This window comes from Mustela putorius, unplaced genomic scaffold (assembly GCF_011764305.1).
Source record: "Mustela putorius furo isolate JIRA1106 unplaced genomic scaffold, ASM1176430v1.1 tig00000407_pilon_pilon_pilon, whole genome shotgun sequence".
NCBI classification, from domain to species: Eukaryota; Metazoa; Chordata; class Mammalia; order Carnivora; family Mustelidae; genus Mustela; species Mustela putorius.
Genome location: NW_025421373.1, coordinates 17,340,719 through 17,484,897, shown reverse-complemented (window position 1 = coordinate 17,484,897; position 144,179 = coordinate 17,340,719). Strand labels below are relative to the sequence as shown.

The following is a 144,179-nucleotide window of genomic DNA, read 5'->3' as shown; positions in this document are numbered from 1 at the left end:
TAAGTTATACCTTAGGGCAGGACAATATATGCGAACTTAAGAAAAAAAAATCTTACCAAAAAATTTGACATAAGCCCAAATCACAATAGCCTATTTCATTTAAATTTGAAAGAAAGAAATATTTTAGGACATTCACTCATAAAACCCAATGAATAAACATTTAGCTGTGGTGAGTGTATGAAGGTATGAATATATACAGTATATTATTCAAATTTCTTGGAAGTTACCTGCGATTATGTGCATTTAAAAAAATGAAATATCACTCACTAGAAATCTTAAAATACGATCAATTCCATCCCACTACTTTGTAATGTTTAATATAGATTCTCATCTTGATCTCAGGTATTTTCTTTCTAGTGGCATTTTTGTATTTTGATAGTAATAAATTTTGAAGCAAAGGTGCACTTTTTGAGGGAAATAACAGATTTCAGTATTATTATGATTGACATTTTCCTTCATCTCTCTACAGTACCAAGGCCTTGATTTATGTAGCTTCCCATGTCCTTTGCACTTTTATTCTGTAGTTCTTTTAGGACAATGGACTGAATACAAGCTCCATTAACTCAAGGTTCTTTCTGGTTGTGCTTGCCTTATATCTTTAGCATTTAAGATAGTGTCCAGCCCATGGGAAAAGATTTAAAAAATTTATGGATGAATAAATGGCAAAAACAGTGCACAAGAAAAATTCAGCAATATCTATTCAGGCAGATTCATTTTAGAAGATAAAACTTAGTGAAATTTTATTTTGTGAAATTTTGCTACATTATCTAAACCTTATAGGTAATAGTAAGAATCAGATAAGCAGCAGGTGTTTCTAAATATACCTAAAACAATATAAAAAAAATTTTTTTTTAATCAAAACCTGTCAATGGGATCAGAGATCTTACTTAAATGAAACTTTTTTTTTTTTTTTTTGGTATTATTGAACTTCCTTAAGAACAGAACCTCTGTTAACTTTTAAACATGAGACATGTCATACTTAACATCAAAAGCTTAAAAAGATTTTCAACAACTAGAATGCCAGTTGTTTTTTATAGAACTTAGGCACTTCTGTGGTAAGAAGAAAAAAAAGGTTTTGAAATTGTGTGGTTTCAGAGCAGAGAGGAAGAAAGCAACAAACTTTAGAAGTTCCTCATTGCCCATCTTTTGTATAAATTTGCAGGTTTCAGCACATACATTTTTCACCTGGGTGGAAAAAGTAAAGATTTTTCCTCCTCCAGAATTGTTGACCATGTAAAATATGTTAATAGTGTAAATAACTGAAACATTTAATTGAAGTACAGAGAAGTACCAATTTTAAAAAAATTAAAGTAAAAACTGCATGAGTGTGTCTGGTGGTTAGATGTTTGAGGTTTGGTATTTCCTACTAGTTATCTTGCTAATTCTTTTTAAAAAACATAGTTCCTGAAGAATAATAAAAAGAAAAATTCTAAGGTCCACCTCCTACCAATTTATCTTTTAACTTCTTGGTGATCCAACTTCTTGGATATTTTTTTCTGCTTTCTTCACAGAGCGAGAGTCTATTTGTTTCTTTGTTTCTATTCCTCTTTAGTATAGTCCCTCCTCCTTTTCATCATCTGTGTCTTGTATAGAGGAAATGCAGTTGTAATAATCGTGTTGTGTATTTTGATTTATACTTTGTCTCCTATCTGGTAAATTAACTAAAACCTTGCATATAGTATGATCTTAGTGTGGTGTTTTTTTCTTAATTAAATTGATTTATTTATTTTCAGAAAAACAGTATTCATTATTTTTTCACCACACCCAGTGCTCCATGCATTCCGAGTGTGGTGCTTTTTTATTCAGTTAAAATGAAGACCTCAGTTTCCTCATTTACAAGTTAAGGTGGAATGGAAATACACTCGCCCCATTTTTCCAACAAACCAGCTCTCCTTCTAGTGTTTCTTACTTTATTTTATTTATCTCATTTTATCTAATCTTATTTCATTTTGTTTTTTTAAGTAATCTGTACAGCCAAAGTAGGGCTTGAACTTATGACTCTGAGGTTCAGAGTCTCATGTTCCATCAATGGAGCCAGTCAGGTACCCTTCCCCCACTTTCCCAAGCCCCTGCTCCTTGTGTTTCTAGTTTTATTTTATTTTATGTTATTTATTTGTGTGTGTTTCTCTTATTTTAGAAGCATGGCTGCCCCACTCACTGAATGGCCTGGCCCCAAATGGGAATTTCAACTTCAGCTTCTTTCCTTCTGTCCCTTCTACCCCACAGCTAAGTAACCCTCAGTTCTTGTATATTCTGTCTCCTAAATAATTGTGAATAAATCCATTTCTTTCCAATTCTTGTCTTTTTTTCCAATCCATCTTCCACAAAAAAGCCACATGAACCCTTACTGGAGACCCTTATTGTCTTCCCCTCCCTGGGTGCGAAGATGCCAATAAGCCCCCAAGACCTTTTCGAGTATGGTTCCAGCTTTCCTCCTTTGTCTTGGATTTCTCTGCCCTTCTCCTCCCTGACCGCATAACCAAGCACTCTCCAGCCATGAAGCAGTTCTTTCTGCTCCTGGAATCTGCTCATTCTCTTGCGCTTGCCCATTCCTTCTTTTACTTCCTGGCCTTTGCACCTGCTTCCCTCTCCGTCTAAAACACACTTTTCTCCACCCTTTCTCTGCCCAGCTCCCGCTTATCCTTCAGAATTCATCTTAGATAGTATTTTCACTTGTAAATCTTAACGCAGTTTCCAAGGCAAGTTCTCTGAAGAACTCGATCTTGATCCCTTTATAGTACTTACACACCATTCTATTTATTTATTTATTTATTTATTTATAAAGATTTTTATTTATTTATTTGACAGACAGAGACCACAAGTAGGCAGAGAGACAGGCAGAGAGAGAGGGGGAAGCAGGTTCCCCGCGGAGCAGAGGGCCCCATGTGGGGCTCGATCCCAGGACCCTGAGATCATGACCCAAGTCCAAGGCAGAGGCTTTAACCCACTGAGCCACCCAGGTGCCCCACACCATTTTATTTTTGAGTGGGTGGAGCGTCGTGCTGCTGTTTCTTACTAGGAGAAACCTTTTGTTCACTATTTCGTCCCTTATACTTAACATTATACCTTAGTATAATAAGCACTACTAAAACTATTAAAATAAAATAAAATAAAATAAAATAAAATAAAATATTTCCTTTTAGTTTCATTATTTTGACTAGGTTGGGTCTTTCTCCTTTCTTATTTTTTCTGTTTCTTCCACTTCCCTCTGTCCGAGAGAAACAAAACCTGGCACTAGCCGAAGTGGTATGGAAAAATTCAGGAATACGCTACCGCATGGAGAAGAGATCCAGTGTGAACTGAACTCAACTTCGATTTGTTCAGAAGTGACTGGGCGTTTCAAAAGAAGAATGAGTGAATCGGAAAGAAGGTGAGCGCGGGCCCAGTAGAGTCAGGGCAGTGGAAAATAACAAGAGCCCTGCAAGGCTTGTTCCGTGTGAAACCCACCTGGGTTTGCTGACGGGCACGCGATGGGGGCGACGCTCCAGTCCTCCTACAGCGGCAGGGAGACAGGAGCTCCCTCTTCAGGTGTTAGCTGGAACAAACAGCAAATTCTTTTGGCAGCTTTGAGTTTTCTTAGGCCTGCTTTAAGGGGTGCTGGAGTCATCCTAGGGATGTGACCTTGAGCTTTTAGAAACTATGCTAATGTTTGTTTAAGCTTTCCTAGGCTTGATGCTTACCGAAGGGCAGGGGCGTGGGGGTGGGGGTTGAAATAGGTGATGGGGATGAAGGAGGGCACTCGCGATGAGCACACAGAGATGTATGGAAGTGTTAAATCACTATATTGTACACCTGAAACGCATATAACCCTGTATGTGAACCAATTGGAATTAAAATTAAAACTTAAGGTTGAAAGAAAGTTTTCAGAGGTCAAGGCTGAGGCTTGTCGAGAAGAGGAATCAGAAGAGTCTGCTTAGATTTGGTCAAGGAGGAAACGCTGTCACTTCTTTGAATACCTCTAAAATCTCTTCTTTTTGTCTTTTATTTTGCCTTTGTTAACGTTTCCATCTAATAGAACTGAAGCAAATTAAATGTATTAAATAAGCTTTGAGATGTATATCTGTATGTACATATAGATATATAGATTTATAGATTTACTTATCTATTTTAGAGAGCGCGTGCTCAAGTCGGGGGAGGGAGAGAGAGATTCTCAAACAGACTCCCCGCTGAGGATGGAGCCAGATGCGGGCCTCCATCACCAGTCACCTGCTTACTCAACTGAGCCAATCAGGTGCCTCAAGTCTGGGTATATAATATCGGGGCATCTGGCTGGCTCAGCCAGTACAGTGTGCAACTCTTGATCTCAGGCGTCATGAGTTCAAGCCCCACCTTGGGCAAATAACTGAGATAACTTAAAAAGAATAATAAACCTTGAATATAATATAGATTTACACACAGCTATATTAGCTTATACTGATTATACCTGTAGAGTTTGGAACTGAGAGCATGTTGTTATGAACTGGCACCAAGGCATTGATTTCTAACACTGATGCTATTTATTGCCCCAGAATAGTTATTTATGAACCAGGTTTATAATTATTCCTGAAAAGTCATTGTTGGCCACTTCTAGAGTGAGTCTCCTAGCTTTCTTCTGAAATGAGCAGTCAGGCTCTCCCTTTATTCTGCTCTAATCTTTCTCAGTCTATGGGTACAATTATGATCTTACATCTTACATTTCTGACATCAGAAGGACATGCCTTCATCATTTCACTAACTTAGAAATTAAGGTAATAAAACTTTTTTTATGGTAAGCATTTTTCCACTCCAAGCTCAGAGAAAGAAGTTTTAGGGAGCATGAAATAAATGTTATCAGTCAAACTGAACAGACTTGTTAAGCCAGGAGTTTCTTTCCTTCTCTTATATTTATGGTCTTATCCTGATCAAGGACAAAGTAATGCATAGACAAATTAAGCAGTTCAAGATCATTTTTGATATTGATCCACTTACTAAACCAGTAACTTACAGCTCTTCAATTCTCCTTTCTAACTCCATTTCTTGGTTTATAAACAAAAATATAAGGTCTTTCAGGTAACTCAATTAATTTCTTACAGTTTAATATATCCCTTTTTATGATATGTCTAGTTGCTAAAACTGTATGGTCCAAGGTGATATTTTAAAATTCAATATAAAGAGCTATGTTGTAAAAACACCAAAGTTCTGTTCTTAAAAATGCCAGTTGGGGGGACAAAGGATATATGAGAAATCTCTATACCTCCTTCTCAGTTAACCCCACACTGCCCTAAAAGTTTTTTTTTTTTAAAGAAAAAGAAGAATGCCAGTTAGGGTTTTGCTACTTCTTATATTCTGATACTGGGAGAAAGGGGAAATGTGGAGATGTTGGTCAGTGGGTTCAAACTTTCAGTTATAGGATGAGTAAGTTCTTGGGACCTAATGTCTAGCTCAATGAAGACAGAAGTAAGACTGTACTGTATACCTGAAAGTTACTAAGAGAGTAGATCTTAAATGTTCTCACCACACATACAAAAATAGTAATTGTGCGAGATGATAAAGATAACTAACTCTAGTATGGTAATCATTTCACAATATATATGTATATCAAATCACCACATATATACATCTTAAACTTTCACCTAGTTATCTGTCCAATTATATTTCAGTAAAGCAGGTGTGAGGGGAGGAGTGATCTGCTTTATCTCTAAATTCACATTGACAGTAGGTATATTGGAAAGGAGGTTGTGTTAAAAGGAAGAAAGTGACGGATTTTTCAAGGCAACAAATAGCTTCAAGTAAGTATTTTTATCATCCTCTGATTAAATATTTCAATAGCTTATGGATGCTGCCATTCTATATTTGGAGCATTGTTATTTTTGGAGGTAGATGTTTCCTTTTCAGGCAGCAGGGAAAGTAATACCTTTAATGTAAAAATTTACAGGGCATCAAATGGGTGGGATCTCACAGGTAAGATCAGGTAACGAAGAGGTCTTGTTTCTAGAGAAAGGGATTGCTTTTGGAGAGCTTGCTTAGAGAGATGACTATAAATAGGCGTTGAAAAGAAAATTCTTTTTGAAAAGAAGTCCCAAATTATTTCTTATCAAATTCATTTTAAAAATTGGTTTACAAATTGCATGCAATCATACATATATAAGACTGCACTTAAAAGAACTTTGGCTTAGGGACGCCTGGGTGGCTCAGTTGGTTATACATCTCAGTTGGTTATACATCAGGTTATGATTCCGGAGTCTGAGACTGATGTCCGCATCCAGCTCCTTCCTTAGTGGGAAGTCTTCTTCTCTCTCCGCTGGCTGCTCCCCCTGCTTGTACTTGCTTGCGTTCTCTCTCTCTCTCTAACAAATAAATAAAATATTTTTTAAAATTGGGCTTAATAAGACTAGGGCAACAAAGTGGGTTTACATATGCAAGAACAAGAATTTCCTTTAAAATCAAACAAAGAAGTCATATTTGAAATTACCACTAGAGGGCACTAAATGGGGAAAGGGAAAATAATAAGAGTGGATTTCTAGAATCAGAATTTTCAAGCTTTTGGAACCTCTGAAAACAACTATGATAATAATAAGTGTTAATATTTATCCAGTGCCTGCTATGTGCAGCCCAAATTTAAAGACTTCCATCTTGTAAATGGGGAAATAGGTTAAATGATTTGTTCAAGGTCATACAGTAAGTGAAAGGTAGCACTGGATTCAATCCCGGCAATATGACCTCAAAGTCTTTACATGGAATCACAACCTCTTTCCATGGATGACAGTCTCTTTCATTTGAATGTATTCTATTAAAAAGAAAATTGTGTACAATCATCCTCTGAACTGTGAAAGAAAGCAAGATAAATCTTCTAACTTGCTTTTGCTGTGTTACCTGACAAACTAGGAATTTTGTGGGTGTTCTTATACACACATGTTGGAAAACAAAAGTCCAAAAATGTGTTTTATTAATGCTGCAAAACGCCAACACTTTGAAGTTTTCTTAGTCATCTAAACAAACAAACAGGACCTGGATGGTATCATTATTAACAGTATAAAGGGGAGGTTGAGCCCACAATGAAAGAGAAGTTGCATTAGTTCAACAGAAGATCAGAGGTCCCAGCTCATCCTTTAGTCACATTTGTGCCACGAGGAGGAGGGGTGTAAATTAAAATAGAATAGGTAAATCTTGATTGTTAAGACACAAGATCTCTAAAAATAGAAAAGGACAAAGCTCTCTGCACTCCCTCCCGTTTCTAAACTCACTGGCTGAGCATAAGTTAGGATCTGAATTTAACCACCTGCCTCGACACATATAACTATTTAAGATAGCTGATACTCTAATATCAGCCGCACAGGGAAAAATCAGGAGACTGTCATCTCAGTGCTATCAAAGAAAGGCAGTAAACTGAATCCCAAAGTTAGCAGGATTAATGGACCAGACAGAATAAGGGACTAAAATAATCATGGTTAATATTTTCAAGGAGATGCTATCTTATTTTCAGTCAAAATTCAATCAGACATTTTTGGAAGAATTTAGTGATTGTTATTCAGAAACATATACAGAACAATAAAGACTCATGAATATTTTAGGCATTTTTATTTTTAGGAAAGAAAAGAATGAAAGTACATCTGGCTAGGTATGACATAGTACAAAGCCATGTTAATAATAATAATAATTGTGATAGTTATCACAAATAGATTATAGAGCATAATGGAGAGCTCAGGAATATATATATATGCATACACAGTTATAAACTCATATATAAATGTATTGTATGATATGGCTGAACTATAAGTGAGTACAGAAAAGTTGGATTATTTGACAGATAGCACTGGGAAAGTGGTATAAATCCAAAAAATTACACTGGGCCCATAACTTATACCATAAATAAGATTCTCCAGAAACAGTAAACATGATAATAAAAAGCAAAATTACAGAAAGAAAAAAATTCAGGAGAATATACGTGTTACCTTGGAGTAATGGAAAATCATATTGATTAAAACTTTAGGAGGACAGGGCGCCTGGGTGGCTCAGTGGGTTAAGCCGCTGCCTTCGGCTCAGGTCATGATCTCAGGGTCCTGGGATCGAGTCCCGCATCGGGCTATCGGGCTCTCTGCTCAGCAGGGAGTCTGCTTCCTCCTCTCTCTCTCTGCCTGCCTCTCTGCCTACTTGTAATCTCTCTCTGTCAAATAAATAAATAAAATCTTAAAAAAAAAAAAACTTTAGGAGGACAAACCACAAAGGAAAGAAAAAAAGAGAGAGATAAAGAGAGAGAGAGAGAGGGAAAGAGAGAGAGAGAAACAGAGAATAAAGATTTAATTACATTAAATTAAATAGTTCCTTTAATGAACAAAACTTGTCAAAGTTAATAAATAGTTGATAAGCTGGGAGAAGATATTTGCGATGTGTAAAATAAACAAGGGGTTGGCATCTAGAATATGCAAGGAATTCCTAAAAATCAAGATGGAAAAGATAGGAAATCCAGTTTTAAAAAAGAGGCAAGGAAGAATAATACACAATTTTTATCTAGAGAAAACTGCGTGGCTAAGAACTCTGGGGAGAGTTGCTCAGTTTCCCTTCTAAGCAATGACAGGCAAATGAAATTAACCATGAGATAGGACTTTACTCCCATTAGTTTGGCAACATGTTGAGAGCAGGACAGCCCCAAGTATTGGTAAAGCAGTGGGAAAGGGGGTATAAATGTGTAACCACTGCAGAGCAAGATGACTTTATAGAGTAGAATTACTGTGTACAACTTGTATGTCAATTGTATGTTAATAAAAAAAAGTTAACAAATCAACAAACCCTAAAACCATGTATAATTTATGCCCTAGTGATTTCACACCTGGGTGTTTCCCAGAGAACCTTCTATACAGATCCAAAAGGTGACATATGTAAAGTCATGTGTCCATTACTGCATTGTTTTGGAAGCAAGAAATAAATTAAAACTCGCTGTTCTTACCAAGAGGATGATGAAAAACGTGGTACAGCAGACTAGGAATGCTAGTGTCGCAGATAGAAGCAATGAGCTAGATGAGTTTGAAGAACATGGAGAGATTTTTAAAATAAGATTGACTGAAAAAAGTAAAAAACAACCAGACTGAGAGAATAACAATTGTTTAGTTAAATTCAAGACATCTGTGCTCCCAAAAGACAATTTGCAGAGTATAAGTATACGTTGTTTTGTGGTGCTTTGCAGATACTGAAATTGAAGGTTTGTGAAAACCTTGTGTCGAGCAAGTGTATCGAACAGATCCAACAGCATATGCTCACTTCATGTCTCTGTGTCACATTTTGGTGATTCCCATATTTCACTTTTTCATTATTATAATAAAAATTTTGAAAAAGAAATTGAAAAATTTGTTATGGTGATCCATGATTACTGATTATGACTCCCTGAAAACTCAGATGATGGTTAGCTTTTTTTTTTTTTTTAGCAAGAGTATTTTAAAATTAAGGTATATACATTTTTTAAGACAGAATGCTACTGCACAGTTAATAGATACACTTAATAGATACAGGATAGTGTAAACATAATTTTATTTACCTTGAGAAAGCCAAAAAAAAAAAATTATTTACCTGCCTTATCATGGTAGTCTGCAAAGGAACCCGTGATATGTCCCCGATGTGCCTGCATAGAGAGGAAAGACTGTTTTCCCCCTCCCCCTCTTAGTTTCATTGACTGGGGCCCTAAACATTAGACTAACAAAAGACAGACTAGGGGCACCTGGGTGGCTCAGCGGGTTAAGCCTCTCTGCCTTTGGCTCAGGTCGTGGTCTCAGGGTCCTGAGATCGAGCCCTGCATCGGGCTCTCTGCTCAGCAAGGAGCTTCCTCCTCTCTCTCTGCCTGCTTCTCTGCCTACTTGTGATCTCTGCCTGTCAAATAAATAAATAAAATCTTTAAAAAAAAAAAAAAGACAGACTAACAAGAAGAAAGTAGACAGAGGTTTAGTAACCTGTGCACTGCGCATAATTACGGGAACTCCCAGTGATGAGCGACTTGAAAGAGGTGGTTAGAAGTTGAAGTTACATCGCCTCTTAACAAAAAAGCCAGTACATTGCTGAAGAAGCAACAAGGCAGAAGAAAAGGACCATGAGTTTCTGAGGCACCAAATGCGGGAAGGCTAATTTTGGGGGAAACTAACAGTAAGTAAGACCTGGTTATGGCAAGATTTGTGATGAAGATTCCTCTGGTTCTTTCTTCAGGCTAATAAGGCTTTGGAGTTGTCCTCTGTGATTAACATCTTTTCTTCCTGGTAGAGAGGGCGAAGGGACACCTTTATAAATTGATGTCCAGTTTTTAGGCAAAGAGAGGGAAGGTGGAGAACTTTTCTTATATCTGCTTCTTCTCAACTTACCTTCAGCTCAAAAAATCCTTATGTTAAAGTGGCATATTTAGGAGTGGCATATTCTGCTACCCTTCAAGAGATTATGTACGTATTTAGGAACAGATATCCCGCAAAGTGTCTAGGTAGTGAGGTGGGAAATATGGTGGAGGCAGGACCCAGGGATAAAAGGTATAAGTAAATACAAATCCAGAGAAGGTCTTGTGTGTAGTGTATGTTTCAGAGTAAAATTTACTCAATTTCTGACAACTTAAGTTATAAAGATAATAAGAAAAACACAACAGTTTGAAAAGAGGGATATGGAAAGTTCTAGAAGGAGAACTTTGTTTTTTTTTATCCATAAATATTTTAATATGTAAGAGAACTTTGTTTTTAATGTGCATTAAATTCACACTTATATGAATGTTCATAAATATATAGAATATTAATAATTTACTTTGGAAATTACTGTTGAGGAAATACTTTGAAGAGGAGTTTTGGTCACGTGTTTTCATTTAAAAATTTATGTTTGAGGTACTGGGCAGAAGAACCCTTGGATTATGAGCCAAGAGCAAGGTAGTTTGTATGGCTATGGAAAGCCAGAGAGCATGGTAGACATTCAGTGGAGATGTCCTTTCTACAGTGCAATTTCTAAGTCAATATATTAACATCTGAATTACAAAATTAACAACATAAAACTGTAGGGGCCCAAGGTAGACTGTCCCCAAATGTGTCTCAACAACATATTGATTATTTTGAAAACAAACTACTTGGGAAATAGCCAGTGCAAGGACATTTAGGCCCTCCTCTGCCCCTCAGAAATCAGGAAATGAATCTCTCATATGAAAGGCACCCTTCATGTATTAAGCAGAAAATGACATCTTTATCACCAAAGGTAGGGAATTAAAAGCAGAGAAAGCTGTAGAAGCAAACTTTGTTATTTTTTACTAAGCTACTACCTCAGTCCAAATTCCACTTGGAATTTCTTACTAGGGAGAACTCCCACACTGTTTCCTTTATTCTGTCAAGTCCTCCCAAATTCATAGTCTCTTTGTCTAAAATGTTTAAAAACTGCCTGCCTTGGTTATTTCTTTGGGTGTCAGTTTTGTCATGGGACCTCTGTGTATACATAGTAAAACTTTTTCTCCTGCTAACCTGTCTCAGGTCAATTTAATTACTAAACCAGTGGAAAGAATGTTGAAGGGCAAAAGGAATGTTCCCCCTACCCTACCAAACCAAAAGTAGGAAAAAAAAAAAAAAAGGAAAGGGACTAATTCATAAAACAATGCAAAACATTTTGAAATCCTTGAGTTTTAAAGAAAAATGATTGGTATTCTTATTGCGTCTATAGATCCCTGTGAAGGACACAGGCTTCCTGTGATGGAAACATTGGTGAATAGATATACATGCATATAGATAGATAGATAGATGCCAGTTACCTACACGTAAAACCATAAACATCCCCGAGTGATCACCATTCTGTCTCCTCGGTGTTTTTATCTGTGAGGTAGAATTGGTAACTTCCAAGTCACTGAAAGTAAATGAAAAACGAAATCACATTTTCGTCTCTTATTGCATGTGGAACTAACAGACCTTCTTACCAGAGAAAATGGAAACCTTTATTTACCTTCCACCTAGTTTTATAATTCAGTAGGCACATTCGAGCTGCCCATGGAAGTATACAATATTTTTAGTCATTGCGCTATTTTTATGATTTTACTACACTGTAGTTTCTCCAAGATCTGAGATTTCATGACTCTTAGGGAGATTGCTTATGTTTTTAAACTTTCCTGTTATCTGATTTTTACAACCTTGAAAGAACGTATGCTTATGAAGAGATGGTGTGTTTACTCTGCTGTGATAAAATGGAATTATGTAATATGTGCATAGTCTATTTCACAGTTAGCTAGTTCTATTTTATTTGTTAGAAAACTGTCCCAGTTGTCCGTTAATTAATTGGCTAATCCAAGAAACATTTTTTATCACTTCATACATATTCAAATACATACTGAGCATTGGAAATTGAAAGCACACACACACACAATTTCCTGCCTTTGTAGAGCTTGCGGTCTAAAGGGATTTTTAGCTTTTTAATGGAAGCAAAAGTCTACCTTTCTGTGACATTTTAATTGCTGATTCTTTATAGCATACCGAAAAAGACTTATTACCTCTTCAACATGAGAGGTCCTTAAAAATCTTAAGAATCGGGGTGCAGGGGTGGCTTGCTTGGTTAAGCTTTCAGCTCAGGTACTGATCCCAGAGCCCTAGGATTGAGTCCCACATGCAGCTCCCCATTCAGCAGGGAATCTGCGTCTCTCTCTGATACCTCCCCCCTCATGTTCTCTCTCTCACTCTCTGTCCCTCAAATAAATAAATAAATAAACACTTTAAGAATCATCAGAACCTTCCTTATATAGATATTATGAGTAAATCTTCAGATCACACTTCATTTTCTCCAAGACCCTCTTAAAATGGAATGCTCAGAACTGAACGTAGACATTGTCCGTCAAATACAGTAAATGGATGATAGGTGTTCTTTTACAACAGCCTGGTATGTCAAAGTTTGTCATTACTGTTTTGGCTATGCGGAACAGCATTCTCTTTTTGTATGCTAGGGTGGACCATAGCGGAGACACTTAGGAGACTGGAAAGGCCGAGGGGAAGTAACCCCTCTATCATAGCTCATGCACATTGTTTCCAATCTGCTAAATCCCCTTCTTGGGGTGAAGGAGAATCAGGATCTGCAACTGTTCTGGTTTGCCCTGGATCCAAGTTCAACTTCTTTTACTCCTGAGTCAAGTGCGTTTGTTAACTCTGGGATGGAGGACCCTGGAGATTTTGCAGGACATACTTGTCAACAATATCCAAGGCAAAAACTGGAGTGTGGTTTCAGTCTGTCCTCTCTGGGTTCCGGCTTGGGCTTATGGGTTCCAACTGTGCCTTGGTCTCCTCCACTTTACATCCATCTTCCCTTCCTGACTGCCCGCCTCGTGCACTCCATGCTTCAGCGTTAGAAGCAGCCACAATCACCTTGCTGGGGTTGCTTAATTGGCTCCCACAGCTGCCCGATTCTCTGTAGCAAATGATATATATTTGCCTCCTAGTGAGTCTGCTTTTCTAGCTGAATGGCTACAATTGCTATACAAATAAGTTGTTATTATTTTCTTTTCAAAATTGTTTGTTTGTTTACTTATTTATTTATAGAGATTGGGGAGGGGCAGAGGGAGAGAGAATCTTCAAGCAGACTCCCTGCGGAGTGTACCACTTAATGCAGGGCTCGAGCTCACAACCCTGAGATCATGACCTGAGCCAAAACCAAGAGTTGGATGCTTAACCAACAGAGCCACCTAGGCACCCCAAAGTTTTTATTATATTCAAATTTAATTTTGAAATAATTCACACACAGACACATGCACGCACTGACATACGACGTATGAAGTAAGATGTTACCAATCCACTTGACGCTGGTGCCCTTTTGCTCCCGAAGATGCTGTATTTGCATTGCTCCACATGCCCCCTCTCTTTCAGGTAAACCCTAATCTGAATTTTATGCTTATCATTCCTTTGCTTTTCTTAACATCCTAATGTATACGTTATTTACTTTTGTACATTTTTGAACTTTAAATAAACGGTATCATATTAGATAACCATATGACCATGATGACGTATAAAAATTATTTTCTTAAAGCTGTGTATCTTTTGTTAAAAAGTATTATCTAGGTAGGTGTCTTCCATCCCATACTGTATGTTTCCCTTGTTCGATTTGATTACATTGATTGTAGACCATCAATATAGACTGTTGACATTCGTTTGGATCTTGGTTCAGCTCTCTAGCGTATTAGATCTCTCACCTGCTGTGTTGCTTTCCCTCAAGTCCTCAAGGGAATATTTCCTATGTTTCCATTCAAATGATAAAAATATTAAGAGCAGGGGCACCTGGGTGGCTCAGTGCGTTAAACCTCTGACTTCAGCTTAGGTCATGATCCCAGAGTCCTGGGATCAAGCCCCGCATCGGGCTCTCAGCTCAGCAGAGAGCCTGCTTCCCCCTCTCTCTCTGCCTGCCTCTCTGCATACTTGTGATCTCTGTCAAACAAATAAATAAAATCTTTAAAAAAATATATTAAGAGGAGAAGTTCAAAAACAGATTGCAGACACACATTACTATTAGTTTCACCTTAGTACGGCCTTCTAGTTATATGTTGCTTGCTGTATTAGCAAAGTGTTCTTTTTTTTTTTTTAAGATTTTATTTATCCACTGGACAGACAGTAGTAGTAGACACAAGTAGGCAGAGAGGCAGGCAGAGAGAGAGGAAGGGAAGCAGACTCCCCACTGAGCAGAGACCCGACACGGGGGTCAATCCCAGGACCCCAGGATCATGACCTGAGCTACTTTAACCCACTGAGCCATCCAGGCACCCCTTAGCAAAGTGTTCTTAGCATCATTCTTATCATAGTCGCTGTAATTGTTTATTTACTTATCACTCTCAACAGCTAAACAGTAATATCTTTGATGAAGGGACAAAGCCTAATTCCATTTTTATTTTCTGTGCAAATCACAATTCTTGGTACTAAATAGTCTCTCGGTAATTGAATTATCTGCTGAATGAACCAGTTTCATTTAGAAGGATAAATAGGAATTCAAGAAATGAATAAGGTCGGAAAGGATGTTTTAGGCAATGGAAGCAATTAAGGGACGGGTAAATTGAACAAAGTTAGGGACAAACTTGGACCGTGAAATTTCCTTTGGGAATTCATATTACAGAAACATAAATAGGCAGATAAGCCAATGATCTGACTGGGCCTTCAGCTGAAGCATCTCCAAGAGTTTCAATAACATTACAGGAAAATGAAAGTGAGGACCACTGAATCTTGAAAGAAATGTTTTTATTTAAAAAGGAATAAAATGGGGGATGCCTCTTCTGGTCTTACATTTGGTTTTGAATAGTTTCGTATAACTTTTAAATGAGTTGGATAAACTGTCATTTTTTTCACTTGAGAAAGAAACTCAGAGCTATTTGATTATTTGCTTTTATTCCCTTAAGCAAGGATTTTTTTTTTTGACAGTGATTTCTTCTTTTTTATTATTTCTTTGTTTCTCTCTTTTATCTGGCACCAATGGATTTTTTTCCTATAATATGCCTAAGGGAAGGAGAGGAAAAGAGGAAGGAAAGAAGGTGTGTGTGGGGGGGGAGAAAGGGAGAGAGGGATGGGCAGAAGGAAAAGATGTATAGGTTTTCCTCCCAAAGATTCTGATTCGGTGGACTGAACTGGATGGTACTAAAAAACTGAATTTGGAGACATTTCCAGAATTAATGGTGATGTGCAACTAGGTTTGAGAGCCATCATCTAAGGGATGAGGTCATTGTTGACAAACAAATGAACACATAACCACAAAAAATCATCTATGAGTCTAGTGTAAGCCAGTGATCTACTATTAGGATATTAGTGATGCCTACCGTTGGAACTGCATCAGCAAATGTCTGTTCTCGTTCTGTCTCTGGATCACATTTTACTGCTCTTCCCTTGCTTCACCTGTAAATCAAACATCAGTAAATTTTCTGAGTTCACCCATGTCCATTTCCCCGAACAGATGTTGACATCTTGATTTCAGAGTTCCTCAATGGTGTTATTTGAAATTAGAACAATTTTGAGGCAGTAAGACCTTCCAAATTATATTTCTATTGATTACATTTCTCTTTTATATTAATTAGATTATAGGCTTACAAATTCAATGGTATATATGAAAGAAGTATATTAACAAGGGTTGCTTGTAAGAAAAAATGAATTGTGGAGACTGGAAAATTATGGGTAGTAATGGCAGAAAGAATTTCTCCAATGTTGGGGAGGAACCCTGAAAATTGGAAGCTTGTGTCCATGAAGTTTATTCTCACAAAAATCACCTGGAATGTCTCAAAGCATTCCATCACAAAAGTTTAAAGATAGAAAAAGCCTAAGAAAAATAACTACATAAAATCTGAAGTCATAAAAAATTTCAAAGTCAATGCTGACTTGAATCCAATCTGGAAGTATTAGAGTAGAACACTGTATACCTTGAGTCTTGATTTTTAAATCAAACTAACCATAGTTGGTGACACTTAAAATTGTACTTTCCTGCACTGGCTATATTTTGAGACACCTTTATTTTCGGTTGTTTAAAAATATTTTCCAGTAAATTTTTCTACCAATCAACCACTGCTTCATTAACATGCAGATTTCAAACTATAGTGCATTTTTTTGGCTTTTTTTTTTTTTTTTTTTTGGTATATAGTTTGATTTGAGAATGAGAGGGATTGAAATAAGCTCAGGTTCTACCTTGGAAAATTAGAGTTAAATGGAACAGCCATTTTACAGGATTATGTTGCTATTTTAACAACACTAGTCAGTTCACAGCCTAAAAAGTTCTGTTAACTTTTAAGTTCTATATATAGCTTCATATTTTAAAGAGTAATACACCTTACATTTTGCTTTGCATGAAGAATTTGTACTTTCAGTCAAATATTTCTGACTTTTCCAATCACATTCTTGGGGATACTTAAACTGAAAATTTTGTCATATATATGAGTTTGAAATAATATATATGAATATATATGTTATATACATACCTATATAAGTGTGTATATATCTTTAGATATCTACTTTTCGTCATATAGATGCATGTGTGTGTGTGTGTGTGTGTGAGAGAGAGAGAGAGAGAGAGAGATTTAAAATGAAGCTATGTTAAGAGCATGTCATGTCCTTCCATTACAAGAGGGCACTACTGTTTTGTTAACTAAGAATCTCTGAATATTTTCCAGCAAGCAAAAGAGGCAAAATATTTTAAAAGTGTTTTATATGATTAATTATAACTCAGACCAATAGAAGATGTTATATAGAAAACAAGAAGTAATACTAAAAGCTGTGTTCCAATAGCATGAAATCACTGTAAAATAGTATAATGTTGATGAAATTCAAATTTTAGAAAAACATTTGGCTCTTGGTGTCAAGGACATAGTAGCCGTGAGCGCAGAGATGCTAACCAGGCTAGTACTCCTTTCTGGAAATGTGTACATAGTTAGTGGAAGAGCTGAAATCATGAAGGAAACCGAATTCCACCTAGGACATTCTTTAGTAATAAACTCTTGAGGGTTTATCTTATCTTCCACTCCTCTCTTCCTTTGTGTGTAGATGCTACCCTCTCTTCCTTTTTACAAACTTGAGTGGATTACAGAGAAGTGAAACTGAAGGGCAGGTGTCTAGAATTTCAGTTCCTTGTGGAGCAGTATCTGATCTCACATACTCCACTTCAAAGACAAACGCTTTGTTGAAATAGGAAACAGGTAGGGTCACTAGTGGGCATAATCAGTTATTTGAAAGCACTCCAAAAACTTCCAAAGATTATTGCTTTTAAAGTGGGCTGGGGCTGGGGTGCCTGGCTGGCTCAACTGGTGAAGCATGCAACTCTGGATCTTGGGGTTTTGTGTTAGAGCCCCGTGTTGGGTATATATATTCATAGAGCAATTCCTGATAATGTTTATAAGTAAAGTGTTTTCTTAACTTTAAATATGTTATCTTTATAGTTTCTAAAGTTTTATTATGTTATATATTCTTTAGTGAAAACAAAATATTTTGTAAAGAAATGACAGTATTTTTTATAGATAGTACGCATAATAATTGTAAAATGAAGATGAATTTTTGCCCTACTAGCCTAGAGGAATTTAGTCTTTCACAATGCATTCATTTTCAGTTTGGAGGAAAAGTTGAATAAATACATGAGAGAGAGAGAGAGAGAGTGTGTGTGTGTGTGTGTGTGCATGTGCAAGTGTGGGTATGCACACTTGCATATGTATATGTGTGCATGTGCCTGCAAAGTTCTACATGTGTATCCAAAATATCTGTGTTTTTTTAGTACTCACTTTCACATATGTGGCATGAATCATTTATCAGTATATTTAACTCAATTTATGAGTAACTCTTAAGGGTAACTTAATATGTTTCTTTAATATCTCTTGACTCAGGTATTCAGGAAAACAAATACTGAGATAGAATATGTATTTATTATATGTACATTGTAATTTCTTAAATTTGGTAGATTACTATCAAATAATCTCCATTAATAAATGCTAGATGAAAGAATGCATCACCTTTGGAATCAATACATGTAAACTATCCGTCCTCATTGGCACTTACACTGAAAATGACATAAAGGAAGAAAGGGTAACCCTTAGGTCTTTTCCCTTTCATTTCTTCTTTGCTCATCAGTAAGTTGAAGGTAGGGTGTTGGTGGAATGTGCATGTGCCAAGAAGCAAAATAAAAACAGCAGAATTACTTTTATGTAACATTTTCACTCACTTTGTAAGAACCAAAAACATGTAGGTATGAACTATGGCATATGAATTGTGTAATTTCAGTGACTCTGCATGTGAATTATACATTCTTATATTTGCATCTAATCTGGTATTGAACAATATAAAGCTGAATGGTAAAATTCTTTCTAGTACTTAACTTTTTTTTTTCTACTTAGAACATTACAGAACAAATAAAAATGGTAGGAGAAGTCCAGAGCGAGACCACAGAAGAAAGGTAAAAAGCTTTATAGTTTAGTACTTAGAATGTAACTTCTTCCTGCTTTTTGAACAGGGACCTCACACTTCCATTCTGCACTGGGTCCTGCAAATTACGGAGCTATCTCTGCCGCTGGAGAGGATAGCACCATGGCATAGGGATCAGCAACACTGTCTTCCAGGTGTTGCAGCCAGTATTTTGGCCATCCTACCTGATTTCACGATGGTGGCAAAACTTTCCAGATCCTCTTTGCCAGCATGCTGGGGCACATTCGCTCAGACTCACGCCCTTGCCCTGGTCTGCCCTGTTTCTTTGCTTCAACGACAAAGGGACCAGCACTTCTAAAATATTTTTTCAAAGCATCCCAAGACAACAGAGCTCTTCTCTTTTGGCTAAGAAGCCTGGCTGGGCTACAAACAGATGGAGAATGTAATTTGTCCCCTCAAAGGTCTGGAAGATGCTGAGACTCTGAAGAGCTTATTGTACACTTGGGTTCTCCAAGGGTGCCCTGATCTGAATGAGCTTGCTTTTCAGGCTGCGACTGTGCCATTGACTTTGCTGATGGCTCCATCTGTCCTTTTTATTTCTGATCCTTGCAGAAATTCATTGCAGAAGCTATGAACTGAGATCTTTGTTATTTGGGTACTCACAAAGAAAGCTGAGAAAGTGCAATGAACTCTTTCTTACCCAGATCTTTAAGACTAATCTTATTCCACTTATATATTGCCCCAAATGTATCCCATGCCACTTTATTTTAAAGTGGAGTCCTCATCATTTGTACTGATGATTTTATACTCTGTTCATGTCTTCTGCCCATTTCTTGATTGGATTATTTATTCTGTGGGTGTTGAGTTTGATAAGCTCTTTATAGATTTTGGATATTAACTCTTTATCTGATATGTCACTTGCAAATATTTTCTCCCAGTCTGTCCGTTGTCTTTTGGCTTTGTCGACTGCTTCCTTGGCTGTGCAAAAGCCTTTTATCTTGATGAAGTCCCAATAGTACATTTTTGCCTTTGTTTCCCTTGCCTTTGTAGACATGTCTAGCAAGAAATTGCTATAGCCAAGGTCACAGAGGTTGCTGCCTGTGTTCTCTAGGATTTTGATTGATTCCTGTCTCACATTTAGGTCTTTTATCTATTTTGAGTCTATTTTCGTGTATCATGTAAGGAAATGGTCCTGGTTCATTGTTCTGCATGTGGCTGTCCAATTTTCCCAACATATTGGTGTTCTTTTAATATTAGGGATATTAACTCTTTATAGATGACACACTGTACATATTTTCTCCTAATCTGTATTTTGTTTTTTATCTTGTGGTGTCTTTCATCATGTATAAATTTTCTTCAAATTTTTATGTAGTCAAAAATATCAGTCTTTTTCTGTATTTCTAATGTCCTTTTCTATCACTAAGATAATCTGTGTATCCTATAGCTTTTACACAATTTTATAGTTTTATCTTTAGAACTCTCATGAATTTGGAATTTATCAGTTCATATGATGTGTGTGATAAGAACCTAAATATATCTATCAAAGTGGATAACACATTAGCCTCTAATTTATTGGATTATCTTTCTATTCCTCACTATTCTGAAACATTGTGTATATTCTCACGTACAGGAGTGTCTCCTTTTGTCTCTCTATTCTTCACTGAATTGTTTCTCTTTTCCTCCACTAATATCATACTTATTTTCCAAATATGGCTCTCCAGTTTTCCTTGAGCTATTTTTACTGTTTTGTTTTGCCAAAATTTACCAGAATCTGGTTTATTCTATTGTTTCAAATTAAGTACCATGATTATTGCATGAAAATGTGGGGCCAAATGTGATAAAACAAGCACTTAAATAAGAGAAATAAATATTGAAAGGGAGAAACAAAAAAAAGTCACCATTAGTTACAATTTGTGTGATTTTCTACATAGAAAATCCTGGAAAGTCAATTAAAAAACTATTAAAAGGAACAAAATAATTTAGTAAGGTGACTATTTAGAAGATAATATATATGATAATACTTGTTCTGGGTGGGGGGGAAGCAAACTGGTATTTATTCTAGGCAGTGCCAGGGTGGGGTGCGGGGTGGATGGGGGGCTCTCCTATATCACACTGTGACTCTCTGCAGACAGAACGGGAGCTTGGGTAGACTACCTGGTATGCCCCAATAATGGGTCCATGATTAAAGGAGCAAGACTGATACAAAGCAAAGGTCAAGCAAAGCTTTATTTCACGCCAAGCTTCAAGAATCTAGGGGCGCCTGGGTGGCTCAGTGGGTTAAGCCGCTGCCTTTGGCTCAGGTCATGATCTCAGGGTCCTGGGATCGAGTCCCACATCAGGCTCTCTGCTCAGCAGGGAGTCTGCTTCCTCCTCTCTCTCTCTCTGCCTGCCTCTCTGCCTACTTGTGATCTCTGTCTGTCAAATAAACAAATAAAATCTTTAAAAAAAAAAAAAAAAAGAATCTAACCAAACGTTGGGGGCCACACCTCTTACAAGAGAGGGCAAACCTTCTCTGTTTCACAGACTAGCTTTTAAGGGCAAAAACCATGCAGTCGGGCCTGGCCATGCCCAGGTGGCCAATGAGATTGTAACACACACAGGAAACTCCATAGCGATGCTAAGTGACCAACTGAGTTACAATTTACCCTAGTAGACATTTGACCCAGCCTATTACAGCTTGATTAGGAGTGGCGCACTGATCGGATGTCTCCACCTGGCCTGACCCACCCTTATGTCTGGGCTTTTGTTACCTGGGACTTGTTTCCAAGTAAATCCCCTAGGGGAAGGGGAGCAGGGATAGTTTCTAAATAGGTCCTTACACTACCCACTCACAGGCCAAGGCTGTGGTCACCTGAGGGTCTGCCTGTGCTACAGAGGACCAGGGCCCTTGGGGGTGGGCAGACAACCCCTCCCCTGAGTCACCAGGACTTCAGTGCCCACCTCGCTCCCCACGCCCCCAGCCAGCAGTGACTCACGGCACCCTCCATGCGGCCCGTGGCTGTCGATGCCACCACTGCCAGCTCTGTGGGGAACCCATGTGCTCCAGCTGCTGCAGCCACAGAGACTGGACTTAGGCAGCCATCATGGGCTCTGAGGACACTGTGCGGGCCCCTCACGAGTGAGGCCTGGATCCCCTCCTGCAGCATCTCTTCCTCTCGGGCTGCCCACAGTGGAGTCCCTGAGGAGAAGCTGGGCTAAGCCCAGGCTGGGCTCCCCTCTCCGTAGCCCTCCCAGATCTGCTACCCAGGCCCCAGGCCTGGCAGGAGCTGGGCTGAGCCTTCACTTTGGGACGGGAGGCCATGTAAGGAAGTCCAGGGGCAAGAGACCTCACTCCAATTGGATGGGGACCAGGTGGGCAGCTCAGCCAGGCCATGTGGGGTGGGAAGGCATCAGAGTGGCCTGTGCCCTGCCAGGGCCCTGCACAAGAGGCCCTCCTGCAGCGCTCATGGCTTCAGCTGGGAGAGCTCCAGGCACTGCAAGGTCCCAGCTGCATAAGCCAGGCCCCACATAGGCTGCAGAACAGCTACAGGAAGGGTGGCTCAGAGCTGAGCAGTGGTGCAAGGCCAGCAGCAGCCATAGCAGCAGCCACAGTGATAGGAACCCCTGGGGAGGTTGAAGGGGTAACTCTGCTCAGCCAGCATGGCCAGCTGGACAGGCATGGAGGTGTAGCCAACAGCAGCACTGAACACCCCGAGACCTGTCAGCAACACACCTATTAGCCCAGCAGCCAAGGGCAGCAGGGCAGAGGCATGCAGGAGCTGCCATGTGCCCAGGTTGCCCTCTTGACACTGACATGGCGTGGGCAGGAGCAGCGGACTCGGGAGCAGGCCAGGATGGGCCATGTAGCCCCGGGTGTGCGTCAGCAGCCAGGGAGCCTGCCAGGGGCCTAGCAACAGCTCTGGGGCCAGGGTGAGGCTGGAGCCAGACCCCACCAGCCTCATGTTGCTCAACAGCAGCAGCATAAAGGAGGAGACAAGAGGCCATGCTGGGGACAGTAAGACTGCATGGAAGGGGGGATGCTCTGGCACGCACAGAGTGGCTGAAGGTGTCAAGGGTGGTCTTGGGGTTCTGTGCTTGCTTACTGAGAAAGCTGGAGGACAGAATGAGAACACAAGGACGGGGAATGATAGAGAGTGGGGAGCCCACTTTTTTTTTTTAAATTTATAGAAATAACAAAATACAGGCATTTATTTTAAAATACATTTTTTAAAGATTTTATTTATTTATTTACTTGACACAGGGGGAGAGAGAGAGAGAGATATCATAAGTAGGCAGAGAGGCAGGCAGAGGGTAAGGGGGAAACGGCTCCCTGCAGAGGAGAGAGCCCAATGTGGGGTTCAATCCCAGGACCCCAAGATCACGACCTGAGCTGAAGGCAGAGGCTTAACCCACTGAACTGCCCAGGCACCCCCTATTTTAAAATACTTTTAACAAAAACAAAAACAAAATGCTATGAATTATATACTCATGAATATATTTTAATGATTTATTTATTCATTTGAGAGAGACAGAGATAGTGTGAGCTGGGGGAGGGGCAGAGGGAGAGGGAGCGCATCCTCAAACAGAATCCCCACTGAGCATGGCACCTGGAGCTCGGGGCTCCATCCCAGGATCATGACCAGAGCTAAAATCAAAAGTTGGTCGTTTGACCGAGCCACCCACGTACCCCTTTGTGAGTAGATTTACCTAAAATCATGTAAAACTTACAAGAAGGAAAATTTAAAATTTCTCAAGACTCAATAAAATGGTGATAACAAAACAGAGAGGACTCAGCATTACAAAGATGTCAATCCTCCCCAAATTAATCTATAAATTGATGCAATTTCTATTTAAATTTTACTTTTAAAGGTAATTGATCAGGAGCGATTGAGTCAAAAGAATCTGTTAAGTACAAAAACATTTGGTAAACTAGAAATAAAACAAAGTTCCTTTGTATAATTATGTGTGTCTACCAAAAATTATATGTTCAGGAGTATACGACCAGCCCAAGGGTCCCCAAAAACATTTAAGATAATCTTCAAGTGGGGGTGCCTGGCTAGCTCAGTCAGTGGAGTGTGTGACTCTTAATCTTGTGTTGTAGGTTGGAGCCTCATGTTGGGTGTAAAAATTGCTTAAAAATAAAATCTTAAAAAAAAAACACTTCTCAAATGAAGTTGAAAGTCAGGAAAGTCCCATGTTATATGTTCGGAGTGATTAAAATAAACTTTTCATTCCCACAATCTTGAACAAGAATAAACAGCTAAAGATCACCCGACACCCAAGGAAAAGATTTCATATAGAAAGAGCAACCAACAAAAATTATATTTAATAAAAGAATACTGTAGGATTTCTAATTAACATAAAGTATTAATCATACTTTCCTCACTACTCTTCTGTGTTTTGATGAGTCTGAGATATTTTTTGTAATTGTTTCTCATCCTAGGATCTTCCTTCCTGTTCCCATATTTCCCCCTTTAATTAGACTTACTCTCTTGATTTTGAGGAGGACTTTCTTCAGTAGCTTGCTGAAAACAAGTATGGATGGGAGATAAATTTTTTGAGATAGTTCATACTTTACCATGTTTTTATTTTGTACTCACATTTAGTTGACATTTCAACAGGGCCTATAACTCTAGCTTGGAAACATTTCTCTGCAGAATTTTGGAGGTGTTTCTCTTCTATTAAGAATATCAAGGGGCGCCTGGGTGGCTCAGTGGGTTAAGCCGCTGCCTTCGGCTCAGGTCATGATCCCAGGGTCCTGGGATCGAGCCCCGCATCGGGCTCTCTGCTCGGCCGGGAGCCTGCTTCTTTCTCTCTCTCTCTGCCTGCCTCTCTGCCTGCTTCTGATCTCTCTCTGTCAAATAAATAAATAAAATCTTTAAAAAAAAAAAAAAAAAAAAAAAAAAAAAAAAAAAAAAAAAAAAGAATATCAAAACTGGGGCGCCTGGGTGGCTCAGTGGGTTAAGCCACTGCCTTCGGCTCAGGTCATGATCTCAGGGTCCTGGGATCGAGTCCCGCATCGGGCTCTCTGCTCAGCAGGGAGCCTGCTTCCCTCTCTCTCTCTCTGCCTGCCTCTCCATCTACTTGTGATTTCTCTCTGTCAAATAAATAAATAAAATCTTTTAAAAAAAAAAAAGAATATCAAAACTACTCTTTTTTTTTTTTTTTTACCATATCCCCTTCTAGTGAACCAGTATGATTTCTCCTTATCCGCAGTGTTCTGAAATTTCACAGTAATGTCCTTGATATGAGTCTATTTTCATTCAACTGGGAATTTGGTGGAAACATTCAGCCTGCATTTCCTTCAGATTTAGTTAATTTTTGAATTATTTCATTATTGATTTCCTCAATTTTCTTTGTTCTATATTTCTATTATTTGGATATTGGGCCTCCTGGACTAATTATACAATATTACCTTTTTTCTCTTCCTACAGCCATCTCTCTGTCCTTCTGCTTTATTTTCTGTGAGGTTTTCCTCAACTTTATTTTCCCAAACCTTTTCATTTCTTTCATCATGTTTTAAAATCTAATTTCCCCCCAAAATGTTCTTTCTCATAATAGCTTGTTCTTTTTTTCATAGATGGAATATCATTTATTAATCTGAGGATTTTTATGATAATTTTCTACTGAAATTTCTTGTCTGTATATAATTTTTACTAATAAGTTAAGTTTCTTCTGTTTTGGTTTCTGTTTCCATATTAAATCTTTTCCTTGGGTGTTTGGTGATCTTTTTTATCTATTCTTGTTCAAGACTGTAGGGATTAAAAGTTTTATTTTAATCATTCAGAACAAATATATGGGACTTTTCTGACTTTGAGATTCCTTTGAAGATCATCTTAAATACTTTGGGGACTCTTAGGCTGGTCACATACACCTGAAAGTCTTCTTTTAATCTCCTATCTGGAGAGTAAAGGTAATAGTCAATTAGTAAAAAGATACAGGCTTCCAGTTATGGATTGAATAAGTCATGGAAATGAAAGTTACAGCATAAGGAATATAGTTAATGTGTTATATAATCGTCTTATGGTGACTGATGGTAGCTCTCTTGTTGTAAATATAACATAATACATAGAGTTGTGAAATCAACATGTTGCACACCTAAAACTAATGTAACATTGTGTGTCAGGTATAGTTAAATTAACAAAAAAAAAAAGGAAAGAGAAAAAAAGGTTTTTAGCATCTAGCATTCAGTGTGTTTGAGGACACTGATCTTCCTATTTTCAGTGAAGTACCCATGCAGCAGCTCTACAGAGACAGAACAAACTTGTACAGTCACACTGAATCCTATCCTAATCAGGGCTGGATACATGGTTTAATTCTCTATGGAGTCATCGTAACATTAGTAATTTTTGAACAACGGGTATGCATTTTAGTTTTGCTCTGAACCCCACAAATTAGGTGTCCAGTCCTGAGTACTCACACCTTCAAGTCTGCAGATCCAAGACTAAAGACCTTTAGATTCCTCTCTTCCATTTTCTCTGAGTGTGGGAAAAGGGCCTTTGCCCAACAACATACAATTCAGGTGGGGGTTCAGGGATCTGTTTCTAAATTAAACTTCACACAATTCTCCTTATTCTAACACTGCTTTTTACCCTTCCTTCCCCTCCCTCCAAAAGTAACTGTGCCTAAATCTAGCTTTGCATGAGCACAAAGGTCACAGTGTGTTGGAAGCTGATATTTCTCCACCATTTCTGAATGTCTTGGCTACAAAATCTATCAAAGTGGCTCCTCTTTATGCACAGTGGGATAGGGTCCTTCCCCTGAATGTTAAACTTGCATTGTATGTCCAGTAGAATACTCTGGTGTTAGCGTGACTCTTCATGGTATTGTGGGATATAAGGGGAGGTATTGGCCAACTTCTGCCTTTCTTTCTGGTGATCACATCCATTATATGTTTTGCCAATAAAATCTGTTCCTTACAGACTTGGTAGCGTTTATTCCAAGCTCCAGTGCACAAGGCACAGCTCCAAATTGGATGCCTTTTGCACAAAATTACCTCAAGAAAAAAAAGTACCACTATTGTGCAATCTATAACAATAGTGGTAATAACAACAAAATCATTACAACAAATATCCACATATTTTGTTTTATAGTTTGCAATAGTGCCAAAACATTTTTTCTTTACAACATTGGCAGTTATGTACTATTTCCTTGTTTTATAGGAAAGGAAACTGAACTTTGGAGTGGTGACTATTTCTAAATTCATAAAAAGATGAAATGGTAGTGCTGTGACTCAAAACCACTGCCTTCAAATAAATATTCTTTTAACCAGTATAAATCAACAAGCCTGTCTCATCCACACACAGAGGTTTCTCTTTTTCATATACTATCTCCATTTTTGTGAATTTTCCTTTTTAAAAAAATATTTTATTTATTTATTTGACAGAGACAGAGATCACAAGAAGGCAGAGAGGCAGGCACAGAGAGAGAGAGAGGGGAAAGCAGGCTCCCCACAGAGCAGAGAGCTGGATGCAGGGCTCAATCCCAAGACCCTGAGATCATGACCTGAGCCGAATGCAGAGGCTTAACCCACTGAGCCACCCAGGCACCCATTTTTGCTAAATTTTCTACACTGAGAAGAACTAAATCTTCTGCCTTTCCCTTTTGGTCAAAAGTTCCTTAACAAACAAAAACCTATATTTATTAACTCTCCTGAGCAACCATTAATCTTCTAGAATGCATATAAAGCTATTTTGTATCAGAAGCCAAACCCAGAGTTACTGCTTATCTATTTCACCCATCTTCAAAAAGACATTTATAGAACACCTAACATGCTGCTGATCCTAAAATAGAGTACGCCTTCTCTGCAACAGTTTAAGAAAAAACAAGATCACCACAAATGGCCAAATACCTAGTCATAGAGATGAATTAGTTTTATCTAACTTAATTTTAATTTTTTAAAAAAATAACAAAACAATTAAAACGTTATGGGAAATAATATGCTAGTTCTATTCTGAGATAAAACTCCATACATAAAGTCAAATATTCGGATATAAATTGAAACTTTAGTTGTTTATAATGAAAAATGTTCTCTCTCACCATCTGCCCCCCCAACATTGGAAATGTTGAGGTAAAATTTTAGGGATCAGTGTTTTGACATCTTGATTTTGCCTTCTATAAATTCCTTCAACTCCAAAATGTGAACATGAGCTGCAGCTCTTAAGATACAGTCCAGCATGAAATCTTTACTTTCATCAGGCAAATATTCAGATAATTGGACATATACAGATTATTTAATATCCCTTCTTATTCACATGTTTGGTTAGCCACTCCTCCCCATAATCTTAACTAAACATCGTCACTTCTCTGACATAACTTGAAATATGAGAAATAGTCAGCAAAATTAAACAAATAATAAATGAAGTATTTATTTATTTATTTATTTAATTTTTCAAAGATTTTATTTATTTATTTGACAAACAGAGATCTCAAGTAGGCAGAGAGGCAGGCAGAGAGAGAGAGAGGAGGAGGAAGCAGGCTCCCTGCTGAGCACAGAACTTGACGTGGGGCTCGATCCTAGGACCCTGGGATCATGACCTGAGCTGAAGGCAGAGACTTTAACCCACTGAGCCACCCAGGCGCCCAAGAACAATTTATTTAAATGACTGGTTAGTTTATTGCCAAAAATCAAACATGACATAAAATTCTAAAATAAAAGATGGCTGAAGATGACAGGAAGATAAGTCATAATTATTACCATAAATTTACATAGTAAATTTACATTTTAAAAGATTAGCATTTATATTAACATGAATTGCAAACATAAAAAAGAGAACGCAAAAAAGAATGGAAGAAAACTTAGGATGACTTTATTTTTTTCTTTAAACAATGAAGGCTTTTCTAGGTATGACAAAAACATGGACCATTTTTTAAAAATACTGGTTAGTTTGACTACATAACAAATAATTTTTGGTGATAAAGTCACAAGACAAAAAGCATACTAGGAAAAGTTATTACCAAAAATTAAGTAGATAGTGACAAATTATGGAAGTAGGTTTGGATTCTCCTGAGGCCTCTTTCCTTGGCCTGCACATGGCTGCCATCAGTTTATGTCCTCATGTCCTCACACAACCTTTTTTTGTGTGTGTATGTGTGTCCTGACTATGGTGTCTTTCCTTTTTTTTTTTTTTTTTTTTTTTAGCATAAGGTCCATGCCCAGGGTGGATTCCAACATGGGGTTTAAACTAATGACCTTGAGATCAAAACCTGAGCTGAGTTCAAGTGTTGGATACTTAACCAACTGAAAGACCCAGGTGCCCTCTTTTTCTTATAAGGGTGCAATACTGGATTAGGTCCATCAGATCCCATGCCTACCCATATGACTTCATTTAATCTTAATTACCCCTCTTTACGGGTTTATCTCCAAACACAGTTACAATCTAAGCTACTGAGGGTTAGAGCTTCAATATATGAATTGGGTGGGTACGGGGGATATAATTCAGTCCATTACACCTTTGATCTGGCAATGGGATCCTTCTCCCTCCGACTTACTTCTGGTGCCAAGTGACCATACAGAGTGTATCAGGATCTGGTCTCTGATTCTTCACCTTTAAGTTGGGATGCCCAGAGAGCCGATTAAGTCATAGGGCTGGTTGGGTTACACAGCAAAAGTTCTGTAATGCTTTTTAAGCCACTTCTGATTGGGTGACCAGCAATTACTTACTGCTTATACCAAAGGGACTACAAAATGCAAAACTATGTTATAATAATCCCTATGAAATGTGTTCTTAACTCAACTTCCTCTTAGCAGGATCCCCAAAACATTCAGAGGATGCTATCTGACATGGAAAGTGAATTGCAAGAGCAGCTGAAGTAGAAATACATGGTCATATTATTTAATATTATTTTTATTATTTAATAAATATTATTTGATAATTATTTTAATAAATATTTGATATTATTATTAATAAATATTATTATTTAATATTATTTAATAAATATTTAATAATTCCAGTTAAAGTGTTTACTTTAGCACATTTTACAAAAATGTATGTGAAATGAATATACTACTAGTTCCCGTCCCAGAACCTTGGACCAGACATCTGTCCAAGTCAGGGATCCAGCGTCCCCTTCTAATGAGACAGGCTTCTTTCTGGGTTGAATGGGGTGTCCGCATTCGAAGTGAGTACCTCATGTATTAAGTTGGGGAGCGTCTGCTTTTGTTTCAAAGAACAAGTATGAAGCAATGTTGCCTGTCCTAGTGCGGAGGACTGGAGTGGATATTCAGGGCATCTTGCCCTATTTTGAAAACATTTCTATATTTGGGGAGATTTTCATGTTAGGAATCCTGCCTTCTCCCATTGAGATCAGAGCTCAAACACTCAGCCTGTCTTGAAGCTAGCATGCACTCTGGCCTTGGGCACTCCTAGGGGAGGGAGACTGATTCCAAGAGGAGCAGAGGAGCGCAGCAGCACTCCCATTTGGCTGGTGAAGGTAGCAGTGGGCATTGCATGGGCCAGTTGCTGCCCTGCAGTGGCCTCAGGGGTAGAAGCAGTAGGGTATGGAGTCCCCAGCATCTCCTGTTTGATGGCGGACACATCCATGGTATCGATATTTGGTGAGTCTACTGCATGAATCCTGGTGCTTCTGGAAGTTTATCCTCGAGTCTGTTTTTTTCAACAATCCCAAGTAGTACCTAATAAACTTTAAGTGCTTATTTTTCTGCTGAAACTAGCCAGACTGGATTTTGTTGTTTGCAACAACATTTGGACATGATATTTTCACATCTTAAAAAAGCTCACCCCAACTTACAATAAAACAAATAGAAGTTAAACTGTAAATTCATGCTGTTTGTCAACTGTCAGATTGACAAAAGATAGACATTTTGACTTGTTGGCATTGATATAGTGAAACACGTCCTTTCACCTATTACTGTTTGATGTAATGTTTTCTTCAATAATAATTTAAAAAAATTAAATATTGCCTTCCATAAGAGGTAACCCACATCCACATTCCCCTTCTCATTTTCACACCTTTCTAGTACCCTGTCACACATTTTTTCACTCAACAACAGCTTATATCCTAAAAGAAAATAAAAATAAGAATTTTTTAGCATTATTCCACAAACACAAGTTTTAGGGGGAAAAAAAGAAAAAATGTATTTCTTAACTGATTCTCTAATAAGTAAAAAAGAGAGCACACAAGGAGTACTATTTATTTTAAGATAGTGCAGGTAATACAAAGACTTGTGGAACTATTTTGAAGTACTGAAAAGAGTTGTAATGGAATTGGGAAAGAAGATATAATTATATAATGAGCTGAATACTAATAAAATATTTAAATGTAACTTGAAGCCAATAATGAAGATCAAGTCACAAGACTATAAATTATTAGTTGTCAGATTAACTGTAGGGACAGTATGCGTTCAGAGGACAGTGTTTGGATCATTTAGTGTGGTGACACAAGTTACCCTAAAATTTAGTGGTTTAAAACAACAGTGTTATCTCCCAATTGTGTGGGCCAGGAGTTTAGGCAGGGCTCAGCTGGGCATTTCTCCTTCAAAAAGTATCAAGAAGTATCAACTGGGATCACTGTGTGGTACTCAGCTGGGGGCTGGCCTTGCCTGAGGCTCTGAGACACACAGATCTAGCACCTTGCTGCCCTTTGGCCTCTCCAGGTATCATCTCATTGTTGTCTCTGTGTGGTTTGGGCTTCTCACAGCATGTTGCTCTCAACTCAGTCATACTTCTTTCCTGGCAGCTGTCTTGTAAGAACAGGGAGGAAGTAAGTGGATGCTCTTGTGGCTTGGTTCAGGAAACTCTCACAATGTTACTGTTGCAATATTCGATAGGTCAGGGAGGTCAGGGAGACCACCCAGCTTGAAGAAAGGAACCACAGGACCCTTTTACCCCCTCATGATGAGGATAGTGTCAATGTATTTGTGGCCATATTTAACTCATCATGCAAAGAACGGTTGATTTGGATTAGAAAGGTCAGAAAAAGCCATACAAGGAAGGTATCATATAAGCTGGTTTTAAAGAATAAAGAACATTTGAAAAAAATGAAGTGAAGTTGGGATAAGAATAAAAACATTAACTCTCTAAAAATAAAGCAGTTAACAATGGGGAAAAGATGTCCAAAATGCTTAGCAAACCAAGCATTATATTTCTTTCTCAATTTATTTCGCTGTAACAACAAAAGTGACTGTAGAATTAGTCTTAGCTTGGGCAAGTCACTTTCCCCTAATTCATGAACACATTGGTTCAACAGAGAAGATGATCTTTCTTTGAATGAGATCAACTCATTTGAAGTAAAGTGAATTTGAGCTAATCGGACCAACTGGGGAAGGTCAGTCAATGTTCAGCTTGTTTGGAGAAGAGCTCACCGTTAAAACTCCAAAGGTCTGGACAAATGATTGTAGTCAATCCTGAGACAGGATGCAGGACAGAAAGACAGGGGTGTGATTTAGCAACCATCAGGCAATGTGAGTGTAGCAAGTCTGGTCAAGGTCCTAAGAGAGTCATGATGGAAAATGTTAGTCCTACAGGGTTTCTTATAAGGCTTTGTTCAGAAAGGGTTAATCATCATAACCATAATTTGCTCACTGAGAAGAGGTTTTCCTGAGATTTGTAGTTCATAGATTAATAGTTCTGTAGGTGTGTGTGTGTGTGTGTGCGCGCGCATGTGCATACTTCTTGCAGTATGTGCAACCTCTTCTGAACCCAGTGCCTGACATTTGGCAGATATTTAATATTAATTAGGTATTACTATGCTTAATGGACTTTATTACTCAGATTCTATTAACACCAATTTAAATAATCTATATGCCTCTCAAATTTTCCCTGTATAATATTAAACTGCAAACAGGCATATTTTAGTGATACCTACCAATTAAAAATGAACCATTCCTCTGTGAAGCAAGCATAGCTCTTGTTTAGCACTTCAGTTTTCAAAGTTTGTGTCTGACATGATCTTTCAATCTTTTTTTTTCTTTTTAAGATTTTATTTGTTTAAAAGAGAGGGGAAGAGCAAGAGGACAAGCGGGGGTGGGAGGGGAGAGAGGAAGAGGGAGAAGTGGACTCCCTTGCTAAGCAGAGAACCTGATGCAGGGCTCTATCCCAGGACCGCCTGATCACGATCTGAGCAGAAGGCAGCTGCTTAACAAGATGAGCCACTCTGGCGCCCCTCAATCTATTTTTTTTTTTTTTTGACACTGATATGTAATGAATATATGAATATCAAACCAGGCATTCTAAAACAAAGTAAAAGGGAACAAGACTTATGAGAACTGCTTTAAAAAAAAAAAAAACCTTTAATGTTTTTTAACAACCTGGAGAATCATCAGATCTTAACTGTTCTTTTACGTTTAGAATGTAGATTTCTCTTCCCCTCTCTGATAGTTTTTAGTTTTATTTGGTCGGGAGCATAGAAAATTCCAAGCTACAGCCTTGCTACAGCCTTGCTGAGTAGGAGATAGCTTTTTTTTTTTTTTTTTTAAGACTTTATTTATTTGACCGAGATCACAAGTAGGCAGAGAGGCAGGCAGAGAGGGAGAGAGAGAGAGGAAGGGAAGCAGACTCCCCGCTGAGCAGGGAGCCCCATGCGGGACTCGATCCCAGGACCCTGAGATCATGACCTGAGCCCAAGGCAGAGGCTTAACCCACCGAGCCACCCAGGAGCCCCTAGGAGACAGCATTATCTTAAACAATGCTCCAGTCTGACGAAGGTCAACAGGCTTGCGCTGTTTACACAGTATCTACTTTCGGTAGTTTTTGTTTCTTGACCTCTAGGTGGCTCCTTAAAAGCTGTTAGGCTAAGCAAACAATAGGAAAAGAAAAACAGACACTGTGGGGCCTTGGGACTCCGAAACCTTAATCTAGGGAGAACCGGCTAAGTCTTCAGAGATGGTGGGGAAGGTGTGAGCGTTTGGTAGGGAGAGAGAGAAAGAATCGTCCAGGAGGCAGGGCAGCTGGATAGCGCCTTCCACCTGCGCAAGCATTAATCTTCTTAATAACCCAGGGATGTCCGGGGTGGGGGGGGGCGTGCGGGGGGAGCAGAAAAGTGTTGTCCCTCCTCTCATCTGTCCCATCAAAGTAAATAAGTGCACCTCGCCTCAGACGAAGTAACTGTAAAGGATACTCTGTAGATTGTATATGTACTTACACACCCATTAGGAGTTGCAAGCTGTCCTGCAGGAGACGAGCTAGACATCACCTGCCGCGTCCTCAGCAAGCTCCCGCGCAGACCTGCGGGAGCCGGGAGGGAGGAGGCGGGAGAGGATGCGGCGCGGAGGTGGCTCCGGCACATCCGGACACGCCCGCTGCGGCCGCCGAGCTGCATAATTGATGGGGGACGGGGCGCAGTCCGGGGTCGGCTTCGGACGCAGTGAGAGCGTCTCAGGGGGGGAGGGCTGGGCGGCCGGGCCCCTCCCACTCTGCCTTTTGTCGCGTGTCCCGCCTCCGGGACCGGCAGCAGGCACCGGGCGACCGGCGAGTGTGCGCAAACTTTGGCCACCGACGGCGGTGCGCGAGGACCGCGGCTGACCTGCCGGCGCCATGCGCGTCCTGCCCGGCCTGCGGGGGCTCCGGGGGCCGCCGCCCGCGCTGCGGCTGCCGCTGCTCCTCCTGTGCCTCCTCGCGGGCGAGCGCCGGAGCTGGGCGGACGGCAACACTACAGGTGCGAAGGCTGCGGGGCCGGGGTGCGGGGAAGGGTGCGCAGGAAGGGACGCGCGAGGCCGCGCGCGCCGGTGAGGCTGAGGGTTTGGCCGAGGCGCCGGGGCAGGGGTGGTGGGGAGCGGCGCGGGGATGCTGGCGACCGCGGGTGGCGAGCGGCGGCCGCCTCCTCCCGTGGGCCGGGCTTGGCTTGTCTAAGCCGGACGAGGGGACTGCAGCGGACCGGGCGCCTCTGCGCCAGGGATGGAGTCTGGAAAAAAGAGCGCCCCGCGAGTCGGGGGCGTTCGTAGTAGGGCAGTGTCTGGGTGTTCCCGGGACGAGGGCGGCTGGGTGTGCGGGTGCGGGCGGGAGCAGGGTAGCGCCTGGGTTTCTGCAGAAGCGGCAGGACTTCTGAAAGCCACGTTCCCCGAGGCCACCTCCCTTCGCTGGAATCGGTAGTAGATTTAAATATCACCTCCCTGCCTGGCAGGTGGGTTGGCTTTGAGGATGTGCAAAACATTACGAAAACCAACACCAAGTTTGCCATTTTAGTTTCACCTGTTTATAATGGCTTCTTGTGTTGAAAGTATTTCATCCAACCTACCTTCTAATGCAGGTGTGTGTGTGTGCGTGTGCGTGTGTGTGTGTGTGTGTGTGTGTGTGTGTTAACATTTTCAACGTGTTAGCAGCTAATTAGGACAGTCGACTGCCCATCAGGTTAGCATAGAGTGCGTATCGGCAACTACAACTAAGATACTCTACACAAGATTTTCTAACTTTCATAGGAATTCACTTTTATGGATTTACAGCATGTAGACTTTTTGTAAAATAAAGATGGTAAGATAATCAAGGATAAGATTATTCAATTTTTACAACTGTCCTAGTTATAAAAGGCCTAGTTGTTAACAACTTGTTAAAACATTTTGGGTTACTTCAGTTCCTAAACTTACTTGACACCCTTTCTAGGGGACATACCTCTAGGTATGTCCTAGGAAGGAAGGGGGAAAGAAGGGGACATACCTCTAGGACATACCTAGGAAGGGGGAAAGAAGGGGACATACCTCTTTTTCATTCATGGGACTTACAAAAGAATGGTCAAGGACTTTTCCGCTTGGGGCTATTCCTAGATTCGCTCCTCTTTCACTTAAGACTGTTGTCCTTTTTGAGGACCATTGCATTCTGGGTCAGTTCTAGAACTGGGGTTCTCCACGTAGCTCTATGTTGGAATTAACTGGGAGCTTTAACAACTGATAGCTGGATCCTGCCCTCAAAGTTTTTGAATCAGTTGGCCTGGGATTTAGCCTGGACATGAGGTATTTTGAAGGTTCCCTTGTGATTTTAATCACGTGATCCTAAGCAGGTTAAATACCATGCTATAAAGTTATAATGGCCTAGAGTGTGCACTATTGGGTGAATACTTATACTGTTGGTAGGTTCAAACTGACTTTCAGAGCAGACTTCTAAAGGCAAAAAAGTAGGAAACAAATGGAAGTGGAATAAATTAACAAAGTTGTAAATAAATGGGATGATGTATGTAGGTATGGTGAGTGTGTGTGTATAGTGTCAGTCTGACCTTTTAGCTCCACTTGAGTTAAAATTGTAGAATGATATGCCGTATGAAAGGTATTAAGTTAGCATCTATTGTAAGGCAGAATTAAAAATTGTAGAGAAGAAAAAAAAAGAGAAAGAAATAAATAAAATAAAAAAAGTTATGAAGCAACCTTATCTCATTTTATAGACTCTCTTTGGATCTCTGTGAGATTCTGTTTCCTCTTTGCTAATGGCTGTTATGAAGTTTACTGGGTATTTTTTATCTGCGTGCATTGAACTAACTTAGAAATAGGTTTTCTGTAAACCTAAGACTTGGGGTCAAAATTTAATAATAAAAATGGTTATAATTAGTCATATTTACTATATAACAACTATGTGCCAGGCATTGCACAGTGCAGTGTATAACCCTATGAATTAGTTTTTATTGTCCCTGACTTTCGGATGAGGACACTGGAATTTAGGGAGATTAAATGATTGCCCAAGTGTATATAACTATTTAAGTAGTAGAGCAGGAAACTTAGCATTATTCAGTCTGACTCCCAACACCTGTTTTCTTTCTTTCTTTAGTTTTTTATGTTTTTAGGTAAGCTCTGAACGTAATACGGGGCTTGAACTCATGACCCTGAGATAAAGGGTTGTTTGCTCTGCTGACTGAGACAGCCAGGCGCCTCCTCCAATGCCTGTTTTCTTAAACACAATACTCAGTTGTCTCTGTGAGATAACTGGGTATGTCTATGAAAGTTTGGAACCACTGACAGGGAATGGTGTATGGATCTAAATGCTTGACTGGAGCCGAAGGACATGCTAACATACTTGGAGTTCTAGAATAAAGTTTGGCACAGGGACTCACGTTAATTCTTTTTAAGCTGTTTCAAATAAATAAGAAAGGTAAAGTAGCTTTATAAAAGCAAATATTAGATAAAATTGGCTATTTAAACATCTTTATTATTACTTTTAAGTAGAAAATTGAGGGAAGGGGTCATTTATCTTTTGAAAAATGTGTCTGCAGGGGAGTCATTTGAAACGATCGTATGTAGCTTCTGGAGGACATTGCTTATATACTCTCTTGATCAACCACCTTCCTTTCTAGAGACACTCCCCAACCCACATAAATACGTACACAGCAACTGCCTAGCAATAAATATTTTGAGAACAAATGTTATTCAAGCACCTACATGCTCTTGACATTGTGTTAGTCTGTGTCTAATAGAAATCTTCAGCAGTGTTTTAGCAGTTTCAAGTGATTTAAATTGTTTAAAGGAACAGATTAACTATAACCTTATCTTACCTTATCTTTAATGGAGTTGTATCTGATGCATCAAAATTGCGACCTTAAATTATCATCACATTTAAAATTATATAAACATTTGTTAAGAATTAGTTCAACTGCCTTTTCTTCTTCCTGTTCTTTTTTTTCTGACCTTTTGTCCCCATCTCTGTCTCTTTTTTATGGGAATGGGTTCTATACGCATTAGGCTGGGGAATGCTAGGCGGCATCCTCCCTTGCTGGAGGAAGCCAGAGGGTCCCAGGTTAGGGAATTAGAGGCTGAGCCAAGTCTGGAGGGCATCCAGGTAGGGGAGTGGCTCCATGTACAGTCCTAGAGCCTCAGCACAGGGAGGTGGGTCCTTCTGCAGAGAGAGGTCCTAGATGGGCCTCAGAGCTGAGCAGAGTGCCAAGGGTTTCTGCGCAGAAGCAACCTGACATTGTGGTGTCTGATCCTGATCCTGGGGTGTAGGTTAAGCATGCAGAGGGCAAGTAGTGGAGGATGTAGGAGCTGAGTGGTGTGGAAGACATTTCTTTGGAGTTAAGAATGGCAGTGGCAATGAGAGATTAGTTGCATACAGGGAGACTGAGCAAGTAAGTAAAGCTAGTAAGGGTAATAGGATCTGGGTTTTTCTCTAGAGAAGAAGGAAATAAAGAAAGGGGGAAAACCAGAGTGAAGCTTGTGGTGTTGGATTGCATCTGATGGCATTGGCATAAATTCATGACTTCAGATCTGTCATGCTCTATCTTTCATTTCTGTATCTATATAACAGATACATAGACATAAATGTGTATATGTGTAAATATATGTATAATGCATATATATCACATATCTTTATATATATATGTGTATGTGTGAATATATATAGGTAGGTATTACTCTGCCCACTGAAGTGGAGAAATGATTTTGCAATAGTAGTGAGTCACATCTTGATCTACATACCATTCTTTACTAGTGGAATGAGGACTTCTTAGAGAAATGGCTGATTTTATGAATAGGGAGGAGAAAGGATAAGACAAGCCCAGAACCTCTTGTGCCAGAGAGCAGTAAAGTGCTCAAAGAATGATGGGCCATGTCAGAAGGATATAAGAGCCAGAGGGCTCCCACTGGACAGATGTGGGACAAATTGAGCATCAACATAAATAATAAGATTAATGGACTTGTATCCATTAGTAGCCACTGAATAATGCCCACTGACTAATACAGATATTATACCAATATAAATTAATTAAATGAATCAATTGAAAGTTCGATGAGGCACAAGATACTACATAGTTTTAAAGTAAGTTCCCACAAAATGCATAAAGTAGTATTCATGAAAAGAGAAAAAGAAAAGGAAAAAGAAAAAAAGAAAAAAAAAATTCGTCTTTATTGTGGAGCAGCCTGGCAGACACTGCTGTAAAACAAATGATCAAAGTAAAAGCCATCAGCAAAGAGAGGAAGAGAAATGGGCCATCTGATAGGATGCAATGAGAGAGCACAGCATCCCCTCTGTGATGTATTTGCCAAAGGTCGACTCCAAATCTAGTTACATTACAACATAACCATATTGGAGCTCTACTGGTTGTAAGAGTTAAGAATGGCTAAAGCTGAGAGAGAGTGACGGAGAATAGAGGGGACACAGCAGCTGAGGGCAGCATGTAGTTCTGAACTACAACCTTTGGCTGAAGAATACATCTATGGGACTTTTGATGAAACCTCGATGAGGTGCGGGATGAGATGGTAATGCATCAGTGTCAATTTCCCAACTCTGATGGCCATGTGGGGATGAAGTGGAGTGGGGGTAGGTCCTTTCTGGGAATGCACAGTCTTGTTCTAGAGGGGGATTAGTCATCAGGTCAGCAGCAGGTTCTCAGGTGGTTGGGGGAAGAATTCCTTATTCTGTATTCAAGCTTTTTGTCTGAGATCTTTTGAAAAGAAGCAAAAAGAATTTCACCTCTTTCTGAGAAAGCTTTCCTTAGCATAGACATTAGGCCATAATGAGAGTTGAGAAACTGTCATCAGTTTATGTAGTTAAGTACCATTTTCCAAAGGAGCAGTTGTCCTCAAACAGATTTTTAAATGTGGAGGCTGTTTGTCCTGGACTGTCCTCTTTTGAAATTGCTTTCGTATCATTGGTCTCCCGTGTTTCATAATATAATGTGAATTGTAGAAATAAACAACTGAGACACACAATGACGTAGAAGAAAAAAAACCTGGGTGGCTCAGTCAGTGGAGCCTATGACACTTGATCTCGAGGTTGTGAGTTCACAACCCATGTTGGGTATAGAGATTACTTAAAATAAAATCTTGAAAAGAAAAGAAAGAAAAAAACTTCAAAACATTTTATTAAAAATAAAGCCCCCTCCTCCTAATAAAACATAGTCACTCTTCACACATAATAAACTATCTCAAATAATATATTGTCAGTGTAGAAATAATGGATGTTATCTTTGAAACTGGTATTATTCTTTTAATCGAAAATAAAATTTTTCTGTAAGTTTTAAAGTTGTGATTATATCATTACTAATGTATCTCTACTCCCAAGATAGAATCATTTTTATAGCCTTATAATGACATAGATCTGAGATCCTGAAAGGGAATTTAGATATCTCATTTGATTGATCTTGAAGCCCAAAGTGCTTTCAGGATGTAGCCAAGAGTCTGGAGATAGCTAATAGCTTCAACAGATTTCCTGGTTTGCATTTTAAAACTCCATGTAGCACTTAGTGCCTCTCCATAAAAGGTCCTCAAAATAGGCTTCTGGCAAGAGTGGGGTAGGCCAAAAAGGGTGGTAAGAAATGTTCTTGCTTTAAAATATCTACACGTAAAATACATCAAAAGGACCTCAGGGCCACAGGGCCATTTGAAGATTATTAAAAAACATCCCTTTGAAGAATCAGAGTTGAGGATATTCCTGCTGTGAAATCAGGGTTTCTCAGCCTTGGCTTTATTGACTTTGGGACTGGATAATTCTCTGTTGTGGGGCATTGTCATTGCAGAGTGCTTAGCAGCAGCTCTGGCCTCTCCTATGTAGTGGGTGAGTGGTGTCTCCAAAAAAGTCGTGTTCAAGTCCTGACTGTTTGTACCCACGAAACATCATTTGAGAGTAACGTCTTTGCAGATGTAATCAAGTTAGCATGAGGTCATACTAGATTAGGGTAAACCTTTAACCCAATGACTGTGGTCTTTATGAAAGAAACCAGAGGGAGATTTGCATAGGGAGACAGACATACTCAGAGGGAAGATGGCTGTGAGATGGAGCCAGAGATGGGAGTGAGGCTGGTAAGAGTCAAGGAATGCCAAAGATTGCTGGCCACTCCCAAAAGGTAGGAAGAGGCAGGGAGGTTTTCTTCTCTTAGAGCTTCCAGAAGGGGCAAAGCCCTGCACCTTGATTTCAGGCTTCCAGTCTCCAGAACTATGAGAGAATAAACTTCTGGTGTTTTAAGCTGCTTTGTTTGTGGCAACTTTTTCTGGCAGCCCCAGGAAACTACTGTAACCTATTAGATACAAGTAGTAACCTCCTCCAAGTTGTGGCATCCACATGTCTCCAGACATTGCTACATGTCCCTTGGAGGGCAAAAGTCAGCTCCAGTTGAGAACCACTGAACAGAATCTAGGTCTTATCAAAGAAAAATCTAGTGGGTGAAACATTGGAAAAACCCACAGTCGTTAGAAAGAACAGGAGTGCTAGTCAGACTTCTGGTGTTTTATTTCTTAAGAGTTTTATTTGGTCTAAAATTCACTGTTAACATATTTTAATGACTGTTTAGAGGTAGTCTGAAACAAGAGTTCTTAACGCTGCCTTTTGGCATGGCTTTTATTGCAATAATCTGTTTTCAAAGGAAAGATCAATTTGTTTATTTTCAATATGACCAAGGTTTAAAACCAGTTTTACAAGGCTTTGGAAGAGTGCACACTGTTCTTGCTTTTAGGCTTTTTAATTGTTCTTCAATTGTTGTTAGTCTAAAAATGGCCCTTTTTTTTTTTTTTTAAAGAGGGAGAGAGTGTGTGTGTGAATGTGTGCAAGTGGAGTGGGGGAGGGGCCGCGGGAGAAGGAGAATGTTAAGCAGCCTCAATGCCCAGCGCAGAGCCCAGTGCAGGGCTCGCTCTCACAGCCCTGAGATCATAACCTGAGCTGGAATCAAGAGATGCTTAACCGACTGAGCCACCCAGGCGTCCCTAAAAATGGCTGTTTTGCCCAGTGGTTCTCATTCTATGTAGAAAAAATATGGGCTTCCTGTTTGTTTTTTTAACTGTCCCTGATTTAGAAGTCTGACTTAAAATGTCCCCATCAGGAATTTATTTTCTTGACAAATGTCTTCTTGACAAACTGTGGATTATCGTGTCTGGGAATCAATATAGCCTTATTCTCCTCTTCTCTTCTTTCTACTATTGCCATTACAGACGGGATAGGAATACTGTATTCCTAGCTTCCAGAAGTAGAACTCTAAAAGCACTATTTATTAGAAATGTTGGTAATTAGATATTTTAATGCTACAGTTTAGCCATATCATGGCTTAAATGGCCTTTACAATTTGGCATGGGATCTTGGGGTTATATATAGCACCGCTTGCATGAGGAAATACATTCTGAATTTCAAAATTTTATTTTATAAATAGTATGTATTATCCATTCCTAGGTTATAGTGTTTTTAAAATTGGGCTATACATTTATAATACAGTGTATCAGAATGCTAAAATTAAGATTTATTAAAAATATTGTTAATTATGCATATTGATAGCAATCAGTACATTATATGGAGGAGAGCGAGAAAGAGAGAGGATATTTATCCTAATAATAGTTTTTACTTACACCTTTCTGTACATGAAGTCTAGACCCATCCAGGATCATAAAATATAATAAAGTTGTTTGGGGGGTATTTAGAGAAAACGTTTATTTATTTATTTATTTATTTTTTAAAGACTATGTTTATTTATTTGACAGAGAGAGATAGCGAGAGAGGGAACACAAGCAGGGAGTGTTCGAGAGGGAGAGACAGACTTCCCACCGAGCAGGGACCCCAATGTGGGACTCAATCCCAGAACCCTGGAATCATGGCCCGAGCCTAAGGCAGATGCTCAACCAACTGAACCACCCAGGTGCCCCAAAAATGCTTATTCTTTTTTTTTTTTTTTTAAAGATTTTATTTATTTGATAGAGAGAAATCACAAGTAGACGGAGAGGCAGACAGAGAGAGAGAGGGGAAGCAGGCTCCCTGCTGAGCAGAGAGCCCGATGCGGGACTCGACCCCAGGACCCCGAGATCATGACCTGAGCCGAAGGCAGCGGCTTAACCCACTGAGCCACCCAGGTGCCCCCAAAAATGCTTATTCTTAAACAGAAATTTTCTGATCTAGAGGAAAGCAAATGTGAAAACCCAGTGAAGTGTTCTAGTGTTACTTATCCTTTTTTTTCTTCCCAAATTACTTCCATTAAAATGGAGCTCAGAATTAAATATGTAAAAATGTTACCTTAATATTGTAAGTAGAAATTATAATATGTTTATCTCTTAAAAATATTAATAGCATATACTATAAGCCCATCTAGCAATGTCTATTTTAAAATGTAATATGTGACAGATATTTAAGTAGAGACCATTTTGCTATTTTACAGAAACTAACAATAGGTGAAAATTAGGTCTTTACTCAGCTCTTTGATGCAACACTGGCATGCCCCTTGCCCCTGCAGAGGGAGAAAAATCTTTAATCTTTAGAAAAACTATTAGATGTTACTTCTTAATGTGGCATTTTTGCCACTAACTGTAAAAGAAGGCCGGGTGGAAAGTTTTCCGCCATGATTAAGAGAGGGGTGAACGTGACAACTTGAGGAATGTATGCTGTGATCTTGGTGCCATCACGCAATGTTAGACTCTTCTGATCCTCCCTCTTTTTTCCATAAAACGAAACCCCGAGAAACAAGTCAGAGGCAGGACTTGGATTAGGATCCAAATTCCTGCCTCTCCATTTTGTGTTTCTTTTTGTGACTCAGCCTAATCCTTTAGGGGAAGTATTCAAACCACATCTGCCTGACTTTCCTGCCAATTTCCTTTAAACACCAATCTCTGCCTCCTGCCAGTTGTCCTCCTACGGAAAGCAATAAAGTTTACGTTCCCACTTCTTTGATTTGAAAAAAAAAAAATCTTGGCTAAGCAAAGAACTTCTCACTTTACTATTCCAGCACCTTCTGTGGAAGGCCCTGCTTTTTCCACTCTAGACGTTTGTGTACATTGTCTTTTGGAGGGACTTTCCTTGAGAGAAAAAAAAAAAACCCACAAGAATTACACATATTCTTTTGCACTTCGGGCTTGTTCAGTGGAATCTGAAGCCTGATCAAGAAAAATGCTTTAGAGGGGACACGAAGTTAGGGTACAGGTGATGGCTGGTGTATGGATGTCTGTATTTTTAATCTACGGACAGGCAGTGGGAAGTGGTCGTAACAATTCGTATCTTCTGGAGCTACCCAAACTTCTCTATTCTTGAAGCATGGCTTTTTGTCCCCCTCCCATTCCATCAGCTCCTGTGAGCTTAGATTTTGCCCAAGCCACGTCTAGACCTCTCTTCTCTTGTGCCAATACAGGTAGGCTCTCCCATCCAGGCCCGATACCGAGAAGTGGCAAAATAACCCCAGCCTCTGAGCTTATCTCTGTGGCATCATCTCCACCTCTGTTCTACCTCCAGAGTCTCTCAAAGATGTAAATAAGACTTCATCTTCCGCCGCTCCCTGGCCAAGTTGGAAAACACATGGGCTAGTAGTTATAATCATACTATGAATGGGTGGCACTCTGAAATTTTAATGACTCTCAATTACAAATTGGGGGCCTAAATCGCTGTTATTATCATCCGTGTGGTCCTGTAGGGACTGAGTTTGCTCAGCTTCCTACTCCTTACCAGCATCAAGCACGGATCAAGTACTCCTTATATTCACTTCCTAAATAAAATAGGAAGGATAAAACACATTTTTTCAGCTTATGTCACTTTCTTATTGCTACTGATAGTGTGACTAATACTACTAATAATATGAATAAATAATATTAGACTATCTCAAAGGATTATGGTCCGGTTTTAGGGGTAAAGAGTGTGATGAGAAACCTCACAATTACATTCAGCTCTGGAGTAGGCTAGGCCAAGAAAGGAGACTCCCTAGCAAGGAAGCAAAGATATCAAAGCTTATGTTTTGCACGTTTCACTGAACAGATGATCTAGAACAGCTCATTCCTTCCCAACCGCACCCTCCTGGCTTCCTATCTGTAAGTCAATAGCATCTACTTTCATCATCCTGAGATATTTCCTCTTAAATACAACCTCTAAGTGAGCTATGCCCTAAGAATGGAAAAACAATTTTTTTCATCAGAAAAAGAATGTTGATAGGAGCCTTTTGGGCTGTGTGTGCATGTGTGTGTGAGAGAGAGAGAGAGACAGAGAGACAGAGACAGAGACAGAGACAGAGACGTGGAGACAGAAAGAATACGAATGAATGGATATTAAATGTGAGTGAAAGAAATGTTTTCTATTCTTGATAGCCCAGTCAGACACTCAGGGCATATTTTCTTGGACAATCACTGTCAGGGGGTGGTATGATTAACATATTAAATTTGTTAAAAGGATGACTTTATGAGAAAGTGCCCTCCACCTTCCAAAGCTGCTTTAGAAGTGATCCAGCCTTTGGAACACAGCTTACTGGAGAGTGAGGTTCTGCTAGGTAGATTTGTTTATTAGGCAATGTTGTCAAACCTGTGCATAAGCTGAGGCAACAAAGGTGATCACCAGCTTTGATAATATTTTTCATACACATAAGAAAAGAACTGGAATCTAATCTTGCACTAGGAGTAAGTTTCTGCTCAGAGTATTAGGAAAGTGAAATTAAAAAAAAAAAAAGGCTCAGGGTTAATTTAAACTGAATGAGAAGTTTTAAGAATGCAGCCAAGACTATAGTCATAAGTCTTTTCCCCTTTCCTGACTTATTTGATGGAATTGGGGTCGTTTTTGTGGGAGATAAGTTCTGATGCCCCACAAAGAACAGTAGCCATGGTACCAAAATAAATAAATAAACAAGTAAATAAATAAATAAATAAATAAATAAAAAGGAAGTTTTGAGGATAGTGGAAGGGAGGAAATGGAAACTTTTTTTTTTCAGTAAAGATTTTGAAAAGGTGAGAGAAGTGGCAGAGGAGAACCCAAAGTCAGTTTGGGAGAGCTGGTCAGTAACTGTAGCTGGGAGAGCTGGTCCGTAACTGCAGCTGGGAAACCAAACAACAGAAACTCTCGCTGTGTATCCATTTTCTCTTCTCTGTCCTCATTTTATGCCCTTTATTATGGTCTCTCTGTCTTTCTTTGTTCACTCACCTTCTTTCTGCCTCTTTGTGTCTGTCTTTTTCCGGCAGTCTTGTCTCATTCTTCAGTATCTTCATGTATGTCTCATAAAGAAACTATAAATGGCTTTTTTTTTAAAGCTACTTGATGTAAATCAGTAGGGATTTTTCAGTGAAGAAAAGAGCATAGAAAAATTTGGAAATCTGGTCACATTTGATAGCCCAATATATTTCTGAATATCTGCGAATGTATGAGCTCTAGTTCCTTGGAGCTTCCTGAAAACGTTATTTTTCACTAGTAGTATACAATATAGAATATTAGCTGTTACAAAATAGCTTGCAGTCATTTCATCTTGATAATAATATGCGATCGCATTTTCTTTTTCTTACAGCTTCACCTCTTACAAGTCTACCCATCCCAGAAGTAATGATGACAAAATACTCTAACCTTTCCTTGAAGAGTCATAACATCTCGCTGACTGGTAAATGTATCGCCTTTCAAATAATACAGTGCCACACTCTGGTTTCTCTTCAGATCGCATAAATCTTTCACCTTTTACAAATAATACAGTGCCCCCCAAAGTTTTTATTTTTAAGTAAGCCATTGCGTTTTGCCTCATACGGTCTGGTGGGAGACACACACCAGTACCTCATACAATGAGAACACAGTATGTGGGAGTCTACCACAATGAGGGCAGGGTACTCTGTGTGCTGGGAGGGGGCGGCTGGTCAGAGTGGGAAGCCCGAGAAGGACTCTCTAGAAGAGGGACACCTGGGAAGAAGGGAGGGTTCATTTTGATTGGCAGATACTCTTAAGTTTTCATCTGTTCTTGCGGTGCCTCCATTCAGATCTCTCTGCATTGAAGAGGGAATTTGTGTGTCCCCCGGAAGAGCTTTAGGCAGGGAAATTAAAAATGCTGTCGAGTGAATCAATGACAGTGCCAGGGAGAAGTAAGGAAGGCATTCTGCACTGAAACTCAGCTTGGCTTTCTTTTTCACAGTTTTAGATTCCAGTCGTTCAAAAGGAATCACAGATTTTTTTTTTAAAGAAGTAAGAGTAATTGTCTATTTTAGGAACAATGTTACAGGTGTAATTAGAATTTAAATATTGTAAATGCTTTTACAGAGTCAGGAACATGTTTTCTCTAGTTATCTGTTCAGTCTTTAACTGTCCTTTAGTCTTTTTTTTTTTCAAGATTTTATTTATTTATTTGACAGTGATCACAAGTAGGCAGAGAGGTAGGCAGAGAGAGAGAGGGGGAAGCAGACTCCCCCCTAAAGCAGAGAGCCTGATGCGGGGCTCGATTCCAGGACGCTGAGATAATAACCTGAGCTGAAGGCAGAGGCTTAACCCACTGAGCCACCCAGGTGCCCTGTCCTTTACTCTTAAGAACTGTTTCTCTCTTTCTCATATGAAAGAAAGCTATGCTTCCCTCATCTCCCATCTGATACCAAAGGAATGTTTGTGCTGCCCTTTTTGGGTAGAAAATTTTTTTTTTTATCTTGTACAACTCCTGTTTGTTCTCAGTCTCTATTCCAATATTTGGAGTTTATTCTAGATTGTAAAAAGTAATTACAGAGGGCACCTGGATGGCTCAGTGGGTTAAAGCCTCTGCCTTCGGCTCAGGTCATGATCCCAGGGTCCTGGGATCGAGCCCCACATCGGGCTCTCTGCTCAGCAGAGATCCTGCTTCCTCCTCACTCTGCCTGCTTCTCTGCTTACTTGTGACCTCTGTCAAATAAATAAATAAAATCTTAAAAAAAAAAAGTAATTAAAGGGCACCTGGGTTGCTCATCTGCCTTCAGCTCAGGTCGTGATCCTGGGGTCCTGAGATCAAGCCCCATGTAGGGCTCCCTACTTAGCAGGGAGTCTGCATCCCCCTCTCCCTCTGCTCCTCCCTTTTGCTAATGCTCTCTCTGTCCAAGAAATAAAACCTTTTTAAAAAAAGCACTTACAGGGGCACATGGGTTAAAGCCTCTGCCTCTGGCTCAGGGTCCTGGGATAGAGCCCCACATCAGCCTCTTGGCTCAGCAGGGAGCCTGCTTTTCCCCCCACACAACCCCCCACCCCCGCCGCCTGCCTCTCTGCTTACTTGTGATCTCTGTCTGTCAAATAAATAAATAAAATCTTTAAAAAAGAAAAAAAAAGCACTTACAACACTTCTATGTTATTTTTAAAATTAATTTTATTTTTCATTAATCATGTACAATCTAGCATTTTAGCTGTTACAAACTAGCTTATAGTCATTTCATCTTGATAATAATATTTGATCGCATTTTCTTCTTACAGCTTCACCTCTTACAAGTCTACCCATCCCGGAAGTAATGATGACAAAATACTCTAACCTTTCCTTGGAAAGTCATAACTTCTCGCTGACTGGTAAATGTGTTGCCTTTCAAATAATACAGTGCCCCCCAAAGTTTTTATTTTTAAGTAAGCCATTGCATTTTGCCTCATCAATTATTAATCCTTGCTTACGGTCTGGTGGGAGACACACACCAGTACCTCATACAATGAGAACACAGTATGTGGGAGTCTACCACAATGAGGGCAGGGTACTCTGTGTGCTGGGAGAGGGTGGCTGGTCACAGTGGGAAGCCCGAGAAGGACTCTCTAGAAGAGGGACACCTGGGAAGAAGGGAGGGTTCATTTTGATTGGCAGATACTCTTAAGTTTTCATCTGTTCTTGCGGTGCCTCCATTCAGATCTCTCTGCATTGAAGAGGGAATTTGTGTGTCCCCCGGAAGAGCTTTAGGCAGGGAAATTAAAAATGCTGTCGAGTGAGTCAATGACAGTGCCAGGGAGAAGTAAGGAAGGCATTCTGCACTGAAACTCAGCTTGGCTTTCTTTTTCACAGTTTTAGATTCCAGTCGTTCAAAAGGAATCACAGATTTTTTTTTAAAGAAGTAAGAGTAATTGTCTATTTTAGGAACAATGTTACAGGTGTAATTAGAATTTAAATATTGTAAATGCATTTACAGAGTCAGTAACATGTTTTCTCCAGTTATCTGTTCAGTCTTTAACTGTCCTTTAGTCTTAAGAACTGTTTCTCTCTTCTCATATGAATGAAAGCTATGCTTCCCTCATCTCCTATCTGATACCAAAAGAATGTTTGCATTGCTTTTTTGGGGTAGAAAACTTTTTTTTAAATTTTTTTATTTTTTATGAACATATATTTTTATCCCCAGGAGTACAGGTCTGTGAATTGCCAGGTTTACATACTTCACAGCACTCACCAAAGCACATACCCTCCCCAATGTCCATAACCCCACCCCCCTTCTCCCAACCCCCTCCCCCCAGCAACCCTCAGTTTGTTTTGTGAGATTAAGAGTCACTTATGGTTTGTCTCCCTCCCAATCCCATCTTGTTTCATTGATTCTTCTCCTACCCACTTAAGCCCCCATGTTGCATCACCACTTCCTCATATCAGGGAGATCATATGATAGTTGTCTTTTTTTATTACTTTGTACAACTCCTGTTTGTTCTCAGTCTCTATTCCAATATTTGGAGTTTATTCTAGATTGTAAAAAGTACTTACAGGGCACCTGGGTGGCTCATCTGCCTTCAGCTCAGGTCGTGATCCTGGGGTCCTGGGATCAAGCCCCACGTAGGGCTCCCTAATTAGGAGAGTCTGCATCCCCCTCTCCCTCTGACTTCCCTTTGGTCATGCTCTCTCTGTTAAATAAATAAAACATTTTTTAAAAAAGCACTTACAGGGGTGCCTGGGTGGCTCAGTGGGTTAAAGCCTCTGCCTCTGGCTCAGGTCGTGATCTCAGGGTCCTGGGATCGAGTCCCGCATCAGGCTGTCTGCTCCACAGGGAGCCTGCTTCCCTCTTTCTCTCTCTGCCTGCCTGTCTACTGTGATCTCTCTCTGTCAAATAAATAAATAAAATTTTTAAAAACAACAACAACAACAAAAGCACTGACAATCCTATGTTATTTTTAAAATTAATTTTATTTTTCATTAATCATGTACAATAGAACATTTTAGCTGTTAGAAACTAGCTTATAGTCATTTCATCTTGATAATAATATGTGATCGCATTTTCTTCTTCTTACAGCTTCACCTCTTACAAGTCTACCCATCCCGGAAGTAATGATGACAAAATACTCCAACCTTTTCTTGGAAAGTCATAACATCTCACTGACTGGTAAATGTGTTGCCTTTCAAATAATTTTTGAAACCCTGTTTTCATGTTCTAGTTATTGGTTTCCTCTGTCAGATGAAGTTTTGCTTTAAGAGAGATCCATATGAGAACACAAGTTTGCAAATCCTTTGAGTACCCAGGTAATGTTGGCAGCAGCATACCCCTTCCCTACCCAGTAAGGACCCTGCAGAAAAAGGGTTAGTGTTCAAGAAGAGAGGAAAAAGTGGACATTTTAGTTGATGTGGGGTTGGTTATTTACCTAACCTGTTTGGAAGGTTAAACTCCTGACTACTCTTTTATTGTAATACTATCATTAAAACCAGTATTCTTGCTGCCATGAAGAGAGCAGTAGTCCATAGTTGTCAAGAGACCAGTGGTCCGTAGTTGTCTGTTACCAATTAGTTACCTTCTGCCTTAGCTTGATCAAATCTTAGACAAGCTTCCTCCCTGGCCCCTGAACTTTAGTTTGCCCCAAGTCTGAGCAGCACTAATGCTTGACTACAGTGTGATCATGCTTCCTGCATCCCCCACTAGATTGTCCCATTTCCTCTCAAAAGTTCCTGCTAGCCTGCTTACCCCTCCCTAGAAAAGAAAGTCATTTTCTGTTTGACTTTGAGATGCTTGCAGATGGATCCAAAGTTTGGTGCATCTTCCTTATTGCAATAGACTTTTTGAATAAAATCTCTGTTTACATAGATCTGGATTTGTTTTTATTTGACAAAAGAAAAGATTTGACATTCGTTTTGAAAGACTGGATTTCCAACCTGTGGCCTATATGGTTGCATTTTCCTGTAGGTTATTGTTCTGGTTGCCTTTGCATCAAAAAATTTGGTCTTAGGAACAGCCTTCCTGAAATATAGAAGTTAAATCTGAAGATATGTTATGCTTACTAGGAACCATAGGCTTTCTTCCTACTGCTATCTCTAGGATTTTTAACCTCCTGATGAATGGAATGTTTTCATGTGGTCATACTTATGTTTACTTGAATTGCACATTTTTTTTTAATTTTATTTTTTCAGTGTTCCAAGATTCATTGTTTATGCACCACACCCAGTGCTCCATGCAATATGTGCCTTCCTTAATACCCACCACCCGGCTCACCCAACCCCCCACCCCCCTGCATATATTTCTGTGTTGTCCTTACTCTTTTCTCTTTCCCTCAGGCCCGTTTAGAAACTAGATGAAATGTTTCTCGTAGAGAGATTCAAATATAATACATTAGTTGCACATTGGACCAGCATGACATTGGCCCAGCTCTTAGCAGCTTACTTACCAAAGATGCTAGAGGGGCACCTGGGTGGCTCAGTTGGTTAGGCAGCTGCTTTTGGCTCAGGTCATGATCCCAGGGTCCTGGGATAGAGCCCCGCATCGGGCTCTCTGCTCAGCAAGGAGCCTGCTTTACCCTCTCCCACTGCCTGCCTTTCCTTTTGCTTGTGCTCTCTTAATCTCTGTCAAATAAATAAATAAAATCTTAAATAAAACAACAACAAAGATGCTAGAGACTGGGGGAACACAAGGTCCTGTGCCGGGGAGAATGGGAAATATGACCTTTGATTCATGGAATCCTGGTTGTTTACTTATTTTGTGTTTTTAAAATGTTGTTAATTATTTACTTAACAGACACACGGGACTGACTTCATACAATGTTTATATTTCTAAATGTAACTTAATTTAGCCCTCATAATATCCCTGTGCAGTAGGTACTACTACTGTTTGCAATTTGCAAATGAAGAAAAGGCGGCACAAAAAACTTAATTGAACTGACCAAGGCCCAGGTGATAAGTCAGAGCTTGGTTCTGAATCCAGGCGGTGTGGCGCCACGATATTCATTATATATGCTGTCTTTCTTAATGCCCAATAAGTCATTTCCTTCAACAGCATTATTAAAACAATTATTTCTATTTTAAGGGAACTTACATTATTTTTGAAACCGTGTAAAAACTTTCGGAAACAATGAAAAACAAAAGTGTTTTAATTGCCTTATTTTTAAATATGTGCAAATCGTATTTGCAGAGATAATGAATATATTGGTGATAGTATAATTGACGAGTAAGAATAAAAGGTTTCTTTTTTTTTTTGCTTTTGTTTTTGCTTTTCCTTTCTGATATCTCTGGGTTTTAAAGCTTCTCTTTTGATAATGGACTTTTTTTTTTTTTTTTTTTTTTTTACATCACTGAACTAAGTTTCCCATTGTCAGCATTTGAAATTCATTGTTTGCATTACAGCAATTAGAACATTTCTTTATTGTTACTTTTATTTTTCTTTCTTTGCCTCTGCATATTGCAGTGATTGGTATCTCAATCAGTGTGTTATAGTTTAACCAAAGAGGTTAAAATCAAAACACCACTGACTTGACCACTTGACTATCCTGGTAATGTTGGGGTAGGTTCTCCCAGTAACAAATTTCATTTACCATGCTGAAATGTGAGCAGCTGGCCTGATGAGGTCTTGGTGAGACAAGGAGTTAGACAAAGCAGTCACTCAGGGAAGAGATACTCAGATTAGGGTATCGAGTGAAATTTGGGAGGACTAGTTAAAGTCAGGAAAGGTAGCCATGTTCCCTACAGCCTGCCAGGCAAGAGGTCAGTGTTAAGACCTTTCAGACTCCAAGGCCGGGCACCTGTTCCATGACATTGAGAAGAGGGTGTTCGGGAAGAGAGAACAAGAAGTGGGTTTTTTTGTTTTTTGTTTTCTTTGTTTTTTAGCTGAAAAAGAAAAAGAATAGTGAGTCCCTTACATTTCGCTGCTCAGACACTTTGTGGCAGAGAAGACCCTAGAATGACTTCAAGGAGGTTCAAATGTGTATGATGTTTCTCAGTCATCACACCTGATGAAAAAACGGCTGAGGTACATGCCTGTGAACCGAAGTCCTGTTTGTCTTCCTTGTGTTTGTCGACAGGGCATTTGAGTTCTAAGAGTCACAGATCTAAGAATGAGGGCTTGGATCTAGGCAAGGAGAGGAGCAGGCACTGAAAATCCCCAGAAAGCCGATCTTTGCAGAAAACTGGAACTGAAGACCCACAGAAGGCTATAAACGTGGTGAAAAATATTTGACCTGGGAGGTGGGGAGGGGTGGGGAACCAGAGTGGATCTGCACAAGGCCACGCACGCACGATAAGTGGGCTTCCTGGTTTTAGCTTTGTTCTGAATCAAAAACAAAGACTTCCCTGAGTACTCAAAGTCAAAGGCCTGCCCTCAGTGGCATTGAGATTGCAAATTTACGTTCCCTGCGTGACACACGAGCCTTGCAAGCTGAGAAATAACACAAACATGACCCTGGTTCTGCCGGAAAGCAAATGGAAGAAAACATTTATGGCAGGACACTTTGCCTGCTCTGGCTATGGATCTGGGCTGAGGACTTGCTCACAGATAAAAATGCAATGAAGTGGACCCCAAGACTGAGAGTCAACTAAAGAACAGTAGGATTAGATTGTCCAGAATTTAAGATGACAGAAATAGTAGGTAGAGTTATAAAAGAAGAAATATTGTAAAACAGGGGAAAACAATATTATGTTATCAAAAAAAAAAAAAAAAGATAAAGCATGTTTGAAAAATAGCCAAATAGAATTTCAAGGGATAAAATCTCAGCTTGTCAGAGGATGTCAAAGCCCTTTTGACACCCTCTGCTTCTTTCTTAGCTGAGCTCTTTCCAGGGGTAACCTCTGTTCCATGTATACGTATGTGTGTATTCAAAGAAACTGTAGAGTCCTATGGGACATGGTGTTGTACTCTTTAATATTAGTGATTTAAATCCATATGTACTGTCCTGAATTTTTGTTGTTGATCAGTGTTAGTTCTTGAGATCTGGCCATTTTGCATGGACATACCGTATTTCTTTTACTTGTATGCACAGTATATAAACATACCAGTTTTCTTAAACATTTTCCTCTAAATGGACCCTAGTTTGCTTAAATTGTTTTCAGTTGTAAACCATTCAATAATGAACACTTCTTTCTACATCTCTCTCTCTGGGCATGACTGTGTGTGTTCCTTTGGGATAAATGCTACAGAGTAGAATTGCTGAATTAGGAATTGTGTGCATTTTAATTTTAATACATACTTGCAAATTGCCCTCCAAAGTAGCAGTTTACCTTTTCCCTCGCTCCCATATTTGACTGTAATCCTCCTTGTTCCTGAAATTCTTTCATCTTTGCCAGCAGGAGTGCTAAAAGCTGTTTTAATTTGCGTTTTGGAGTTGGACATACTTATGTATATGTGGTGTGTTTATGTTAATACCCTGTATCCATTTTCCTGTTGGGTTTATATACTTTTTAATTGGTGCGAGACAGCTATACACTTTAAATTCTAATTTGCACTTTTTATTGAAATTGCAAATATTGTCTCCCAGTTGTCTTTAAACATTTACAAGGTGTTTTTTATTGTGAAGAAGTTTCATTGTTTTTGTTTTCTTCTGTCATTTTTACGGAAGTATTTTCATAGGAGTTTTTTACCCTTCAGCTTTTAATCCTTTTGAAATATAGATTTATGTACTGTGTGTGATAGGGCCCTAACTTTATTAAATTATTATTTTTATATAGATAGCCAAGGTCTCAACATCCTGTACTGAATAGTTCTTTTTCCTAGGCTTTGAAATATCATTCTAACCATATTCCAAATTCCTTTGTGCTATTCTGTTCCTTTATTGTTTCAATATTTTTCAAACATTTTAGAGAGTTGGGCAAAGTAAGAAGTAAATTTACCTTGTAACCTGATTTACCACCCATGCACACACATGGGCAAATACACACATGATACAAAGTATGCATTAAGCAACACTGCACACCTCATAGGTGTGTTGCACTAATAAGTTTCTCTTCTCTTTCAATCCATTAAAAAACAGATTTGGTGATTAACTTGACTTCCTGACCATTAAGTTTCCAACTTGCAATCCAGAAAATTCTACCTATTTATTCCATTAATTTCTTGGTATTTTCCAGCATCATTAACACATTAATCTTTTTTTGAAACATTATGATACATCTTTATATCTTTGTTCTTTTTTTTTTTTTTTTTAACATAGGTTTTCCAATGTCTGACATTTTCACTCTTTCATGTAGATTTTTTTTGGAATCAGGTTCCACAGCAAATACTTATTGGATTTTGGCTGATTTTTCACTAAATTTATGGAATAATTTGGAGAATTAATGATTTTATTATATTGTATTACTACCTATAATTTAGATCTCATTTGACTTAAGATTTCTGTTACAGTTTTTTTTTCTTTTTAAAAAGTATTGAAAATAATAATTATACATAAGGTGTACAACATGATGGTTTTATATATAAATATATATAGTGAAATGGTGCTACAGTTAACCTGTCATCTTACAAAGTAATTTTTCTATGATGAGTTTACCTGAAATCTATTATCTTAGCATATTTCCAGTGTTCAATACAACATTATTTTTTTAAAGACTTTATTTATTTATGAGACAGAGAGAGAGAGAGACAGAGCGGGAGAACATGAGAGGGGAGGTGAGAGTGAGAAGCAGACTCCCCATGGAGCTGGGAGTCTGATGTGGGACTCAGTCCCAGGACTCAGGGATCATGATGTAACCATCCCTTTACTCTCTGTTTCAATAAGTTCAACTTTCTTCTTCTTTTTTTAGAGTCTACCTATAAATGAAAAAAAAATATTTGTCTTTCCCTGTCTGGCTTATTTCACTTAGCATAATGTCTTCCAGATTCATCCTTGTTATTATAAAAGGCAGACTTTCCTTCTTTCTCATGGCTGAGTAAGTCCATCTTCTTTACCCATCCTTCCTTCTGCAGGCACTTGGGTTGTTTCCACATCTTGGCTCATGAACAGTGCTGCAGTGTTCATGGCAGTACAAATATCTCTTTGGGATCCCGATTTTATTTCCTTTAGGTATATACCCAGAAATAGGATTGCTGGGTCATATGGCAGTTCTACTTTTTAGTTTTTTGAGGAAGCCCCAGACCGTTTTCCATTATGGCTGTACCAATTTATGATCCCACCAACACTTGTATAGGAGTTCTCTTTTCTCATATATCATTTGTTGATCATTTGTATCTCTTCTTTAGAAAAATGTTTATTCAGGTCCTTTGCCCATTTTTAAATTGAGTTATTTGTTTTCTGGCTTTTGAGTTAGTAGTGTTGCTTATATATTTGGGATATTAGCCCCTTATCAGATTAGGTTGGCAAATATTTTCCTCATTCTGTAAGTTGTCTCTTTACTGTGTCTTTGCTCTGTTGATTGCCTATTGTGCAGAAATTTTAGTTTGATTAATTCTACACGTTTATTTTTGCTTTTGTTGCTTATGCTTTTGGGCTCATATCCATGAAATCATTGCCCAGACCAATGTCAAGAAGCTTTTCCCCTATGTTTTCTGTTTCCCTAGTTTTATGATTAGGATGGAAACCGAATTCTAGAGTATGTCAAAGACTTAAAGGAGGAAAGACAGCAAGAAACCTTGACGTCGTCTGGTTAAGATATTGTTGCTAATACTGTACTTTTGATATCAGTGCTCAGGGTAAAGACACATTTGACGTCGTCTGGTTAAGATATTGTTGCTAATACTGTACTTTTGATATCAGTGCTCAGGGTAAAGACACATAGTAGATATTTAGTACAATCATGAATAGTTGGGTGAGTGAAAGTCACGTAGCAGGTGTTCAGAAAATAAGTGTTGAATGAAAGGGTAAATGAAGAAATGATGCTTTATCATTGCTAGACATTTGCCATTGCTGTTGTGATTAATTTCTCGATTCTGCCTAGATCCTTAAGTCATTCCCTCTAACTTTAAAGTCCTAGGTGGGGAATAGAATTAGTCAAATGGCATTGCCCTTAGCATCAGAGAGTTAGAAGGAATATTTTTGGCTTACACAGTAACTGAGGGGGCTTTGCTTCTTATTAAAACTTACACAGAAGGGAAGGTTGTTCAGATTCTGGTTATCCAAAAATATAATAGTCTACTACCACAGTGCTGGATTAACTCTCTCTAACTGATGTGAAAAGTTGTTGTAATACTGTCCTATCCCTTATGTTGTAGAAAAATGTATTTGACTGATGGATTATTACTCAGGGCAATTCCTCAAATTAAATACCACATTGTTGAAAACAAGAAGTAATGTGTCTTTTCTAAAATTCAATGGAGCCATGTCCCTTTGGAATTTCTCTTTGAAATATTTTTAAATCAGTTTAGAAAGTAGAGAAATAACCATTATACCTGGTACTAATGGAAATGGAGGAAAAAGGTGACCAGCAGGAACTTTGATAATGAAATTCAGCCAGCATCTTTTCTTGGCCAATTTGAGAATATTTTCCGTAATATTGTAGAGACTTTGAATTATGTTTGGTAAACCTGGCTTCACTTGTGTAGAAGCCATTCACATTTTCTAGTATTCCTCTTTCTTTTGATGCTGCTTGCATAAAATTCCCAAAAGCTTGAGTATAAGCTGTGCTTATATAACGCCAGACACATAGTTCTTTGGTCTTGAGGGATTCCCAAGGGAGGACTTGGGGAGTGTGTGTGTGTGTGTATCTGTTTGTTTGTATACAGACACACATAGACATACAGACCCGTATGCTCTTTGATCCTCAAGTTAGGCTTTCCTCCTTTGAGGTGTCCTGTGCATATTGGCAATTTTCCTTCCTAAGCTATGAATTCGGGAGCGCAGGTATTTTAGACTATCACATCAGTACTGCACTGATGAGGGAGCATGTACATAATTTGATAGATTCAGAGAAAAAAAAATGATCATGAATGAAATTTAATTCAGGAGGAGTTGAAAATTATAAGAATCAAGGAGCAATTTTCTTTTGTTATTGTACATGTTTTGAATATGAAGTTTAAGAGACTGTATTTTATTCTTATTCAGAGGAGTTATTTTATAAAGTTACCATATGGTCAGGAGCATCATATAAATGGAGCCAACAACGTGTTAAAAATAGGATCGTTTCACTTTTATATAGGGGTGTTGGCCTCATGTTAGAGTGGCCATCCGCATTATTTCTGTAAGGGTTCTTCGTGTTCCATCTATATTTTAGGATGTAACATGGGACCTCATTGACTTCTATGGTAAAATAAGGGAGAGCACCGTATTTCCTCTCTGTCTTAGCCGGAATTGTCCCATTTTACCAGTTTTTTATGTTGTGGTGCATTTCACTCTTACAAATAAAAGTTTCTGCTTCTCAAGCATGTTTGGAAACACTGTCCTATGCAAGAAATTTTAACTTGCTTTTTTTCACTTTTCTCTTTTTTTTAAGAAAGGAACAAAATAGACTTTTATATCAAGTGATAAGATTCTTAAATGGGCCCATTAAGGTCTAACTGTTATCATTTCTTTGAAGATTTGTGAAGACACAAACTGCTTAAGTGTCCATATACTTTAAAATTTTTAATTATGAAAATAAGAGACAAATATAAATTACTGTATGACTTTAAGGGTAGTCTTTTAAAATATAGCTCAGAAACCAGACAAATAGGTGTACTCTTAGAAATGCCGATATCGTGGATGTTTTTGCAATACTCTAAAATAGCAGAAATGCATTGCAGTTGTGGTTTGGGGGAAGCTGAAACATTGTCCATTGAGTTCAATGGAAATATTAGTTTGTTGGCTGATTGCAAAATATTTTAAAGTTAGAGGTGAAACTTTTTACATATTTTTGATTTTCTGATAGGAAAGCAAGCTACAGAAGCATCTGAGAAGTGTTGCAAGAAACAGGGAGGTAACAATTAGGACTTGGAGCCTGGCAAGAGTTACGGAGAGGCTACCGTGTGGTTTTAATAGAATTATTTAGTTGAAAGTGTGAATTTTTTTAAAGATTTTCTTTCTTTATGTGACAGAGAGAGACAGATCACAAGTAGGCAGAGAGGCAGGCAAAGAGAGAGGGGAAGCAGGCTTCCTATTGAGCAGAGAGCCTGATGGGGAGCTCAATCCCAGGACCCTGAGATCGTGACCTGAGCCGAAGGCAAAGACTTAACCTCCTGAGCCACCCAGACACCCCAAAAGTATAAATGTTTGAAATATGTTGATCTTACCATTTGTCTATTATCACTTTGCTGTATTGCTGCATTATAAGTTATTTCATCTTTCATTATTATTTTCTTTCATTTAAAATCTCAATTCAGTGGTGTCTAGGTAGCTTGGTGGGTTAGGTATATGACTCTTGATTTCAGCTCAGGTCATGATTCCGGGGTCATGAGATCGAGCCCCACTTCAGGCTCCACGCTCAGTCCAGAGTCTACTTGTTGCTTTCTCTTTGCTCCTCCCCCTGCTTATGGGTGTGCAGGTTCTTGCATGCGCTCTTTCTCTCAAATAAATAAATAAATAATAAACTCTTTAAAAAAAGGTAAAACCTCAGTTCCGTAGTTTGAAAGTGATGAGGAAGTTAATTCTATTGTCATGAGAATTTCATATATTTGAGAGTCGGTACACGTAGTTGGTTATGAGACTCTGGACTCAGTCCCATCCAAATTTGTATTCACATCTGTCATTATCAGGATGCATGATCTAGGGAAAGATAGTTAACCTTATCTAGTTAACCCTGAGTTAAGCCTCAGTTCCTCCTCTGTGGAGTTGGAGTGATAGTAATGATACTCATCTCATAGAAAGGCTGTAAAGATTAAATGATACGAGCAATACAGAACTTCAGGCAATACGTGATAGCTTTTGTTACATTCCCCAGTATTGAGGAGGAAGAAAATGGAGAAACAGCTAAGTGGGAAATTAGTTGGCAGTTACTGTATCACTAAAATTTTCCTTATAACTCATTTAATCCTTTCTGTGGTCTCACGAAATAGGGCTTGTGCCATTTTACAAATGAGGAAACTGAGATGTCCACCATAAAGATGCTCACTGTTGCCCTGTGAGTCACCTCAGGCAAGGAACCTGACATGGGGCCCCCTCCCTTATGACATGGAGGTCATCATACATATTTTAACTTCCTGATATTTTAGGAGGCTCCAGGGAGCTATACCACTGAAAAGAGCGTGGTGTCCTGGAGTCCCCTTCTGGAACAGAAATACCTCTGTACTGACTCGTGCTAGGAGTGATAAGGCTGCCGTGTCTTCTTGCCAGTCCTCCAGCAAGAAAGATGGTCTGTATTCAACCCCATAAGGTGCCCAAGAAATAATGCAAGAGTCAAAATAGCCTTCTCTGGGTGCTCTGGCCTCCAGAACCTCTGGGATCGCTGTGGCCTACTGCAAGGCCTGGGTCTCCGCAATTCTGAGCAGGGTGGCTTTGCCGGCATAAACCCAGGCTGGGCAGAGGCCAGTAGTAATGAGCGACACTCAGCTTAGACTTGGGGAAAAGACTCAAGAAATCTCCAGAAGCTTTGTCCTTGAAGCATCAACTTAGCAGAGTTTTGCAGGATGTGAAAGAATTTTCTGTAGACTTCGGTAGATGGTCTGTGTCCCACAAGGAAGGAAAAGAGGTAGTCGGGTTAAACATTTTTAACTTTTGGTAAAGCACTTTCTGGAACTTGGTAAGATACCAGAATATGCTATATTGGGGTGAAGACAGAGAGTGTATGGAGAACTCCTTCATGAAATTGATGAATGAAGTAAATTTCTTTGACAGAGAGGGGACTAGGTTTTCAGGGGACCCCAGAGCTTAAGCTGAAGGAGGAAAATTTACAGAAAACAGAAGCTTAGGACCAAATAGGACAAATCTTTTTTTTTTTTTAAAGGTTTTACTTATTTATTTGAGAGAGAGAATGAGGGAAAGGGATCTTGAGAGGGGAGAGGTCAGCTTGAGAAGCAGACTCCCTGCTAAGCAGGGAGCCCGATGCGGGACTTGATTCTGGGACTCCAAGATCATGACCTGAGCCGAAGGCAGTTGCTCAACCAACTGAGGCACCCAGGCACCCCGAATATGATGGATCTTGAGATATTTTCTCCTGTTACTAGCATCTCCTATAAATTCTGGTATGCAGTAGATGCTCAGCAAATGCACCAAAAGATGCAGTTTGACCCACTCAGTTTTTTCTCTGTATAACTGAATCTTGTTAAGATCTGTCTATACCTAGGGCTTTTGTTTTGTTTTGTTTTTTGTTTTACCTTTCTTTTTGCCATAAAATTCAGCTCAGCACTTCTGCAATTCCCGAGCTGTTATTTCAGGCATATGCTCACAAAGCACTTCACACTAGCTGAACTTCACTGTTTGCAAACTTTGCACCTGGTCATTGCTTAAGGAAGCATTTTTATAAAGTTTTCAGTGTAATTAAAAGTGACGTTATGCTATTTGGGTTCTGTTTGTTTTTTGTTTTGTTTTTTTTCTCTCTCTACATTTTGGTCCTGCATTCTGCTTTTACTGACACCACGTTACTGGGCAGGAAATTGAGAAATGTGTTTATATATCGCAGGGCCCTCTCCCAAACACAACGCCCCATTTCCCTTTAAGAGTAACCACCACCGTTCTGGTTTTCATAGAGTCATGTTCTTGCTTTTTAAAAAATTGTTTCATCACACGAGAGTACCTCCCTAATATTATAGTTTAAATTTTTTTTTTTATTTTTAAAGATTTTATTTATTTATTTGACAGAGAGAGCACAAGTAGTCAGAGAGGCAGGCAGAGAGAGAGGGGGAAGCAGGCTCCCTGCTGAGCAGAGAGTCCGATTCGGGGCTCCATCCCAGGACTCTGAGATCATGACCCGAGCCAAAGGCAGAGGATTTAACCCACTGAGCCACCCAGGTGCCCCTATTATAGTTTAGTTTTACTTTGTTGTTGTTTTTTTTTAAAGGCGTGTTTCTAAGGTATGTTTTCATTTTTGGGTTTCTTTCTTTCCCTTTTCTAATTTATCTGTTGAAAACACCAGATTGTTTGTCTTGTCGAGTTTTCTCACACTCTATATTTGGTCGATCCCTTTCATGGGGTGCTATTCAACATGTTTTTCCATCCTCCATATTTCCTGGAAACTGGTAGTTGAATCTAGAGACTTAGGACCCTGTCCCCTTTACTCCTCGCCCCCCACCTTGGACAAAAGGACTGCCTAGGTAGTGGGGTGTCCTCCTTGGGAGACACACAGTTCCGTGACTGAGAGGGTTGCTGCAGCTGATGGAAAATGCCGAGATCCATGATTCACCAGGAGTTACAGCATCATTCTGTCAGATTTCTAGAGTTTCTTCACTTACTGGCTAGAACTGTATAAAAAGAAAGGTTTCCTCTTCTATTATCTGGTTGCCTTTAGTGGCACATTTAGTATAGGAAGAGCAGTGTACCTTTTTGTTATTTTCCCTTTACTTACTATTGCTCAAAAAAAAAGTTGGCTCTGATGTATCCACCATAAGTGGGATATAGATATCTACATATATTTATATATAGCTAGTGACCTCATGGTTTGTTTGTTTTTTTTTTTAAGATTTTATTTATTTGACAGAGATCACAAGTAGGCAGAGAGAGAGAGAGAGAGAGAGGAAGAGGAAGCAGGCTCCCTGCTGAGCAGAGAGCCCAATGTGGGGCTCAATCCCAGGACCCTGAGATCATGACCCGACTTGAAGGCAGAGGCTTAACCCACTGAGCCACCCAGGTGCCTCTGACCTCGTGGCTTTGTACCGGAATTGCAAATTCAGTGAAAATGCAGAAGTACAGGTTGAGTATTTTAATTCTGCCATTCATCTGTATGTTTGTCCAGTCCCCACAAGAGTTTAAGGACTAAGAAGACTAGAATGACAGAATTAGTATAACACACAAACCCATATTTTACACAGAATGTTCTTGTAATAACTACGAATAGCACGATTCCTTAAAGGAGCCAAAACAGTTACTCCATTCTTTCTCTCCCTTAGGTTTTGTTTGTTTTTACAGTTGGGGTGTTTCTCTGGTTCGAGGATAGGGACCTCCTTGATACCGTGCTCTTTCCCCATATCCTCATCAGCTGGAAATTTTAAGGAGATTAAGATTATAGCCTTAGGCTTTTGCTATTCTGGTAATGTAACAAACACTTTCTTCCTCTGTGACTATGAAAGAGAATAATAAAGGGAACCAAATCTGTGTCGACAGAAGAATAATTCTTCAAAGGAATATTACATTCAGAAACTGGTGATAGAGCATTATTATGGATGACTTAAAACTGCTTGGTCTATATTGGTTGTCCCCTAAATGTAACTTTAACAACATCTTTTGTCTGGTTTTCTTTTGTGGCTAACAGAACATTCCAGTGTGCCAGTGGAAAAAAATATCACTTTAGAACGACCTTCTGCTGTAGAACTCACATGTCAATTCACAACTTCTGGGGATGTGAATTCAGTAAATGTGACTTGGAAAAAAGGGGATGAACAACTTAAGAATTACCATGTCAGTGCCACAGGAGGCATCCTGTATACCCAGTACAAGTGAGTACGTAACATTTTAACCTGCCTGGCTCAAGGAAATTCATCAACTTCTAAACATTTTTGATGACTGGGCAGTTTTGCCTTTGCTGTCTCCTGAAGGTTATGCTAATGGTCTAATTTGCATATTTACGTCATTGTTTCTATTTTAGAATTTTGATTAAATGCTGAGTCTTTTTCATTTTTATCAAGAAGTGTTTTGAGAACTAAGCCTATATTAATGGATTCTCTTTAGGTTTCCCATCATTAATAGCGAGCAACTGGGAAGCTATTCTTGTTTCTTTGAAGAGGAAAAGGAACGAAGGGGCACATTTAATTTCAGAGGTTAGTACTAATAATTTATAGAGTAATAACTTCAGCATTATATTTTTAGAATTCTAAACCCCCCAATTTTTGAATTACCATTACAATACTAAACATAATGGGCTGAGGGAGAATCATATACTTTCCACTGAATCTTAAGTGGTGACCTTAAAAATGGAGTGTCCCAGTCTCTCTAAGTGGTAGCATTTGCATTCCCAATCCATTCCCTAGCTTAAAGTGAGACTTTAGTGTGAAAGATGGGGCTGCCAGGTTCCTTGTAACAATCTCTCGAATTTCTTTGCTTATTCATTTGTTTAGCCCACTAAACTCAGAGCTTTTATATACTGTCTCTTTAGGTGTCTGAGTTACTGTACCCCTAGACTGTGAGACTGTGCTTTGGTGTTCTATGCCATTGGGTCTGGGACTTGGGGGTTTTAGGGAGCCATAAAATTTAAAAATAATACGGAGATGCACAAAGGTTGCCTGTTTTTGGTCTCTTCCAATGAGGACAAAACCCAGAATGCGATCCATAGCTCCTCCCTGTGGAATGAGAAGAAGTAAAATCAGAATATTTTACTCTTCCTCTCATTAGACCAGAACTGTAAAGGTCTCAGTCTCATAATAAAGACTAGTCACTGAGTTGGGCACTTATCTTCATAAAAAACCCCTCTTCTGTGATAGATTAGTGAACCACAGTGTCGAGGCTGCTATCTGGGAAATGTGGTCTATTGCCACATTAACTATTCTGGGCTTTGCTTCACATTATGTGTATTTCCCAAGGCACATGAGAAATTGTTCTCTACTTTTCTGGAAAATTGTGGGGTCTGGCTAGCCGCCCTGACAAAATACGGGTATTGTCTCCAAGGCCCTATCAAGAGCAGAATAGCCTGCTTCAACAGGATCATGATTTAAGGTGGTTCGCTCCTATATGGCTCCCTGCCTTCCCTCCGTTCTCACAGACTCATTTCCTTCACTTGGCTCCGTCAGTGTTCCTCCTTGGCAGATCTAATAAATCCTTGTGTTTATGCAATTTGGTCTCTGCGGAGGCAGAAACTATTCCCATCCTTTGATCATTTTGATCACGCGCCTCCTCTCTTAACCTCCTTTCCTCGCGTAATTTAATTTCGTGGAGGACAGATGCACCATACGTGTCCTAACCTTCTTCTCTTCCTTCCCTCGTCTTTTTCTTTCCTTCCTTCCCTCCCACTCCTCCCCCCTCTTCCCTTCTTTCTTTCCTTCTTAATGAGCTAAAAAGATATTAAACACCTGCACAAATACATAATCCTCTATTAAGCATTTTATTGAGTGTCCTTTCAATAGGTAAAGAAGTTCTGTAGGTTTTGAGGGAATCTTCATCAAATCTTGAGGCTTAAAGTGATTCCAGAGATTCAGTTTTTAAAAATTGTCTTTTTCAGTTGGTTAAGCCTCTGCCTTTGGCTCAAGTCGTGATCCCAGGGTCCTGGGATGGAGCCCTGAGTCCAGCTCTCTGCCCAGCAGGGAGCCTGCTTCTCCCTCTCTCTCCCTCCCTCTGTGTCAAATAAATAAAATCTCTAAAAAAAAAAAAAAAAGGAAAATTGTTTTTTCCTGCCATCTAAATAAGACTGTTTTCTAGAAATAGGTACTAATTACATCTGTTCACAGTTTAAATATTGAATATACTATGTGTTTTTCCTATTTGCTCTCTTATAATAAATTACTTAAATTATTATTTGGCACTGATCGGTCCTGCCTCTAATGTGAAGGTTAACAGAAACATTTTACTTTTCAATATGCCAATACATTTCATGCCATGTGGACTTGGAGAAAGCCTCTTGACTCCATATCTATTTTGAGATGACCAGGCGGATTCTGGCTGGCGTCAGGAGCACCAGCACAAAGCTTGGGTTTGAAATCAAATGCTTGAGGATTGCAAATAGCCACTGAATATTTACTGGGGTTTTTTTTTCCTTTTTATAGTTTTTTTAAAAAGTACTTTAGTTCAGTTTATTAGTTTGTTTGTTTGTTTGTTTGTTTGACAGAGATCACAAGTAGGCAGAGAGGCAGGCAGAGAGAGAGGAGGAAGCAGACTCCCTACTGAGCAAAGAACCCGATGTGGGGGCTCGATCCCAGGACCCTGAGATCACGACCTGAGCCGAAGACAGAGGCTTTAACCCACTCTGCCACCCACGCACCCCTGTTTATTACTTTTTAATCCCCACTTAACATTTGTATAACTTTTAAGTATGCATTATGTCTCAAAGACATTTATAAAATTAATAAGTTGGACCTTTCTAGATCTTTCATAAAATCATAATTTTCTGTAACTCATCTAAATTGAATATTGCTTGGAGAAATAATTTCATTTGATTACAACTTAAAGGCATCTGCAGAAGAGTTCCTATTATAGTTATTATTTAATTAGATCTGTAAGGCTTATAGGATGGCATCTATTTTTATAAATATCCTATTATATCTCCACATGGCTTGCTTATGGGTTTTCCTAAAAAGAAGGCTTAGTTTTCCTTAGCAATCCTACAACTGAGTGTGGTAGAAAGCCTTTTTTATCCTCTATTTTAAGTTCAGCCAAGAATAACCCATTTTGCTATTGACTATATGAGTCAACTAGTGCATGAGCCTGAGTCCTTGGAATAATTCATCAGCAGAGCCCCTGCGTGTGCCTTTTTGGGAGCTGGTTGATTTATTACTAGAGATTGTAAAAGGGCCTCAGCATCACTGATTAGTACAATGCAAAAAAACCTGCTGACTTTGTGGGTTTGTCTGTTGATGTTGGGTCCCAGAGGGAGAGTGAAAGTCACACTGGAAACTGGCAGGTACTAACATGTTGGTGATTACTTTTCATTCAAGAAAGATGAGTGGTGGGCCCCGTGTTTCTCAGTAGCTGGTCAACTCTTCTGACATGGTTGCTGAAAACTTCTATAACATTCATCAGTGTTAAAATCTCCTAGTAGAAAGATGCAGAAATTTAGCTGGTGAAGGATGAGATTTTGATGTCATCAAGTGCTGTGAAACCTTTCTTGGCCTGGCCGTCTGTCTCCGTATCCAAGGGGAAGGAGTATGGAATAGTACTATGTAGAATCGGTTGGAACTTCAGTTTTAAACCCCAGTGTTGATGTCTAGTTAGCTGTCTTTGACTATGTGGAAGAATCTTTTCCTAATTTGGTGATTCCTAAATGTCCTTGAGCCAAAAATGACCCAGGCTGATTTTTTTCCTAGTTCATGATATAAATCTCTAAGTTTACAACTCCATAGGGCTTTTACTATCACCAGGCAGATCCTGGGCCCCATCCGGACACTAGTTTGAATTTTTGAATTGTTGATTCATCTTCAAACTTGGATTCTACCAATCCCAAGACTCTCAGGAGTCCTGCCTTATCCAAAGTTTCAAAAAGTCAACAGCACACATTAAAATACTGTATCGTTGTCCTTCTTTGCATAAATATTTCCAAACATTAAGTAGCAGCCCAGAACCAACTGTGACCTCTGGAAAAGTTCCAACAAACTAGAGTTTCCTGACCTTGGTGCATTTTATAGTTTAGATCCACAGTGCTATTATCAGCCGTATAAAGTGCAGCAGAGCAGTAGTTAATGTCCACCTTTTCACATGGAACTCAGGAAGTGTGGTTCTGCTTCAGCTGAGGTTTGGAAGGAACCTTGTGGCTTCAGAAAAGAATCCTTACTTTAGCCAAGTTTGAATCTCTGCTTAATCTGCATGTTTTCAGTGGAGGCCTCCCCTGAAGTAGGGTTGACCTTTCTGGGAGCTTCTGTGTTCTCATACTTCATTTAACAATAAAGCCACACCAGGTGTTGCGCATATTGGAATGAAGTATGGCTACAGTGTGGTGTTGAACTGATAGACTCACAGTGTTCTGTCAGGAGGCCCTCGAAATAACTTCCTTCTCACTCTGTCCGATCATTCCTTTTCTCAACAAAATCTCAAGTAAAGAAACACACACCAAAAAAAGGACACTAAGGCGAAGTCACATTTTATTATTAACCAGCCTTGGCCACAAATGTTGCTGAAATTCTTGGAAGGCTTTGCCATACAGAAGGCTTCTTTCTCCTCAGTGAGGTTGTACTAACCTTAAGCCAAAGCAGAGCCATGGATTTCTTCACAGCCCAAGGTCAGTTAGGTCTTTACTCCACTGAACGCGAGGATAACACCCTCCTGAGCCGGGAAAAATATGCTGAACATGAGGCTGAGTTATTTATACCCCAGATTTCTATCCCTAGAAAACAGGGCCCAATCAGCGCCCGGGACAATTACTAATCCAGGATAATCCTCCTCTCTAAGACTGGAAAACCTTGAGGGCTGAATGAGAGGAGAGAATTTCTGGTGAGGTCACTGGGGACTTCATTCCACAGGCTGCTGCTCAGCCTCCCCCCCACCAACCTCCAGTGTCTAGTGAGGAAAGAGGATCTACCGTAAGAAAAAAACAGAATGGGGAGCCCCTGGGGGGCTTAGTCAGTTAAGTGTTTGCCTTCAGCTCAGATCATGATCTTGGGGTCCTTGAATTGAGTCCCGCATCTAGCTCCTTGCTCAGCGGGGAGCCTCTTTCTCCCTCTCCCTCTGCCTGCCACGCCCCTTGCTTGAGCTCTCTCTCTTTCTGTCAAATAAATATATAAAAATATATAATATTATAGTGATAAATAATATATAATATAATATAAAAATATATAATATTAATATAATAATGTAAATAAATGTAAAAAAAAAGAAAAGGAAACAGAATGAAATGTACTATGGTTCAGCATAATTTAGGCCTACAACGTTCTGATGCTGAAATTTATTGTCTTGTTCCTCAAGAACTTAAAATGTAGTTACGTTAATATCAAGACAGATGGTCATCCTATTCTCTTGGATCCTAGAGTTGCTTCCAGTTTTCCTATATTGGTTATTTGCCTGCAGTAGACTGCTGTCTGGGTTCCCGGATGAGCCCAGAGGCTGAAGAAACTGAACAAAAGTAGTTTGAGTTAATAGGGAGAACACGTACATGAGAGACACCATCTTTATTGTTATTTTAAAAATGCATGTGGATAGCAATTATTTTCTTATTTTAAAATTTCACTCATAGATTATGTCAAAGTACCAGTTGCTTTATTCTCCTTTTTCTTGTTAAAACCAGTATGTGGGGGTGCCTGGGTGGCTCAGTGGATTAAGCCGCTGCCTTCAGCTCAGGTCATGATCTTAGGGTCCTGGGATCGAGCCCCGCATCTGCTTCAGCATCCCTGCTGAGCAGAGAGCCTGCTTCCCCCTTTCCCTCTGCCTGACTTTCTGCCTACTTGTGATCTCTCTCTCTGTCAAAAAAAAAAAAAAAAAACCAAAACCAAAACCAAAAAACCAGTATGTGGTGAGCGGACCCTTTTTATTCTTAGATTCTTATGTAATATGTAAAGTTATCATTCCACGTGTCTCTTCTGCTCTATATACATTAGTCTGAAAGCAAGATTTTCTTTTTAACTTTTTAACCAATTTAATTTCTTGTTATGGTAAGGAGAAATAATGAGGTGCCCTGATTTAAATTGTTTTTAATTTATGCTGAAATTGTAATCCTTACACAAAAATCTTACTCAGCTGCTTTCACCAAGTACATGAAGGTGTGTTTCAAGCAGTAGAATTTGTTTCACAGCCTCACAAAGTTCTTTAACTGATGTTATTAAAGGATCTCAAAGCTCCTCTGTTTTTTCATTCATTGGGGCCTTGTCTCCTGTAAATTCATCCCCTTGAATTTTTCATCATTTTACTCTTTTGGTCTCCTTTCTCACATGGGCTGGGTGGTCTATAAAGGATTCAGTGTGGAGCCTTTCCCACGTTTTGGGGGTTTTTATGTGTTTCTACAGTTCTGAGATGTATTCAGATGAGTTTCCAGTTCTCTTTTTTTTTATTCTAAATCTTTTTTCCTCTCTGTTCCACATGACCAGCTGACCTAGAAATCATTCTCGCACATGATAATGATCTATCCTAGTAAGCTGGCTCATGACCACTAGGTAATAAGGCTGTGGGCATTACAAATTTCAAGGGAGGTCAGTTAAGAAAAGCTGTACCAGTACATGATCAAAACTTTGTGGTGTTTACTTTGCACCAAACACTTTATTTATTATGATCTCATACTTAATCCTTTACAATAACATGGTAGGATGGGTTATGACCTACTGAAGTCCTCAACGTTAGTAACACTGAAACTGTAATTTGAGTATATGTACTTCCTGGACCCAAATCAATTCTTGGTCATATCATGGCCACATTGTGCTGACTTCCTTCCAACACTTAATGACCTGACACTTGAAATGGACACATATTAACCACATATTAACTAAATATCCCTCAGCCTGTTGGTGACCGATCAGAATGTGGGACACTGGTGGCCTCAGTCAAAAGGAATGCTCAGAATATCTTCTGGCTGAGATGTTTTAGATAAAGACAGTCACATGTATTCATTCTCTCCTCTCTCAGGAGTGTCCTAGTGATAGCTGACTAGGTTTATGAAGTATTAGTTGGTGATTATAAATTTTGATTGGCAGTTCACAGCTTCAGTTGATTTAAAATTGTAGACCATTGAGTTCCATGGAAACATGTTTCCTTGGTTATGTAAAGTGTGAGAATCGATTTAGAGATTGCTCTGTTATCTTTCGTATGAATTACTTGAATCACTAATGCTGACATGGGTGACATACCTTCCTCTTATTTGTGTCTCTTTTTATTACCACTGCCTCATTCAATACCCAGCTGGCCAGCAGCCTTGATGAAGGAGAGAGTGATATGTGCAGTTGTATTTAGGCACATTTTATTTATTTATTTTTAAAAGATTTTATTTATTTATTTGAGAGAGAGAGAGCATGTGTGCACAAGTAGGGGGTGTGGGGGGGCAGAGGAAGAGGGAGAAGCAGACTTCCCGCTGAGCAGGGAGCCCAACCCTGGAGATCATGACCTGAGCTGAAGACAGATGCTGAATAGACTGTGGCTTCCCATTAGGCACATTTTAAACAATAAGGATAAAAGGAGACTGCCCACACCGATCATTGTAACCTTAATCACCTGAGGACAGAACTCATAAAGAAATCCTATTCTCCAACCTTCCATGGTAGTTACACAAGTCAGGATTTCTTTTCTCATGATTACCAACTATTTCCCCTTTCCTCATCTTTATGATTCATCCAGCAAACGCCAATTATCTTTGGGTAGTACAAAGCCAAGATCACTTAGAAAATGTATTCAATCTAGAAACCTAACTTTAGTACTTCAAACCAATCTTTGTATTTCTACCCTGGCCAATCCCAAAACAAAATATAAATACAGGATAGCAAGGGAATATCAAGCAATATTTATAACATTTGTCAATAGAGCATTAAAAATTCATACATGACTTTATACTTTCTCTCTGTTGCCAAATAAAAAAAGGAAAAACAAAACATAAAACCAAAAATTTGCTAAAATGAATAAAAGAAAGAAAGTAAAAATAACCTTCATTGGTCAGCCTACACCTCCAGTATAAGTGCACATTCAATAATATATCCTTTGAGGTCAGTGAGAAGAAACTGATTCCACGATGGAGTTTGGGTGGAATGCTTTCATTGCTTTGCTTATGTTCTGATGTTTTAATTTTCTTTACCAAGTTATTCATATCCTTATAACTTAATTTTTCTAAATTCAGTGGTCATTTTTATTCTGTTACTAATGGCACCTACCTCAAACTTTCTTAGGAAATTTATCATCCAAAACAAATAAACAAAAACAGGAGAAAAAGAGTCATAGAGACAACAAACCTGTGGTTGCCAGGGGGTGTGGTCTGGTGGGGGAAATGACAAAATGGGTAAAGGGCAGTGGAGGTAGGGGACTCCAGTTATGGCATGGATAAGTCGGGGGATGAAAGCTACAGCATAGGGAATAAGGTCTATGATATTATAATAGTGTTTCATGGTGATAGATAGTAGGTACCTGTGTGGTGAGCTTAACATGTAGACCGCTATGTTGTACACCTGGAACTAATGCAATACTGTGTGCCAACTATACTCCCAATTAAAAAAATAGTTTCACATTATATGAAATTAAAGTGATATAAGGAAAATCATGCTGATGAGAACATGGAAGGGGAATTTGTCTTCAACTTTAATACATGTCCCTATTCAAACTCTTAAATTAACGTATATTTCTCTAAATGTTTCTTAGTCCCTGAAGTTCAAAGAAAAAACAAACCATTGATCACTTACGTGGGGGATTCCGTTGTCTTGGTGTGTAAATGCCAGCACTGTGCTCCTTTAAATTGGACCTGGTACAGTGGTAACAGGAGTGTACAGGTAAGATCATATTTCTGTGATTTGAAGAAAACAAAATTCATTTATTTATAAATGAATTTATAAATTTTATTTATAATTTTAAATTTTAAATTTTATTTCATAAATAATATTAACAGACTCAGAATTCCTAGGACTATTTGTACTTCCGTTATCTTATTATTTAGTATGTCTTCATGAAGCAAGAACCGTGGAGTTGTCCTACCTTTCATGTTTTTAGCATCTTACATTACACATCAGAAGAGACTCTTAATGTGTTATTAACCAGTACTTTGTTTTTTAGATTTAGCAACTTACTTAAATTTTTTGAAAGGAAGTTATCATTCATTTTTAGTTGATGAGTTTAGAAATAACCCTAACAAAAACATCCTTTTTTCTTATCATTCCATGAAAGTATCTAGAAAAAAACAAAAGGTAGGTTTATTTTCCAACTTCTGACTCTGGAAACATTTGTGAAAGAATTTAATACAGTGATGACATTTGAGAAAAGAATGAAAATTTGGTAACTTAAACCTAGGTCTTGGGTTCTTTCAGTAAGTGTCATTGGCCTCTTTTGGCCTTCCAGAATCCAAAGGGAGGCCAAATACTTTACACTCCCACTAAAGAATTAATGGCTCTTCAAAGAGCTAAGAATAGTAAGAAATAATAATAAGAAATAATAAGAAAATCATGAGTATTCAGAAAATCATTCCTCACTTTCTTTCTTCCTCCCAAAGAGCTTCTAATAGCAGGGAAATTAAGGACATTGTCCTTCACGGGACACCTGTCTATTGCTCTGGTACTAATGAGCATTGAAATTAAAGTCCTGCAATGACAAGCTATAATCCTGGGAGGGACAGACAGTATGAGACTGTGTAGATCTTACAAGGAAATAGTAGGTTCCTTAGGCAAAATTGATAATGCCATACCCCGTTGAAGGGACCAGAGGAAGAGACTTAAAAGGGAGAGTGACTGATCCTGTGGTAACGCTGGTTTGAGTGTGCAAAGAAATCTCCAAATCACTTAGGAACAGACTTAAATCATTAATATTTCTGCTTCATTTCTTATTGATGATTAGGAAAGGCAATCATTTTAAGTCGGTAAATATTAACAAACATATATGTGAATTTATAATGATAAATATCATTTGTAGTGGCTTGAAATAAGCCCAATTTATTTCTTTATATGTGATACTGTGCCCCCCCCCCCAAAAACAAACCTAAATCTAATTGTATTAAACTCTTATAATGTGGTCTGTGTTTCTCTCCATTTGCTGTCATAATTTGCTCTCCATTTGGCCCTAAGCATGGGTCATATTGAGATGTGAGGAAAGTGTAGTATTGTGAGAACAGGTTACAACGTTAAGTCAAGTGTTTTTTTCAAAATGGAGACTAACCATTCGGAGGTGATGCCTCCGAATCACCTGGGGTGCCTGCGAAACATGCATGGCCTTTGAGGTATCAGCTCCGAGTTAGAGAGGGTACACTCGAACAAGCATCTCAGACAGTGGCAGGGCACAGGGAGCCAGGTCGCTTTAATTTGTCGGTGGGGAAGGCAAATAATAAACTCACAGACTATCTCCTTCATCCGAAAACCTCCAAGAATATTTGTATGCAGATCAGCATTTATTGAGCAGTGCTGCTGAGTGACAGCACAGTGAAGGCATCAAATAGCCTGAGAATAAGTTTTAATTTAAACGGATTAAATAACTCAGCTCCCAAAAGCTTAGTATGCCTCTGAGGAGGCTGGGGAAAATCCAGTGAATCTCAGGAGTCAGCTTACCTGAGAAAGAAACTCAGATACGAGAAGACAGGTGTGCAAAAGACCACAGATCCAGGCTCACAGTGGATTTCTACCATTCCCGCTCCACCAGCCTCACAGGCCTGCAGATTTCATCCTCATTTCCAGTCTGAGGAACTCCCCGTGCCAGGAGGAGCCAGTGATCTTCCTTTGTAGGAATGAACACATCTAATAGCTTCATTCATTCATTAATTCAGGAGTTGATTTGATGTGTGCCTGCTCTTGTGAAGGAGGAAGTAGTTTGAACAGCTAGTTGGGATTAGATCGAGAAACCCAGAGGGCTGGGATTTTTCTGTATCTTTGATTCGAATATTTACCTGCGATGCTCTACACTATAGTTTCAAACAAGGAGTACTTAGCACTGAAAATATTCCTTCCCTTTGCTACCTTTGGGAGATGAAGCTCTTGGGACTCTGTTATGTAAACTTCTCATAAACTTTACTATGCCTTACAGCTTTTGCTCAGAACTCGATCATTTAGGACGTGTGTCTTTTATGCAATATGATAGGAATGCATTTTGATGTTTTCTTGTATTAGGTTCCTCTTGATGTTCACATGAATGATAAGTATGCGATCAATGGAACAAACGCGAATGAAACAAGGCTTAAGATAATGCAGCTTTCAGAAGACGATAAAGGATCTTATTGGTGCCATGCAATGTTCCAGTTGGGCGAGAGCCAAGAAAGTGTTGAACTGGTTGTGATAAGTTATTTGGTGCCCCTCAAACCATTTCTTGGAATAGTTGTTGAAGTTATTCTTTTAGTGGCTATTATTCTGTTTTGTGAAATGCACACCCAAAAGAAGAAGATGCATACAGGTAAGATTTCCTTTTTTAGATAGTGTTCTTATGTTTAGATTTAATATATTATAATGGATTTAGAGTTTGAGGGAAATATCTAACTTCTGTTATTTGGAGTGGTATTCATTTAACATTAATGGTGACAGTGCTGTGAGCTTATATTGACGGTCTTTGTTTCAACTTCTTAAGAAATTTTAGTATGAAAATATACTTTTTCTCCTTTTGCTTTGGTGTTACTGGTACCTAAACACCAAATAGGTGATACATGCTTTGGTATTAGGATATTAGAAGATTCCCTGATAGCTTAACGTAAAAGATCTCAAAGACAAACAGTCTTTTCCTTAGATAACTCACTTAAAGATATTTTATCAAACATTCTGGAGTTCTCATAAGAGAGACATTGTCTGGTCAGTTCTGTTTTTGTAGCATGTGCTTGATAGACTGCAGGTTGAGAAACCAATACTCCCCTAAGAAAATTTATCTTACATTCTGCATTCTTTTCTGATTTTGTACGAGATTTTTAGTAACTTAAAGAAATAGAGGTCAATCAGTCTGATTTTGAAAATTGCAGGCACTAGACTATGCTCGATCAAAATTGCAGGTAAGGTCTGGAGAGCAGGGAAGGAGAACGTGATGGACGTGCGGCATCTCACGTTGTATGTCTCTCTCATTCCAAAGAGGGAAACCACACATTGCATTCTTAACATGGGGAAAGTTGAATTCAACATACATGCTCCATAAGAATAGTGAACCAATCTTAATGAATTCCTATTTTGTTATACAGATGATGGGAAAGAATTTGAACAAGTTGAACAGTTGTAAGTATAACTTTTACAGATTAATTTTCACTTGAGTAAAATACAGATAAATATGGAATTGAATAAAAAGTTTGTGGTTAGACTAGGTATTTACTCCAAAGATACAGAGGCAATGATTGGAAGGGGCATCTGCCCTCCAGTGTTTATAGCAGCAATAGCCAAACTACCTCTGTCCATTGACAGAGGAATGGATGAAGAAGATGTGGTATATATAGTCAATGGAACATTACTCAGCCATCAGAGAGGGTGACATCTTACCATTTACATCACCATGGATTGAACTGGGGGGTATTATGCTGGGTGAAATAAGTCAATCAGAGAAAGACAATTATCATATGGTTTCATTCATATGTGGAATATAAGGACTAGTGCAGAGGATCATAGGGAAAAGGAGGGAAAACTGAATGGAAAGAAATCAGAAACGGAGACAAACCATAAGAGACTCTTTTTTTTTTTTTTTTAAGAGTTTATTTATTTATTCATGAGAGACAGAGAGAGAGGCAGAGGGAGAAGCAGGCTCCCCATTGAGCAGGGAGCCCCATTCAGGACTCAGTCCCTGGACCCCAGGATCGTGACCTGAGCCGAAGGCAGATGCTTAACCATCTGAGCCACCCAGGCACCCCACCATGAGAGACTCTTAACTATAGGATACAAACCGAGGGTTGCCAGAACGGGAGAGGGGTGGGAGGAGGGGTAACTGGGGGATGGGCATTAAGGAGGGCACGTGATGTGATGAGCACTGGGTGTTCTATGGAACTGATGAGTTCTTGAAGTCTGTATCTAAAACAAATGATGTCCTATATGTTGGCTAGCTGAATTTATTTATTTATTTTAAGATTTTGCATATTTATTTGAGAAAGAGAAGACAGAGAGAGAGAACCAAGGGGTGGCGAGAGAACCAAGGTGGTGACCAAGGTGGTGACCCTAGGATCATGACCTGAGCCCGAAGGCAGACGCTTAATTGACTGGAGCTACCCAGGCGCCCTGGCTAATTAAATTTAAATTAAAAAAAAAAGTTTGCTATTAGGACAAAACCACAAGAGTATATTATGTGTGTGTTATTTTTTGTATACATCCATGTTCAGGAGAGGCATGTGGAGTTTGCCTGTCTACATTAGGATCCCCCCTCTACCATTCATTCACTTTTTACATCTCTGTGCTTCAATTTTGCCTTCAACAAAATGACTTTAATTATAGTATTTGTTTTATAAGGCTTTTGGATTAAATGATATTCTGTATGTAAAAATGCTTAGCATAGGCTTTGATGCACAGGGGTGTTCAATAACCATAAGGAAGTATTATTTGTATAAGTCAGTAATTCTTAACCCTGGCTATATTTTTGGTCACTTAGGATGTTCCTTAAAAATACAGTTACTCAGAATTTATTGGATCTCCTGGATCAGAACCTCTGGGATTGGTGCCTGGACATCTGGATTTCTTTAAAATGTCTGTCCCTGATTCTAAGTCTCTCTCATATGGACAATCACTAGTCTAGAATTTTATTGGTCACTGTTTTTGAAAGAACACATATTGGTCCCAGGTTCACTTAACAGCCGCTTTGTTCAGAGTGGAACATGAGGAGGGCTGAGAAGAAAATTATCTGGGATATAATACAGTTTGGTGAAGGTGGGAGTGACTAGTTCCTCTCGGCAGAGGATTGAGCGTGGAATCCAGTGATGGAGCTGCGTGAGACTGGGATTCAAGTCTGAGTAACGTAGCCGAGGGCTGGACCAGGAAAAGGAGATCAGGATAAAGCAGCTAGAAGAAACGTAGGAAACGGAAGGTCCGAGCCAATATAACCAACACAGAATGGCACCTACCTGGAGTTTATCTTCAAACGGCCAGCACAGGTTCTGAGTGTGGTCTCTAGCCATGGGCAAAGAGCAGGAGTGGGGTGGCCAGCTGTGATTTAGAAATTTGTAGACATTAGTCACATAGTTATTTTTATTCAGTTCACATATGGCAGGTAAAATAAATCAACAAAATATGAGCTTCAACAGTAAGGTCATCTCTCAGGAGTTCTGTAACCTCGGATAGGAGAAACAAACAATGTTGTCTTGGCATCAACTCTTAGAGTTGGAAGGAAGCTGCACCTCTTTCTGGTGAACTTGGACATTCAGTTTATGGTGCTTTGAATGTTTCATCTTTTTGATTCCCAGGTACTGATTCCCATTCTTAAACTTGGAGTCATGTAAAAAATAAGACAGTCATTCAGATATTTCAAACAGTTACAGCCTTGCTCAAATGCTGTTTTTCCAGCTCAGCTATCCCAATGTTTCTGGCCACTCATTTCCTTGCAGTCACATCTGGAGGCTGCTCCTGTCTCGGTGGATTCTGGTTCGTCTAAGACACATCCTGAAAGGGTAGCACCAGAACACTATGTAGTAGACTTACCAAATCTTAATTTAATTTTCATTTATGTAGCTTATCCTAATTTAAAAATATTTGTAAAGTATTTTTTTCTAGAATTCCTTAGGAGGAACGCCAAACTGATTCAATCTACAGTAGAAATGATTTACTTTCTTTTCTTTTATTGATAATTGGGATAGTGTACATAATATTCTCTACCCTGTATTGTTCCACAGACAGCACTGGCAGTGTTAAAGTTTTTATTTTATTTCTTATTTCAATATCTTTAGATTTATTACAAGTATCAAGGGCACATGAACTCATATGCAACAACCTTTTTACCAGTGTTCTTTTAGAATTTTTAGTTAGCAATGCACTTTTTTTTCTTTAAAGTAATCCCTATACCCAACATGGGGTTCTAAAATTTTTAGTTAGGAGATAAATTTTTCTTGATAGAATATATAATATATATTAATATATATAATATAGTATAGTGTAATATAATAATATATAGTATATAATGTGATAGTATTATTAGTATGCTTTCTATTTTATACTATATTAATAGTATAAAGGGACACCTGGGTGGCTCAGTTGGTTAAGCATCTGCCTTCAACTCAGGTCATGATCCCAGGGTCCTGGGACCAAGTCCAATATCCAGCTCCCTGCTCAGCAGGAAGTCTGCTTCTCCCTCTCCCTCTCATGCTCCCCCTGCTTATGCTCTCTCTCTTTCTCTCTGACAAATAAATAATAAATAAATCTTTTTAAAATTATATAAAATAATAGAATATAATATAGTATAATAATACTATATATAAATATAAATATATATATATATTTATCATTACATTTTCTATATAATGCATATATGTTTAGATGTCAGGAAGAGTCATAGAGTTCCCTGATGAAAATAAATCTTAAAAGCAGTGCTAAATGTGTAACATCAAAACAACCTGTAACTTCAGATATTTCAATGAGGAGCTCATTCATTTATTTGATCCACTCATATATTTAATCCATATAATCTCACCTGCTGGCCTCTCCCCCAAATTTGAATTAGGTGGTTGAATTTACTTTCTGATGGTGATAGCTTAATGAGCTCAGGCCTGCCCGTAAAACCTAGAAGGGTATTCATTATGCACTCTTGTTACCCAGTTTAGTCATTTTTGTCTTAAGAATCTGAAGGTCACATTTGTAGTCTTGCCCTGATGTGCACTGTATAGACAACCACATTTAACCTCTAATTCATTGTAATAAACATGTCAGATCACAGCACCAGTATCTCACATGCTGGCAGAACTTCTGCTTGGCTGTTATCTTGCTGGCCTCAAAACTCCTCACAAGTTATGGCCATATACCTAAGTCTCATTCATGCTGGGGGAGAAGCCGTTTTCCCTCTGCATAAAATAAACAGGACTGGTCACTGTCCTCTGTGGCAACAGTTCTTCTCTAAAGCAATGCTAGAAAAACAATATCAACATTATGAGTATAACATTTTTAGGAAAAATTAATTATCTCTATTGACTTCTATGTTTTAACCTGATGGCCACGATATAGATGATGTTTTGACTTGATTTAGTGCAGTGTAAATACTTCGTGATTTTTCTTTTTGTTTTCCTTACAGGAAATCAGACGATAGCAACGGAATAGAAAATAATGCCCTCAGGCACAGAAAAAATGTAAGTTAGTTCCAAGTGATATTCTTTTCTTTCTTTCTTTTTTTTTTTTTAAAGATTTTATTTATTTATTTGAAAGACAGAGATCACAAGTAGGCAGAAAGGCAGGCAGAGAGAGAGGAAGGGAAGCAGGTTCCCTGCTGAGCAGAGCAGAGAGTCCGATGCGGGGCTCCATCCCAGGACCCTGAGATCATGACCTGAGCCGAAGGCCGAGGCTTTAACCCACTGAGCCACCCAGGCGCCCCTCCAAATGATATTCTAAATAAAAGGTAAAATTCCCTATACACAGACTATTATCCCAGCTACATTTTTTGGTTTCATATGAGATCTAGTCATTCACTAAGGGTTTGAATATAGTTGTTTAGAATATTATGGGAGAAAATATATAGTTATACAAACATAAATGACACCTTTTTTCTATCAGAGAACATGTAGCAACCAATCTAAAAATATATCTTCTGTACCACCTATATATACGTATATATATTTGTCACCAAGGGCTAGTTCCTTCTACTTTTCATAGTCCCCCCCCCACCTTAGGTTTTCTGGATTCTCCTTTCTTTAAATTCTCATATACTCCCATATATTTGGGAATATGAACAAATCCACAGTAGCTTATTTCCTTTACTGATTAGAATAAAAATATTCAGAGTTGATCAACATTTTACCCCCAAGTATTTAGAAAACAGATACTGTTAGTTTCAGCAGTGATTTGGATCACTCCTTCCTAGCACTTTTTGCTTTGCTAAAGTGATGAAAGTTATAGAATAATCAGGACATACTAATTATGTTTCCTTATGCTTTATTTAACTCAGGAAGCTGTGAGCCAGTGAAAGCAAAACATCGTGTCAAGAGTAATGGGAAGATGTATAGTTTCTACTTCAGCTTTGTTTATGTTTCCCGTGAAGAACATCTGAGTTTTTATTTTTACAAGGATGAAAAGTTTATGCGATATGCTCAGCAGTAGTTTTGCAATAATACATGCTATCTCAGATCCAAAGATATATTTTCCTTCTGTGATTATTTTACATTAAAGCAAGGTAAATCATATTAAATATGTTCTATGACCTATAGCCCAGGATAACTAATTTCATCTTGGTCATCAAGGGATGCACAGAAGAGATACCAGCAAAACCAGTTAGTAGTACATGAACTAATGTCATTCAAGACCTGTGTATAACCAAAGAATTCATTAAAGAGAAAACTTTTGCCATTTGCCTTGTTTTTTTTTCCAATTATGCTTACTATGTATAGAAATATTTGTAATAATTTTCATGTAATGTTCACCCTCTGTCATATTGGATAAAAACATCTTTATTAGGAAATGAATACGTTCTGCCTTTGCTAATGATTTGCAATCTGCAGAAGAAAAACATACATTTCCTCCACAAATATTGGTTTAAGGCAGGGAAATATAACCATATACTTGCCCCAAATCGCCTATCATACAAAAATATGTTTCCCAATCTTTGTCCTACTCATTTCCATTACTTATACACACTAGGGAAAAGTGACTTTTAGCCTTTATGTAGAGCATTTTTTAAACGCCATGGGTTTCAGATTTCTTAAGTTCCACCAGGCATTAACGCTGTGGGTACATGTCTCTGTAGTCATAATATTGCCCTGCTACAGGGATGCCTCTGTGGTTCATGGTTTCCTGGTATCTTTGACTGGTATCTGGTGTCCTGATACCCATGGATGGCTAAAAACCTAAAAATGCATTATTAGTGCTTTATAGTGATGATTTCTTTGTTCAAAATCCAGAAGTACTAAATAATTCTTCTCTGTTGTTGCAAAGGCCCTAGACTTTTCTTCAAAATTAAGATAGTTTCTATTGCATATATAACTGTAATACTTTATCAAATCCCTGAAACCAAATCAAATGAAACATGAATAGACATGAAACACTGTCAGTGGCTTTGCGTGGACTATGAAAATCATACTAGATTGGGTTGAAGACAATGATACGAAGCATGCTGGGTGTCCTTAGTGCTGGTGGGTCGTGTCCCGCAGAGGTCAGAACAATCAGAAGCCAAAGAGGAAGAGTTTGGGATGGTGGCAAGGAGCCCACAATTTTTGGTGACTAGGAGTTCAACATTTGAGAAGAGGTGTTCAATAATTTGGGGGAAAAATACCTTCTAGAAATGTTCACTGTGTACTGGCTGAGAAAATAACAAAATTGTGGTAGTGAAAATGATAATTTATATGGCACCTTAACTAATGTTAAAAAATATTACTAATAGGAATAATACACATAAAGTGGCGACTTGGAATCTGCCCATTATTTTGTTGTAGCACTGTTCTGTGTAAAGCGCATTAACTATATCTGCACATTTTATTGAACTAGAATATATCCCTGAAGTAATGGCAGATTTCATATTATTCTTGGTCTTAGAGCCATGAGCCATGCATTGTTTTGGTTTAATACATTATTTTTTAAATGATTTTATTTATTCATTAGAGAGAGAGAGCATGAGCAGGAGGAGGGGCAGAGGGAGAAGCAGACTCCCTGCTGAGCAGGGAGCCCAATGCAGGACTCAATCCCAGGATCCCAGGGTCATGACCTGAGCCCAAGCAGATGCTTAGCCAACCGAGCCACCTAGGTGCCCAGTTCAATTCATTATTTGATAACATCCTCTTGGATGGTATCTGTATGATGGCAGATACCCAGTCAGTTCATTTAATTAATATAAACAATTTGAATTAAGTGAAAAATTAATCGGAACTATTATTTGACTAATTCAATTCAAGATGATGTATTTATGATTGGATTTTTTAAAACCAAAAATAATTTGTATCTCATATGCGGTATGATTCTGTCCATTTTGCCATACTATTTAGGCTAAGATATTTTTCAAGCAAGAGAAATTGCTGCCCCATGGTAAAATAATCTGAAATAGTTGTATAGTAAATTGAATTTTTAAGTGTCAATGCTTGCTGTTTTTTCCTAGAAAAGGCAATTCATTTCAGTAAGTTTACGCAGAAAAAGTACTCAGAAAATTAAAGTTGAGTTTTGGCTTTTTAGATTTTCTTTGGAAGAACTTCTGGAAAATTTCAGACTCTTAGATGAACAACGTAATGCTTCTGTTAACTAACCTCATGTGGAAGATAAATGGATTAAGTCATAATATCCAATTGTAAATTGGCTGAAAATCTGAAGAGATGAAGTAGGAAATCTGTCCCACGTTATATATTAGCTACTCTGGGAAATTCTATCCATCTTTCCAGCCACCAGGATCTTGCAGAATAAGTAGACCCAATGTGTTTTAAAATTCTCAGATACTTTCATATTCAGTTTATGCTTTAGTGTAAATCTTCTCCAATTATATCTTTCTCTTTTTCCTCAGCGATCTGGTCACTCAGGTCCAAACCCAGAATTTATTGCGGTATTTTCTTCCCCTCTGTTAACTGAGACTCATTAGTTCTGAATCTTTTTGCTTCTTTGACCTTCTTATTGCCCATCAATCCACCCCCTGTCTTCCCCACCCCACACTCAAAACAGCAACAGCATCAGTCTTGATTTTCCTACCTCGGTCTCATCTTCCTATGAATCCATTTTTTGTATAGCTGCCCGAGTTATCTTTTTAAATACAAATCTTGCTTTGCTAACTTAATATGGAAGCCTCCAGGCCAAACCTCTGCAGGCTTACCTTTGCCATTTCCTAATACTACAGTTTTCCAAAGGGCTGACCTCTCTCTGGTGTCTTGATTTAGTCTTGACATACAGAGATTCCGTGCAGAATGCTACACTCCTGTGCCCCTCGCATTGACTAACCTGAGTTCAGTTTTCACTACTTTAATCTGACATTACTTCTGGGTGGATCTTTTGTACCCAGTGGGGTGTACACCATGTGATTTGCTCAAATAATTCCACATTTCTTTGTGTTTATTACCCTGTATTATAAATAGACATTTGTCTCTTTCCTAGATTGTGTACTTACCACAGAGAGGATACGTTAGAGATGTCATGAAATGTGTGTTGAATAGAGAAATGTGTTAGTAAAAATCAAATTTCATTAATTTAGAACAATCTAAATTGTGACATCAGAATTAAAATAACCGGGGTGCGTGGGTAGCTGAGTCGGTTGAGCGACAGACTTGGTTTTGGCTCAGGTCACGATCTCAGGGTTGTGAGATCAAGCCCGGCATCGGGCTCTGCTCTCAGCATGGAGTCTGCTTCGGGTTCTCTTTTCCTCTCCCTCTGCCCTCCCGCCCTATGCTGTCTCCCCACCCCCTCTCTCATAATAATTAAATCTTTTTAAAAATTTTTGAAGCATTAAAATATAATATATTAACAGAGATAAACAAGGTTTTATGAGTCAATGTTTGCTTCTATTACTTTGAAAAGTACATAGTAATAGGATAAAATGTCCCATCAGATTTTAATAATATGTCAGTATCCAGTGAGCAAATAAGTTCTGATTCCTAATTTGTTATACAGGGTATACCCCTTTCAACTTATTTAAACTCCTACTGTTCTCTATTTTTCGTGGATAGTTCAAATCTTTACCTTATATTTATCCTTTATTTTAATAGTATAATCTACTGACTTTAAATATAAAGAGCTTTAGAACTGTATCCGTTTGCATAGTACTATAGAGTACTGATGCTTGTGTGCCCTTCACTAATTTCTCATTCCTCTTCCCTTAAGCAATACCTTATAGTATCTTATTAGAGTATCTCAGGATCCAACTCAGAACTTTATCTTAAAAGAAACGTTTTTTTAAAGAAAGCTTTCATTGTTCAGTTTTGATCACTGAAAGTTTATCTTTAATCAAATTCATCTAAAGGAAAAAAAGTGTCTGTTCTGCTCACTGATTCCCTAGGTCTTCATCTCCAAGGCATTTAAAATAGACTTACACAAAATGGTTTACTGAATACCTACTATACTACCTTATAGAAAATGAATTTTTCTAATTGAAAAAGGCTATGCAGTGAATTAGGGACTTACTCCCTATTACCATTGTTCATCTCCAGGTGGGAGTTAAGTTCAAGTATGTGTTCCAGCATTAATTAAGAGGCACAGTGACCTACTTAGAGTATGCTCTGAATTAATATTTACTAGATGAATGAAAAATAGATGAATGGCTCAATTATTATGGAATCTTAAATTATACATATTTACATAGTATCTACTTTGATTCTCATTAATTAACTGTGAATATATCCTTATCTAGAGAAAAAGAAAACTAGAACTGCCCGTTTTCAATTCGGTGATATTTAGGAATGTATTTGCACTAAATCTAGAAGGTCAGTTACGTGCTGAATTGAGTTCTTCATTGAGAATATATAATATTATTAAATAATGGGGCACCTGGGTGGCTCAGTGGGTTAAAGCCTCTACTTCAGCTCGGGTCGTGATCCCAGGGTCCTGGGATGGAGCCCCGCCTCGGGCTCTCTGCTTGGCAGGGAGCCTGCTTCCCTTCCTCTCTCTCTGCCTGCCTCTCTGCGCTTGTGATCTCTATTTGTCGAATAAATAAATAAAATCTCTAAAAAAAAAATAATAACTGACATGGTCGAGTGCTTAGCATGTGACAGGCACTGTGCTAATTGCTTTGGCATGTGTCACCTCCTCGAATCCCCACATCACATCATCTTATGCTACAGAACTATTATCATCCGCTGTATTACAGAAAAGTGAAGCTTAGAGAGATGACTTCTCAGGAGTCTAGGTTTAACAGCTGTGTTGAACAGCTTAAGCCTCTACTTACCTGCATCTTAGAAAATGAGACTACTATCCATATCAAGCATCTTTTTAAAAAATAAATTTACTCTTTTAGATGGTCAGTTAAATAAGATCCAAGTCTTATCCTTAGGGCTTGCATGACCTATGCTATAGCGTACTCGTGTCCCTGCAGTGGTGCTGGGGAATCGTGATACTTTTGTTCATGTGGAGAGTCTTTCTTTCTTTGAGTTCCCCCTGCCCCACCACCATTTCACTTCTCAATAGCTAATGGGACTATTAACTTTATCATCCAAACACTAAGAACGAAAGAAGGTGCTATGTATCATTTCACCAGGACAACAGACAGAAAATGGACTGTGTGGTCACATTTTTAGTCTGCAGGGAGATCTACGTACTCTACGGACGATCTAGCCGAGCGCGGCAATGACGTCTGTAGCAAGTGTGAATGATAAACAGAAATTCACTGTCAGAGAAAGAACTATCTTTAGAAAACGCCTGGTGAGTCCCACTATAGAGAAATGTGTAGAATGAGACAATTTAGTAAGCTTAGAGACTTATTACTTTCCAAAAGTAATCTGATTAAAATTTATTATGATTCAAAAGTATGATTCACAGTCATAAGAGAAGCTGGGAAAGAAAGTCGTTTTTTTGATAACCTGTGAAATGAACCGGATAGTTCTTTGGGCTTGCTTATCTTCATGTTTAATGTGTCATAGTAATACCCGTGTGATTCTCAGCTAATCAGGAATGCCAGATTATGATTTTACAATAAAAAAATATCTTACAAAATCAGAGAGGATCACTCATGAATACCCATGTCAAAATTACTTATAGTCACATGATTAACTTGTAACATCTATTATTTCTTACCCTCTCATTTTCCAAATGAGAAAATCCTAGGGGCAACTTGTTTAAGGTATTGGTTAAAATTTATATATTATTTTGGTGTGTTATCTGTTATGTTAAAGAACTTTTGTTCATAAAGTTGGTTTTGCTATTTAATTTGTAATTTACTTCAAGAATAGAACAAATTCTTATTTTTCTGTTTTATTTGACAAATGAAAATACTAGACTTATCACATATGTAATTAACTGTTATTTAATACTATAAAAATAGCACAAAATATGATTATACTAACTGCTTTTGTATATCTTAAGATAAAAATTTGACCATAATTTTTTTTTTAAAGATTTTATTTGTTATTTGACAGAGACACGGTGAGAATAGGAACACAAGCCGGGGGAAGTAGGAGAGGGGGAAGCAGGCTTCCTGTTGAACAGGGAGCTCAATGTGCGGCTGGATCCCAGGACCCTGGGATCATGACTTGAGTTCAAGGTAGACACTTAACGACTGAGCCACCCAGGCGCCCCAAACTTCACTTTTTTCTTAGAAAAAACTCAAGGAACATGAATTTGTTATGACATAATTTCTAATAATTTTAATATTTTTAAACATGTTTGTCTAAATGCTCCTTAATGCTTTTCTCTATCACATAAATAGCACAGAAAATATCTTTATTGGAATGTTTAAGAAAAAACATTTTTGTTGCATATAACTCAAAGATTGTGTCTAATATGCAATTAAATTCAATAAAATGTCCTCAGAATTAAAGATTTAAGTGAGTATTAGAAAGTATATTTTGAATTTTATACTTTTAAGAACGGTTTAAAGTGAATTTAAAGGCAAAAAATAACAGAAAGAATGATGTTTTCCTTGGTTATACTCACAGAAAAATTAAGGTTTTGTAAAACAATTCATCCTTCTCAAGAGAGCCCAACAAAAATGTGTTCCTGGAGTTAACCTCTGGTTGGGGGTGAGGGGTGGAAGTGGAGGCATGGACGGTCTTTAGTGGATACAGAGTTTCATTTCTGCAAGATGAAAAGTTGGAGATATGTTTTACATCAATGTGAATGTATTCAATGCTACTGAACTGTACAGTTAAAAATGATTAAGATGGTAAATATTCTTTACTTATTATGGTAATTTTTATACAATTTTTGTTAAAACAAAAGAATGATAGTATTAAAAAAATACCTATAAATCCTTTAGCAGAAAAGTAAAATAAAATCTTTGGAACCTAAGCTTGGTAAAAGAATACAAAGACATGACATTAAAAAAAAATCCATAAAAGAAAAATTATACTTCTTCAAAATTTAAAAGTTTTACTCTGCAAAAGACTGTCTTAAAAGGATAAAAAAGCAAGTTATACACTGGGAGGAAATATTTGCACACACATATCTGACAAAGGTTTCATATTCAGAATAAATAAAGAACTCTCAAAATTCAATAGTGGAAACAAAATTAATCCAATCAGAAAATGAGCAAAAGACACAAAGATATTTCAGCAAAGAGGATATTTAGCAAATAAGCACATACAAAGATGTTCAACATCACCAGTCGTTAAGGAAATATAAATTAACATCCCAATGAGCTATTACTACACATATATGAAAATAGCTAAAATAAAGAATATTGACAATATCAAATGCTGCAAGGATGCACAGAAATGAGATCTCACATACATTGCTTATGGAAACATACAGACATTCTGAAAAGTGGTGTAGCAGTTTTTTAAAATAATATACACTTTCCATCTGACCCAGCAATCACATCCCATTTATCCTTGAGAAATGAAAACTTTGGTTTACACACACACAAAAAAACTGTACATGACTGTACATAGCAGCAAGCAACAAACATGTCTTTCAGTAGGTGGCTATTTAAACAAATTACACTACATTGAAACCATAGAATATTACTCAGCAATAAAAAGGAACAAACACTTGATACATGTACCCACTTAGGAAAAATTTCAAGGACATTATGTTAAGTGAAAAAAGCCTACCTCAAATGCTATGATTCCATATATATGACGTTCTCAAAATTAAAAGAGTATAGAGATGGAAAACAAATTAGTGTTTCTTAAGGGTTAGCAATGCTGGAAAAGGGTGTGAATATGCTTTAAAGAGAGCATTCAGGGGATCTTTGTGATGATATGTTAGTTTTATAGATTAATTTTGTTATCTTGGTGGCTTCATGAATCCACATATGTGAAAAAGACATTGAACTATACATACACATCATACCAATGCCAATTTCCTTTTTTTTTTTTTTTGATAGTGTACTACATTTACCTAAGATATAACCATTGGGGGAAATGGAATTAAGGGTAAATAGGACTTCTCTGTACCATCTTCGCAATTTTCTATGAATCCATAATTTTTTCAGGATGTTTAAAAGATGTTTGAATTGGCTGAGTAGTCTAGGCATTAAATGATTAGAACCAGAATGGAATATGGTAGAAGTTTTTACTTTTTAATTATAGGTGAACCTATATGATGATAGAAAGTCAACCTAAAAGGTCAACTAAAACCAGTGAAAAAGTAAAGAACAGGAATGGTCACAAGTGCATGAGCTCAGATTATAATGTCTTATCAGATAGTCCTGGCCAGGAAAAAAGAAATCTGTGTCTTATTCTTATTTAAATGACAAATACATGTTGATAAGTTTCTTCTCATAATTGATTGGTTGACAACATTTTTGCACAAACTTGGGAAATCATCTGAGCATAAGGATCTTTATTCTGAACTACTGTATCTATGTAAGAGATGGAAATTATATTAAACCCCTCATTGTACCTAACTATAGCTGTAAGAGCAATTTAGCTTTATGTTAACCAAAAAAAAAAAAAAAAAAAAAAAAAAAGATTGCTTTATTTTGGAAATAAATCCATAATCAAGACTAAATAAAAATCTTTTTACATTTACAAAATATTTCTGCACACACAAAATGCCAGAGTAAATATTCATATTCATGTCATCTCCCTATCATAACTACATTTACTCATATTTGTTTCTTCAAATAGGGTTGTGGAGCCATTATTATTGCTACCATGTGAAGCAGGAGATAAGGGTGATCAATCAGGGGTTACAATGATTTGCAGTGGCAGGAGACAGTTTGTGTCTAGAGGTAGCATTGGCAGCACGTGTTTATTAGTGAGGCAGACATCTGCTTCTCATGATACCGGGAACCAGTCTGTTTGCTCTTCTATGGTAGATAGCTCAGGAAGCATTAAAATTGTATGCTTTCAGAAACATTCTATGTTTTCAAAACTCCTGAAACTCATAATTGAATTACATTTTAATTTTGCTCCTAGTGAAGCCCTGAAGTTTCCTGAGTTGGAGCAAACAAAACATTTAGTTAAATAAAAAATAAATTATGGGAAGCCCTTGTAACAAACAAGCATCTTTCATCGAAACAGAAGCCAAAGTTTTGCATTTTTAAAAAATTTTGAAAGTACAAGAAGAGATGATAGAAATGATACAAATCTATTTATATGGGGGAAAACACGATTAAGAAAATGAATCCTTGGCCAGGAAAATTAGTCTTCTCGTCTCACATTTACTAAGTAGTGTCTTGCTATTTTCTATGGTATATTTTAGAGCTTACCAATTCAAGGTGAAAGTACACTTTGAGTTCATGATCCAAAAGCTTGTCAATAAAGTCAGTTGTAGAGAGAAATGGTGATGTTCCCTTGTGAAATGGTAACTGACATCATCTCAGTTTGGGCTTTGGTCTGACTTTAAACCATGTGAAATGTGTCTGTCGATCTTATTTTTCTGTTCTAATCATAGGAATTTGCCAAAGTACTAATTCCTTTGTATCTTTGTCGCCACCATTGTGCACACAGACTAAATGGGCTCCAATTACTGTAATAATATGTTTCAGAAAAGCAATCAGTATCCATAGGATTGAGCTTAGACTGGAAGCTTCTCAGCCCAAAAGAGAGCTATTAAAAGACAAGAGCTGAAATTTAGGCCTTGCACTGGGCTGACTTGAGAAAGAATGTTGCCAAAGGAATGAACTAAGACAGTTGATTTTTTGCAAAATCCTGGGAACTGTGGCAAAATGTTTTACTTTCATGAGCTTTGAACAACTGAGATCAAAAACAAGAACTCACATGTTCATTTCTGTCAATTTTCCCTTTACACCACACATAATAGAATGTGGTGGAGTTTACGAAGTTTTATCTGGCAAAACTGTTGCTACCAAGTATCGAGTGAGGGACAAAATTGGGTATCAGCTAGCACTCTCCTTTGGGTTAGCCTCAGAAATCCAAGAAGTTACATTTGGGGAAGAAAGCTGATAGAGGATCACAATTTGAAGCTAGTTTATTTTCTCAGAATTATGTCACAGACTGAGGAAAGAATTCTTTTTTTTTTTTTTTAAAGATTTATTTATTTATTTATTTATTTATATTTATTTATATGCATGAACAGGGGTGGGGATGGCAAGGGAGAGAGAATCTCAAGCAGAGAAAGAGAGGGAGAGAATCTCAAGCCGACTCCCCACTGAGCATGGAGCCCAATGAGGGTCTCGAACTCATGACCCTGAGATCATGACCTGAGCTGAAACCATTTCCTTTTTGGTTTTTTCCCATCAAATAATTAAAAAAAAAAATCTTACCGTCTAATCTCACTAAGCTTCTTCCTATTTCCTGTGTCAAATGAAACTGACAACATAATAATTTATGTGCAATTTTGCAGGCTCTTCAGGAGACCTTTAATAAACTCACCATCAAAATAAATGTCTAGTGTAGTATCAGCTTATGAGCCTAACTATCTGGGTATAACAGATAGAATATAGACTTCATGACAGTGTAAGAATCAGAGATAAACGCATTGATGTATAATCAGCTATTCATGTATACATTCAAGAAATAAATGTTGTACAAGTGCGTCTACAAGTGCACATAAAGAGGTTCTTGTCTGGGAGATGGAGCAGCAAGCAAGTGAGCTTCTGACCTCATGGAACTTACCTTCTGGTGGAGAAGACAGAAACAAAAAGGCAAATAAATATATATACTAACCAGGATTAATAAATGCCATAAAGAAAAAATAAAGCAGACAAAGAAATATTAACTTATGCTCTTTTTTTTTTTTAAACTACAGTAGTTAGAAGGGTTTTCTGGAGGAGGTCCAAGCAGAGACCAGACTAAAGTTTCATACATACCTGGGGAAAATACAACAAGCTGAGGGACAGAAAGTACACAAACCACGAGATAATAATGTGCTTGATGTGTCAAAGCAGCAGCAAGAAGTCCAGTATAGCTGAATGAGGATGAAGGGTAGGAAATGAGGGATAAAATTAGCCAAGGAACATGTAGGCCATGGAAAGGATTTTAATTTTACTCTCAGTCATGTGAAAAGTTAGAATTAGGTACAGCTGCAAGTGATGAAAAATTTATATTTAGAATAGCTTAAGAAAGATAGATGATTACTTCTCTTTCACATGAAGCCATTAAGATATAGGCATCCTATTCAGCTTCAAAAAACTGTCAGGGACATAGCTCTTTCCCTCCTTACTGTTCAATCATTCTCAGAATGTGGCTTTAGCCTCGGGGACTAAGGTGGCTGAATGAGCTCCAGCCATCAGCTCTACATTTCAATCACCAGAAAGCAAATGCTTCTATTTATTATAAGGTTATATCCTGGAAAGTGTATCTGTGGCCATACCTCACTCCACAAGAAAGTAGAAAATGTAGTTTCATTCTAGATACTGGCAAATATATTGGGGGTTAAGTTCTCAGAGAAAAATGGTAAATAGGTATTGGTGGAAAATGAGTTAGTTCTGATATAAGAAGCTATTCGATGGTGTTGAGCAGAAGCATGACACAATGTGATTTACATTATTAAAAAATTACTCTTCCGGGGCACATAGGTGGCTCAGTGGGTTAAATCCTCTGCCTTTGGCTTGGGTCATGATCTTAGGGTCTTGGGATTGAGCCCCACATCGTGCTCTCTGCTCAGTGGGGAGCCTGTTTCAAACCAACCCTCTCTGCCTGCCTTTCTGCCTACTTGTGATCTCTCTCTCTGTTAAATAAATAAATAAAATCTTAAAAAAAAATTACTTTGCTGTGTGGCGAATGGAGGATGTCAGAATTAAAACAAGAAGATCAGCTAAAATCTACAGTAGTAATCTAAACTTTATTAAGGTCACCTTAGTGATCTTATTAGATCTTATTAGATTTGTAGTGATGGGGTTAACTTTGGAACAAGCCAAGTACCAGCTGTTGGTATTTTTATCTGTCTATTTTTATCTAATTTTATATGTCCTTGATTATTCACTTAATACTTGTCTCAAAAAATATAAGTCAATTGACGATATAGAAGCCTTTTTCTGTAACCCTATGTTTGTGTGAGGTGCACATCAAATCTCACTGATGGGAAATGCTATCTTTATACTATGTGTAAAAACTTGTGCAAAAATTATGACAAAACATGAGGTGCCTGGGTGGCTCAGTCATTAAGCCTCTGCTTTTGGCTCAGGTCATGGGGTCCTGGGATTGAGTCCTGCATCAGGCTCCCTGATCAGTGGGAAGCCTGTTTCTCCCTTTCCCACTCCCCCTGCATGTGTTCCCTCTCTTTCAAATAAATAAGTAAAATCTTAAAAAAAAAAAAAAGATTAAAAGAAGGTTTAAAAAATTATGACACAAAAAATCAATGTGTGTTCGGTGAAACTTACATTAAGAGAAATAATTGAAATCAATGTTATTCACTGTAGAGCATAATCTAAGAACAAAGCATTTTGCCATCATTTTCTTGACAGTCCAGATGGACCAGATTTTGAAATATAATTTCTATTTAGTATAAATCTCCTTTCAATGAGAAGCCAAACTCTAGTCAAAAGAGTGAAAGAAAGAGGAGAGAAAGAAGAAAAGGTAACAACCATCCTTATGGAGGATCCTGACTGAAGGAAAGCGAGAAAGAGAATCTGGTAAAGTTACTTATAGTTTCGGGGCGCCTGGGTGGCTCAGTGGGTTAAAGCCTCTGCCTTCGGCTCAGGTCATGATCCCAGAGTCCTGGGATCAAGCCCCGCATCGGGCTCTCTGCTCTGCGGGGAGCCTGCTTCCCCCTCTCTCTCTGCCTGCCTCTCTGCCTACTTGTGATCTCTGTCTGTCAAATAAATAAATAAAATCTTTAAAAAAAAAGTTACTTATAGTTTTTATTGTTTTCCTGTAATTTTTCATATTAACCATTCCTACCAAATATTTTTAATAATGTATGATTATTTTCACCAAGGAGAGAAACATAATGCGTTGTTTCTGAACAAACATATCCTCCAACTTGGCTATGAAAATGCAGTTTGTGTTGTGTATGCTTGAGAGCAAGGTAGAAAGAGAAAAATAGAAAAAGGAAAAGAAGCCGGGAAACAAGTCATTATTTTTTCATCAGCTAAAGAGCATTAAATCTGATTTCCTAAATGACTTGATATGTTTGGTCTCTTACTGTCAAGGCCCGCTCTCTGTGCTGTGGTCTGATTTGAGTAGCAGAAGAAAAATTCCACAAATATTTGCTCCACTCTTTCAGGGAAATAATTCATTTGGGAAAGCTCTACCTTGAAAGGGGCACATAAAGAGGGAGACACCAAAAGTCAATTTTCTAAGGGGCACAATGGTATCTGCTAATATACAGAACAGGGAGAATAATGTTTCAATATTTTTATGCTTCATTTTAGTATGCATTGGGGTTTAATAGAATTATTTCAAGAAGTTCCTCAATAAACATATGTGCCAAATCAGCAACAAACTTACACTATTAAGATGGATTTAAAGAGCCATGTAAATTGAATTTAACTGGACTAGACAATTCCTACAATCTAAGAATGGCTATGGACTAAAATGCAGTAGTTTCAGATGTTTTTGACAGAGTCATCATAGATTGTTAGTGAATTAGACTTCCCCAGAATTTTATTGACTTCTTGTTCTGCTGTAAATGTCTGGATATAACTCAGAGATCACCTGAGTTCATGACTCCAAATGAAGGTGGAGGTCAATCTCCACAGTTATAAATTGGAAAATATTGAAGTGTCTTCTTTTAGAAATGACTGGCTTTTTAAAAAAAATTCCAAATGGGCACCCAAAGTCCTGTTTCATGTCTCATGTAATAGTTAATCAAGAATAGAAAATATTCAAGCTGTGAAAAAAACAAAATCAGGACTTTCCTAATTTAAAACCTCTTTTATCTTTAAAATGTCTCTTTGGAAGAATATGAAATATTACAGAAACTAAAACTTGATAATCATAATGTTTATCAAGGAAAAGTTCACCCTATGCTATTAAAACTCTAAGTGGGAGTTCAATTTTAATGAATCATAGATGATTGATTTAGTTGAATTTATTCCTTCCATAATAATTATCTTTTGAAATAGAAAAATATTCTCTTGCTTCTATATTTGCTTCTAGTCATCCCACCAAGTGGTTCCAGTCTCAAGAGTGGGAAAGGACTCCTGATTTGATTTATTTCCTTACAATCATAGAGTAAGTATTTAATTACAGCTGAAGAGAAAGGTAGAAACCCAATGGACAAATAATATTTTCAACTAGAGAGTAATTAATGGAGAGAATTTTTCAGGTTAAGGAGCGCACATGCAAAGGCATAAAGATGGGAAATAAGGCAAAATAAATAAATTTGTTAGATTTTAAAATGCTAAAAATTGTGTCACCATTTATTAAAATGGAGGATAGCTTAGAGCTAAGTGGGTTGATGAATCTGCAAAAGTAAATTGGATCTATATTGTTAAAAATTTTGAATTAAATCTTGAAAAGTTTTTATTTTCTTCTATACATAATTAAGAGCCTATAGATGGAACATAACAATCATTCTTACATGACATACATTGATTCTGGATAGCCAAAGTAATGGTGGCCACTTAAATTGAAATCTCCCAACATGTCCTCCAAAACTATACAAATCAACAACAGTAACAAAAAAGAAAACCACACAAACCACAACCCTTCACAAAAGTAGAAAACAGTGAACACTACAACTTCAAATTACTTGTTAAATAGACAAACATCATGTTTTTGTGGAACTACTTCTTGAATTATAACCAAACCTTTGCAGAAAGTAGAGAGCAGACATCTTGAAAAACTATCTGGAAGACAAGAGGAGGAGACGGAGGGCCCAAGATTGTACTAAATCACCACCAGAAAGAAGAAAGTCCATTCTAAGTGCTAAAATACTGAAAAGGGGACCTTATATATCAGAACACTGGTTATAGATACAGGACTTCAAAGTATGCCGTTTGGAAAGTTATTACTTCTAGAGAGAATAGGGTAAAAAAGAAGAGAGAAGTGTTCTCTGGAGATTGTGCAGTGATGAGAACAAGGAGCTATTAGGGAGAAATTCGGAAAGAAAAAAGAAAAAAAATTCTAGAACTCAACACACAAAACTATCCTCCAAGTGCCCCTGATATAAAATTGCATTTTCCTATACTAAGGGGAAAGGTGTCACTTTTCAATTAAGAATATTCTAAACCACCGTACACCAGTAGTACATTTCATGAAATGCAAGGTAAAAGACAGTTTGACCTCCAGAAAGCCATTATAAGAATAAAACCACAAATGAGAATAAAACTTAGCTAATGCAAGCTCCCAACACACACACACATGCACTCACACACACACATACACACACATGCCTGCACACATTCACGTGCGCACAACAGAAGGAATCTAATATTCTGAAATAAATGAAATTCTCAAACATTTGGTAATATAAAAACATCTCAATAACCTTAAATTAAGACTTTAAAAGAGGAAAGAAACTACCAAAATCATTAAAAAAAAAAGGTAGTGGATCTATCTTAGGAAAGAAATAAAAGAAAAAAAGAGAAAATCATATGGGTGAAGAGGAAATTACAAGATGCCTGAGAAACAAAAGCAGGAAAACACCAAAGAGAGAATGAAAATTGAGATAATGGAGTAAAATTGGTTAGAGAGGCAATAGTTGAAAAAGCCAAGCAAAGAAGATGCACGTAAGTACAACTGAACTTACTGAAGAAGAAACAATACTAGAATAATATTATTATTTATATTTATTAGGCAAAACCCTTTCCAGAAATAAAACACAGATCTATAGGGCTTCCTAATTATCTTTGAAAAGTGATCAAAAATAATCAAGACATAGACCAATTTTAGTGAAACTTTTCAACTTTAAATATAAAGAAAAAATTTATCAGGCGCTCCAGGCCTAAGCAAAGATATAAGTTTCATGAAAATTAGGCTGTTGGCAGTCTTCTCAAAAGCAATTGTAAAGCAAGAAAACAATGACCAACCTTCTCAGGATATTCAAGGAAGAAACAGACAGAAGAAAGGCATTTTTACCTAGGCAAACTCTCCTTCAAGTGTTAAAGCTATAGATGAAAGTTTGAAAACATGATATTAGGGGTCACTTTTTGAGCAAACTATGAGAGGACAAGCTTTGTTCCACCAAGAGGTGATTAACGAAAGTTTGGCAAAGGAACTGATGGTGACCACTTTATATGCTTAATTGACGATCTAAAACTAAAATAAACATGGGGAAGAGGGTTACAGAAAAGCATACAAATATATCTTTTCATGGTAGAAATAGTATACCTACAAACATAACCTACCTACATACATAACCTCATTCGTTGTTGGATAAACAATAGGATTCTACTACAAATTGACTAACTAGACGTAAAAGGTCAAATAAGAAAACCAGAACAAAGGGATACTTGGTATGTATAAAGACAATCATTATGACAAAAAAAAAATTACGTGTTTTTTAAAATAAATTAAGAAAGCACATTACATAGAGAAGGCAAATACAACAGACACAGATGCTGTAACATAAGTGCCTGGACAGAGTGGAGACATGTTACCAGTCTTTTCAATAAATGTGTATTTGCTTAAGATCCTCAGTTTAACTCACAAAACAGAATTGAACTGTGTGATGTGTATCAGAGCACACGCAAACAAACAGATCCCAAAAGGTTAAAAACAAAGAGATAGACAAAGGCATGTCAGCAAAGGGAAACAATAAGAAAGCATAGGTTGCAAGTTTGGTATCAGACAAATAGAGTTTAATCACAGGTATTAAGCACAACAAAAAAGGGCTCATTGTAACTCAAAGCTACAACTCAAAATGAAAATATAATACTGTTAGGGTACGGAGTCGACCACCCCTCAATTAGACAGAGAACACTCTCGATAATGCAAGTCACACAGCGAGGTTTATTTCCAGGTAGCTGGGGTCCAAGTATCCGCCCGGCACAGCGGGTTTCAACAAGGACCCTGAGCACTCAAAGCCAAGGGTTTATATAGCATTTTCAAGGCACTTCTTCATAGCTACATACATATCATGCACCCCACTTTGACAGTTTTAACTTTGTTTAACCTTTTGTCACCCCGGCGTCACCCTGGCGCCATCCTGGCGGTTCAGTGAGATTTAGGTTTAGAAGAAATTCAACTTTATTTACATTTCCTTCCACCTCAGCCTCCCTCAGTTTTATGGGGCGACCTTAGGCCTTGAGGAACTGAGCCACTGTCTCAGGAAACTGGGCCATTGAAGAGATAGTCCTATTTGTTGTAAATCGCCAGGACATTTGCAAACCAAGGGAGACTCCTGTCTTGCAGGATTGTGATCTCTGCAAGCTAACTATTTGTTTTTCTTTAACATTTGGTTCCTATGGCACTATCACCTAACCTCCCTGGTGGTATATGATTAAGTTGTTTTTTCAGGTTTTCGCTAATTTCTCTTAACTCAAGTTATGTGCGCCCTGTGGGCTGGTTAGGGACGCTCAGTAAAATGGCTTTCCAGGCCTTCAGGATGGCCATTCTCATGCTAACCCACTCTTACAGTCCAAGGTGCCGGCTTTTGCTTTGCCAGGATGGCTGTACTTATGTCAGGGCTAGACTCCAGGTGGGTACAGCCTTGTTTTTCTTGGCCTTCACACCTGGAGCTGGTTTCTGGGACTTGTTTTTAAGTCCCCTGGGGGAAGGGGAGCAGGGACAGTAAAATAGGTCCTTACAATACTTATGAATATCTATGAACCAAATAACTAATTTTATATAGCAGACAGCAGAAGTAATGAAAGAAGACACTGAGGAGACACTTTTTAAGAGACTTTTTATATGCTTTGTTAAGATTAAAAGGACAAGAAATAAAAATAAATAAATAAATAAATAAAAATAAGTGAGTATATAGAAAATCTGAATAACAAAATCAACTAGGAAGACCTTACACAGTTAGATATTAATCTTTTAAACCCTGATAGAAGAGAAGACACTGATAACTTTTTTATAACAATGCAGGGGCGCCTGGGTGGCTGAATGGGTTAAGCCTTGCCTTCAGTTCAGGTCACGATCTCAGGGTCCTGGAATCAAGCCCCGTATCGGGCTCTCTGCTCACTGGGGAACCTGCTCCCCCCTCCCCCCACCTCTGCCTGACTCTCTGCCTACTTGTGATCTCTGTCAAATAAAAAAAAAAAATAGGGGTGCCTGGGTGGCTCAGTGGGTTAAGCCTCTACCTTCGGCTCAGGTCATGATCCCGGGGGCCTGGGATCGAGTCCCGCATAGGGCTCTCTGCTCAGCAGGGAGCCTGCTTCTCCTCTTCTCTCTCTCTGTCTGTCTCTCTGCCTATTTGTGATCTCTCTCTCTGTCAAATAAATAAATAAAATCTTAAAAAAAAATAAAATCTTTAAAAAACAACAACAACAATGCAGTAAAACTAGAAATAGGTTATCAGATAAAAACCGAAGAGTATTTCTACCAGGAATAAAAACCTTCTGTTAAATACCTCTTTATTTGGGCGCCTGGGTGGCTCAGTGGGTTAAGCCTCTGCCTTCGGCTCAGGTCATGATCTTAGGGTCCTCGGATCGAGTCCCGCATCGGGCTCTCTGCTCGGCGGGGAGCCTGCTTCCTCCTCTCTCTCTCTGCCTGCCTCTCTGCCTACTTGTAATCTCTCTCTGTCAAATAAATAAATTAAAAATTAAAAAAAAATAAATACTTCTTTATTCAAAATATAGGTTTTATTATTCTTCAGGTATGGTAAGGCCTACAGATCAGAAGACAACTGACATTGAAAAGAAATCTGTTAAGCTCGCAGATCCCAAGAAACGGGGTCATGCCTTACAATGGGGACCACATAGGGAAGCACACTCTGTTGGCTTGCGCTGCTTTCTTAGAAACACCTGGTGGAGTCATTGCAGTTTCCACTTTTACAGTTATTTACTCAGCCACATTTGGTTGATAAACAGGCTTTATTTTCTACTATCTGCTTTTCTATTACAAATTCCAGCAGTCAGACTGTATTGTCAAGTGTGTCAGCCAGAATGATGGAAGCTATCTACTTATAAAAAAAGAATCCAGTGAAGACACTGGAAGCATTGGAGGCAAATAGTGGCCAAGAATGTGAGAACCTGAGAAAGGAGGTAGTTGGGAGCACAGGCTCTGGATTGGTTGGTTTGCATATAAAAGACATAGCCTCAGTAAATTGTTTGCTTTCTCTAGGAATTAGCTAGACTTGGGATGGGCAATCTCTCCAGAGTCAAGAGGACACCAAAATATGAAAACATCAAAAGTACAGAATAAAAAAGACATGATTTACATATTGGAGAAAGGGGAAATGTAAACTAAAACTTTAAAAAAAAAAAAGTAATGACAAAAAACACTACAGCCAGTGCAAAGGTAAGAAAAATAACATAAATGTTTACAAGTAGAAAGGGAGAAATAAACATATTTCTATTTACAGATGATTTATAATTTCTTTAGGTATAAGTTTAGGTTTTGTTTTTGAGACTTTTCTTGCTTCTTGAGGAAGGCCTGTATTGCTATATCCTGTCCTCTTATGACGGTCTCTGCTGCATCCTAAAGGTTTTGATTGTCATGTTTTTCTTTGCTTTTTTTATTCCATGAATATTTTTAAATTTCTTCTCTAATTTTCTGGTTAGCTCATTCATTCATTTTTTTAAATTTTTTATTTGTTTATTTGACAGACAGAGATCACAAGTAGGCAGGAAGGCAGGCAGAGAGAGAGAGAGGGGGAAGCAGGGAAGCAAGCTCCCTGCCAAGGAGAGAGCCTAATTTGGGGCTTGATCCCAGGACACTGGGACCATGACCTGAGCCGAAGGCAGAGGTTTTAACCCACTGAGCCACCCAGGTGCCCCTCATTCATTCTTTAGTAGGATGTTCTTTAACCTCCATGTATTTGTGTTCTTTCCAAATTTTTTCTTGTGGTTGACTTCAAGTTTTATACCATTGTGGTCTGAAAATATGCATGGTATGATCTCAATCTTTTTGTATTTGTTGAGGCCTGATTTGTGGCCCAGTATATGATCTATTCTGGAGAATGTTCCATGTGCACTGGAAAAGAATGTGTATCTGCTGCTTTAGATAAAATGTTCTGAATATGTCTGTGAAGTCCATCTGGTCCAGTGTGTCATGCAAAGCCACAGTTTCCTTGTTGATCTTCGGCTTAAATCATCTGTCCTTTGTTGTAAGTGGGGTGTTCAAGTCCCCTACTACTATTGTTTTACTATCAACAAGTTTCTTTGTTATTAATTGATTTATTTACTTGGGTGCTCCCAAGTTGGGGGCATAAATACTTGCAGCCACTAGATCTTCTTGTTGGATACACTCCTTTATGATATAGTACCCTTCTTCATCTCTTATTACAGTCTTTGGTTTAAAATCTAGTTTGTCTGATGTAAGTATGGACAATCCAGCTTTCTTTTGATGTTCATTAACATGATAGTTGGTTCTCCATCCCCTCACACTCAATCTGGAGGTGTCTTTGGGTCTAAAATGAGTCTCTTATAAGTAGAATATCAATAGGTCATATATATATATACATATATATATATATACACACATGCATATACATACGTACATATATATGATAATAGGTCATATATATATACATGTATATATGTGTATATATATATTTTTTTTCTTTTAACACCCATTTTGATACCCTGTGTCTTTTGCTTGGAGCATTTAATCCATTACATTCAGAGTAATTATTGATAGATATGAATATAGTACTATTGTACTACCTGTAAAGTCACTGTTCCTGTAGGTTGTCTCTGTTCCTTTCGAGCCTTGTTGCTTTCGGACTCTCTTTCCTGCTCAAAGGTTTCCCTTTGATAGTTCTTATAGAACTGGCTCAGTGGTCATAAACTACTTTAGATTTTGTTTGTCTTGGAAACTCCTTATCTCTCCTTCTATTCTGAATGATAGCCTTGCTGGATATAATATTTTTGGATGCATATTTTCCCCATTTAGCATGTTGACTATACATGCCACTTGCTTCTGGCCTGCCAAGTTTCCATGGGCAGATCTGCTGCTGACCTTACATGTATACCCTGACAGGTTAAGGACCTTTCATCCCTAACTTCTTTAAAATTCTTTATCTTTGAGTTTTTCAAGTTTCACTATGATATATCTTGGTGCTGACCTGTTTTTGTTGATTTATAAGGGAGTTCTCTGTGCTTCATGGAGTTAAATACCTGTTTCTTTCCCCAGATGAGGGAAGTTCTCAGCTGTAATTTATTAAAATAAACTTTCCACCCCTTTTCCCCACTTTTCTTCTTCTGGGACTCCGGTGATATGGGTATTATTGTGATTTATGGAGTCACTGAGTTCCTTAATTCTACATTTGTGATCTAATCGTTTTCTTTTCCTCTTTTTACCTTCATTACTTTCCACAATTTAATCTTATGTATCACCTGTTCATTCCTCTGCTTCCATATTCATTATGATTTTGTCTAGTCAGTTTTGCATCTCAATTATAGCATTTTTTTATTTCAGTATGACTAGTTTCTAGGTCTTTATTTATTTATTTTTTCCCTGCAGGAATTGTTTCTCTGGTGTCTTCTATGTTTCTTTCAGGCCCAGCTAGTATTTTTATGACTGTTGTTCTAAATTCTTGTTCAGATATATTACTTATATCTGTTTTGAGTAAATCGCTGACTGTGATATCTTTTTGATCTTTATTTTAGGGAGAATTCATCCCTCTTGTCATTATGTCTAGATTCCTGTCTTTTGTGTGTTATGAAAGCTTGTTATGTTTCCTGCTCCTGAGAGTAATACTATATTAAGAGGGGGTCATAGACTGTCCAGGGTCTGGAGCTTCAGGAGATGTTTCTGGTGTATGCTGTGTGCACTCTGCTGCTGTTTTGGTTGCTCTTTCCCACAAATCAGTCCTCTGAAGAGTTTTTCCTTGCTTGCAGTGGGGAGTATTTGAACACTAAGATAAGTGTACTTTGATTTCTTTGTTAAAATAAATTTGGGGGGAGGGGAGGAGGAGAAAGAAAGAAAAGAAAGCCTGATCCCAAAAAATGGAGAAATAGAAAAGAAACAACAACCCAAACCCAGAAACAAAAACTATAGGCCTGATTCCAAGGAAAATGAAAGAAAAATAAAAGAGAAACCTGATCCAGAAAAAGGAAAAAAGGAAAAAAAAAAAAAAAAGAACAAACCAAAAAACCCCAGTAAGTCTGATGCCAAAGGAGGGATAAAAAGAATGCTTGGTCCTATTTCCACCAGAACTGAAGCTGACACTTTGGAGCACTCTATGATCAGTAGACTTGGTGCACGCAGGAGGCCAGTGCTGGTCTTCAGCAAGAAAGGCTCTCTATGCTCCCTCACAGCCAGACCTTCCCTTAGACTTGGAAGATAGGGGGAGCAGGGTTTGGTGTAAGGGGCCCAGCCTCCACTGGGGGCGCTGTGTTGCTCACTGAGGTTCGACCATGCTGACACGTTCCTTGTCTCTCTCTCTAGTTGTGTAAATTGTTCTCTTAATACTCAGATCGATTTCCTAGGTGTTCAAGATGATTTGATGTTAATCTAGCTGTGTTCGAGGGATGAGGCAAGCCCAGGGTCCCCCTACTTCTCTGCCATCTTAACTTCCTCTTATATTATTGCTTATGTAAAATATTGCAAAATCTACAAAAAGAAATTCCTAGAACTAACAAGTAATCTCAGGTTACAGGATATGAAGTTAACAAATAAAAATTGATTCATGTAGGGGCGCCTGGGTGGCTCAGTGGGTTAAGCCGTTGCCTTCGGCTCAGGTCATGATCTCAGGGTCCTGGGATCAGCCCCGCATCGGGCTCTCTGCTCAGCGGGGAGCCTGCTTCCTTCTCTCTTTCTCTGCCTGCCTCTCTGCCTGCTTGTGACCTCTCTCTGTCAAATAAATAAATAAAATCCTTAAAAATAAATAAATAAATAAATAAATAAGTTGATTGATGTACTAAGAACGAACTTTTACTGAGGAACAATGTCACAGTTGCTCCAAAGAAAATAAAATTTTTAGATATACATTACAAAATGAACAATATGTGTAAGGTTAAAACTATAAAGTGCTGATAAAATAAATAAAAAAGATCCAAACGAATGAAGAAGCATACTGTGTTCATTGACTGGAGCCTTAATATAGAAAAATTTCAATTCTCAGGGTACCTGGGTGGCTCAGTCAGTTAAGTATTTGACCCTTCATTTCAGCTCTGGTCATAATCTCAGAGAGATTGAGCCCTGTGTCAGTCTCAGTGGAGAGTCTGATTGAGATTCTCTCTCTCCCTCTCCCTTTTCCCCCCTCCCCCTGCTTGTGTGAGCACACACACACACACACACACACACGAGCCCTCTCTCTAAATAAAATCTTTTAAAAAAGTCAATTAGGGGCGCCTGGGTGGCTCAGTGGGTTAAGCCTCTGCCTTCGGCTCAGGTCATGATCCCAGGGTCCTGGGATCGAGCCCCGCATCGGGCTCTCTGCTCAGCGGGAAGCCTGCTTCCTCCTCTCTCTGCCTGCCTCTCTGCCTACCGCCTACTTGTGATCTCTCTCTCTGTCAAATAAATAAATAAAATTTAAAAAAAAAAATAAAAAAGTCAATTATTCCCAAATCAATCTACGGGTATAATGTAATTCTTATTAAAAAAAAAAAAATCCTGGGGCACCTGGGTGGCTCAGTGGGTTAAGCCGCTGCCTTCGGCTTGGGTCGTGATCTCAGGGTCCGGGGATCGAGTCCCGCATCGGGCTCTCTGCTCAGCGGGGAGCCTGCTTCCTCCTCTCTTTCTCTGCCTGCCTCTCTGCCTACTTGTGATCTCTGTCTGTCAAATAAATAAATAAAATCTTTAAAAAAAAAATCCCAGCAAGGGTTTTTTGTAGACATAGATAAGCTATTGTAAAATTTATATGGAAAGTCACTGGACCTGGAATAGCCGAAATAATTTTGAAAAATCAAAGGGAATAAAGTGGAAGGCATTATTATAACTTCTATTGAGGCTTTCCAAATAGCTAAAGTAACCAAGACTATATGGTATTGTCAGAGGAATATACATATATTTTTTAAAAAATTGACAAAGATGTGAAAGCAATTCAATGGAGGAAGGACAGACTCTTTCACAAATGGTGCTGGAGGAACTGAGCATCAATAAACAAAAATAAAATTGATTTAAATCTGACAACCTTATACAAAAGTTAACCAAAGTAGATGATGAACTTAAATGTAAAGTATAACACTGTAAAATTTTAGAAAAAAACATGGGAGAAAATATTCAGGACTTAGGGCTACATGAAAAGTTCTGGGACTTGACACCAAAAGCATGCTCCACAGAAGTAAAAATTGATAAAATGGACGTCATCAAGTTAAAAATCTTGACCATATAAAAAAGTTTTGCTTTACAAAGCCTTTGCTGTATTATGCAAAGAGAATAGAACAAGCTACAGATTGGGAGAAAATATTTGCAATCCACATATTTGAAAAAGGACTTGTATTAAGAATATATAAAATAAAATTCTCAAACCAAACTCTAAAAAAAAACCCCAAAACCAAATCCTATTAGAAAATTAGCAAAAGACGGGGTGCCTGGGTGGCTCAGTGGGTTAAAGCCTCTGCCTTCGGCTCAGGTCATGATCTCAGTGTTCCTGGGATCAAGCCCTGCATTGGGCTCTCTGCTCAGCAGGGAGCCTGTTTCCTCCTCTCTCTCTGCCTGCTTTTCTGCCTACTTGTGATCTCTGTCTGTCAAATAAATAAATAAAATCTTTAAAAAAAAAGAAAATTAGCAAAAGATATGAATAGACATTTCACTAAAGAGGATATACAGATGGCAAATAAGCAATGAAAAGATGTTCAACATTGTCTGCCAGTAGGGAAATCCAAATTAAAACCATACTGAGATAGCCCTAAAGATGTATCAAAATAGATAAAATAAAAAATAGTTATAGCACTAAATGCTGATGAGGCTGTAGAGAAACCAGACACTCATATATTGCTGGTGAGAATGTAAAATGGTAGAATCATTCTGGATAAAAGTATAGCCGGGGGACGCCTGGGTGGCTCAGTTGGTTAAGCATCTGCCTTCAGCTCAGGTCATGATCCGAGGGTTCTGGGATTGAGTCCTGCATCAGGCTCCCTGTTCAGCACGAAGCCTGCTTCTCCCTCTTCCTCTGCCCCTCGCCCCACTCATGCACTCTCTCTCTCTCCTCTTGCAAATAAATAAATAAAAACAAATCTTTAAAAAAAAAGAGTATAGCAGTTTATTATAAAGCTAAATTTGTAATTAATGTACACCTCAGCAATTGAACTCTTGGCTATGCATCCAAGAGAAATGAATGCATATTCGTGTGAAGTCCTGGACATGAGTGTTCATAGGATACTTTATTCATAATAGCTAAAACCTGGAACCAATCCAGATGTTCTTCAATGAGCTGGAGGTTAAACACAGTGTGGTTTATCCATACCTTGGATACTAATTTGCAATAAAAAGGAATGAGCTGCTGATACACACTACAACTAGAATGGGTCTCAAGTATCAGGCTGAGAAAAAATGCCATTCTCAAAAGGCTATTATATATATATTATATATATATATAATATTGTATATATTTATATTTATTAAAATATAAATCATATTGTATGATTCCATTTATATAGCATTCTTGAAATGACAAAATTCTAGAGATGGGGAACAGATTTATTTATTGCCGGGAGTTAAGGATGGGGAAGAGCGCTAGTTTGTTGTGCTATAGAAGGGAAGCATGAGGAATCTTTGTAATGGAACTGTTCTGAATCTGGATTGTGGTGGGGATCACACAAATCTACGTATGTGATAAAACTGTTAAGAAGTAAATACACACATACAAATAAATAAATGAAAACTGGTGAAATTTGTATAACAGATATGAAAATTATTACTATTGTGGGAAGCTAATTGAAAGATATACTGGATCTCCACATGATTTCTTTTTCTTTTTCTTTTTTTTTTTTTAAGATTTTTATTTATTTGACAGAGAGAGATGACAAGTAGAGAGAGAGAGAGAGAGAGGATGAAGCAGGCTCCCTGCCTAGCAGAGAGCCCGATGTGGGACTCGATCCTAGGACCCTGAGATCACGACCTGAGCCGAAAGCAGAGGCTTAACCCACTGAGCCACCCCGGCAGCCCTCCATGTTATTTCTTAAAAGTGTATGTGATTCCACAATTGTTTCAAAATAAAATGTTAAAAATATCACATAAATTCAGAATTTATGAAATTCATTTTAAGCACATCAGTGGAAAATGTATAACCTTAAACCTTGTATTAATGAAAATGAAAGAATGAAAATTAATATAATCCCCAACTGAAAACCTAGAAAAAAAGACCAAATAAAGCAATATTTAAACACAGACACAAAAATCATAGATATAAAAATAGAAATTAAATGTAGAAAATTGAAATTGAAATTGAAAACATTATATGTAATTAAATCAAAATCCTATTTTTGAAAAAAATAAACAAAAAATAAAAAAATAAACAAATAAACAATAAAATATTTTTTATTGTTTTTATAAACAATAGACTTAGAAAAATAAAAGAAAATACCAACATTCATTTAGCATGACAAGGGTGAAATCAATATTTAAAGAGAATAAATTAAAAACATATGAAACCACTGACATTTCCAACAAATAAATATGAAACCTTTGATTATGTAGATATTATTTCTAGAAGATACAGTAAGTTTTGTAAGAGAGAGAGAAAATTATCTAGGAAATACTCTACAAAAAAAGCACTAGTGTCAAATATTTTCACAAAAAAATTCTACAAAACCTTGAAAAATAAGATGGTCCCAGTGCTATAGGAATTATTCCAAAATTAAAATAAAGGACAATTTCTTGATTCCTTTTTTAGAGAATGTAACAATGATATATAAATCTGATGAAGTCACTACAATAAAAGAAAATCACAGAGTAATGTCACTTATGAATATTATTATAAAAATACTAAATAAAACACTAGTGATTAGAATTTAACATTATTTAGAATTTAACAATAATTAACATAATTAACATTAATAAAATCATATATTATACACAAATGGGATTTATTCAAGGTGGGTTCAATATTAAAAAAAAAACAACAACTATTAGCATAAAAGACCTAGCAATCCTGTTTCTAGGAGTTAACTCTGAATAGTTATAAAAATATAAAAATTCATATGCTTCAATTTGAATGGACATATTATTTGCATTGCAGAACATTAGGAACAATCTAAAATACTTTAATGTAGGTGATTAGTTGAATAAACTATAATATACCCACAAAGAATCACACAGTTGTATAAGGAACTGATATGGAGGAATTTCTAAAATACAGCCTTTTTTTTTTTTAAAGATTTATTTATTTGTTTGTTTGTTTGACCGAGAGAAAGGGATCACAAGTAGGCAGAGAGGCAGGCAGAGAGAGAGGGGGAAGCGGGCTCCCCACTGAGCAGAGAGCCAGATGTGGGGCTCGATCCCGGACCCTGAATTCATGACCTGAGCTGAAGGCAGAGGCTTAATGCATTGAGCTACCCAGGCACCACTAAAATATAGCCTTACGTTTAAAAAGTAAAGAGAAAAGTTTAATGGTAGTATGCTGCTTTTATGTAAGAAAAAATGAGTAATAAGGAAATATACATATATGTGTTTAACATTATAGAAAAGAAACACCAGAAGAAATGCCAAAAACTAGTGAGATTGGTTACTTACAGAGAGTGGGTGGGATCAGGATGGCAGAATTGAGGGTGTACAAATGGGGAAAAGGGGTGGGGAGAGGAGTGATAGTTCTCTGGGGATGTATTCTATATAGGCTTGACTTTTGGAACCATGTTAATGTTTTCCAATACAAAAAGAATGAATGAATGAAGTAATGAATAAAATCAATGGAGCTTAAAACATCTTAAAATGAAATAAAGAATCCAACAAGTCTCAAATGAATACCATAAGCAGTCTAAAAAGACCATAAGCAGGTTAAAAGGACAAAAAAAGAATGCATACTAGTAACCTTTGAACACAGTATTTTAAATAGGTACCTTAAGATGAAAAAGATAGCTAAACTGGCTCTCTGCTCCTCCCTGTTCAACAGAGAGCCACATCTTCTGGTGCCATGCCAGCTGCATCCCTGAGACATGATGATGAAAGCTGGAGTACACGGATTTGGCTATACTGGGTGCCTGGACACCAGGGCTGCTTTTACCTCTGGCAAAGTGGATATTGTTGCCATCGGTGACCCCTTCATTGACTTCAACTACATGGTCTACACATTCCAGTTTGATTCCACCCACGGCAAATTCCACAGTGCTGTCAAGATTGAGAATGGGAAATCTGTCATCAAAGGAAAGTCCATCTCCATCTTCCCAGAGCAAGACTCAGCCAACATCAAATGGAGTGATGCTGGGGTATGCTGTGCAGTTCACTGAGATCGTCCCTACTTTGTCATGTACCATCAATAAAGTATACCGTTCACCCCCAAACACCCCCCTCCCCAGCAAAAGAAAAAGATTGCTAAACCAATACTGAAATCTAGTTACTAATTTTCCTCCCCCAAACTCCTAACGGGATGGGTTGGCAATTTTGAAACAATTTTTGATGTATTCTAGCATTGAGCAAATAAGTAAATATACAGATAGTAATCTGATTCAGATATCTGTGTTGAAGACAGGGTCATAGTGAATACTGTGTTAATAGTAGTGAATACTGTGGTGAATACTGTGTCCTGAATTCTATTTTAGGATTGCAGGAATTTTTTTCATGGCTGCTAGGAATGCTGCAAGCTGACCGTCCTCAGCTGTCAGCAACCGACAGGAATTACCCCTAGCTAAATAGAGTTGTCCCGTCTTTTACAGAGTGTATGATCCCCAAACACAGCTTACCACATCCTTTATAGAGCTATTTGATTCTTAGTTTAAATAATATATGTGAACGGGGCACCTGGTTGGCTCAGTCGGAAAAGTATGTGCCTCTTGATCTTGGGGTAGTGAGTGTGAGCCCCACAGTGGGTGTAGAGATAAACTTGAAAAGTAAAAAAGGAAATTATTAAAATAATAATAATGCAGATGAAAAATAATGTTAACCAGGGATCTGAAATCTATGGTACATATGCCCAATTCAGACCACCACTGAATTCAGTGGCTGCTTCGCTCTATATCTGCAGACCTGAGTAGTTGCAACAAATACCATATGGCTCACAAAACCTAAAATATTTATTATCAGGATCTTTTCAGGGAGGAAGACCTTCTTCTCCCCTTTAAGATCCTTATAGCTTGACTTAGAATCAAATTAACATGAGACAGTTTAACAGTAGGAAATAAAATTTATTATCTTACATATGAGGAGTCTAGTTAGGTTCTAACAGGAGGCTGGAGGCCAGCGAAGAGGAAGTCGTGGTCAACTATGGGGAAAGTTAGAGGCCTGTCCCAGCTGCACTCTTAAACAAAGTTGGACCAAACCAGACTGCCCCAAGATGGCGCGTGCCATGACAGAAAACCTTGACTAAATAAGGAAGAAAAAGTGTGAAACCCTGCTTCCAAGAAATCCCTTCTCCAAGTAATGAAAATTCCACCCCTTGTTAACAACCATCAGTAAAAGAGAAACTCAAACTCTGGTGTATGCAGCTCTTTCTCTCTTGAGCTTGCCTGCTCTCATACCTCCAGAGCGTTCTTTTGCTTTAATAAATGCTTGTACTGCTCATCCACTGTGCTGTGTCTGTACTTACATTTTTTCTTGTGATGAGACCAAGAGTTTTCAACGACATCTTTGGGATGGGCTGGGTTGAGGATTCAAGGCCACAGGGCCCAAGGTCTCCTCTGGCAACAAATCTGCTGGAAATTCTATAAGCAAGGTTCCAAGCCAACATCCCCAAGGGGCTCTGTTGGCTCCCTAAAGTGAACCTTAATTCATTCGATCTTTCTGGACATATCTGAGTCTATGCGTGTATCAAATATGACACTGCAGTCAAAGCTTTGATAATATAACCAATGTTTCCACTGGTGTTTTCTTACAAGGAGAACAGATTCTGATTGAACTTATGCAAATTAATATATTGCCATAAAATATCAGAATAGTCTCTGAGTTTTTTATTTCTGGAGGGTTCAGTGGGAAGAAAAGATAAATTTTTCAATTCTACTTATAGTAGTATAAATTGTCAAACTGCTATGGGTCAGCTTAAGAGTAAAGATTTCCTTAGATCTGGAAAAACAGAACATTTAAAAAAGTTGGCAGGGCACCTGGGTGGCTCAGTCACGTAAGTGCCTGACTCTTGATTTTGTCTCAGGTCATGATTTCAGGGTCATGAGATTACCTGCTTAAGATTTTCTCTCACCGTCTCCCTCTCCCTTTGCTCCTCCCTCTGCTCACACACACACACTCTCTCTTAAAAATAAAGAATAAAAATTATAAAAGTTGACAACATTTGAAACAAAAACTCATAAAAATTATCTTCCGGTTATTTCAGTCCATGTTACTAATTTTTGTTTCATTACAATCCAGTTTTTCCACTAGTTTTGGAAGTTCTTTTCTAATTCAGTTTTATGGTCTTAAGGTCATCAGAAACCTGTACTGAAGAGTTCTTTTTATGAGCCTCACTGAAAAGGAAACAGACTTACAACAACGTCAGTGTAAAACAGTAACTTAAGAATGGCCATGGTTAAAGATCTGATTAGATTTCGTTATGATGCAATGGATATTTGGTTATTTCTGTGACATACAACACCGTAAGGTAATAACATACTTTGACATCAGATTTCTAGGGGTTTTATACAATTTTTAGAACACTAATTTTTTTTTAAAGATTTTATTTATTTATTTGACAGAGATCACAAGTAGGCAGAGAGGCGGGGGAGGGAGGGAAGCAGGCTCCCCGCTGAGCAGAGAGCTCTGTCCAGGACCCTGGGATCATGACCTGAGCCAAAAGCAGAGGCTTTATTTAACCTGCTGAACCACCCAGGTGCCCCTAGAACACTTATTTTAATTACAATCTACAAAAATATAATCTAACAATGTTTAGGATCACTTATTTGACAATGCTTTCCTTTCAATTTAACATACCAAATATGTCTATTTAGTTTGATTTCAAAATCTTTGAAATGTTCCAGAGAGCTGGAACATCTCAGATTGTAGTCAAAGGATTTCATTTTAGAATTTGACTTTAGGAAGTATGTCAGAAAATGTCAAAAGGTTTGAATATTTGATTAAGTGGGATCATAGATCATTATGAAACAATATTTAATTATCCACTTAACTGAAGATAATTTAAAAATTTGATAAAAATTTGATAAAAAATATCAAAGACAAATATGTAAGGTTACATACCTGTGAGCAAAATTTAGCTTCTTAGAAATAGAATTTAAGTAAATAAAAAACCTGATAAACATAAATTATTTTGGTAAACCACAGAATCTTTGCATTCTAGGAAGATAACTTTAAAGATAAAAACACTGACAATATCTTATTAATAGGAGATTAATAGTTTAGGAAAACTATGATTTTTTTAACAAAAAGAGAACAAACATTTTAACTTTGTATTAGTGTATTTCTGATATTAAAGCTTAGTTACTTAAATTTATTCCAGTCTTAGTCATTATTGACCATACACAAAATTCCCTTTTACAGATTCCCTCTCCATAGACCTTCTACAAGTTTACATTTTTTATAATACATTGTCCTAAGTTTTCCTTCTTTAATCCGTTTCATTTCAGGACAAAAGTGTATTTTGTCCTTTTCTTTCCTCTCAACAAAAATGTATTTCCATTCTTCATTTTTTTTTCCTTCAAAAATTCAGATCTTAGTTTTCTTGCACACAGAGTTGTTTCCCTTATTTCTAGTAGTCTTAACTACATACATTCATTAGAATTCTTAACTCTTGGAAACCTTAACTTCTTGTGAAAACTAAGTAATAAGCAGTTGTGAACAGTTTTCTATACCAGAATGTTTTTAGATTAGCAAATTTATGAATATATTTTATAGTTCCTAGAAATGGGTTTTTAGCTTTTTTATTTTTTTAAAAGACTATTTATTTGTCAGAGGAAGAAAGAGAGCAAGACCAGGAGGAGTGACAAGCAGAGGGAGAAGCAGGCTCCCCGCTGATCAAGGAGCCCAATGCAGGACTCAATCCCAGGACCCCGGGACCATGACCGGAGCTGAAGGCAGACACTTAACCAACTGAACCTCCCAGGAATCTCTCTTTTTCTTTTTCTTCTTCTTCCTCTCTCTCTCTCTCTTTTTTTTCTTTTTTAATATTTCATTTATTTATTTAAGAGTGAGAGAGAGATGAGACAGAGCACAAGCAGGGGGACTCGCAGAGGGAGTGGAGGAAGCCGGCAACTCACCAAGCAGGCACCCCAACAGGGGTCTGGATCCCAGGTCTTCCGGATCATGACCTGAGCTGAAGGCAGATACTTAACCAACTGAGGCACCAGGCACCTTGAAAACCACGTTTTTTTTTTCAGTGTACAATTTTTATTAAAACACAAATCAAGTTTACTAACAGATCCATACTTATTTTTAGCTTCTTGCAATAAGACAAAAGTAGACAAATGTATATTTAGTATTTAGTGTTTCATTATTTTATTTTATCTGGAAATGATCTAGATATTAAACAAACTGAACTTCTCGTCTAAATCAGGAAACTCCAAAATCAGGTTACCAAATATTTTGGGGCCACCCAATAGTTTACCCATAAACCTTTTAATCTTCTTTACATCTATTTCATCTTCTTATTCTTAACAATCATGTTTAGATTATCCACAAAACTTCATGAGGCATTAGGCAAAGTCAACCATCATCCTAATTTTTCTTTTTGTCAAGTTTGCAACAGAGACAATAAGAACCCATTCAAGGTTCATTAAACACAGGTAAAATAAAAGTCTTACATTTAATGTATTAAATGTCTAAAAACAATTTTATTTTAATGAAACTAAACTTTAAATTAGCTATAGTACTGAATATTGTCCCAGATCATACAAATGTGAAAAAACATTTTGGTTGTTTCTATCTTTCAAGGTTTGGGAATTGCCCCCGCCAAAAAGTGCTTGCCTTCAAACCAACTGAATATGAGGAGGTCTTTTGCAAATGAATTTTAGCAATCCCATCCAGAGGTAGGCAAAATGTCTCACATTACAGCATATATAGACATATACAGAGGCAAGATACATGGAAACAAACACAGATGAGATGGAAACAGTAGTCCAACTTTTGTTTTATTTGTGGAAAGGGCCTTAGTGGCCCAATTTCCAAATACATCCCTCTCCTTTTTTCTCCTTTTGTGAAAAACTTTCCCCTAAAGTTCTCCTTCATTTTTATGTCCTTGAGAAGATGGGGGTTGAAAATTTACATCACAAAGGCACAGAAAGTAGTCACATTTTCTCCAAAGTGGAGATTTGGTGCCTGTTCTATTATGAAAGGTGCAAGAGTTTGGATACAAAAGTCATTTCAGCAGTTTGTATTTAAAAACAAACAAACAGGGGCACCTGGGTGGCTCAGTGGGTTTTAAAGCCTCTCTGCCTTCGGCTCAGGTCATGATCCCAGGTCCGGGGATTGAGCCCCACATCAGGCTCTCTGCTCAGCAGGGAGCCTGCTTCCTCCTCTCTTTCTCTGCCTGCCTCTCTGCCTACTTGTGATCTCTGTCTGTCAAATAAATAAATAAAATCTTAAAAAAAAAAAGCTGAAGACAAACAAACAATCATTTCCCCCTTGATTTCCTGGGTTTGGGACAATTGTGGGCCGTGTTTACCTTTTAGACATACGGTTTACAATTTCAAGGGACAGAAAGAATGAATTTTTTTTTGTTTGTTTGTTTCCAGAGTTTCAGGGTAATTGTGGTTTAAAATTTACCTCTTTTTTCTTAAGTACAGGACACTTGTTTTAAGAGCTTGATCTTAAAGCTTGATAATACCCACAAACATTTTAAGAGGAATAGGTGAGGTCTGGGGTTTGGCAAAGATACCTGAGCTCTGACTTGTTCCTAGAGTTGCATTTCTGGTTTTGTATAGATTTGTAAGATGAAGAGTTGTTTTTAATTCCTCAAAGAACTAAGTGACAGCCTGAATATCAAGTGGCTGGCCTGCCTTTTTCATTGTATTTGCTTTTTTATATTGGGGAGATTTTTAACTAAAATTGGAATCAAAGATTTTTTTTAGCTTTGTAAAATCTGTAGAAAGCATTTCATTTATTTATTTATTTTTAGTAAAACTTTTTTTATTAATTATTTTTATTAACATACAATGTATTATTAGCCCCAGGGGTACAGGTCTGTGAATCTTCAGGCTTACACATTTCACAGCACTCACCATAGCACATACCCTCGCCAATGTCCATATGTAGAAAGCATTTTTAACAAAAGTCTTTTCTTTCTGGGTGCATAATTCAAAGTTAGCTTCTACTAGTCCCTCAATATCGGCCTTTCACATCATTTGCAGGAGGGCCTAGGAGAAATTTTTGGTTCTGTTTCCGATGAAGGTGGTTTATAAATAGTCATTAATGTTTTTAATCTCTAAATTTGGTAGGATCTTCGCAATGTGTAAGTAAAAGGACTTTATAATTTAAAAGTTTTGGTGCTCTCTAAGAGACAGGAATTCTTTTGTAGGGGGCATCTAAGATACACCTGTAAGGGACACTGCATAGGGATGCCTATTGCTGGCAAAGTTGGATTATCAGTCTCTGGAAGGCAGAAGCAAAGCAAGCCTTATTGCCATTCTCAGGGACTTTTGTTAAATTTATTTCCTGGCTTTACCATTTGCATGAGCAACTTAAACACTTTGAACCTGGAGATTAGGCCTGAGTGCTCCCTATATATCTTACAGGGAAAGGTAAATTAAAAATAGGCAGATGAGGCTAGATATTAAGGGAAATTTACACTGGATATGGCCATTTTATTTCTAAATCTTAAGTCTATTTCTTCAATTTCATTTTGTCAAGGGAGTCCCTTAATTGTCAATTATTGTCAGTAAGATCACTGTCAATGAGATAGTTGAGAAGTTTCTGTATAGAATATTTTTCTTTTAAATATAGCCAATTTACAGGATCCTGCATCTGGCCATTGACAAGTAGGATCTAATAGCGACTCAACCCAACACGCCTCACGGGCCTAACCAAAGGTGCAAGATGTGCCCAGAGAGGGCCCAGGTGATACCGCCGCATGACACAGAAGTTTATTCCCAAAACAAGCCTAACAAAGGGAAGATCTTCACCCACAGGCAGTAAGGATGGTGCGGTGAAAACAGTGTCTCAAGTCTCTCATAAAAATTGTGAGATACCTTCATTCACAGACCCCCAACCTGTGACAGCAGGTTGGCAATACTGGAATGGGACTTTCCAGCACTAACAAGCAACAGAGATTGAGACAACAAAGGTTCCTATGGGCTCGAACTTCTCATGCCAAACATCCCTGAGAGCAGGGACAGAGAGAGAGAAAGACAGAGAGATAGAAAGTGAGTTAGAATCAGATCCCCAGTCTGTTTGGCCACCAAGGTGAACAACCCCAGTGAGTACATCCTCTGAACTGGGGAGACCAAAGACCAAAGAGAATGCTTTCACTGGTCACAGAGCCAAGCTCTTAGGACATAGAACAAGACAACAGGGAAATATATGTACATCACTAGCCTTGGGTAAGCCCTGGGTTAGTTGGAGTCACACTAATACCTGAGAGGGATATGCTGTGGGGTTGAAGACCACGTGTTGGTTTACAGTGTACCTCATTGCACGGAAATGTTCTTGAGGTTGGCAGGTAACTGAGTGTCGATCTAACCTGTTCTGTGACCAACTTATCCATTACAGGTCTTGTTGAGGTGGCAAGCACTGTAATAGCTTTTAAGTGTTCAATCTGTGCCTACCAGTTTTGTGACTTTGACTTCTGAGATGTCCCTTAGCAACAGCATTTACCTCATGTGCCTATCAACACTGATAAAAGAAAACAAAGACTGTCTCTGGGAGAAAACGGATCAGTATCCAAACAGTACTCTACTAAATGTAACCAAAGGGCTGCTAGGCCCAAGGAACTAGTTCCACAAATATTTTCTGTCACCACTCTTGCTCTATAGGCCTCCACTGGTAGAGATTCTGGGAGTCTGATCTGGTAATAAATCTCACTTTCTGTTGGCTGCTTGTCAGGGATCCCAAGGATCTCTCAGTCGCAGCAGATCCTGGAAGGGCAGCGTCCAGCAAATTAAAGTGTCCTGTTGGCTATGCCAACTGTCAGGGAGAAAGACCTGCATCTCCCCTTCAAAGTCCTTCTACCTGGACTTAGAACAAAAATGGCATGAGACAGATTAACAGGAGAAAATCAAATTTAATAATGTATGTATGAGAAATCTACACAGACATGAAATTCCAAAGACAATGAGGCAACATGAAGTTTATAGGAGCTAAGTAGGGGGCAGAATCTGAGGATATGAAAGGGAGGAAGCCATTAGCAAGGTGAAAGGACTTGTTTTGAAAAAACAAAGGGTGCCCTATAGTGCAAGCAGGTCTCTTAGGTTAAAGGGAGCCTCTGTTAATAGCTCTCTGTGGTACAGGCTTTCCTTTTCGATGTAAATTTAGATCAAGAGCATAACCAATGAATTTTGGAACACTGAAAAAAAATTAAGTTAAAGAAAAAAAAGAGCATGCGTCTCTTGATCTTGGAGTCATGAATTAGAGCCCCAAGGTGGGTGTAGAGATTACTAAAAATAAATAAATAAATAAACAAACTTTTAAAAAGAATAAAAGAACTTGTAAAAGAACTCGTAAGACTTAAGTCAACTACATTTTATAATCTTCTTCTAATTTAACAATAAAAAGGAATCCATTCAATGGATATTTTATTGATTGGTGAAGTCAGTTTTTCAACCTGATTCTGTGGATATTAGGGTTTTTAAAAGATTTTATTTATTTATTTATTTATTTGACAGACAGAGATCACAAGTAGGCAGAAAGGCAGGCAGAGAGAGAGGGAAGCAGGCTCCCTGCTGAGCAGAGAGCCCCATGTGGGGCTCAATCCCAGGACCCTGAGATCATGACCTGAGCTGAAGACAGTGGCTTAACCCACTGAGCTACCCAGGTGCCCTGTGGATATTATTTTTTAAGTGGTTCTGCAGTTAAACACTTTTGAAACATGTTGCATACCATCTTTCTCCCTCAGAAGTCTCCATATTCATTGTCTTCAGTAGCCGGACTTCCTATTTTATTTGTGTGGGGAATAAAACATGAGTGTATGAGTTGTGACTTAAAACAAACAAACAAACAAACAAACACATAATAGTCTAAAAAGGAAAACACTTATAGCCTCTAATTTTAAGCACTAACAAGATGAATAACAATTAAAAACAACAGTATAAACTGTACATATACAAGGATAGAAAACCAAGCAGTATGAAAAGTTATAGGACTAAATAAATACTTCCCTCCTTCATTTTTCTTCATTTCACTTCTCAAAGATAATGATTAAATTTTTTTCTGCATTTTTCCAATTATTTTTTGAAGTAGAAAAAAAAAGAAAATTCAGGTATGTCTACTTGTATCTTCTTTCTGTTGTTGTTTTTCAGGAAAGAGATCACATAATACACGGTATTTTGCATCTTGAAATTTACACAAACATGTACTTTAAGTATCAAAGTGTTAAGTATCAGAATTCACTTTTATTTTCTATGGTAGCTGTTTTTCTTGGTACATATCCGGAAACTTATTTAACCAGTCCCTGTAGATGAGAAGCTATTGAATTTGTTGTTTTGTTGTTGCCGCTGATTTTTGCACTTACAAAAATGCTGAAATGAAATCTTTATACATATATTTTGATACAATTTCTGTATCTATAGGGTAAAATTCTGGCAGTGGGATTTCTAGGTAAAAATTTTAAATATAATTAAATTGTCTTCTCTAAAAGTTGAACTGTTGTATGTACTCAACAATGAATGGAATGTTCTTTCTCCATAGTCCCTTGAGCAATAGAAATCCTTTTATTTGAAAAGTACTTTTAAATGTCTCATATTTAAAGGTAGATATTGAGGAAATACTATACTCTGTTATAACTGCTCTTCGTTTTATGAAATAAAGCATATAAAGAGTGATATGAATGACTACAGCATAAATGAAGAAATAAGTATATATTTTTTGTAAAAATATTATTTATCCTTTATCTGATATTTATAAAGTCAAAATTTATAAAATGTATCGAGTTTAATAAATTATAGCTGAGTAGCATTAAAGAAAGATGTTAACTGATTACCAAGTAACATTATCGTTATGTGATTACTAAATTCATCAGAAATAACTCCTAAGAATTCCCTTCCTAAAGTTAGATGTTCAGATACCACTGAAAAGATACTGGTGTCTTTTGTTGTTATTTTTATAGTTGCTTACATTTGTTTGCTAGATTCAAATGGCCAGGGATTTGAAACATATCCAAATGACCTCCATCTGTTTTCCTGTTTGTCCTTATTGTTAGGTAATAATCCTGCTGGGTATTTTAGATTTCTCTCAGGGATATCATGTTTGCATTAAGCACAGGCTAACTTAATATGATATTATAGCAATGAAAAGAATCAGGTGTAGGGTTAGGACTACAGTTGTTTCACAAAGAACCTCTCTTGGGTAGCTCTTCTGCAGCCATAGGTCTGAGAGACAATTATTGCTCTCTTCCAAAATTAAGGCTTTTTGGAATCCAGGGTCAACTAAATGCACGTATAGGTGTACGATGCTGCATGTGGTGGCACAATAAAAATTTACATCAAAAGAAGAATGTGAAAGCTTGATGGAGCCATTGAAAACCTGGTTTCTTGTCTGATTTAGAAAGTTGACATATCAATGAAAGGAACCAGATACCTTTTTACTGTCCCTTTCCTTTCTGTGATTCTGTGATTTTGTGATACAATTGGTTTAACTGGCAATGGCTGCTTTTATTTTTCTAAACTATCACCTATTATTTCATAGACCCAGAATCAGGGGTTCACTGAAAATGCTGGAAAATTCTGAATTTCCCATTGTCAAAAGAGAAATAGCAAACGCCTTCTTTTTTCAATCACATTTGAAAAGAATGAGTGTTGGTTAGGCTGGTTTTCTCAGAGTCAGGGAAAAGGCTGAACTTTTGGCCCTCGGCTCCCTTCCCCAGTTGGAACACTTTCTTTTCTCCTGCTCCTTATTTTAAGGACATTCACATTTACACATTCCATTACATTTTTCTCCTGGAAGTGTTTCTTATAAAGTCAGGGATTCTCTGCCAGATTCTCCTCTGAATTTATTTGTAAGCATCCTTTTTCTAAAACATTTCATTTCAACTGCTCCCACAAGTGAACATGAGATAGGCGACAATGTGATTAAAAAACCACATTCAAAAATCAGTTGTGAGGGAACATCCAAAAGATGGGTGGGTTCTAATAATTATTAAAGTGAATGGCAAGGAGAAGAGACTTGAGATGAGCGGTGCTTTTTGAAGAGAATCTTATCTGGAGGTGTTGGCAATGTTAGGCAATAAGATAAAATTGACTGAGACAGAGATCTAGAACTGAATGTAGGGAATGTTTGTGCTTTTGCTCCTTGATAGTCATTCCCCCTTTCTGCTGCCCAAACTACCCTTTCCTTTTCTCAGCTATGAGGTTTGGGTGGAATTAACTTCACCCAAATTGTGTAAGCTAAATTTGTACCGCCTCCATGATTAGTATAGTGTTGGGCAAATTAGAGTCAGTGAGATGTGAAGAGATGTTTAATGGGACTATGGAGAATGGGAAATTCTCTTTCTTTCATAGAAAGTGAAGTCTGCAAAATGTGGTAATCCTTTTCCTAACATAAGGAAGAACCCAGAAATTCCAGAGATAACTAACTCAAGTCTGAGGATCAAGACAGCACCTCAAAAGACAGGAGGAAGAAAATTTGTTATAGTTGAGCTGGATTAAGCCTTGCTTGAAGATAGCATTGCTCCTTTTTGCAAAATAGTAGATCTCCTTTTTGTTTAAACCACTCTGAGTGCTCTTTCTCTTTTATTACACACCCACACCCACAAGTCTGAAAGTCAAATGGGTAGCAGGTTTAACTAAGGTCATAAACAGGACATGTTTATCAAGTATCCCCAAACTGAGATTTGTAGATTATCTGCTTTTAGGAGGCAAGAGGTATGTACAAGAGGAACCACCAAAAGAGTTCTGGTGGTAGAAGAAAAAAATAAAAAACATAGTTGAATAAAATAAAAGCAAAGAGGAGGCAAAAGTCTCTACAAGAGCTGGATATCAATGCTAAGTCTGCAGTTTTTGAGCTCTGCGTCACTCAGGATGAGAATCTTCTGGAGCCTGGCGATTTGAGATCTACTGTCATCCCAGTCAAATGAGAGAAGTTATCTGGCTATGATCCCAGTGCCTGCTGCCTTCTAAGACCTTTCTCCGTATACTGTGGTTTGTGGACTAGCACAGTCATCTCAGACATGTAGAACCTTGGCTCTGATTCTCTACCTTCAGATTCAGAATTTGTATCTTTTTTTTTCTAAGATTTTTATTTATTTGACAGAGAAAGAACAAGCACACAAATAGCAGGATCAGCAGGCAGAGGGAGAAGGAGAAGCAGGCTCCCCACTGAATGGGAGCCCAATGTGGGGCTCCATCCCAGTACCCTGGGATCACGACCCAAGCCAAAGGCAGACGCTCAACTGAATGAGCCACCCAGGTCAGAATTTGTATCTTAATGAGTTACCAAGTTGAATGAAAGTGGAGTTTAAATTTGTTTTTACTTATCCTATATCAGAGAGTGATAGAATTCCCCCAAACAATTATCCTTTACTACCTGATTGTATTTGTAATGTTTTCTTCTCCTCTTTCTAAACCAGCCATCCCTCCAATATTGATTTCCCCATTTCTACCTCTTTATCGTTACTAAAAACCCTACTCACTCCTCCAGATCAATCATTTATTCCTATATGCTATACTGCATTTATATAGATTGGTAAATTTCATTCATTCATATATTCATTGATATTCATGAATATGAATATTTATTCATATTCATGCCTGAATAAATTCATATTCCTTTATTCAGGCATGCATTTATTCATCCCTCCAGATTCGATGAAGAATCAAAACAGAGTACAACTCACCAACAGTGAGTATGTGTCCAGCAGCCACGTGTGCTATGCCTTGGTTTGGATAAGTACTTTCTGATGTCACTGTGCTCTATTTCTCCATCTCTTCTCTTCCAATGTTCTCATTCAAAGAATATGGAAACGGAGGGGAGCAAAGAAGCATCAGTGGAGGAAAGGAGAAAATGAAATAGAGAAACTATAGTCAGGCTGCATATTTATGGAATTGGTGTTGCTGCTTTCAACGACATCAGATATCTAGAGGATCAGCTTACAAAATAACACAATGCTACCTACATTTCCCCTCAGAGACCTCTTTTCATGTATCCTGAATTCTTCAATGGCCACTTTGAGTTCTGTCCCTTTGATGATTTCCTTCCTCAGTCTGTGGGAAATTTAAGTGTCATCCACACACGAGCTTGAAATGATTCACACATCCCTGGGGTGTTAGGTTGAAAGACCCAGGGAGTGTCCTAGAGCATAGACTCCCAGACAACTGTGAGCAGACTGTGATCACTTAGTGATTTCTTGGAGAGAAAAACCTAGAAAAGTAAAGTCAATATACAGAGCTATTTAGAAAACTATATTTATAAAAACATTATTCTTTATTCTGATTTTAGGCCTTTCTTTTTTTGAAGATTTTATTTATTTATTTATTTATTTGAGAGAGAGTGAGAGAGAACATGGTTTGGGAGAAGGTCAGAGGGAGAAGCAGACTCCCCACAGAACTGGGAGCCCAATGTAGGACTTGATCCTAAGACTCCAGGATCATGACTTGAGCCAAAGACAGCTGCTTAACCAACGGAGCCACCTAGGCACCTGATTTTAAGCCTTTCTTACAGTTTCCTATTGCAATATCTTTTATGAAATGATGGTTAGAAAAGGTTGTTGCTTTAAACAAATTTTCCTTGGCAAAATAAAAAGTTGGAAATCATAAGTATGATTATATATATAGAAATTGGAGATTTGTTATGGTGCCGCAGGATGTGGGGAGCCCTTTCCCTTGTTCCTTGCCTGGAGAACTGTCAAGGTCCTGGTGTAATCTAAGAATCATCCTACAAGAGTGTAAATGACACAGCAAACATTTGGAGATAAAGACAGAGTCCAGCAGAGAAGGTGATGGTCAGTAGGTATTTTAGATGACAAGAAAATCTCCCAAATTACATATTTTGTAGAGGTAAGTAGATAAGATAAAAGGATAACTAAGTCATAACAATACTGCTGATAGGATAGAATGTTATATAGTTGCAAAAAAGGCCAGTATAGATAATTTTTTTCAAAAGGTCAATAAAGTTATATTGCTGCAACCTTGTCAGGGAGGTGTGCACTTGCAGGATTACAATTCAGGAAGGAAGGAAGGAAGGGAAAAACTTCTACAGTCTCTTCCTTACAACTTCCCAAGTATGTGTGCTTTTTTAATTCCTTGAAAAGGATGGATTAAAAGTTGACATAAAAACATTTAGGATGTGCCAGGAGGAAATTTGGGACCTCAGAATGCCCTGAAATTATCAATATGGACATTTATTATTATGGTAGTAACCTTGCCTAGCTGTAAAATATCATCTTTTACAGCTCCGCCTTTGGATAAGTGATTTATTGCAATAGATTCCCAGAACATTAGACTTGGAAAGGACTTGTAGAACTTACAGTTACTGTCCTCATCTCAAGAATAAGACAATTGACAGAAAACTTAAGAAATTTTCCTATGGTCAGCGGTCTAGGAAATGGCAAAACTGAGACCTGAATATAGGTCTTCTGACTGTAATATAATTTTTTTATTATACTACACCAGCTGTAGTACTTTTAAAATGAACATTCAATGATGAAAGACCATTTCAATCAAAATTATTAACAATGATTACAAAATTATTAATGGCAAATACTCTAGAAATTAAATTACCAATAAGTTGGGATTCTACTAGATTTGTCAACTAAACCATCACATTAACATGTGGCCTTCCTTTAAGTGTATAATACAGAATTTACCATTCATTCATTCAGTAAGTATTTATTAACGGTTTATTAATTGCCAGGAAGACAAAGATAAATCAAGTCACTTATAGTATTAAAATCAATCCCAATCAGAAATAATACTTATTTTAAATATTATTTTTAAATTAAGATTTTAATTTGATCTTCACTTGTTTAATAATTAATTCTTTCAACAAATATTTTCTGATAATACACCATTCTAGGTATCCTTCTAGGTACTAGGTATACAACACTGAACAAAACAAAGTTTCCGGCTTTCCTATGGCTTATGTTACAGTTGGGAAGACAGAAAAAAAGTCTTAATTGTATGGAAAGTCAGAAGGTAATAAATGTTATGGAATCATATCTCTGGTATGAAAGGTGGTATGGAAATATGGGAGATTTGGAACTTTACATGGCATGATCACAGTAGGCATCACAGCAAGAGTGCTATTTGAGCAGAAGCTTGAAGGAGGTAAAGAGCAGTATAAAGATCTTTACAGGCATAGAAAACAGCACAATTTTTTGAGGTGGGAATATATTTGGAATATTCAGAAAACAGTGAACAAGCCAGTATGGTTACATAATAGTGAGCAAGAAGGAGAGAAGAAATGAGAGCTAAGAGGACACAGAATAAAATTAATAAAATTCACTAATAAAGAGAAAAATCTTAAAGGCTCTCCCCTTTTCCAGGGTTAGTTAAAGAAAAAGTTACAGGGGCACCTGGGTGGCTCAGTAGGTTAAGCCTTTGCATTCGACTCAGGTCATGATCTCAGGGTCCTGGGATTAAGCCCTGCATCAGGCTCTCTGCTCCATGGGGAGCCTGCTTCCCCCTCTCTCTGCCTGCCTCTCTGCCTACTTGTGATCTCTCTCTGTCAAATAAATAAAATCTTAAAAGAAAAAAAGAGAAAAACTTACATTGAACTTTCACATTTATTGAAGAAAAAGTTATGTTGAACTTTTATATCTATTGAAGAAATAGAAGTAAACATGGCTGCAGATTTCTTACAGGAAATAATACAAGTGAGAATATAAAATATTTCAGGAAGAAAAAAATGTCTACAGAAAATAGAAAAGGAGGGGATGTTTTCCAACTCATTTTATGAGGCCAACATCACCCTAATGCCCAAACTAGACAAGAATATCACAGTAAGAAGAAAACATACTATAGACCAATATCTCTCATAAATATACATACAAAAATTCTTAACAAAATATTAACAAATCTAATAATATGTTAAAAGAATAACAAACACATCATAACCAAGCACAATTCACTCCAGGAATGCAATGTTTATTTAATATTAAAAAATCAATCAATATAATTTATCTTAGTAATAATTTTTTTTTAGAAAGCATTATCTCAATAGGTGAAGAAAAAAGCATTAAAAAACCCCCAATGATTATTCCTAATTAAAATACTCTTTAAACTAAGAGTAGAAAGGAGCTTCTTCAACTTGATAAAGGGCATGATTAAAACCTACAACTAATGTCATACTTAATAGTGAGAAACAGAATATGTTCCCTCTAAAATCAGAGAGAGTCAATTATCATGTGGTTTCACTTACTTGTGGAGCATAAGGAATAACATGGAAGACATGGGGAAATGGAGAGGAGAAGTGAGTTGGGGGAAATCAGAGCGGGAGACAAACCATGAGAGACTGTGGACTCTGAGAAACAAACTGAGGGTTTTGGAGGGGAGGGGGTGAGGGTTGGGCGAGCCTCATGGTGGGTATTAAGGAGGGCACGTATTGCATGGAGCACTGGGTGTGGCACATAAACAGTGAATCCTGGAACACTGAAAAAAAAATAAAATAAAATCAGGATCAAGGATTTCTATTCCCAGCACTCCTATTCAACATCTAATCATCAAAGAAATAAATAAAAGTCATCAAAGAAATAAAAGGTGCTTAGATTGAAAAGAAAAAAGGAAAACTATTTATAGACATTGACAGTCCATATGGTAATGGTATGCAATAGGCAAAAGCAAACAAACAGGAACCCAGAAAAATTAATTGGACAAGTTTTGCAAGTTTGAAGCATACAAGATTAACATATAAAAATTAGTTATATTCTATACCATCAAAGACTCCCAGTAACACACATGTAATTGAACACACTGGAAGAACATACACCATGCAGGATTTGAGTTTTAGTTAGGGGATCTGGGGAAGGATCCAAGTGAGCAGGGTTTCTAAATAGGGTGCTGCAAGAAACTAGGGGCATTATGATTGTGTATCTTCATTAATCCTAGCTAAAAAGAGGGCAGAATAGAGCAAGGCTAAAGTTATGATTTGTAAAGAAGTAGAAGATAAAATATATATAGTACAGTACTATAAAGAAGTAACATATTTAATATAGTCCTATTAATCCAGAGAGGAAGCAATTGGATACTTTGTTGTTTGCCTACTGACCTTGTTTTCTTCTCTGCTTAAACAAAATTACCAAGGGGTCTTGTTTTGTCACATAGTTTCATGGTTTCCCAGTAACCTTGTTATTCTGGGAAATTCTTCATTTCCAACAAAATAATAACATGGGCACCAGGACAGCTTCTAAAAACACTATGGCCTGGTTGTGTCAGGTTGGCTCTCAAATGTCAGGGACTGCTTTTTCCTTTCTAACCTATCTCCTTGAAGGAGGTCATGTTTCTGAGAGATGAAGCGAGTCGAGGAAGGGCTGGGAAAATCTGTCAGGTTCTCTCACAGATTCCCTCTCCTGCAATTGTAACTGTTTTGTATGTTGAACATCTTAGCAAAATTCCGTCCATTACTTAAAAATCTTGAAAGCCACATGGTGTGGCTTTATATATCAATATACCATGAACTGAGGCAGAGCTATGTAAGCTGTGGGTTGAATTGTCCTTGGATATGATCTTGCAAAGAATGGGTGAATTTGGAAAAATAACCAGATCTGCAGAAGCCCAGTCTTATCACTGTTCTTTCCACTACACTGTGCTGTGATTTTTTTTAATTAATAAGAATTTGTTCAGTAAATCCCAGATAATACTACTTCAATGTGTAGCATTACGACTTCATAAGTTTCTCATATTAATGAGCCAGATCATGAGCCAGCATGAAACATACCCAATATAAAAATTAAACTTTAAGATGTAGAAATGAAATAGGTGAAAGATATAAATGGAATTCATACCTCTACTTTTAATTTTATTTTTATTAATGAAGCTTTTCTTGAATATTCCTCTGGAAGCCATATTTTTTTTGACCTCTATCATTTGTTTGTCTACTCATCTCTAATGAGAACACCTCATAATGGTATTTTCCAGTGCAAGAATTCAGACAACTGTGTCTCATTTCTTCTCATTGGTTTACACAAACGAGGACCCAATGAATAGTGTCCTATTGCTAACATTTGGAGTCATAACATAGATCTCTGTCATATCTGATTTTGCTGTAGAATTTGAACATATTTAATATTAGCTTTAAACATCCCAAAGAATATTCATCTTGGATACTATCTCAATTTTTGATGGGTAAAAATGTCTCATTTATTTTATATAATTTTTTATTTTTTATAAACATATATTTTTATCCCCAGGGGTACAGGTCTGTGAATCACCTAAAGAAAAGTTTCTATACATAAAGATACTCATTTCAGTACAACTTCGATTTAAGTAAAATTGGAAACAGTGAGGACTTTAACAAAAAGTTTAACAAAAAGTGGATGATTAAGTAAATCAGAATATACTCAAAGTATCCATGAGAAATGAAGATGTTAATGATTATGTGGGAAAAAATCCTAAGTAGATAGTGGTAAGAGCAATGATCAAACTATTGACATACAGTCATTATGATTACAACTCTGGTAAACTGAAAATGGCAGAAATTGGTTAAACATTCCTGAATGGGAATATAATTTGTATTTGGATGGTGGGGCAATATTTCTTTATTTTACTTAATGTTTTTAAAATATTCAATTTGGGGGATGCCTGGGTGGCTCAGTTGGTTAAGCATCTGACTTCAGCTGAGGTCATGATCCCAGGATCCTGGGATTGAATCCTACATGGGAGTCCTTGCTCAGCCAGGAGCCACCTCCTCCCTCTGCCTGCTTGCCTGCTGTTGTCCTGGTTTGTGCTCTTTCTCTGACAAATAAATAAAATCTTAAAAAAAAAATCAACTTCATACAGTTATATTATTTTACAAGAAAATTACAATATTTATACTTTAATGGTTTAAAATATTATCTATTGATAGTTTTTAAAGAAAATTTAAGGAATATTGAGATTTAAGTGAAAAAATGTTCATCATCACTAGTCATCAGGGAGATTCAAATCAAAAAACCACATTGAGATACCACCGTACACCAGTTAGAATGGCCAAAATTAACAAGACAGTAAAGAACATGTGTTGGAGAGGATGTGGCGAAAGGGGAACCCTCTTATACTGTTGGTGGGAATGCAAGTTGGGGCAACCACTTTGGAAAACAATGTGGCGATTCCTTAAGAAGTTAAAAATAGAACTTCCCAATGACCCTGCAATTGCACTACTGGGTATTTACCCCAAAGATACTGATGTAGTGAAAAGAAGGGCCATCTGTACCCCAGTGTTCATAGCAGCAATGGCCACAGTTGTCAAACTGTGGGAAGAACCAAGATGCCCTTCAACAGATGAACGGATAAGGAAGATGTGGTCCATATATACAATGGAGTATTATGCCTGCATCAGAAAGGATGAATACCCAACTTTTGTATCAACATGGATGGGACTGGAAGAGATTATGCTGAGGGAAGTAAGTCAAGCAGTCAATTATCATAGTTTCGCTTACTTGTGGAGCATAAGGAATAACACGGAGGACATGGGGAGATGGAGAGGAGAAGGGAGTTGGGAAAAATTGAAGGGGGAGACGAAACATGAGAGACTGTGGACTCTGAAAAACAATCTGAGGGTTTTGGAGTTAAATCAAAATTTAACTCCAGTAGGTGACAATTGTGCAACTTTATAAATAGCCAGCAGATGTCAGACTCATACTATCTTTTGCAGTACAGAACTTTGTATTGGTAAAGGAGTTAGAGTTTTGTGACTTTTTTGAGATACTCGATAAAGTAAATTGAATATAAGGGGGAGAATACACAATCCTACTTTACAAGTTGGGAGAACTTTTAAAATATGCTTCTAGATAAGAACTTAGTATTACTGCACTGATTTGAAATGGCAAGATCTGCATAGGGAGAGAGAGGGGAAAATGAAACAAGATGAAACCAGAGAGGGAGACAAACCATAAGAGACTCCTAGTCTCAGGAAACAAACTGAGGGTTGCTGGAGTGGAAGGGTTGGGAGGGATGGGATGGCTGGTGATGGACATTGGGGAGGTTATGTGCTATGGTGAATGCTGTGAATTGTGTAAGACTGATGAATCACAGACCTGTACCCCTGAAACAAATAATACATTCTATGTTAAAAAAAAAATCTGAAATGGCTCAAGTATCTAAATGTCTCAAGTATCTAAAATACCTGTATTTTAGAATATACATAATGCTTTATTACCAACTATAGATACTACAAAGAAACATTTCTCTAAATTATCTCTGTTTAGCATGAACTCCTAATTCATTCTGGAGAGCCAATCTGATGACATGTATAATAACAAAAGGAGACAGAGACCTTTTAAAAAGGAATGTAACTTTTCCTATTTTAGGTTTTATAATGTCACTCTTTAGTAGTAACTAGTAACTTTTAATTTTGCTACAGTTTCACTGATCATCAAGAGGAATGTGCAGGCTTCCATTGTGTATCAAGGCCATAGTAACATCTCCCTTCCTGAAAATCAGTACTCCTAGACTCTGATAGCAGGATCTCACCTACCTTCCCCAGAGGGCTCACCCTCTGGGCTAATCTGGTTGGCAGTCCAGTGTGTGATAATGCAGACCAAGTATGGTCCTTGTAGCCAAATTAAGGAGCCAAAAATGAGTGTGCCGGTCTAGTCACTTCTTTGAATCTTGGTTTCCTTTACTGCAAAATATAGCTCTTAATACAATACTTTTAATATTAAAAAGGAATATAGTTTTGTAGTTTCCCTCACCTTGCTGTTTAGCCTTTGTGTGATTCTTGAGTACAATGGCTCAGATTCTTCTTTTGTTATGTCACTTGTTTGCTTTATTTCTTGGCTCATTTATCAAATACTTAAGTGGTATAGATGTTAATTTATTAATCCCCATAACAACCTTATAAGGTAGGTGCTGTTTTTATTAAATTAGGAAACTGAGGCACAAAGCAGCTCATCATCTGAAATCAAGCAGTCTGATTCCATGTTCTAACGCTTTGGGTAAATCCAGAAATGCTGTATGATTGGATGACAACATTTTAAAGAAATTGGTAACTATTCTGAAAATTAGCTAGATACAAATCTCAGTCAGCAAAAGTTAAATGTAAAGAAACATAACTATGTTGTTTCTGCCTTTAACACTACTTTAGATCTAGGGACTCCTGGGTGGCTTGGTCCAGTTAAGTGTCTGCCTTCTGCTCAGGTCACGATCCAAGAGTCCTGGCATGGAGTCCTGCATTGGGCTCCTGCTCAGTGGAGAACCTGCTTCTTCCTCTGCCTGCCGCTCCCCCTTGATTGTGCTCTCTCTCTCTCATTCTCTCTCAGACAAGTAAATAAATTGATAAATCTTAAACAAAAACCCACTACTTTAGATCTAGAAGGTTTTCCTGCTGTTTCTATGTCCTTCTGAGTCGGCGAATTTCTCTACCGCCTCCATGGCCCACCAGCTGAGGGAGCTCTTGCCAAGGAATTCATTTACAGCCTGGTCTGTCCGTGCATAATAGATACCCATTCTTTCCCTGGAGTCTTGCTGTTTTCTGCAGTATTACACTCCCGAGGCCGTGCAGAGAGTCACTATTCTCAGATCTCAGCAACTTATCTGCAGTGTTCATTCTTTCTCAGGCCTCCCTGGGCCACTGAGCATCTGTTCCCTCTCCCTCTGATCTTCTAATTACTATTATCAAACGTTTCCCTTTCTTGAAGAAATGGGGATTAGAAAGACCCTGAGTAACTTGAACATGGCAAGAAGGCAAATGAAGGTACGGAAGAAAATGCCAGAAAGACATACTAATATTTCACACATATTTTCCAACACATCATGAAATATTAAAAGGAGAAAAGTAAACTTCCAAACTCTAAAACATACTTATTATATGGTGCAATTTTTATAGATTTTATATTACATTGTGAACTCAGAGCTTTCTACAATTTCTAAAGTGCGTGGGAATAATTTTGTTTGGTATAGGTGAAGGGTAGCCACAGGAAGATGATCATTTTTGAGTTTATCTTCTGTTTTTGCTTCACAAAGGAGAGAGACAGAGAGACAGAACCAATGACAGAACTGAGAGGAAAAGAAACTCCCTAATTACTCTAGGACAATCTTTTTCTGGCTGCTATTTCCCAGCTCTCCACTGTTTGGAGCCATTGCTTCATACTTCAGTGGGTTTCTTTACTGCGTTTTATATAATTTTTGTATCCTTTTTTTAACAGTATTTTCATCTTAGCAGTTTCTCATATAATGCTGTGTCTAGCTCCCATTAGCACGTGTCTTTTCGGTGGAATTACCATTTAGTGTACTGCCCCTTGTCTAAAAGGACAAACTCTGTCAGCTCCTGTGCATCGCTTTGTCTTACAGATAGTAAGTTGCACAGGGCACTCACTACTGATACCACTTAAGCTTCCATCTGTGAAGTATTAGGCATTCTGAAGCTTCTGTAATAGTTTTCAATTTTCTATTGAACTGAATTATTGTACTCTGTCTGGAAATCAACATATATATGTATAGTCAAGGTTTGGTTGATTGTTTTTGTTCATTTATTTGTTTGATTTTTAAATGAGCTGACCAGATATGGGCAGTGCACTCTTGAATGAAAAGTAGAGATGTTGTATGTTACTATAGATGTGCAAGACTATTGTGTCCACTTATTTTTTGCTAGAGTAGACCTTCACGTCTGTTCAGACGAGGATATGTCTTTATGCATAGCACAGCATTCTAGAATAGATTTCCCAAACTTAATGTATGAAGAATGTTGACTTTGAAAATAATAAGACAAATTATTTTTATAGGAGAAACTATGAGTAAAAGTATTGTCTATTTTTCATACCTTTCAAAAATGTTTGTCCAATAGAGGGTAATTTGCATATTTCCTAAAATAAAAATTCTGACAGAAACTATAATTGCTGCCATCTATGATTGAAAGGTTTTTAGAATTTTTTACCTTATTAATAAGGTTCTGTATAGAGCTGCCTATTTACCAAAAATGCTTTTTAAAAGTCTCTTACTTGTTGGGGTGCCTGGGTGGTTCAGTGGGTTAAGCCTCTGCCTTTGGATCAGGTTGTGATCTCAGGTCCTGGGATCAAGCTCCAAATTGGGCTCTCTTCTCAGCAGGGAGTCTGCTTCCCTCTCTTTCTCTGCCTGCCTCTCTAACTACTTGGGATCTCTCTGTCAAATAAATAAATAAAATCTCAAAAAAACCCAAGATTCTCTTACTTATAAAATCACATAAAAAAGCTTCTGATTGAATCTCTTCAGTTCTGAACACTAAAAACTACTAGGCTATCATGCAGCCATCCACTGTCAAGACATACAGTTTTTTAGTCTCCTGTGAACACATGGAATCCGTGCAACCTTTATGGAAATTCCATTAACTATCAGAAGTACATTTGAGTGCACTTTCCATTCTCTAACAAAATGGCTTTTTATTTTTTGTAAGCTTTCTTGCTTTTTATAAGGATTAAATTTTCCTTTTCTGGAATTTTAATCATGGACATGAACTAATTTGAAGATAACATGAAGTATTCTGAACAACTTAATTATTCTGAACAACTTCATAAAATTTATCTAAAATAATTATAGTACCAATAATGCTTTATGAATTTTGTTACAACATATTTTGTCCAAGTGCTTCTGATTATAAATATTTCTACATGAAAAAGTTTTGGGATGCCTGGGTGGCTAAGTTGGTTAAGTGTCTGCCTTCAGCTCAGGTCATGATCCTGGGGTCCTGGGACTGAGTCCTACATTGGGCTCCTTGCTTAGCGGGGAGTCTGCTTCTCTCTCTGTTTGCTGCTCCTCCAACTTGTGCTCTCTCTGGCACATAAATAAATAATTAAATAAATAAAATCTTAAAAAAAAGAAAAGAAAGTTTTAATAAGGGTCAATAATAAAAAGCAAAAACAAAACAAAATAAACAAAAACAAAAAAGACCTCCAAAACCCAAAAAATAAAAGAGAACAGAAACATATGTGCTAGGAGTTGGAAATCAGGTAGTAACGAAGGAAGAAACAAAAAGAGAGAGAGAATGGAAATATTCATTTTATGAAGGCTGAATCAGCTTGTTGAGGAAATGTTTCAAGCTTCTTATGAAATAAGACTGAGAAAATGAACTTTTGGGTGCTCTTTGAAAAATGCACGTGGAATTTTGATAGGGATAGCATTGAAAGAATAGATTGCTCTAGGCAGTATAGATATTTTGACAATGTTTATTCATCCCATCCATGAGCATGGAATGGTTTTCCATCTTTTTGTGTCTTCTTCCATTTCTTTCATGAGTGTTCTGTAGTTCTTCGAGTACAGATCCTTTACCTCTTCAGTTAGGTTTATTCCCAGGTATCTTATGGTTCTTGGTGCTATAGTAAATGGAATTCATTCTCTCATTTCCCTTTCCATATTTTCATTGCTAATGTATAAGAAAGCAGCTGATTTCTGTACACTGACTTTGTATTCTGCCACATTACTGAATTAGTGTATGAGTTCTAGTAGTTTCGGGGTGGAGTCTTTTGGGTTTTTCATATAAAGTATCTTGTCATCTGCAAAGAGAGAGAGTTTGACTTCTTCATTGCCAATTTGAAATACCTTTTATTTCTTTTTGTTGTCTGATTGCTTTGCTAGGACTTCTAGTACTATGTTGAACAACAGTGGTGAGAGTGGGCATGCTTGCCGTGTTCCTGATCTCAAAGGGAAGGCTGTCAGCTTTTCCCCATTGAGGATGATACCCACTGTGGATTTTCCATAGATAGATTTTATGAAGTTGAGGAATGTTCCCTCTATCCCTATACTTTGAAGTGTTTTAATCAGGAACGAATGCTGTATTTTGTCAAATGCCGTTTCTGCATCCATTAAGAGGACCATGTGGTTCTTCTCTCTTCTCTTGATTTGCTCTAATACATTGATTGATTTGCGAATGTTGAACCACACTTGCATCCCATGGATAAGTCCTGCCTGGTCATGGTGGATAAACTTTTTAATGTACTGTTGGAGCCTATTAGCTAGGATCTTGTTGAGAATCTTGGCATCCATATTCATCAGGGATATTCGTCTGAAATTCTCCTTCCTGATGGTGTCTTTGCCTGGTTTGGGGATCAGGGTAATGCTGGCTTCATAAAAGAATCTGGAAGTTTTCCTTCTGTTTCTATTTTTTGAAATAGTTTTGGGAGAATAGGTACTATTTCTTCTTTGAATGTTTGGTAGAATTCTCCAGGGAATCCGTCAGGTCCTGGGCTCTTGCTTTCTGGGAGGTTTTTGATTACAGCTTCAATCTTGTTACTAGATATGGGTCTACTCAGATTGTCGATTTCTTCCTGATTCAGTTTTGGAAGTTTGTAGGTTTCCAGGAAAGCATCCATGTCGTCTAGGTTGCTTAACTTCTTGGCATATAACTGTTGATAATAATTTCTGATGATTGTTTCTCTTTCCTTGGTGTTACTCGTGATCTCTCCCTTTTCATTCATAATTTTATTAATTTGGGTCCTCTCTCTTTTCTTCTGGATTAGTTTGGCCAGTGGTTTATCGATCTTGCTGATTCTTTAAAAAAAAACCCAGCTTCTAGTTTTGTTGATGTGTTCTACTATATCTCTAGTTTCTATCTCATTGATCTCTGCTCTAATCTTGATTCTTTCCCTTCTTGTGTGTGGGATTGGCTTAATTTGTTGTTGATTCTCCAGTTCTTTAAGGTGTAAAGAGAGCTGGTGTATTCTGGATTTTTCAATTTTTTTGAGGGAGGCTTGAATGTTTATCTATTTCTCACTTAGGATCACCTGTGCCGTATCCCACAGGTTTTGTTCCGATGTGTCTTCATTCTCATTGGTTTCCATGAATTGTTTAAGTTCTTCTTTGATTTCCTAGTTGATACAAACATTCTTAAGCAGGGTGATCTTTAGCTTCCAAGTGTTTGAATTCTTTCTATACTTTTTCTTGTCATTGGGTTCCAGTTGCAAAGCACTGTGGTCTGAGAATATGCAGAGAATAATCTCAGTCTTTCGGCATCAGTTGAGCCCTGATTTGTGACCCACTATGTGATCTGTTCTGGAGAAAGTTCTGTGTGCACTCAAGAAGAATGAGTACTCTGTTGTTTTAGGGTGGAATGTTCTGCATATATCTATGAGGTCCATCTGGGCCAATGTGTCATCCAATGCTTTTGTTTCTTTAGTGATTTTCTGCTTTGATGATCTGTTTGTTACTGAGAGTGGCATGTTGTGATCCCCTACTATTAACATACTCATATCAATATAACTCTTTATCTTAATTAACTGTTGTCTTACGTATTTGGCTGCTCCTGTACTGGGGGCATTTAATAATTACAATTGTTAGATCTTCTTGGTGGATTGACCCTTTTAGAATGATTTAATGTCCTTCTTTATCTCTGACTACAGTTTTAGTTTAAAAGCTAATTTATCTGATATGAGAATCACTACCCCAGCTTTATTTGGCATGAAAGATGCTTGTACATCCCTTTACTCTCAGTCTGGATGTATCTTTAGGTTCCAAATGGGTCTCTTGTAGACAGCATATGGACAGGTCCTGTCATTTTATCCAATCTGCAACCCTGTGTAATTTCATGGGAAGATTTAGGTCATTCATGTTGAGAGTAAGTATTTTTTTTTTTTTTTTTAGATTTTTTTTTTTTGACAGAGAGAGATCACAAGTAGACAGAGAGGCAGGCAGAGAGAGAGAGGGAAGCAGGCTCCCCGCTGAGCAGAGAGCCCGATGCAGGCCTCGATCTCAGGACCCTGAGATCATGACCTGAGCCGAAGGCAGCGGCTTAACCCACTGAGCCACCCAGGCGCCCCATGTTGAGAGTAAGTATTGATATGTTTTTATTGGCATTATGTTACTTGTGAAGTCCTTGTTTCTATAGATTGTCTCTGTAAATTTCTGTTCTAAGTTACTCTTGGGTTCTTTTCTTCTTTTATAGAACCCCTCTCAATATTTCTTGTAGTGCTGGGTTGGTGGTCACATATTTTTTTTTTTTTAAGATTTTATTTATTTGATAGAGAGAAATCACAAGTAGACGGAGAGGCAGACAGAGAGAGAGAGGGGAAACAGGCTCCCTGCTGAGCAGAGAGCCCGATGCGGGACTTGACCCCAGGACCCTGAGATCATGACCTAAGCCAAAGGCAGCGGCTTAACCCACTGAGCCACCCAGGTGCCCCGGTGGTCACATATTCTTTTAAACCTCACTGGTCTTGGAAGCTCTTTATCTCGCCATAGATTTTGAATGTCAGCCTTGCTGGATAAAGTATTCTTGGCTGCATGTTCTTCTCATTTAGTGCCCTGAATATGTCTTGCCAGCACTTCTCAGGTTTCTGTTGACAGGTTTGACATTATTCTGATGGACCTCCCTCTGTATGTAAGACATCTTCCCCCTAGGGGCCTTCAGGAGCTCTTGTCTGAAACTATGATTCATCAGTCTCACAATCAAGTGTCTCTAGGTTTTTCTAGATTTGTTGATGTTGGAGGGGTGATCCTTCTGCCTCTCGGGCATGAGTGCCGGGTACATTCCCCAGATTGGGCAAATTTTCATTGAAAATTTGTTCAACTATATCTTCTAGTCTTCTTTCTTTTTCCTCCCCCTCAGGGATCCCAATAATTCTGACGTTGAATGTTTCATGGTGTCTTTTATTTCCCTAATTCTGTTTTCATGGGTTCTAAGCTGTTTCTTCCAGGCCTCTTCCTGATCATTTTTCTCTATCAGTTTGTCCTCTAGATCACTAATTCTATCTTGTCCCTCAGTTACCCTAGCTGTTAGAGTATTTAGATTAGACTGGATCTCAATAGCCCATTTTTGAAATGTTGCAGAGACTTCAGTCTCATGAACAAATTGTCTTAACTACTTGATGAGGTCCTTTTCCGCAAGGACTGTGAATCTGGAGCCCAATTTTGCCTTTTGTTCTTTGTACTCTCTGACTTCCTGCAACAGAACTACCATGCTTCATACTGTCATTACCCTCTATTGTTGTGAACTGAATGTTGGCTTATAAAAGCAGTACCTGTTGAGATGAGTAACCTTTCATTTATCCACAAAAAATGATTCGTCCACAGATTAGTATCCAGAAATGGTAATACATTTTTATTCCTTTCCGCATTCTTTCTTCCATTTCTATGATTTTCCTCACATTTAGTTTGGGCAGATAGAATCAGGGGCATGATCAGCAGAACATCCTCTTTGATTGCCAATGCTAGCCCTATCTAAGCACTGATTTGTCCTTAGATTGTGACTCAGGCCTAGCCAGTACTAAGCACTTAATAAATGGTTGAATGAATAACTACATATAACTTCTGGAGGAGGAACAAAAGAAGCTAATTGGCCCATGAGGGAATTGAACTTATAATCTTAGCTTCATCAGTGTAAGTCTCTATAGCCAAATGTAATTATGTGGATCTTTATATTTCATAAAGAAGCTTTAGGCAGCAATAGTTTAGATAGGATATTCCCCAAATATCCCTTTTCTTTCCTTCTTTTTTCCTTTTTTACCACTTAGTTCATCAAAAATGTGGAAACATTTTAAAATAAAAACTGAGCTCAGACAAGAGAAATAACCAGGCTTGTCAGGTTGTTGAGTCAAGTCTGTGCATGAAATCTGACAGGGTGTGTGCTCTCTTGGGCCTTAAGGTTTTTGAAGTACATGAATTGTAGCTTAAGCATACAGGCCTCTAGGGAGAAAGCCAGCTACAAATAGTGTCACACTATGCTGGGACATCCCTTGTCACTGAGGGAGGTGTCAGAGTGAGCTCAATTGCTGAAAACCTCTGTTTATTTCCTCCTAATTTTAAGCCAAATATTACAATCTACTTGTCTATATTGCTCTATCTTTACCTCACTACCTGTGGAAGTCCCCTCTTCCACAACAACACAAACAGTGAAAAACCCTGATTTAGACATAAAACATTCCTACCACCTAAATTTACCATGTTATTTAAGGAAAAAAAAAAAAGCCCAAATATAGAACTGCTTATCTTATTACAGATAAATTTCAAACTTTCTTAATAACTCCTCCTCTCTGGGAAAGCAGTAATGCTGACTAAAGGTGACATTGGATGCTACTATCTTATTCATTATTCATGGCACCTAGAAAGAATACATTACTATATGCATTCAATATTTTTTGAGTAAGTGCAAAGTTTTCTTCCAGTTCTCATGTTTTGTGATTCTAAGAATAGAGAATATTCTTTAATGGCTGAAATAATAAGAGTCATCAATGTTTACTGAGCATTTTCTATGTGCTAGACACTGTTAAGTAATTGCCTTATTGCATTTCATTCTCAGAAAATGTCTACAAGAAAGGCAATGCTATTACACCGCATTGACAAGGTGAGGAAATGAGCATTAATGAGGTTGAGACTTGCCTAAGTTTCCAGGGAGGAAAATATAGAACAGAGTTGTGAATCCAGGCAGTTTGATGCAGTTTGACTCAAGGGCCCAAGTTTTAGGTATTCTATACAACAACCAAAACAATGAAAGCTTTGGTTTGCTAGTACAAGATTTACCTATATAGTTTTACTCACCAAGTACATAGAGTTAATAGAAATTCTAAAGATAGTATCCCTGAGCTAAGAGGAAAGATAGTAACTTCTTTATAGACTCCACTCTCCCTGTCAAATCAGCAAAAAAACGTGAAGAAAACTAACAATAAAATTGCCAACACCATATAGGGTAACTAGAGTAGTTTAATTCAAAATCCAGAGCAAAAAAACAAGCAGAAACCAAAACCCTATGCAAAATATAAAACATTCATTTCTGGGGCACCTGGGTGGTTTAGTCAGTTAAGTGTCTGCCTTTGGTTCAGGTCGTGATCCTGGGGTCCTGAGATGGAGTCCTGCACTGGGTTCCCTGCTCAGTGGGGGCCTGCTTTCCCTCTGCCTCTGCCACTACCCCCTACTTGTGTTATTTTTCTTTCTGTGTCAAATAAATAAATAAATGAAATCTTAAAAGCAAAATCAAAAACAAAAAAACACACTTTTCTGAAAAGCACAGCCTGGTATGGTCCTCACGCTAACCTCAAGTCCAGAAACCCTCTAAGTGAGGGGAGAAGTTTTCCTAATACCTCCAAACCTGGAAGAAAACAGAATGTTGATCCCCTTTCCCCCTAACTTCTGAAGAAGCACAGTGGAAATCCCTACTGGTAAAGGTGAAGTGAAAGTAATAGGCCTTTGGAATTAAAATTCTAGCACTACATTCTGAGTTGGGGAAATGATTCAAAGTCCAATCATATGTCTCCTCCAGGAATGGTCCACTCCTCTTCTCTAGTCCCACTCCAAACTTGATACAGTATTGGTTGCCAGATAACATGTTTATAATAATTATTTATTGTTTATCTGGAATTAAAATTTAACTGAGTATCTGATATTTTTATTTGCTACAGGATGTGTTAGTTAAATTTTGAATTTCAGGTAATCAATGAATATTATTTTAGAATAAGTATACACAAAATATCGCATGGGGCATACTTATACTAATAAAAAATACTGCTTATCTGAGTCTGTTTTTCTTCACTTCAACCTAGATGACATTCTTTAGGAAATAATATTTCCTGTAGTGAAGAAATATTCAAGGTTTAAATTTTGTTAGTTTATTCTTTCCTTATTATGTAAAAATAAATGAAATGTTTTAAATTAAAAAAAAAAACACCTCTTTATTCTTATTGTTCTATCCCCTATCTTTTTGTTTATGTACCTACCAGTCTCCCTTATGCATTTATACTTTCCTATCTCTGTGTATTCCAAAAAGTTAGGATAGTATTTACCTAAAGGTAATGGTGATCATTTTCCAGTAGTTGTTTCAGGGTAAGTTTCAAGGGTTTTTTGCACTTTCTGCATTATATGATTCTTATTGAGTATATATAATGCTCATAGAAACAAAAGAGGGAATAAAAAAGACAACTGAAATCCAAAAGGATAAGATGTTAGTAAAGGATAAATCTGGCTAATAACAATCAGGAGTAATTATTATTTCCTCTTAAATAGTGTTCTGTTTTTAAAAATAAATTCTAAGTGCATATATATATATATATAATCTTGTATCATTTAGAAATAAAAACCTTAAAAAATGGGAAGTCTTATAAAATAGAACTTACAACCCCCAAGAAATGAATCTGCCTGTTTGTAAGAAAAATGTAATATACATACTAGACACAGGGAAAACGGGCAACAAGAGGGAATAAAAAAGGCAATGTAATTGAGGAGATTAAAAAATACCTTCTGTTGAAAGCTAATTTTAGACATCTTATAGAAAGCCAGTCTTGCATTATAAAATTATTTCATGGCACAATTCTCATTTATTATCTTGCATGCAGACTGGTTTTTACCCCATATGAAGACTGTTAAATTTCCATTTGCTTGTCTTCTACTCATGGAATATACTTGTTGATTACAGCGAAGCAGGAAGATTTAGAGCTTTCTCATCCCAATTTTCCACTTTGCTTAACACATGATGACTGTTCTACTTGAGTAAGAAACCAAAGACTTGTGCCCAGGACTAAAGAGTGATGATTGATGAATCCAGAATTACCCACTTCTCCACTGTCAGGATATTCCTCTTAACTACCTTTCCCAGATCTTGAACTAAGCTCAAATATCTCATTCTGAAGTATTGGTTCTAATCACCCCAGATGTAATCTAAAATGGCTAACTAGAGTATTAATTAAATTTAGATAAACCAGGGGATTTTTTTAAATAGAAAAACTTTATAGGGGCATTTTGTTGCTGTTGCTACAAATATGAAACCTCAAGAAATAATAGTAATAATAAAAAGATAATAATAAAATGATGAATTATGAAATTATAATTGTTTACATATTTGTTTACTTTTTACATAGATGTATAATTTATGGGTCTGTTTTATATTATCTAATTTACATGTATGAACATACTTATAATAATCACAAAGTGACTGTTATTTTGGCCATGAACCTCAGCCTCTCCTCCATAGCATTCGAATAATGATTCTCATCACATCAGATGCTTACCTTTGCCCACTTGTGTCATCTTGAAACAGATTCCACCACCCTCCCTCCCTTGCTCACATCTGATCAATCAGGAAACTGTATCAAAATTATTTTGCCACAACCACATTAAGAAGACAACCTCTCTGGCCTGGCATCTCCAAGCAAGAAGCTGAGTATGGGCCAAGCTAACTACAGCGCGGTTGACCAGGCTTTTCAGCAGCTCTGCCCAGACTCGTCTCTCTTGAGTGGGGCTCACACCACCCATCAAACAACCCTGAGTCCTCCGAAACCTCCCCGGAAACTATGGTCAGCGTCACACTAAGACCGCGGCGATTTTTTCCAGGGGCCTGGAAAGGCGTGAAGGAGTGGGTTCCGTCTCAACAGAGGTGCGAGGGACAGAGGGACCAATGAGGCCAGGTTTGGGGAGGGAACTGCACAAGCAACCAGCAGGAGTCTATCACATTCTAGAATGCCGGCCCTGCGGCGCCAGACCCAGACTGCAGGGGCGGGCTCCTGAGGAACTACGTCTTTCAAGGTCAAAAAGTCGGAACACCCCCAACTCACGGTTCCATTATTCTTGTGGTCAGCTGTGCCTCCCGGTAGCCGCGAGGTGTCTAGAATTTGTGCCAAGAGTCCACGGCTACTGCTCTTCCCCTGAAGAACAGCCTCGCGGCTCTCATCTCTCTTTCCGACCCAACCCGACTGCCAGCACCCAGCACTGGGGACCTGAGCCCCTTAGCCAGGCTCCTCTGTAACAAAGTGTTTACCTCGTTTGAACACTATGGGGGAAGCCAGAGGGCGAGGGCCAGGAACTGGTGGTGGGGTGGAACGTGGGGCGCCCCAGGAAGGTAAACAGGAGCCCACAGATGGAGCTCGCAGGGTGCACGACGTGGCTTCAGGTGGCAGGAATAAGCGTAGGTCCCGATGGGAGGGCAGGGAGAGAAAGGGCTGCGAAGCGCTCAGCATCAGGCCAAGATCCCAGAAAGCCCAGCCAAGGCGTGAGGTGCTGCTGCTACAGCCACTCCTCCAGGAAGAAGCCTGATTTCTCTCGAGATCTTGGAGATCTGCGGGTGCCGGCAGGGGAGTCGGGAAACAACGGGCGACCCCGGCGCTGGAGGCTTTGCTCCCAGACTCATTAGGCTGCTATCAACCAAACTCCAGTACTCCTGGATGCTTTGAGCCTGCCGTTCCCCACGCCCCTAAAGACAGGGATGCTGGCGCTTTGCTCCGGGGGCCAGGCCGGGTGTGGGGAGAATGGGCTCTGGGCCCAATGTTATGTGTGCAACAGAGGAACTGGAGGCCTCACGGGGGAGATGAACTGTGCAGGCGCGGGCCGAAAAGCTATGGCCATCTAGAGGACCGAAGGCCTGGCGGTGGCGGGGCGCAGAGCCGGATACTGGTGCCCAGGCCCTGAGGTGCAGTTCCAAGTCAGCCAGGGTTCCAGGGCTCATGGCCTTGACGCACTGTTCCGTTATCCTCAGGGCACTTGTTCTTCCCGCAGCTCCGAGATGTCTAGCTCATTCCAGGAGATCAGCTACAGGTAAATGAAAAGAATACTTAAATAAGTTTTTTTTTCCCCCCTTAAGATTTTATTCATTTATTTGACAGACAGATCACAAGTGGGCAGAGAGGCAGGCAGAGAGAGAGGGAGAAGCAGGCTTCCTGCTGAGCAGAGAGCCGGATGCAGGGCTCGATCCCAGGACCCTGAGATCATGACCTGAGCCAAAGGCAGAGGCTTAACCCACTGAGCCACCCAGGCGCCCCAGATAAGTTGTTTTTTTTAATGATAAGTGTACCATTGCTTCCAGAATAGCGGGAGATTGATACGGGTGTGAGCTAGAGATATATTTTGGAGAGCCTCTTCTTTTCATAATACTATACAAGACCTCCTAATATTTTAAATATTACTAACGACTGTTATTTGTAGACTACTAAGTATTTGGATATTATTCTTTAAAAAATTTTGTGTAGATATTTGTCATACAAATGGAATGAAAAAGGTCTTTCCTCTTGAATAATGTCAATGGAGGGCAAGTATTGTATATTGTGATTTATATTTCCTGTGATTGGTATAGAATATTCTAGCACCTAGGAAAGTGGAAAGCATAGTCAGAATAGAGCAGTTTTCTGGAAAGCACAAGTAGGATTTTGTTCTTAGGTTGCTGCTAACTAGCTTTAGGACTCAGAATAAGTTCTATCAACACACTTTCTGAGCAAGATTCAGTTTCAGGTAGAGAGATAACCCAAATTTTATTGGCCACACTCAGGTCATCTGTCCACACATTGGTCAGAGGAGACTTGTGTCCCTTGATTTACAGTCTTTTTAAAATTTTATTTATTTATTTATTTATTTATTTACAGTCAGTCTTACCAAGGCCATGCCCAACAGGGAAAGGTTATTTTGTTAAAGCAAAACTGATATATTTCTACCAGAAGGGGGACTAGATTCTGGGAAGACAATAAAATGGACTTTCACTTAAGATAGGTTGTCATTAGTGTCCTAACAGCTTTAGTTTCCTAACATTCTATAATTCGTTTATTCTATTTGCTGGTACGTATATGCTGCTGTTCTTCATTTAGAAGTTGCTAGAAACTGTGACATAGTATATTGCATTTGTGATGCACATTTTTTTACCTTCTGGCTAAAGATAAATCAAGTCATGTTAAGATTTTCAAGAAACAAACATTGATTTGAATCAGGCAGCACCAAATCAAAAGTGGTTAGGAGCACTTTGCTGACAGGACATAGGGTAAAAGGCTTTTTTTTATAACAGATGTGAAAGCAAAGCAAGAAAATTAATTGATTAGGTATACCAAGAGCAGTTGCTTTATTTGGGAAAGTGTAGTTGGCTTTTTGTGATTGGTTGTGCTCAAATTTCATTTTCTCCTATATGAGTGTATTTACAGGCATAGACTCTGGTTTTAGATTTTGGTTTGCTCATGTAGGCTACTAATGCTTTGTAGCCTCCCCAGTCTAATGGCTTCTTTGTTTAATTAATTTAATACTTCTTAATATCATTAACCAAGAGAAGAAATAATGAGATGGAAAAGAAATAGAAGGATTTTTATGTAATTATATCTGGGAATACATTAAAACTATGCGGTACATTGGGAAGAGTAAGAGATGTTAGATTACTATCAATTCACTTGGCTTCCATGCTACTTGAATTTTGACATACTGTAAAGAAAGAAGCCTCGTTTAAATGTCTGAGGGAACTCTTCTTCTCCCATGTTTTTTAGTCTGTCTATATGATGATTAATCCTACACCTATATCTAGAGCAGACTACTCTTTTTTAGCAGAGTGTGTTTGGCCTACTGTTTACTTGACACCCAGCCTAGACATCTTTCTTCTCAAACCTTCTCTTCTTCCAGAGCTCTAAATCTTAATGACTAAAGCTAGAAAACTTGCAGCCATCTGTGACTTTTCCCTTACCAAACATTAATTAATTGTTTGGAAATTGTCTGACTCTACCTCCTAAATCACTTTGTTCTCTGCCCAAATTTTGATCCACGTGTTTAATGCTTGCCATTAATTAATTAATATAGCATGCTGTCTTCTAATTGAGTAATTCACAGAAGTGGAGAAGATAGACACAACAAAATATGTATAAATGCTATTTTGGTGGTATGAATAAATTGGCTTACATATTCTTGGGTAGTGTGCAGTAGTGGGAAAGGGATGCTACAGAAAGACAGGCCTGGATTTGAATCTTGATTAGCTGGGATGACTTTGGGCAGATTATACAATCTCTCTTAACCTCCTTTTCCTCATCTATTAAATTGGAGATAAAATTATCTACCCTATTGGACTCATGCAAGCATTATATGAGATTATGTGTATGTATTATGTATATGTGTGTATGTGTGTGTGTGTATCTACCTATCTATATATAAAATGTGTGTGTATATTTACATATATATAAAACACAAGGTTGTATATATTGTGTATATATATTATGTGAGATACATACATGTAATTTTATACATTTAACATGTATTTATTTCCAAGTACTATTTGTCAGGCACTGTTCAAATTTTTATATTGCTACTACCTAAGGAAATTTATAATCTAGAGTAAAAAAAAAACAACAAAAACCTAAGCCTAAATTAGAGGTGACTTACTGTGTGATAAGTGCTGTTTTAATACCCTATGGGTAATAATTCACTTAATTTGTAGGATAATTTTATGATGTAAGTGGTCTTAATATATTGACATTATAATAAAGACACAGAATTACAG

At 38.0% G+C, this 144,179-nt stretch overlaps 1 protein-coding gene and 1 pseudogene across 3 annotated transcripts; one reads left to right on the top strand and one right to left on the bottom strand.

The window, feature by feature from the left end:
- Positions 1–22,183: 22,183 nt before the first annotated feature.
- Positions 22,184–30,316, bottom strand: LOC101690669 (annotated as a pseudogene).
- Positions 30,317–34,084: 3,768 nt separating this feature from the next.
- Positions 34,085–80,145, top strand: EMB (embigin). 3 transcript variants are annotated; one of them, XM_045079540.1, is made up of 11 exons: positions 34,089–34,388; positions 45,861–45,950; positions 47,759–47,848; positions 49,531–49,620; positions 62,733–62,916; positions 63,149–63,237; positions 71,381–71,508; positions 73,822–74,101; positions 74,868–74,901; positions 78,875–78,929; positions 79,742–80,145. In XM_045079540.1, exons 1-11 carry the CDS (start codon positions 34,268–34,270, stop codon positions 79,757–79,759), a joined length of 1,179 nt encoding a protein of 392 aa, XP_044935475.1. In that variant the 5' UTR covers positions 34,089–34,267; the 3' UTR covers positions 79,760–80,145. The 3 variants fall into 3 exon arrangements, with proteins under 3 accessions (XP_044935476.1, XP_004737966.1, XP_044935475.1); XM_045079541.1 differs by lacking the exon at positions 45,861–45,950 and having other exon boundaries at positions 34,085–34,388; XM_004737909.3 differs by lacking the exon at positions 47,759–47,848 and having other exon boundaries at positions 34,085–34,388.
- The last annotated feature ends 64,034 nt before the right edge of the window (positions 80,146–144,179 follow it).

What these genes read in the sequence shown, in the direction of transcription:
- EMB (XM_045079540.1), top strand. Translation starts at nt 34,268, where the DNA reads ATGCGCGTCCTGCCCGGCCTGCGGGGGCTCCGGGGGCCGCCGCCCGCG. An exon ending in GGCGGACGGCAACACTACAG is followed by an intron (nt 34,389 to 45,860) that starts GTGCGAAGGCTG and finishes TTTTTCTTACAG; the next exon opens with CTTCACCTCTTACAAGTCTA. An exon ending in TCATAACTTCTCGCTGACTG is followed by an intron (nt 47,849 to 49,530) that starts GTAAATGTGTTG and finishes TTCTTCTTACAG; the next exon opens with CTTCACCTCTTACAAGTCTA.